The following is a 144,179-nucleotide window of genomic DNA, read 5'->3' on the forward strand; positions in this document are numbered from 1 at the left end:
CATGGTAATATCCTCTCACTTTCATTATGGAATTTTCATATGTTGCATCACTCCATCTGGCCTTTGATGTTCTATCTTGACTTGGTGACAGGTCAAGCGCTTTGAGACAAAAGTTTTTAATTCTTGGTTCATATTGTTCAACTAGTAGTTTTGCTAAAGGTTCTTGAACATCTTTGTGCCTCCAAAATGAATGGTGTATTTGGTCTTATGAGCTTTTTTCAATGTTTTTTCTTTCAACTTTGGGTCATTTGGTACCCAAAGTCACTTCTTCATCCAAATACTTTCATCCTCTTTAAGACAGAAGGAGGTATCCTCCTGTTGGGCTCATGCTTTCAGCTTCTCATATTATGTGTCATCTATCAGACTTGCAATAATCCTGACAAGAATCTCAGCTCGGGTTGGACAATTAGATTTAATAATATAATAGTACTCTGCTTGTTTGCAAAAGGCTTCTATGCGACAAAGTCTTCAACTAGCTTTCATCCCGTGCACATAAGGTTGGTCAAAGTGCCTTGAGTCTTGTGACTGAGGGCATCGACTACAACGTTCGCCTTCTTTGGGTGATAGGAGAGGGTGAACTCATAGTATTTGAGGAACTACAACCAATGTTGTTGCCTCATGTTTAATTCTTTTTGTGAGAACAGTTACTTGAGGCTCTTGTGATCAGTAAATGCTTCGAACTATTCTCCATACAAGTAGTGTCATCAAATCTTTAGTATGAATACTACAACTGCTAATTCTAAGTCATGAGTTGGATAATTCTTCTTATAAATTTTTAGTTTTCGTGAAGCATAAGGAATGACTTTCCCATTTTTTATTAGTACACCACCCAAGCATGTTCCTGAGTCATCAGTGTATATCACATAACCACCCTGACCAGATGGCAAGGCCATAATAGGGGTGGTCGTAAGTTTTCTCTTTAGAATTTGAAAACTTTCTTCGCACTTGTTATTTTATTTGAACTTAACTCTCCTTTTTGGGAGCTTAGCCATAGGCAAAGCGATCCTTAAAATATCTTGAATAAATCTTTGATAATATCTGTGCAGACAAAGGAAGCTCTGGATATCTTGAACATTCTTTGGTTGCTCTTTGCTTAGCACAACGTTCACTTTGGCAGAATCTACAGACACTCCATCTTTTGAAATCACGTGTGCAACAAATATAACTTTTTTAAGCCCAAACTCGCATTTAGGGAACTTAGCAAACAAATGTTGTTTCCTTAAGTCTTACAGAATAATTCTCAAGTGCTCTCGATGTCGCTCTATACTTTTAGAATACACTAAGATATTGTCAATGAAAACAAATATGAAGGTGTCCAAGTATAGTTTGAATATTTGATTCATTAGATCCATGAAAGTTGTGGGCGCATTGGTAAGTCCAAAGGCATCACTACGAACTCATAATGCCCATATTTCATCCAAAAAGTTGTCCTAAAAATATCATCATCCTTGATTCAGAGTTGATGATACCTTGATCATATGTCAATCTTTGAGAATGCCTTGGCTTTTTGCAATTGATCGAACAGATCCTTGATACGGGGTAGTAGGTATTTAATTTTTATAGTGGCCTGATTGATCATCCTGTAATCGATGCATATCCTCATCTATCCATTCTTTTTTCTCACGAATAGTACTGATGCTTTCTATGGCGATACGCTTGGTCGAATGAATCCTTGATCCATCAGTTCTTGTAACTGTTTCTTGAGCTTCTCAAGCTCTGTTGGCACCATCTGATATGGTGCTTTGGAGATTGGTGTACCTGACAATAGCTCGATGTTGAACTCCACATCTCAAAGTGGAGGAAAACCTAACAATTTTTCTGGGAATTCACTTACTATCTCTAAGTTCTCGATTGGTACAGTTTTTGGTTATGTTAAAATGACATTGACTAGGAAGGCAATGCATCATTTTCTTATGAAACTCCATTCTTTTAATGATGTGATTATCTAGCCCTTTAGTGTGGGTTTAGATAATCTGAACTTCATTTTAGGAGCTCCGAGATGCGACAATATCACCTTTCCTTCTCGACATAGAATTCGAGCATGATACTTATAGAATCAGTCTATGCCTAGAATGACATCATGCAGAGTAAGATTAAATCAGTTGGCATACTCTGACCATCTAACATGACATTTATACTGGGGACATAATTTACACATATTTTTCTATCTGCTAATGGGTTATAAACCTCTAGATCATACTCAAGTGACTTTGTGTGTACATTTAAGATTTTAAAGAAATTTATGGCAATAAATGAATGAGTGGCACCATAATTAAATATCATGAGGGTTTCTTGACCAGCAACCAAAATTGTACCTTGCACTAAGTCACCCTTCGTCAGTTGCTCGACAGAGGTGGCATAAACACGCCCAACAACCTTCTTTTGAGCATTATGCAGTTGCTACTGCTGAGACTGAGGTGGTCAGGTAGGTTGGGATCCTCCTTGGTTTTCCTCAATTCATCAACAACCTTCTTACGACACTCACGGGCATAATGGCCCATCTTGCCGCATTAAAGGTAGCCTCTCATTTCACGAGGGCAAGGTTGTCTGATGTGAGACCTATCGCAATCGAGGCAAAATGTGTTTGGCAGAGGACAAGTCTGGGGACCACCTATTGTCTCTACTTCTTAGCCTGATAAACAATTTTCTTTCCTCCATTGTTTTTCTTTTGAAATGGTGGTCATTGAGTCTGGCCATCTGAGAATGGCCTCTTGACGACCTCACTATTTGAAATTGGTTTCTTCTCTTGTTTTCCCTTGAAGTGTTCTCACTCTTCGCTCAACAGGGTTGTTGCTGCAATGGCAGCAAGAAAAGTCAAGGGCATGTTGGTCATGACCCGATAACAGAGCCCTTCCTTAAGTCCCCGTAAATACTTGTTCGCCCTTTCTCAGTCGTCGGTGAAAAGATTAAGGCAATATCACTCCAAGTTCTGAAACTTGGTATTATAATCCACCAAACTCATATTTCCTTGGCATAGCTCTAGGAATTTGATCTTTTTCTTGTCCCTGGCATACAGGAGAAAATAATTCTCCAAGAAGACTCTTTGGAATGCTTCCCAGAAAATTACTTTTATACCAGGAAAATAGAATCCTCGAGTCATGTCCCACCATTTTCTAGCATTCTCCTTAAGATGGTATGTGTTAAAATCATTTTTTTTTTCTCTTTAGGCACGGACAACGTTCGAAATGCCCGTTCAATTTCTTCAATCTAGCTCCCAACAAGATTTGGATCAGCCTTTCCTGCGAAGGTCGAGGGCTCTAGTTTTAAAATTTTCTTGTAAATAATCACACTTTGTTGATGATTCATCCCTCTAGGTGCAATAGACTCCCACTGGTTATGTACTTAGTTTCGTACAATTATGGTCAAGTTGTTGAGGGCGTCCATAACGAACCCTCGTTGATTTTCCCACTCATTAGGTGGTTGGCCAATCATTCGTCGAGTCATTCTTGATTTGATTCCGTAATTTGCAATCAAAGGATAACTAAGTCAGGTCACAACATAACATTCAAGACATAGGAAGAAAACAATTTTACTTTATACATCCATATGTGTTAAAAAAACCCAACACTTCTAGTTGACCTTGTAGAAGAGAAATTTGTCTAACAGGAGTTCACTGACTCCAAAACTAAACAAAACCCCTTTCGTTCGATACTTCTAAGTACGGTTCAAATATTGTTTCAAATAGTTTCTCGTATTTTCCATGCACCTTGGTTTGCATAGAGGAGAGGGGGGCAAGGCCAGAGTGTAAGTAGGTAAATATGACGTGTAGAGGAGCATAGCTGGCATATAGACCAAAGAGTCTAACGCTTAGAGGGGTGAAGCCAGGGTATAGACTGATTTGCCTGATGTACACACACCCAATGAATCTGATGAGATCTCAATTAGCCCGGGTATGCCAGGAGAGCCACTAGTGTAGGAAGTTGCATCCTCAAGGCCTTGCACGATCAATTGTCTCTTGTCATGGCTTTGCTTGAGATGGCATTCATAAACATAATGGCTCATCTCACCATAGAAGAGACAACCCTCTAGTTCCCATAAGCATATCTGACTCAGACGGGCTTGGTGTTATCAACGGCATTCAAGTCTATCACACGATCATCCCAGGTTGGTGTTTTCATGAACAAACTTCCACACCCAATGATCCACATTTTAGATGATCGTTTGTTGTTGCTCAATGGCCCCGGTTAAGACATTCATCGCCCCGACCATCTCATTGTATGTCATCTATTGCAAAAGAGATTTTTTTATCAAGGATAGAAACAAAAAGGTTTAAGTAAAATACTTACAGTACAATGCAGATATCGGACCATAAAAAATTATAATTGCTTTGTCGTTCTAATACCGAAGTTGTTACGCCTCAAAAATTTTAATTTACGAAATTTAGAAAAATTTTAAAAGTTTTGTAGTTGATCATTTTTTAGAGTTAAAACAATAGTTCAATGGAATAGTAGTTCGAAAAGACCAAGTTAGCGAACTCAAGGTAGGTTACTGGTGAAATTTTCATCACTTGGATTAGGTCCCCAATTGTCTCGAATTTGAGCCCATATTTTCACACAATTATTCAAACCCATAAAGATTCAAACTAAGGTTTTAGATAGAAATAGTTTTATATAAAAGTCCTTATACAAAATGCCAAAATGTGCTCAAAAGAGAACAATAGAGAAATTGGATTAATGATATTATCGTGTCATTACACCATCGCCTGAAGCAGCAGTCTACTTATCACCTGGATCCTGTAAAAAGGATCAAGCTCATAAAAGCTTGGTAGATACAATGATGTTACATAATTATACATAACTAATACAAGTATTAATCATGGTTAAAAATAGGGTATCACATGCAACCAAACGATCCACAAATTTGTAAAAGCGGTATCGTTTCTATTTCGAATATGCAGTGTGTATATCATGTCCTTGTTTTGATATTTACCTACTTGTATGTACTCATAAGATGAAATCGTAGAAACAATTAAGACCATTCAAGAGTTTATTATTTTAGGTAAATTGAGAGAGAAAAATTCTGAGAGGCTAAAATAAATGAGGATGCATCCTAACTTCTGCAGAAGTTGTGGGATCTACCACTTAGGATAACAATTAGTAGCCTTGTTCCCTAACTCCAATGACTGAGGACACCAAGTCATTGCCACTCGTGGAGCGTAGTTGTTAACAACTTGTCCATCGGAGTTTGTACCTCCTATCATCTCCAGATAGACATTATGGGTTAATGAGTTCTTTATTATTAAAGAGGTCCTACCATATTTGGTGTATACCTCACTCGAGTAGACATGCTCTACCCATTCTAGGTAGGTTTTCAAGTTTGTTAACATCGTAAATAATTCACCATGCTCTGGTCTTGAGATTGGTAGAGCATCTTGCATGTGAAGGCAATCTCTGAATTTGTATATGATTTTCTCATACGATGGTGCATTGTTGCACTACAAGGTTTGTCATAAACCTCGACTCATTCATCATGGTACGGGCATGTCTCGCATGTTTTATAGCACACAGTGATAATATTAAACCTGGTTTTTTAGAAGTGATTAATGATTTTATTTTTTAAGGCTAAAAGGAGTAATCTAGGATATTATCATTTATCAAAACGATATCCCGATCCTCAAGTCGACATAGATCTAGGTTATTCCCAGATGTGTATCAGAAAACTTGATGTACATATGACCGGGGTCCACGTAATTGAAGTTCCGCATTTTTTTGCTCGTTAAAAAAAAGTTTCGGTTAACTATTGCTCAAACGTATCAAACTTATTCCTCTTTGAACTGTCTTTTAATGTTCGAATCACACCGGTTTAAAGCTTCATAAAGTTTGATGATTTGGAACATTTGATGCATGCGAGCGAAAAATCTCGCACATGCTTTTTGAAAAGAGCATTAAAGCGTGCATGCATACATAAATAAATTATGCATATTTTAATAAAGCAAGAATATGCAAAATTGCATACGTAAATAAATACATGCATAACTTAAAGAAATCAGGAATACGCGAAACTACATGCTGAAATAAATCATGCATATAATAAAGTTGCGTTCACATAAATGCCATCGTAAATAAATGGGTGCGTGATTTAAATAAAGTAAGAGTGTATATATATATATATAACAAAATTGATTTCGCATAAATGCCATCATAAATAAATGCACCTATAATTTAAATAAAACAAAAGTATGCAAAACTACATACTTAAATAATACAAAATATACTAATATATAAATGTATATATGCATAATACCAATATATATATATATATATATATATATATATATATATATATATATATATAGAATTGCACAACCCTGATAATTGTGGGTAATTTCCCTACCTGCAACCTTTAGGCAAATTTGCGCATAATAGATACCTGGCCCATGCTTCGATATTCGTGATGAACGTGAATGCAAAAGTTTGAAGTGCTTGAGTTGTTTTTGTGAAACTACGACAAAAGCGATCGTTAAAAACGTATTTCTAGCGAAGGTAGCCCAGGGTCGAACCCGAACTGATTTCAAATGGACTGGACTGGGCTAGGCTCGGTTAGGTAGAACTGAGCCAGACCCTTTTGATTTGAGCTGAGTTGGGCTCAGCTTTAGGCTAAACTGAGCCGAGCTTGAAAACTGAGAGGTAATAAGTGTGGCTCAGTTGGGGCTCTCGATTGAACTCGAGACGAGCACATCAATCCGTGAGGGAGGGGGCCTCGGTCGTTGAGCTCGAGCCGAGCTCTAAAGTCAAAAAGGGAGGGGGCTCAGCTTGGCTGGGGCTCTCGAGCCGAGCCTGAAAACTTTAAGAGGACTGGGCTTGACAGGGTTGAGCACGGTCCAACATAGTTCGGCAGCTGGACTGAGCTCGACTGGGTCGAGCCAGGTCCAGCAATGGCCGACGGCTGGACTGAGCTCGATTGAGTCGAGCCCGGTCCAGCAGAAGCCCACTGCGCATGAGGCGCACACGGTTGGGGGAGGGGGGGTGCGGCGGAGGACACCCTGACTCGGGGGACCTCCGGCCGGCCATTGCGGTAGCAGCAGCTGCTGCTGTCGTGTTCCCAGGGAGAGCAGAAGGGTTGAGGGGAGAGCCGGAGAGGGCGGTGGCGCAAACCGAACTCGGGTGGCCTTTGGCCAGCCTCCCCGGAAAATGCGGAAGTAGCAGCTGCTGCTGCTGCCAAACCTCGGTGAAAGAGGGAGGAGAGAGAAGCGGGAGAGACACCCAGAGTTTGGGTGACCTCCAGCCGGCAAACATGGTAGCAGCAGCAGCTGCTGCTGCCGTTTTCTAAGCAGAAGAGAGAAACAAAGAAGGGCTTTACTGAACTCAGCCGGAGGAGGAGCAGAGAGAGAGAACAGAGTAGGAGAGATGGTTGAGAAAGAGACGGTGGGGAGGGGCAGGTCGGTTTAACACGTGTTTGGGTTGGATCCTGTTGGATCGAACTCCAAAACCAAATAACCAAAGAGGGTTTGGACCCAACTCAATCAACTAATCACTTAAAATATATATATATAGATATATATATTGTGTGATTTGAGCTTAAATTTAAAATTCAATCCAATCTAATACCACATTCGCAAAACTAAATCCAAGATATATGGATTTGGATTGAGATTGGTTTGGGTCCATTTTGGATCCAATCCAATTTCAGTGTGTTTGAAAACATTACAGTAATAGGTTTTATCGGGTTGGGTCCAAATTGATCCAATCCTTATGTTATATCAAAATAAGATCCACCTTGGGTCGTATTTGGATCTTGGATCCAAATTGACATTCTTTCATAAATATCTCATGGATTATATATATACATTAGTTTAATTATTTTGAAGTTGGTTCCTTTATTTGGATCCGGTTCTAAACCTGTTTAGAACAACAATTTTAATTCCTCTTTAGACCGAACTTGTTTTGAGGTTGGATCCATCTAAGGGGCCCAACCTATGTCTTTAAGGTTTTGAGAAGTCCAAATTTCTTCCGAGATCCAACTCAAAATCAGTTAATTAATTTGATAGAAAATCTAAAAATCTCATCGATAATTTAAGTGTTGATGAATTACTCGTAGAAATAAATACCGGAATAATCTCTTATTATTTTCTGAAAATTTAAAAAAAAAATTGTAGACTTTACAATAAACCGCTTAGAATTTCTCAAACATGATCAATATGGGACTAACCAAATTTTTTTTCCTTCAAAAATAATTTCCTAGAACTTGAGCAAAAAGATAGTTATTTGGCCAAAATGCTGGTTCAAATTGCACATAATTTTGAGCCAAAACAACAAGAACATCCGTAACTGTATGTGCGAGTTGTGGGTCTTGGGCGCTCTCAGAACTGCTGAAAAAATGAATGGCCATGGGCTGGAAATGGTGGAATTCCAGCTGGATACGGCCTGGCAAAGAAGGGGAGGAGCTTGAGTGTGCTAACGAGGCATTCACTACTGTTTCAAACTTTCAACGCTCTCAGTGCCATGGGTGTTTTTCAGAGCCAAGGACAGGGCTGAAGAGTGATGCAGTTGTACCAGAACCTGACCATCTTACACTCATTAATGTGTACCAACAACGGAAGGCAAACCATTCTTTTTTTCCAGAACCTGACCATATTACACTCATTAATGTGTACCAACAACGGAAGGCAAACCATTAAAAAGGTGACATGCAATAATCATTTCCTTCATGTCAAGGGGCTCACGTGAAATCGAAGAGGTCTCAGCAGTTGGACATTACTTAAAGACTCTAAGACTACGTTTGATGCGCTGTTCTCAGCATGATTCGGATGAAAATTACGCTAAGAACGGCGATTTTCGACAAACCGTTGGATGCGGCGGACAATGTTCCGCGCGTCCACCGCGTTCTTATAAGTATGTTATTTTTGTTTCACCCTCTCCTGTTACAAAAATGACAAGAATGAAAGGAACGAAAATTTCTCGACAGGCGCACCCGCAAGCTATTGGTTCCTATTGGATCCCGAGTTCTCCTTCGCCATCTACGCCTCCTTTTTCATTGCCCGACTGCGGGCCGAGCCTGGTGGGGTCAAACCCGACAACATACGCCGGCATCAGGGACGTAGCTAGGATTCATGTGAGGGGGGGGGCAAACAGGGGTGTAGCAAAAAAAAAATTTATTTGTGCGATAGTCGGGGGCAGCGGCCCCGATTTTTTTTTTTTTTGAGATAAAATAAAAAATGGCTACAATTATTAATAAAAATCTATTTCATATGGACAAATCAAACTATTTGCTGCAGTCTGGGTTAGGACTGGACTGTGCTACAAAAATGGATAAAAATCTATTTCATATGGAATCAGGGCTGGGCTAGGACTGGGCTTTTAAAAAAAAAACAAAAAAAAAATTAATTGTTTCGAGAGGCAGGACTGGGCTCCTGCCCCCCCCCCTAGCTACGCCCTTGGCCGGCATCCCGTCGAACTTGAAGAGCCCGTAGTTCTTCTCTGACGTCGGCACGGGCTTCGAGTTCTCGTTGAACAGGGCGAACACGTACACCTCCAGCCCCACGTCCGGCCACTTCGGCGTCCCCCTTTGCTCCAGCGAAGTGTCGGTCTCCTGCAGGTCCCCCTTCGACGGCCACCCCGTCTCCGACACCTTTACCCTCAGATTCCCCTCCGCCTCTAGTGCGGCGTACACGACGTTGATTTGGGCGAACAACATGTTATCGTAGTGAAGCCTGGTGTCGGGTCCAAGATTTTGGTGTTCTCCCGAAAAATGACGTAGTCGAGGGAGATGTGCTTTGGGTCCGACATGTAGGCCAAGAACGGGTAGGCGTTGATCAGGAACGGCGATCTGGTCCGTCCGTGGAACCCTAGCAGAGACTGAAACGATCCGGCAAGATCTCACCGGAATCGGCCGCTCGACGGCGGGTAGGACGATTCAGAACGGCGAGCGAGTACGTCGTCGTCACCTCTACCTTATCCCCCAACCCTAGGGTTTGCAGAGCAGCGTAAACGTTCTGCATCGCCGGAACGAGGCACCCGGCCAATGACGAGTTGTTTCCGGTGAGCACCTCGTTCCTGATGGTTATGTAACCGATCCGGTGACGAGAGGTTGTTCGCCACCTGCCCGTAGTTGATGCCCACCGCCAGTGACGCGCTCGCCAGAAAAATGGCACCTGCACGCAGAAAACCAAATCGAGCGGCGTAAAAATCGTCGGAATCTCCCATCTCCGGCGAGCATTGCCGAAATTTCTGCTAGCAATTTTCTGTCGCCGATGATGGCCAATGTCGACGATGGCTGGCTGTTGACGGCTGCCATCGCCGATACCAGTGTGGTCGGCTGCAACAAGGGGGTTAGCAAGGACAGGGGGTGAAACCCCCATTTTTTCACAGCTTCCACTGCTGCAGCTGTCGGTGGTTGACCTTGAGAAACTGAACGGGTTCCACTCTAGATTGCTACAGTGCAATCCGACCTGGGGCACATCGTCATCAAACAAAGGACAATTGGAACATAGCATTTGAGTACGGTTCAAACAAACGTTGGACTTAGAACAATTGTTAGAACAGAACCAATGCTCTGTTCCGTTCTTTTTGTTTATTTCGTCCAACCTTGGACAAGCCATCAAACATACCCTAAAGATACACGTGAGCCAGACTGGTATAATATAAGGACAGCGATTTGCTCGGTGTGTTTCCCTAACAAGGTCAAAGAGCATTGGCCCGGGTTTGGTGAAATGGGATTGGGCCTAGTCTCCTAGACAAGTGATCAAATTCCAGTCCTATAGGCGTCACCCCCTTTCATTATAGCCGAAGAAGAAGGGAACTCCCTGGGGGCAAGGGATGTACTAAGGTTTTACAGCACTGGAGAAAAGTTGGCAGGCATCAACCAGTGCGGCCAGGTCTCTTACTCCGGGGCCGGAGTCTCCATTTCTCATGGGGAAAAAAGGTTAAAGAGCATTGCTGCTGAGTATGTTAATTGTAGCAGCAGACTGACTTGCTATTTGCACAAAGTAACGCGCTTTATGGACCTGGATACACTCCAGATTATGTGGTGCACCAGGAACTGATTTTAACAAAGGAGTACATGCAGTGTCCGACTGCAGTGGAACCACAACCGTTAGCTGGGATAGGCTTCATGTTTTTCTATCTCAAAGAGTCGATACTTCCATGTTGGAGAGCAAAAGGAAGAAAAGACGGCAATGGAGGAAGAGATGGAGGGTTGAGGAAGATTCAGGGAGAAGGAAAAGCGGGCAAAACAGCAGCAGCAAATCTCATTATCTGGGATGCAGCAACCAGTCACATATTTAGGACCACCATGAAAACTTGGTGTTTAAGTTTGTACATCTTATGGCTATGGACCTTATTGCAAGGCTGAAACAGCCAGCTCCCTGATGGGCGAGGGGGGCAGCCTCGGGGTTTTACGCCATTGACTGTGGCAACCACAGCTTGGCAAGACTTTCCAGTGCAGCAGGTTACTCTGTGTAATAAGCAAAAGAAAAAAAAAAGTATGCCGTGTTTGTATTTGACATAAGCAAAAGCGAGGGAAAACATATTTTTTATTTAATAAATGAGAAATGCAATGTCGAATACAAGAATCATATTTCTAGCAATAAATACTAGTATTTGATTGAGCAGAAGAAAGAATACACTAAAACAAAGTTATTGCAGTAATTCCAGATGTGTTCTGATTGTTGACGCTGAAGCAGGTGCACATCGTTTCTCCAAGGAAAATCTGGCATTTGGCAGAATTCCTACGTGATAAAATGAATATGACCACATGGTAGCAGAACTGTAGTGATGTTACAAGTGATACAATTCACGATTTCTGATCTCTTAAAAACGTGAGAGGTGTACTCTACGGGTCAAAAATCCAGAATAAACGGGACACTATCAGATTCCTGCACAATAAAGTAAAAACTATGTAGGATCAGATGTCTAATATCTTTGGATTACGCACAGAGATGCAGGTTAAATATTTTGTACACTCTAGTACCATGCTATCTGGTAGAAATCAAAGACAACCCCGTATATGTGCTTGTCATGATTCATTTATTAGAAAAAACATTTTAAATAGAGTAGTTTCATCATAGAAACTAGATTTTAATCATGAAAATTTGGTGCATTTTGAGCCACTGAACTTTGGAGCTCTTAAAATATATGCTTGTCATGTTCACGTGATCCAAATCCTATTTTTGCTAAAAAACTATGTAGATCACATCATGAGACATCCAATGGGTCAAGAGCAAATCCATATGCTCTACTAGATAGTAAGCACAGTCAATTGCACCAAACATTTGAGCGAGAGAGAGAGAGAGAGAGAGAGAGCATTAGAATTTTGAGCAATGCACCTGATGTTTGATCCATCTAAAAGGATGCAAGCGGGTGCATCATCCATCTTAGGTGTTCATGTTGTGGGCCTTGTCATAGTAGATAGTCCACGACCCATGGGCACAACTCCAGGATGGCTTTCTGATTCGTCAATTTCTAGAGATGCTGAAAGGACCAGTAATGTCATCAGTATAAGCTAAGCATCCTAAAGACTTCTACTGATATCTTTTATTAAGTTCAAGATTGCGAATATGGACATGGGGAGACTGCTACATAAGTTGCACCAAGTTGAGTCTTGAGTCGTGCTTAAGCAATCCCAATGCCATGTTCATATTTTTAACCAATCAGAAACATCGGGAACAGTTTGAACCAACTTAGGCCAAGCTCCCTGTGCTTGTGCATTACACTGTTTTATTGTTGATCTCAAATGTTTTTTTTTTCTTCTTTTTCCCAAAAGCCAGCATAGCTGATAGCATAACTACTAATTAACATTTAAGGCAGCAGAAAATGGCATACCAGAATCTTCCCCTGGCTGCATCCCAGCAATTCCTATGCATGAATATAATGAATCATCATCAATCTTCAACTGGTTGTATGCTACATACACATCCTCTATGGTTGTTGCTTCATAGAGCGAATGCAGGTCTCTGATGCATGATATGTCCTGAAAAAAAATCACCAAAAATAAACAAATAGGCTTTACAGTTTCCCGAGAAGGGATTACAAGGAGCGAGCAATGTCTTGGAACAATATTATGCAAAATGTGGTTGAAAGACATGACCAGGCCAAACTATAGAATTCAAGATTGAGCAGTAGAACAATATTATCTTGAATAAACCTGTACCTTTCTTGGAACTGAAGAAGTTTGCAAATGTGCTAGAAGTCCAAGCCAGTAAGCATTTGATTTGGTTTCAGCTTCATGTTTCATTAGAAGAGTCCTTCTTGCCTGCCAAAATATTTCTCTTTCATAATTTCAAACTTGAACACCTTAAGGGCATCTTGGAAAATCTACTTATCAAAAGCACAAGTTGGGTAAGATATTAGTTTAATTATAAATAAATCCGACATGCATGCTGAGGCTGCATGAAGTCTTAGTATCACAGATTTTCATTGTCTTGCACTATGTTTGATACTATGTGTGGCCTCTACTAGATCGAGAGATTCTAGACCTTAGGGGGCATTTGTTTCACATTGTTTCCTATGAAAGAAGTCTTCTTTCATAGGAAAGAGGGCTTCGTTCCTAAGAGGAGTGAAATCCAGAATCTCCATGAGAAATATGTGGCTGGACCAACATAATAAATGCAAAAAAGTGGATTTCATGTCAAAATGGATTCACACCTCCCCCCATGGGAAAGCACTTCCACCCACCCACCCCCCGAGGCATACCTTTCAAGAGAAAGTAGCTTCCCTTTGGTAGGGGTGTAACAAACGCCCCTTTAGGAAATCTCCAACAAGACATTTGAGGCAGGCTAAGATAATGCATGATATATATTTCTTTTTTCAGAAAGTAAAGTGTAACTTTCATTAAAATAATTCAGAGGGTTGCCAAGAAGGAAACCAAGTAAAAAGATAATAGAAGAAACAAAATAACAAATTCATCCATTCAGTGAACGCTTTGGTTCCCCAATTCTTGAGACTCCAGTCCAGCTTAAAATCCTTCCCTTCCAAAGATCTTTAAAAAGCAGTTTCAAGGTGTAATGACTTTTTCATATGGATCATATGTTGACTGTTTCTTCAAATCTGTTATTTGTTTTCTGCCAAATATGTTACCAGATTATGGTTCTCCAGCTTTCCCAGGCTGTGCACCACTTCTTCCCTTTTTTCCTCATCCATGCAGCTAAGGTATATGGATTTAATCCTTTCAATCTGGTCTATTCATTCTCCCCATGTCATGAAAACAATGATCCCAAAGGAGCATCTCCAAAATGGATGCAATGCGCTCTATTTTCTTCACAGTGATGTAAAACATTTGTTTGCCAAAAAATATTCACTCTTAATATTATCGTGTTGCAGCTCCATTAACCTTTTGTCACACTAACACTTCACTTAGCACACATATCTAGTCTTAACACAACACAACACAACATGACACTCGGACATACCAGGACACTTCATGGATACAGTCAAACCAGTGTCAATTACAATCAACATTGTCAATTTCCTTTAATGATTTTGATTATTTATTTTGTATTCACTTGCATTCCTCTCTTTTTTAGATTGTCATCAATTATTTACATTCAATTTCAGCTTAATTTTTTTTATTTTATGTTTGTGTATGCATGTGTCCCCCCGCAACCTAATTCTTGAAAATTGCCTTCTCAAAATAGAAGGAAAGGAATGAGGAAGAAAAGAGGTTTGAGAGAAAATGCTATCATTACCAAATGACCGAGTTACAATCCCTAATAAGGGTCAAACCCTCTTCTAGAGGATAGAATACAAAGATGGACCAATTTGGTTCCATTATGTTGACTCTTTTGACCTTCATAAAGTATACATACAAAAGTAACCCTATATACTTGGCAACAAGTAATATACTACAAAGGCAACAAATGTAACACATTTTTTTACAATCCCCTTAAACTTAGGATAAATCAATAGGAATTATTCCAAGTTTGGAGAAAAATATTCTGAAATTGGATAGAGGCAGACTCCTAGTAAACACATTTGCAATCTATTAGGATGAACTGAAATGCTCGAATGAAATTATTTCTTCTTAAAACACTCCTTGTAAAATGACAATTATTCCAACTTTTATTTCTTCTAAACCCTTTAAACTTGTGCATTTGGATGTATGGGGACTGGCTCCGGTCATGTCAAAAAGAGGGCTCTTTTATTATGTTATATTCATTGATGATTATATTAGGTATAGTTGGATCATTTCCTTAGGCAAAAATCCGATGTAATCTCATGTTTCAAAGAATTTCGCAATATTGTGCAAAACCAAATTCAAAGCAATATTGTCATTTTTCGATCAAACTCAAGAGGAAAATACGTGTCTAATGATTTCAAAAATTATTTAAAAGAAAATGGGATTTCACATCAAAGATCTTATCCAAATACCCCTCAACAAAATGACTTAGCCGAGAGAAAGCATCATCATATCATTGAAACTACGAGAACTTTGTTAATCTCAAAAAATGTTCCAAAAAGGTTTTGGGCCTAAGGTGCCTTAAGTGTGGTTTATCTTATCAACTAAATGGCTTAATCTTCTTTACAAAATATGTCTCTAATTGAAAAATTTTATCAATCTTTTTAGATTTATTTAAATTAAGAAATTTTTAATGTAAATGTTTTGTGTTTTTTGAAAAAAAAAGACAAATTATCTCCCAAAGTCATTGAATGTGTATTTCTTGGTTATGCCAATAACCAAAAAGGGTATAGATGCTATGATAAGAAAAATAACAAATTATATGTTTCAAGAAATGTAAACTTTCTCGAAAATGAAAAAGGTTTTGATGAGCCTAAGGATGATCTTGAGTATTCCTTTTTATTTGACTTACTGCCAAAGAAGGCTTCTGATGAACTTATACATGGTGATCTTGATAATATGCATATTGATGACTCTGGTGTTCACATAGAGGATACCCAGAATCGTGATATTCAAATTTATTCTAGAAGAATTGTTGAACGCCTTCCATGTGTACTTGATAGGACCCCCAAAAACCAAAATCTAGGAGAAACTAGTGTTAGGAAATCTAGTAAAACCTCTAGACTCCTTGAAAGGTTTGTGTCATGAAACTTTTTCACCTAGATGTAGAGCTTGTCTTATATTTATTCACTCCTTTCATGAACCCTCAACCAACAATGAGGCTAAAGAAATTCCTGAATGGTTTGATGCCATGAACCTAGAATTAGGAACCTTTCAGAAAGCCAAAACCTAGGAAATCTAACCACTTCCTATAGGAAAAAAGATTGTAGAATGTAGGTGGGTTTATAAAGTCAAAACCAAAGATGATGGATCATTATAAAGACATAAGGTTAGGTTAGTGGACAAAGGTTATTCTCAAGAGTATGGGATAGAATACGAAGAAACTTTTACTCTCATAGCTCGTATGACTAGTGTTAGAACACTAATTTTCTTAGCTTCAATTAGAAAATGGCCTATTTAATAACTTGATGTCAAGAATGCCTTAATGGAGACCTAAACGAGGTAGTGTACATGGATCCTCCTCCCGATTTTGAGATCAAGAAGCGAAAAGTTCTTCGATTAAGAAAAGTTTTGTATGGGTTTAAGTAAGTCCCCAAAGCTTGGTATGATAGGTTTAACAAAATTATGTTAAACATGGGTTATAAATCTTGTTTTACTGACATTGTTCTTTTTGTCAAAGATATAGGTTACAGACAATGTTGTTATTTTATTATATGTTGATGGTATGATCATTACAAGGAGTGACAAAAAGGGAATCAGTGAAATTATAAATATTCTCAAAAAATATTTTGATATGTCTAACCTTGGTTTCTGAGATATTTCTTAGGTATTGAAGTGGCTTATTCACCTAGAGGATATATATTGTCTCAAATGAAGTTGGCTGTAAATATATATAAGACGAGGTTAGTGGACAAAGGTTATTCTCAAGAATATGGGATAGAATATGAATAAACTTTTGCTCTCATAGCTCGTATGACTAGTGTTAGAACACTAATGGACTTAGCTTCCATTAGAAAATGGGCTATTTAGCAACTTGATGTCAAGAATGTCTTTTTTAATGGAGATTTAAATGAGGTAGTGTACATGGATCCTCCTCCCGGTTTTGAAATCAAGAAGGTAAAGTTCTTCGATTAAGAAAAGTTTTGTATGGGTTTAAGCAAGCCCCCAAAGCTTGGTATGATAGGTTTAATAAAGTTATGTTAAACCTGGGTTACAAATCTTGTTTTCTTTTTGTCAAAGATACAGATACTAAAATTGATGTTCTATTATATGTTGATGGTATGATCATTACAGGGAGTGACAAAAAGGGAATCAGTGAAATTAAAAATATTCTTAAAAAATATTTTGATATGTCTAACCTTGGTTTTCTGAGATATTTCTTAGGTATTAAAGTGGCTTATTCACCTAGAGGTTATATATTGTCTCAAATGAAGTTGGTTGCAGATATTATTGCCAAATATCAATTTTTTTTATGATAAGGTGAACATGTTGGAAGTTGTAAATACAAAGTTAAGATTGGAAGATGAAACTCTTCTTGCAGATCCAACTCCATATCGGCAACTGATTGGATACTTGACCTACTTATCCATCACAAGACCAGACATTACTCATGTTCATGTTGTAGACTCGGCTAGTCAATTTCAGCATGCCCCATCTATGGTGCATGTGAGTGTTCTGCGAATTGTCAGATATATCAAGAATTCTATAACTAAAGGGCTATTTTTATCTTTCTCTTCTTATTTAGATTTAATTGTGTATATTGATGCAAATTGGGGAGGTAATCCTAATAATAGAGTCTCAACTACTGGTTTCTATGAGTTTTTAGGAGACTCTTATATCTTGGAGGTATAAAAAGCAGCTGAAGGTCTCTTTGTCATAGACCGAAGCTAAATATCGAGTCATGGCAACAACAATGGAGATTATTTGGTTGATGAATCTTCTCAAAGATATGGGCTTAGTCATCTCTAGTCCTTCGAAAATGTACTGCGACAATAAGAGTGTTATCTACATTGCAAGCAACTATACCTTATATGAACGAACCAAGCATATAGAGATGGACTGCCACTATGTTCGAGAAAAATTTTTGTGAGGAACTGAGGATTTCTTTACCAAAGCTTTGGCCTCACCTAGTTTTTTATCTCTTCTTAGCAAACTTGCAAGTGATCACACCGTAAGTTTGAGAGGAAGTGCTAAATTATAAGTATCAATATATATATATATATATATATATATATATATATATATATATATATTATGTTTATGTAAACTTCTCAGTATGTAATAGGTGTCAATTCTCTAGGGACTAACTTGTCATTTGTTTATTTATTAATTTTCTGGTTTTCTTTTTTATTTATTGTACTTTATAGCTGTTGGGATGGTACAACTAGCCGTTGGACCAGTCCCAATGGCTATAATTATAGCCGTTGGGGCTGGTACAATGGCTAGTTGGGCCAGCCCCTTTGTGTCTTGGAGTGCCTATTTAAAGGCACTCCCTCTCTTGTATAAAGCAATGCCCTCTAAAGCATTTTCTAAGTGAAAGTTATATGGGCTTAGCACAATACACATAAAAAAATATAACTTTCACTTAGAAAATACTTTAGAGGGCATTGCTTTATACAAGAGAGGGAGTGCCTTTAAATAGGCACTCCAAGACACAAAGGGGCTGGCCCAACTAGCCATTGTACCAGCCCCAACGGCTATAATTATAGCCATTGGGACTGGTCCAAGGGCTAGTTGTACCATCCCAACAGCTATAATTATAGCCGTTGGGGCTGGTACAATGGCTAGTTGGGCCAGATCCTTTGTGTCTTGGAGTGCCTATTTAAAGGCACTCCCTCTCTTGTATAAAGCAATGCCCTCTAAAGCATTTTCTAAGTGAAAGTTATATTTTTTATGTGTATTGTGCTAAGCCCATAGTGGCTCTTGTATGTTCTATTGTTTGTTTCTCACTTAGATGTTGTATTGTCACTTGGTGGAATAGTGCTTGTGCACTCTTTTGTTTCTTGTTTGCCCTTATTGGGTTCTCTAATGTACTGCTGCTTGTTTCATTAGTATTATTCTATTTTTAGTGTCTTCAACTAGCTCAACATAGCTTCTCTACTTAGGCCGCCTTAACGCTTCTCTCACACTCCTAGAAAAAAATTTGACTTGGAGTTGGAGCCACAAACACCTTGAATGTACAGGAAGTAAAGTTTGCAAGTCTCCTACCTTCTCAGAGTGCAGTAGGCAAGTCAATACTTTGGGATGAATCTAGAAAAATACTTGGGTCAAGGCTCATCCATTAACTTGATAAGTCCATATGGATTGGACCTCTCAGACCCATTTTCCTCTCTTCTAGAACTGAAACTAATAAGTTTACCCCTCTTTAATCCTCTAAACTTCTTAACAATCCATCTATTTGGTTCATAACTTACCTCTTTACGTGCATCTAGATTGAGACCTAGAACCATATTGACACTTTTGACCGAACTGCATTGATTGACCTTCTCCCACTCCAACCCTTCATTATTCCCTTTGTCAAAGTCTTGGAAAAAGATGCAGCCTTCCTTCTCATAATATATTCCTCAGATGAACAATGAAAATGCCCTAGTATCTTCTCATATTCCCAATCTACCTCTGGTGACTTCATCACTCGCATGATGGTAAGAGATTTTGGCCATTAAATGTAATTCTCTCCTTTGTATTATCCATCTTCAAGCCTCCTGTCCTCTAAGAGGAAGACGTGCTTCTAAGATAGACAACTCCATATACACCAGGTGCTTCCAAAATTACTACGTAAGATCAAACAATTGCATAATCTACTAAAAAAATGTCTGTCGTAAGCAATCCATATAGAACCTGTTTTCAGCAAGGACCATCTTGATTGGACATAACCAGAGGAATCACTTTAAAAAAACTTGTACTAGTAAGAGTCGTTAATAATCAGTGATAGCCTAAGAAATATTAACTAGTCAATGTTAAATTGTAAACTATATATATACATATATATAGAGAGAGATACATATACATATATATATATATATATTTTTTTTTGTAATACCCGATAAGAGTAAAACTGTCATTTCCACTTTTACGCATATTCTCTTTTGAATATGATTGTATTTTTTTTTCATCTTTTTATTTTTTTCATTTTTACTTTTTCTTTTTTTCATTATTTTCAGCCTTTGAGGGGGGCCACATTATAGACGTTGGGCCCCGGGCTCCAACGTCTATATATGGAGCCCCTCCAAGGCCTCACTATGTGTATAAATAGGGGTTCACCCCCTTTGTATTTGTTAAGCTTTTGGGAAAAGCTCTCCAAACATTCAATAAAGTTTCTATTTTATTTTTATGCCTTTGAGCATTTGTGATCTTTTGTAAGTGTTCATCTTGTGCCATTGTGCACACTTTTTCAAGTATTCATCTTGTGTCTTTGTGCACACATCACACGTTAAGAACTTAGCGCTTTTGTGCACATAGTCTCTTTGAAGACTTCTTCACATGGTATTAGAGCTTGGTCTCTAGAAGGAGAGCTTGGGTATTGCGTCATCACGGTGCTTGCCTCGAAAAATGTGCCCATTCCTAATTCTCGTTCTTTTGGCATGAAAAGCTCTTGCAAATGATTTTAAGTGAAACGCAATACATCAAGTAAGCTCAAAGAAGATTTGTTGTGGGAAGATTTCAAATTTAGAAAACTTTCTTTCTCGTAAAGGCATTTCTATGGGGAAAAAAGATTTCTCATTTTCCCCTCGGATTTAAACTCAATGGGTCTAACTATCATGTTTGGGCCGGCAATATGGAAGCTCATATTAAGAGAAAAGGCCTTTGGGGCTATGTCAAAGGCACTATTCCTGAACTCGAATAAAAAATCACCATTATTGAAAAAGGTAAAATTAAGGTTCTTGACGGGGAAAAAAGAAAGAAGGCCTTTGAAGAACATAATCAGAAGCATGAAGAGTGGGAAATGAAGAATTACAAAATCCTTTCATGAATTTTTTTCACGGTGAAGACAAGAATAAATGCCAATATTTTGAAGTTTAAAAAGACATTTCAAGTTTGGGATTATCTTGAGAGGATGTCTACCTCAAGAGATCTATCCCATAAATACTATCTTCAAAAAAAAGCATTGACCATTTAATAAGGAGAAATGTCCATTAGAGAGTACTTTTCCGAATTATCATCCATTTGGAATGAACTTGCACTCCTTGAACTCAAATGAAGTAGAGAAGCTATTGAACTAAGGCATAAGCAATTGGAAGAAGATCACTTTTTCAATTTTTTGAATGGGCTTAAACCCGAATTTGAGCAAACTAGATCTTCGCTTTTATCTTCTTTTATATCTCCACCTCTAGAAGATGTTCTTACTAAACTAACTGGAGAAGAAACTAGATTGTGAATAAATAAAACCAATAAAAGTGTGTTGGTCGTTCCTTCAAAAGATGAAAATGAAGGAGCCTATGTCGTCTCTAGACCAAGGAATAATGTGAAAATATATAAACCCCCTCATTTTAACAAATTCCAAAATCAAAATCAAGGAGCGAGAGAAAATGGTGGCCAAAATGGAAGGTACCAAAGAAGAGACTATAGTAAGATTATGTCATTTTTGCAAAGAACCGGGACATATTAAACCGATGTCTCCTAAATGAAAGAAGATGGTGGCCATGTCTACAATATTTCAACCACATAAGGAGAAGAGTTCATCTACTTCCAACAATGGAACGCTGTCTCTAAATCAAATCATGAAAGCTTTTCAACCCCTTCTCAAGGGATCCATTTCCAAAGCCGTCATGTCAACCTTCTCTCCTCCCAATAAGACTACTTGGCTTTTAGATTCGTGTGCCTCCTTTCATGTGACTCCAAACATTTTTGCTCTTTCCAAATACACTAAAACTATATCCCCTTCTTTTGTTTCAACCGCGGATGGTACATCTCTTGAAATCAAAGGGATTGAAAATTTTGAAAATCAAGGATTTTTATTTCAAAAATTAGATTTATACCTAAATTAATTTTAAATTTGCTTTCAGTTTCTCAACTATTGAACCATGGGTGTGATATCAAGTTCTCATCAAATAAATGTTGGATACAGGATCACCGGTCTAGGAAGTTGATTGAGGAAGATTCTAGGAAAGGAGATTTATAATTCATGAAATTTCTTCGAATCCCCAAATACTCTTTTTGTAACATTGTCCAACATAAGAATATAAATGTTTGGCATAAACCTCTTAGACATCCCTGTGAAATTGTCTACGAAGAGACAATACGCATACAAGCATAAATACTTTATAGAAGAAGTGCACGAAAGCACTCTCACAACACTTGAACAAAATACGCAAAAAGCGTATGAATAATAAACATGCAATAATGCATGTATTTCATAAAATGGAAGCAAATGCTTGAGACTCTCAAGCTTATTTTACAACAAGGGGGAACACCCCTATTTATACAAGAGCAATGGGGTGCAAAGGGGGGCTCCCCAAAGGAGTCGTTGAGGGGCCCCCAACGACTCTATTGGAGGGACCCCCAATGCACCTTTTACAAAAATAAAAATTAAAAAAATTACAAAAAAATAAGAAAAGAAGTACAACATATTCCAAATAGAATATGCGCAAAATGTGAAATGACAGAAATACCCTTTTGGGGTAAAAGAGAAAAAGGGAAAAATATATAAATATATATACTTATATATAGAGATACGTATACATATAATATATGTATATGTATATGTATGTATATGTATATTTATGTATATAAGTATATATATTTATACTTACAATAATGTTTTTGAGTATACATTTTAGCACCCCCCCTCAAACTTATGGTGCGATAACCGCAAGTTTGTCAAGAAGGAAATGAAATCTGGGCGAACAAAGAGCTTTGGTGAAGAAGTCCGCAAGTTGATACTCAGACGTCACGTATGGTAAATCAATGACCTTCTTCAAGTATTCTTCCCTGACATAATGGCAGTCCATCTCTATATGCTTTGTTCGCTCGTGAAAGGTGTGATTTTTGGCAATATAGATTGCACTTTTATTGTCACAGCATAGCTTTGTTGGCTCTCTGATAAGCACACCCATATCTTCCAAAAGTCGTTGAATCCATACAATTTCCATGGTAATGGATGCCATGGCTCTGTATTCGGCTTCAGTGGATGACAGAGAGACCTTCTGTTGCTTTTTACATCGCCATGAGATCAAGGACTCACCTAAGAAAACACAGAAGCCAGTGGTGGAGTGACGGTTACTAGGGTCACCTCCCCAATCTGAGTCAGTATAAGCAAGTAATTTCAATTCAGAAGAAGAAGATAGAAATACTCCCTTATTCACAGTTCCCTTCAAATATCTGATGATGCGAAGCACAGCACTCATATGAACGGTTGTAGAAGCGTGCTGAAACTGACTGGCGATGTGTATAGCATGTGACAAATCAGGTCGAGTAATGCTAAGATACATTAAAGAACCTACCAACTGCCTGTAAGGAGTAGGATCGGTTAAAGGAACACCATCATCAATCTTCATTTTTGCTCCCACAACTTCAGGAGTTTCGCATACTTTGTCATCAGAAATCCCTGATCTGTCAATAATCTCACAAGCAAGTTTAGACTGGGATAGAAAATAACCACGTTGCGAATAGGCAACCTCAATTCCAAGAAAATATGTCAGAAAACCCAAGTCTGACATTTCAAATTTTGAAGTCAAGACGGATTTAATACCCTTGACTCCTTGAACATCATCACCTGTAATTAACATGTCATCAACATAGAATAATAATATTACAATCCCTGCATTAGATTTTCTAGTAAATAGAGCAATGTCAGTATAACATGAGGAGAAACCATTTTCCAACATTACACTGGTAAATCTGTCATATCAGGCTTTGGGAGCCTGTTTCAAGCCATAGAGGGTCTTTCGAAGACGAAGAACTTTATCTTTAGGAATCTTCATGCCGGGTGGAGCATCCATATACACCTCTTCGTTAAGATCACCATTCAAAAAAACATTTTTCACATCCATTTGAAAAATGTTCCAATTTTTAATAGATGCAATAGTAATAAGACATCTAACTGTAACCATTCGGGCTACAGGAGCAAAAGTTTCTTCATAATCAATCTCATACTCTTGCTCATACCCTTTTGCAACTAAGCGAGCTTTATACATTTCTAGGGATCCGTCGCTCTTAGTTTTAACCTTAAAAACCCATCGACAACCTATAGTTTTCTTTCCTATGGGTAGAGTTTGGAAATCCCAAGTTTCAGCCATTTTAAGAGCATTAAGTTCATTTTGCATGGCTTCTTGCCATTCTATACATTTTTTAACTTCTTCAAAATTCCTTAGCTCAAAATAAGAGTGAATGGCACTAAGACAAACCCTATACCGGGGTGAAAAGGAATCAAAAGAGACAAAACGAGTTGGAGGTCTCCTATTCCTCTCAGATCTTCGGTGATCGAGAGCAGGAACAAGCTCACTATATTGGTCAATGGCACTTCTAAAGGTGTCTTGGTTTCTACGTGAGTAGGTTATGGGGTCACTTGATGTAATAACCACGATTTTTTTTAAACTTAAGTGATTTGGGCCTGGGATCCAAGTCGCGGATCCGGGACCCATAAAGGGGTATATATATATATATATATATATATATATATATATATATATATATATATATATATATATATATATATATATATATATATATTTATCTCGTAAAACATATATGCACTTACATAAGTGCAAAAATTTTAATTAGGCGAATTATTCAAGAGATAACTACGTATATAATGTATATATGGGCTTGGGATCCACATTTCGGATCCAATACCCAGATAGGATCCATATGGATATAGGTAAAATACCCTATATATTTGTATACATGATTAAATATATATATATAAATATATATTATATGAGTATTTTTAGGGGATCCACGATTGGATCCATTTGGATCCAATCCGTGGATCCATACCAAGTGGGAGGCAAGGGTCCGGTCGGGTTTGGATCCCGAGCCGCAGGTCGCAGACCCGGACCCGACCCTCTCGTTAACAAAAAAAAAATTTAAAAGCAAGAAAAGCCCTTAGACCCGGGTCGGACCGGATCCGTAACCCGATAGGGTTTTTAAAACCCTATATCAGGCTGTAGTTTTTTTTAAAGAAGGGGAAAAGCAAGAATTGTGCCTAGGGCACGATTCCTGCTATTTCCAAAAAGGAAGGAAGGGGGGGGGGGGGTCAGCAATAAAAAGGGAGGTGGAAGAGGGGGTCTCACCCTCTTCCCTCATCTCTCTCTCTCTCTCTCTCTCTCTCTCTCTCTCTCTCTCTCTCTCTCTCTCTCTCTCTCTCTCTCTCTCTCTCTCTCTCTCTCTCTCTCTCGTGTGGGCGTGCTTTGGGGAGGTGGAGGTCGCCGGAAAGCCGCAGCCACTAGCAGCCGCCGCAACCACGGTAGGTACCCTCGTCACAGCAGCCGCAAGGGGCGATTTCAGCCAGACCTACCCACGCGACTGCAGCCTTCGATCGCCGGAAAGACCGCCGGAGAAATCTTCAACAAGGTACGGGTTTTTCTTTTGGGGTTAAGTAAGGAAAACGAACATGGATTCGCTTTCCATGAAGTATTTTAGGGTGAAACCAAGTGGGTGAGTAAATCTAAGCATTTACTTTACAATCCATGGATGAAATCCATGTGTTTCATGGTCCTTTGTTTTTGGTTATTTGAAACAACGTACGTATGGACGCATTCTTATAGTAAAACAGGATTTTTATCTATGAAAAATATGGATTGTCATGTGTGTGCCCCATGGTGATGTCAATTTTCTTTGAAGAACCCATGTTATGGATTCGTGAGACATGTAAATCTGGAAATAAAGCCAAAAATGTGGTTGAACATATGTTTATGATTGATATTTATTTCATGACATGGTTATGAACTTTGTAAATATGTGTATACTTGAGTTATGTGAGCATACATGTTGTTCTGGAATTTTTAATTTCTGTTAGTATGCTCTCAGCAAAAAAAAAAAGGATGTGAGTTGTTGGTCGTAGGGGGGGGTTGCTTGGCAGCCCAACCAAGCTGAGCTTGGTTGGGGTAGCTGTCGGGCCAGCCCGTTGGCAGACTTGGTGCAGGCCTGACAGACCAGTCGGACCAGCCAATCGGCTAGCAAGCCTGGCAGGCCAGGCCAGGCCAAGCCAGCCAGTTGGCTTGGGTAGTTTTTCAAAAAAAAAAAAAAGGGCTTTTGTTGGTGTGGGGTTGGTTGTGTGCCAAACCCAGCTGATCGGGTTGGCTGGGTCATTGCTTCTCAAATAAGACTACATTATACTTGTGTTAGTCCAGCTTTGCATGGTTATATATATATATTTTTTTATATACTCATGTGTAAGTGGTCAATTGCTTCATGATTGTTAAATTGCTTAGTAGCATGATTGATCTGTGTCATGCATCCTGTCATACCTATTTACAAGGTGATTAAGAGGCATATGGACGTGCAAAGATTGTTAGGCATACACCCATGTAATATGTATGACATAAACATTATGGGTGTTCTCATAATTTAGCTAAACATGTAATTGTTTTCGGTTGTTATCGTACAGGCTGTTTTCCAAGGCTTAAACTAAATATTTTAGGCTGAGTTAAATTAGCTTGGGTAAGGTTCAGTTCTTCTTGAAATTTTCATATTTATGCTTACCTGATATTCAGACCTATGTGTGTAAGAGCATGATATGTTTTGTTTTCCTGCATTTCACACCTTAAGCTAAAATCAAAGTATTTGTTGCAAAGCTACATCTTATGCATATCGTACACTAACTTGATGTATTGACACGTGCACCACCACTTGAAGGTTCAAGTGCTGATTAAGATGTGTAATTTCATCAAAGTGTGTATGTGACATGAACATGTATGTTAAAGCATGCATTGACATGAATGCATAGGCTAAATAAAATCATACATGGGATATGAGCATGTGTATGGAATGAAAGCATGAAATTTAAATTAAAGTTGTGAACTCGTGCACAAGTATATATATGTTATTGTTTCGTGCACACCTTTAAATTATCCTAAATGAATGTGCATTGAGAAGCATAAAAAAGAATTCATAATGGCCTGTTATTCATGATTTTTGCATGTCAATGCAGTGATGATCAAATTGGATCATCAGGGGCTGGGTGAGCCTCGAGAACCAGTTGTTCTCTGTTTTAGTTATTTTGATGCATTGCAACAAATCAAATGTGAGATTGTTGTTTTACCGCACTGTTCTATGTTGTCACGGGCGGTGATCCCGTGAAAAGCTTAGCATGCTGATGTGCAAGCTTATGTTATTAATTCTGCATGTAAATTTGCAAATGTAAAAGAAATGAATTAATAACCAGATAAAAGAAAATAAAGAACAGTATAATTCACTTTCTCCTTGATGTCCCTTCTTTGGCGTGGGAATCTTGGATGTTGTGGTTTGGGGAAAACCGTGAGGATACAAAAACTCTGTATGCGTTGTTGCCCCTGAACCCGATATTGAGGTTATTCTTCTGGCCACGGTTTTAGGGAGAATCTGCCACTTTACCCGGGAGTGGTGTGTTAGTCACAGCTGTGAGTTTGTTTTGGTATACCAAGAAAGCGGCGCCAGTGGATGCTGTTTTTCATGGTGTCCCCGACTTTGGATGCTGTTTTTCAAGGTTCCGATGGATGGTGTTGTTTCCTGATATCGGTCGAGGGCTAAGTTTGGAACCCGGTAATGAAATACAAATTGTGTATGAAGCTACCCCGAGAACCCTACTTGACCTAGGGGATTGTACCCGTTTGGTGTATCCGCGGGCAATGGTAAATTAAAAAAAAAAATTTAAAGATTGTGTGCATTTAATAGGACATGCATATGGAAAAATGGAGAGCTTAAATGAAAGATAATAAGGGTTCATGCATCGCACATAAATCATACATATTCTTGTTATGCATTAGTTCATGCATGTTTACCTGTTCACATGGTTATTATATGTTGATTATTAGAGGATGTTGATCTTTGTTGCATTTAATTTCCTTATTGATTAAGTTGTAATCAATGTTAATTACTTCGTGTTCCCTTATGTTCAATTCTGCATGAATGGTTAATTGTCTTATGAATTGATTATAACCGTATTCCTCAAAATATTACATGAATCTTATTTATGCGCTTTTTCTTATTTGATTCATTAGGGAAACCTGTACGCAGAATTCTTCGGATTTCTGACCCTCTCATTTTATTGGTTTTTCCCAAATACAGGTGGTCAGTGAAACTGACTCGCTCTGAGGAGACACGAGGGTCACATTTGCTTCAGATTGCTTCGCCTACGGACAGAGTGACTCTACTGTTATTTTATCTTAGTTCTTCTGCAAGTTGTTATTTCACTTTTAACATTGAATATGAGACTTCTTATTGATTAATGAATAAAAGAGTTCAGTTGGTTGGTTATGAATGATAAATGTAAGTTTGTTTGTGGTGTGTGGTTATCCAACTGAAATTGGAACTGTAAGGACCCCAGGTCTCTAGGAAGTTTTCCGCAACTCTTAGAAAAAAAAATCCGCATTTTCAAAGGGGATGAGTTGGGGTCGTTACACTTGAAATCTGGTTTTCTTGTTCATTGAGTGGGTTATGTTCTTCAACATCACCATCATTTTCCTCATCATGGTTTGATGATACATCATCATCACTAGATATATCATCATTACTAGTCAATAAGTCAAAAAGGAATGAGTAGTCAAAATTTTCTTGTTGAGAAACATTTTTTTCAAATCCACTTTCATTTTCTAAAAACGTTACATTTCTAGAGACATATAACTTATCATCTCGAAGATCATAGCAACGAAACCCTTTTTGAGTTTCGGAATACCCAAAAAAGGCGCAAGGGATAGCTTTGGGAGAGAGCTTGTCATTTTTATCCGTAAGTATAAAGCACTTACACCCAAAAACTCGTAACCTATTATAATCAGGTTCAAGCTTATATAAGATCTCAAAGGGGGATATTTTCCCTAATATCCTAGATGGTAAACGATTTATCAGATAAACAGAAGCAAGAGTTGCTTCAGCCCAAAAAAATTTAGGAATGTTTTGGGAAATAAGAAGGGTCCTAGTGGTCTCAATGATGTGCCTGTGTTTTCTTTCGGCCAACCCATTCTGTTGAGGGGTTTTAGGACAAGACCTTTGGTGAATAATTCTGTGATCCTCAAGATATACTTTAAATTGGTTGGAGAGATATTCTCCTCCAGAATCACTTCTAAAAATCTTTATATTACTGTTGAATTGATTCTTGATCATTGAATGGAAGGTTTTAAAACACGTAAAAACTTTATGTTTGAACTTGAGAAAATAGATCCATGAATATCTGGAGAAATCATCCACAAAAACAACATAATAAGAAAAGCCTCCTTTTGAAACAACAGGTGTGGGTCCCCAAACATCGAAATGAACAATTTCGAAGGTTTTAGATGAGAACAAAGTTTTTTGCTCAAAAGGTAAACTTTGCATTTTTCCGAGAATACAATCATTACAAGAAAAAAACTTTTACATAGATCCTTCGCAAAATGTAAATAAGATAACTTGGTGATACTAGGATGACCAAGTCTCTTGTGCCACAAATTTATATCTTTGTTCTGGGCAACATTACAAAAAGATTTTGGAACTTGGAGAGATTTCATATAGTATAGGTCTCCTTTTCTAAAGCCTTCCCCAATCAATTTCCCGGACCGACGATCTTGTATTAGACATTTATCACATGAAAATTTAATATCGCAACCATAGTCCGAGAGTTGAGAAACAGAGAGAAGGTTTAAGTTTAGTTTAGGTATAAATCTAATTTTTGGAATGAAAAAATTTTGAGTTTCAAAATTACCTATTACTTTAATTTCAAGAGAGGTTCCATCCGCAGTGGAAACAAAGGATGGAGAAATATTTTTTGAGTAATCGGAGAGTGAAAACATGTTTGGGGACATATGAAAAGATGCACCTGAGTCCAAAAGCCAAGAGACTTTACCTAGGATGGAAGAAGTAGACACGGCGGCAGCGGATGTAGCTCCCTTGAGAAGAGGTTGAAGGGCTTCCACTATTTGATTTAAAGAGAGTGACCCACTTGATGATGCATCTTCCTTTTGTGGTACACCGGTGGTAGCCATGGCGAGAAGCTTCTTCCATTTGGGACATATGGGTTTGATATGCCCTGGTTCTTTACAAAAATGACAAATAATCTTGCTATAGTCCCTATTTCCTCTTTGTCCACCATCTCCTCCTTGATTTTGTGATTTGAAATAAGGAGGACGATAGGTCTTTACATTATTTCTGAGTCTTGATACGGCATTGACCACATTATTTTCTTCATAATTACAAGAAACCGCAAGAACATTTGGTCCTTGTTTACATAAACTCATGCGAGTCTCCTCACCACTTAATTTGGTGAGAACATCTTCAAGAGAGTGAGGATTAAATGAGGATAGAAGTGACGACCTTATTTGCTCAAATTCTGGTCTTAACCCATTCAAAAAATTGAAGAACCGATCTTCTTCAAGTTGCTTGTGGCGGAGTTCAATTGCCTCTCCACTCCATTTTTGTTCAAGCATGGAAAGCTCATCTCAAATGGAGGAAAGGTCGGCAAAATATTCCCTAATAGACATTTCACCTTGAGTAAGGGAGAGGGCCTTCTTCTGAAGGTAATACTTATGGGATAGATCTTTTGATGTATACATTTTCTCGAGATAATGCCAAGCTTCCGATGCTTTTTTGAACTTGATAATGTTGGCATTAATCTTTGTTTCGACGGATGCGAAGAACCAAGAAAGAATCTTGAAGTTCTTCATTTCCCATTCGTCGTGCTTCTTGGAGTATTCTTCAAGAGCTTTGATCATTTCCTCTCCCTAAAGAATCTTGATTTCACTTTCGTTCATCACGGTTATTTTAGGTTCCGGTTCCGGAATTGTGCCTTGCACATAACCCCATAATCCTTTACCTTTTATGTGAGCCTCCATGTTCCCGGCCCAAATATGATAGTTGGACCCATTCAACTTGAAGCCAAAAGCGAAGTGAGACTCTTTTTCACCCATTAAGGAGTAAAGAAAAAGAGAAAAGGGCGTACCAACACAATGCTTCAACTTCTAGCTTACACAAGATCCTTCTAAAATATTTGAGAAGCAAGATCCACCACTTCAACTTCTAAGGATCCGAAGGCACGGTTTTCGAGGCACTTGAAAAAAAAAAGAATCCCACGATCCTCAATCACCAACCTTGCTCTGATACCATGTGAAATTGTCTACGAATAGACAATACGCATACAAGCATAAATACTTTATAGAAGAAGTGCACGAAAGCACTCTCACAACACTTGAACAAAATACGCAAAAAGCGTATAAATAATAAACATGCAATAATGCATGTATTTCATAAAATGGAAGCAAATGCTTGAGACTCTCAAGCTTATTTTACAACAAAAGGGAACACCCCTATTTATACAAGAGCAATGGGGTGCAAAGGGGGGCTCCCCAAAGGAGTCGTTGGGGAGCCCCCAACAGTCACAATTGTGACTGTTGGGGGCCCCCCAACGACTCTATTGGGGGGACCCCCAATGCACCTTTTACAAAAATAAAAATTAAAAAAAAATTACAAAAAAATAAGAAAAGAAATACAGCATATTCCAAATGGAATATGCGCAAAATGTGAAATGACAGAAATACCCTTTTATGTAAAAGAGAAAAAGGGAAAAATATATAAATATATATACTTATATATAGAGATACGTATACATATAATATATGTATATGTATCTCTATGTATATAAGTATATATATTTATACTTACAATAATGTTTTTGAGTATACATTTTAACAATCCCAATATTGCCAAGCTTTCTTGTTTACATTTTGTTAAAGACCTTAAAGATAACTTCGTTTGTAATGATTGTATTCTTGAAAAAATGAGAATCGTGCCTTTTGGACAAAGAACTATGTTTACAACTAAACCATTTGAAATTGTGCATTCGGATGTATGGGGACCGACACCCGCTATATCTAAAGGAGGATTCTCTTATTATGTAATCTTTGTTGATGATTATTCTAGATATTGTTAGATATATTATTTTCTTAAACATAAACATGAGGTTTTTTCGTTATTTAAAACCTATCACATGATGGTTAAAAATCAATTCAATGGTAAGTTAAAGATTCTTAAGATTGATTCTGGATGAGAGCATCTCTCAAATGAATTTAAAAACTATATTGAGATTAATTAAATTATTCTTCAAAGATCGTACCCCAAAACACCTCAACAAAATGGCTTAGCCGAAAGAAAACATAGACATATAGTTGAAACCACTAGAACCTTGCTTATTTATCAAAAAATTCCTAAAAGATTTTGGGTCGAGGCGGCTCTTGCATCCGTTTATCTTATAAATCGTCTTTCTTCAAAAACATTGAATAACATGTCACCTTTTGAAATTATGTATAAAAAAAAACCAATTATAATAGACTAAGAGTTTTTTGATGCAAATGTTTTGTTCTTATCGACAAAAATGATAAACTTTCACCAAAAGTTATCCCTTGCACATTTCTTGGATACTCGGAAACACAAAAAGGATTTAGGTGTTATGATTAAAAATAATAAATTGTATATTTCTAGGAATGTAACCTTTTTAGAAAATGTTAGTGGTTTTGAAGATTATGAACCTCATGAAAATAATATGGATTATTCCTTTTTGTTTGAATTACTACCTAGAAATGATGATATTTTTAGTGATGATGAAATGATATTTGATGCTCCTTGTAATGAGATACAAGAAAGTAATGATTCTCCATCTTTTGAACCTCCTACCGAAGAAGTAATATCTTGTGAACTAATCACCTATACCCATAGAGATAAAAGCACTTTTGGAAGTGCAATTGAGAAATATAGTGAATCCAATGAGTCTACTTCAACAAATAATCCTCGTAGGACCGAAAGAACTAGAAGAAACATCTCTAGATTTATATCCTATGAATCATTCTCACCTAAACATGGAGCATGTCTTATTGTCATTCATTCATATGCGGAACCTAAGAATTTTGAAGAAGCCAAGAAAATAGTAAAATGGAGGGATGCAATGGATAATGAACTTAATGCTCTTAAAAAGGCTAAAACATGAGAATTTCAAGATTTACCTAGAGGAAAGAAACCAATAGGATGTAGGTGGGTTTTTAAAGTCAAGATTAAGAGTGATGGGACCTTTGAGAGATATAAAGTCCGTCTAGTTGCCAAGGGATATAGTCAAGAATATGGAATAGATTACGATGAAACCTTTGCTCCTGTCGCGTGAATGGTAACTGTTAGGTGTCTAATTACAATTGCTTCTATTAAAAAATGGAACATATATCAAATGAATGTTAAAAATGCATTTTTAAATAGAGAACTAAATGAAAAAGTTTATATGGATCCTCCTTCGGGTATGGTTGTTCCTAAAGGTAAGGTTCTTCGTATACAAAAAGCTCTCTATGGCTTGAAACAAGTTCTCAAGGCTTGGTATGATCGATTTAACAATTTAATGGTAGAAAATGAATTTTGCTTCATGTTATACTGACATTGTTTTGTTTGTCAAGAAATTTGATGTAGGAATTGTGATTTTACTATTATATATTGATGATATGTTAATCACAGGTGATGATGCCAAAGGAATTAAGAGTATCACGTCTACATTAACAGAAAAGATTAAAATACGATACTTAGGATTTCTGACATATTTTTTAGGCATAGAAGTTGCCTATTCTCACAGAAGATATTTTTTATCTCAAACTAAACTTGCTTGTAAGATTATTGACAGGTCAAGAACTACATATGAAAAAACTTGCGAAACTCCTGAAGTAGTAGGAGCAAAGTTGAAAATTGATGATGTGGTTCCACTAGAAGATCCTACTCCTTATAGGCAACTGGTTGGGTCTTTGATATATCTTAGCATCACTAAACCGTGTTAGAAAGTGATTTGGAATACATTGGGTTCAATAATGAACCCATACTTATGCATGTGGAGTGCAAATATACCCATTAAAGGGAAACAACATAAGCACATAATGTGCTAACACATAAAACCCATAAAAAGGGAAAAATATGACATAAAGTCATAAGTTGCATATCATTGAAGAATAATGGAGAAGGGGTAAAAACCCCATTACAATGGAGCATAAGCTCCCTCAAGAATTCCAAATACAAAGGGGAAATCCCCTATTTATAAGCATGAAAAGGGACCACCTTGGGGGCTCCCAAAGGGGACGTTGGAGAGCCCCCAACGGTCACATTTGTGACCGTTTCACTTTTGGGAGGCCCCCAATGTGGTACGAAAACCAAAAATATAAAAATCAAAAAATAAAACAAAAATTACAATGCATATTCCAATTGGAATATGCGTAAAATGCTAATTTACAAGAATACCCTTGAGGGTATTTTAGGAAGATAAAATATATATATTTATATATATATATAAATAGAGATATGTATACATATATATATATGTATACGTATCTTTATATATATAAATATAAATATATATATGTACATTTAAGGATCAACATATTTTAACACCCCCCCCTCAATCTTTGCGAGGAAACGAAAAGATTGAACAAAGGGCAAGACTCCAAGAGGCTCCGGCAAGGATGCAATGGAACTTGAAAAGGCCTTCCTCCTATTGTCTTCAAATTTCTCGAACTATCTAGGGTACTTCTCTTTGTCCTGTATCCAAGATCCTGTGAAATAACAACAAAGAAACAAGTAAAACAAATCTTTGTACTTTTATTCAAATGGAACATTTCTAACTAGCACAGGTTAGAAGAGATGCAAATTATGCAAAAATGACACCAAAGTTTCAAAATCATATATCATGTTTAAAACAAAATGAGCGGAAGCAAATTATGCAGAAATAAATTGCAAGAATGCATAATGCATTCATAAGGTCCAACGTTGGACAAATATAACCCCATAATGGGGAATAACAAAATGGTCCACTAAGGGACACCACAATAAGCCTACGAAGAGGCATGATATACATAAACATTATTGAATGAGGGCCCAAAAAGGCCATAAAGAGCATATGCATATACTTATCATGAAATGAATTAATACTCAAAGAACTCATTAATGAACATGCTTCAAACATGTAATGAAGTGCCAAACAAGAGAAACAAAGTCTCCAAGCATACTTAAGGCAAAATAAACCCAAGAGTTCACAAGGTTTTAAAATCATTTATGAAAGACATACTTAATACACATTTTGCATATAAGGGTGGCAAAAACCATAAGCACTTAATATATAGATTAAATGCTAAGAAATCAATTTGATATGCATATCAAAAATATGATTTGCTTAAAAAACACAAGTCATGAATGAAATTTTGCCAATTTCAACAATAGTTTATCCATTACAAACATCTTCCTCATTAGTCCTCCAAAACCCATAAATCAAGTGTATAAGCTACTAGATCAAGAATATAAAGTCATTAAAGGCCAAGGACACACACAAAGGTGTGTAAAAGAACCTCTTGTCTACATATAATAATACTTGAAATAAGTGCATCTACGACAAGAACAAGAGAATACATGCCAACATGGACTAAAAAGTATCTCTTGTCTACGTAAAAAATACACTTAAAACCAAGTATGTTCAACTACTAGAACAAAAGTAATAAGCCAACCATGGGCTAAAACATAATACATCTCTTGTCTACATATGATAGCACTTAGAAATGAATGAAATAAGTCAACCATGGGCATACATCTTAAGCGACTAGAACAAGGACACAAACGCCAACATAGGCTAAAAATCACACACCATGGTGTGAATCAACGTGCCTTGTCTACATATAAAAACACTCAAGACAAGTGTGTTCAGCTACTAGACCAAGAGAGCAAAAGCCAACAAAGGGCTAAAAACACACGAAGGTGTAATAAAATTCTTGTCTACATATGATGACACTTAGATAATGGGCATAAAAGGAAAAGACTTTTGAGGCAATAAACTTGTAATAAAAATAAACCTCGAATAAAACAATACTCCTTTTAAAATGAATTCTCATAACAATAACATGCATGTAAAAAATATCTTCAACAAGATACTATAATCGATAAAATAAAATTCTTGAGAACAAATGTGTGAACATACACACACCAAGAACACTTAGAATACTTGTGCAAAATCACAAGAACACATGTGCACAACGAGCACAACATACGGAATCACAAATGTGCAAATGCACTCATAAGATTCATAAACAAATAAAAGGTTGGGTTATAATCCCAAAACATCTTGATTTTAAATGTACCTTAAAACATTTAAGGTTTCAAATATCATATGTCCATCACATTTACTTAGAAGCATCCATAATATCAATGGCACAAGAACAAACTAGTGACACACTCATATATCAAATCATTCTAGAGTCTCAAGGTGCCCATAACTCACCTCAACCACCATCTATAATATGGTAAGTGGACAATCTAAAAAGACATAACAACGAGTGTCACACTCATAATTAGAGATCATATACCAAATCATTCTAGAGTCCCAAGGTGCCCATAACTCACCTCAACCACCATCTATAATATGGCAATTTGGACAATCTAAAATGATATAACACGAGGTGCCCATAACTCACCTCAACAAACATCTCTAATAAAACAATAATAAGGCCAAAACAATGATGCATTAAATAACATGTGATGGACAAACATAAATGCCACAAAAGGGCAATAAACACATAAGGAATCATTTTCCAAATAAAAAATTTTTACAAAGAGGACCGATTAACAAATTGAATCAAAGGTCCAATATAATCCATCAAAACAATTTTGCATAACCACGAATTATGCTTAATCTTCAAAAGAAGTCTTGTACACCAAAAAAGGCTTACTATGCAACATAACATGAAATATTAAGCAACATCATGTGTATGAACCGATTTGGAACAAACAAGCCTTAACTATGAAAGACATAAGGTGCAATTAAACGGTGAAGTTGGTGAAGTTCAAAAATAACAAACTTAGGCCAATATAGGCATTCATAAAGACGGTGAATTTCGAAAAACTTATGAAATCTACTATTTCAACTTAAAAATGATAAACAATCATGAAATCTTCATAAAAGAGTATATACTCACAAGAAGATTATAAGGACCGAAAGGCTCCTTAAGGAGAGTTTGAACAAACAAACATATACAACTCCCAAAGAAGGAGAAAACTCCATTAAAGTGGAAGAAATCCCAACAAAATAGATTCATTAACAAAACCTTATGATAAATAAGATTGTACTATGGCTTAAATAAAAAGTAAACATTTATTGAGGAAAAATTTAACACTCTTAAGTTTTATCGAAAAACATGACTTAATAGATTATTACCTACTCCTAATGAAATAAGTACACAATAAACATTAGTGAAGACCATAACTTTTGTAATGAAATATGCGGAAAAGCAAAAGAGTGCATTAAGCACTTACAACATTCACTAATGAACAAACAAAAGGGCAAACACCAAAACCCACAAGAGACAATCACAACATAAAAATATAAATGTCTCTTATTGAAAAGAGAGAGAACTCTCTAAATGTTGAAAACATCCTTAAGAGTGTAAAGATGGAAAGAAAATCACCATATTCCATAAGACCATTTTAAAACTTAATTCAACCGGTATTAAAAAAAAACTTTCTTAATTAAATGTTGCTCATATAAAACGGACACATAATATGGAATTTTTCATATATGCCAAACATTTTTCAAAAAACTATATTTCACAAGCATTTTAATCTTAACATACCTTTCTTTAAAGACTAAACATTCATATAAAGGTATTTTCATAAACAAGGTTAGGTTTAAAATGTAAATTCAAAGTTCCAACGGTCATAAATTTTTACCGACCCATTAAAGCAAGTTTTGAGCAATCATATATCTAATTTTTCGCCAAACAAGTTATCATTTAAAGTTTTTCAAAGAAAAACATACGAAAACGATTCAATGGAGTAGCAAGAAACTCAAAAAAGACATAATGACAAAAATCACACATAAAGAAAAGAACATATTCCATTCTTCATACAATACTCAAAGAAATAGAATGCATACCGAATAACTATAAGAAAGACAATAGAGAGAAATGAATACTTCACCATTTTTCTTTAAGAAATTCTTGAATACCACGCTTCCCGATGCACCAAAGAGCAACTTGATCTCAACCTTGCTCTGATACCATGTTAGAAAGTGACTTGGAATACATTGGGTTCAATAATGAACCCATACTTATGCACGTGGAGTGCAAATATACCCATTAAAGGGAAACAACATAAGCACATAATGTGCTAACACATAAAACCCATAAAAAGGGAAAAATATGACATAAAGTCATAAGTTGCATATCATTGAAGAATAATGAAAAAGGGGTAAAAAACCCATTACAATGGAGCATAAGCTCCCTCAAGAATTCCAAATGCAAAGGGGAAATCCCCTATTTATAAGCATGAAAAGGGACCACCTTGGGGGCTCCCAAAGGGGACGTTGGAGAGCCCCCAACGGTCACATTTGTGACCGTTGGGGGCTCCCAACGTCACTTTTGGGAGGCCCCCAATGTGGTACGAAAACCAAAAATATAAAAAACAAAAAATAAAAATAAAACAAAAATTACAATGCATATTCCAATTGGAATATGCGTAAAATGCTAATTTACAAGAATACCCTTGAGGGTATTTTAGGAAGATAAAATATATATATTTATATATATAAATAGAGATATGTATACATATATATATATATGTATACGTATCTTTATATATATATATATATATATATAAATATATATATGTACATTTAAGGATCAACATATTTTAACAAACCGGATATCTCTCATGTTGCGAGTCAATTTCAGCATGCCCCTACATTAGTTCATATGAGTGTCATTCTTTGAATTATCAGATATATAAAGGGATTCATAAATAAGGGAGTATGTCTATCTTCATCTTCTGAATTAAATTTAATTGCCTATAATGACTTTGATCAGAGAGGTGACCCAAATAAATGTCACTCCACCACTGGTTTTCGTGCCTTTCTAGGAGAATTATTGGTTTCTTAGAGATGCAAGAAAACAACAGAAAGTGCCTCTTTCTTATACTGAGGCTGAGTATTGAGTCACGGCAACTACAACCACGAAAATTGTTTGGCTTTGGCAGTTGCTGGAAGATATGGGGGTTCGTGTTCAAGGGCCTACAAAACTATGTTGTGAGAACAAAAGTGTAATATATATTGCCAAGAATCACACGTTTCATGAGCGCACAAAGCATATCGAGATGGACTGCCATTATGTTGGAGAAGAATACCTGAAGAAAGTCATTGATCTTCCTTATGTAACATCAGAATATCAACTGGCTGACTTCTTTACTAAAGCACTATGTTCTCCTAGATTTAATTTTCTTTTTGGCAAACTTTCAGTCATCACACCATAAGTTTGAAGGGGGATGTTAAAATGTAAACTATATATATATATATATATATTATTTTTTTTGTAATACCCGATAAGGGTAAAATTGTCATTTTCACTTTTACGCATATTCTCTTTTGAATATGATTGTATTCTTTTTCATCTTTTTATTTTTTTCATTTTTACTTTTTCTTTTTTTCATTATTTCCAGCCTTTGGGGGGGACACATTATAGATGTTGGGCCCCTCCAACGTCTATATGTGGAGCCCCTCCAACGCCTCACTATGTGTATAAATAGGGGTTCACCCCCTTTGTATTTGTTAAGCTTTTGGGAAAAGCTCTCCCAACATTCAATAAAGTTTCTATTTTATTTTTATGCCTTTGAGCATTTGTGATCTTTTGTAAGTGTTCATCTTGTGCCATTGTGCACACTTTTTCAAGTATTCATCTTGTGCCTTTGTGCACACATCACAAATTAAGAACTTAGAGCTTTTGTGCACATAGTTTCTTTGAAGACTTCTTCACAGTCGAGAGTTACAAACCCTATCCAGCTCCCGTTGAGTTATCTTGCTGCTGTGCAACCCTCTTAGAACGCTCTTGCAAGCATCCACAGCCTTATAAACCTGCATTTTTATCCAAATCAAGGGTCTATTAACTAAGAAACAATTGAAGAAAGCAACACGACATAACCCACATACCTTGCCAGGAGTTGATGTCACAGAAATTACATACCACCCAAGATTCAGCCTGTCGAAAAGGCTCACTTCAAAGGAAACATCATAGGTCAAGCCCAAAGAATCCCTGACAGTTGTAAATAGCCTGTGCATCAAAGGTTGAAAATCTTTTAGGATGCATGTGTTATGACTTTACCTTCATCCATAATAGAAAGAAAATAAAATGTTGTATAACAAAATATTCCAACACCAAGTTTTGCTACAACAAAAAATAAAATGTAGGTTCCTGCATGTGAGTAGGATTTGGGTTAGGTCAGGATTGCCCATGATCTGGTGCTTGGGTTTATGTAATACTCCATGCATGGGGTATTCTAGTCACCTGGCAATCCACATCCACAACCTAATGATCCATGTCAAAGACCTGGTTTTGATCTAGTCCATCCCAAAAAATACTGGTGCAGGCTTCACGCAAGCACTAGGTTCCCTTGCGGGTGTGATAGGCTACTAACCTGTTGCCAAATGCTGTTTAGCACATTGTGTAATGAGATGTAATCATGCTCATTTATACGAGATGGAACATGATCAAAAGATCATCTCTATTGAGATAGGAAGAGATGTCTCAGTGTCACAAGTCTCATTACTAGGTTTTTCTTCACGAGGAAAAATTTTAGTTTTTTTAAAAATTACCCACATAAAATATATATATATATAAACAAAAATGAAAATGAAATAAAGATCTTATTATAATCATTTAAAAATGGTGATAAAGGATATGAAAAAACACAAGATTTTTTAGTTAATTATCATAATTATATATTTTTGGAGTTATCACAATAAATTCAGAATATCCTCCATGTGAGACATAATTTTCAAGTTAAGGATGCGATCTTTAAGGTGTCGCATGAAAAAGATCAAAAGATATTTTTTGTACCATAATTACAGGGTTATACCCATCAATTATAAATCTAGTAAGCAGTAATGTGATTAACCATGGGCCTCAGAGAGCAATATGCGGCTTCATGTGAAGCTTGTGCAATAAAAGAAATTTCTTGCAGTTTAATGGGCCTCTTTTAACATATTGGCAGTGCAATAACAAAGAAATAATTTCACAGTCCAACTAAGGGCTATACAAAAGTGCACAACCACAAGAGGGTCTCTAATGGACCAATTACAATCTCACAAAAGAGATAATCACCAAACACAAGTTACAACACAATGTAAAAATATAAATTATATTGAATAATGAAAATGCTTAGAAAAGCATTATTGAATACAAGGAGAAAACCCTTATTTATAACCAAACAAGAGGGAGAGTGGGAGCAGCCCAACGATTAGTTGGGGTGCCCCAACAGCCACAAACAATAAACAATAAAAAAACAAAGATAAAAGAAAAGAAAAGAAAAACAGCCCTATAAGCTGGTCCTATTACAATGTGAAATTACTGAAATATCCTTGATGGGTATTTCAGTTTACCTAGAAATAACTATATATATCTGTGTGTGTGTGTGATCCATACAACATATTCTAACGGCCTACAATTGCATCCTTAAGTCGCATCATTGTTCCTAATACAAGATAACATTTCCTGTGCTCTAAACAAAAAATAGTGATGAAAGAAGCATGGTTGTGTTTCTAGAATGATAGCTATCACAATGAAACCTCAGATATCATTGTATTGCACGTAACAGAATGAACAAACAAGGTCAGGAATATCAAATATTTCCATAGCTGCAAAGTCTTAATCTGACCTGGAATTTATGATCTCTGCTAGTAAGCCCATTGTGATGCCAAAGAAAAGAGGATGATGGCGTATATTATGAGATGGCGATGTTTCCTCATCCTTATTTTGAAAGTCAAGTGGGTCTTCCGGATTATGTTCATCTGCAGAGGCATCAATCATATATGTTTTGACAAGTGAAAAAGTAAAAGTGACAACTAATATATGAAATGATGAGAAGAACAATGAGATTGAGAAAGATTTTATTTTCCTTCCTTTTTAATCTAGCATATGAACCTAATCAACATTCAAATATCTAGTACCAAAGCAACATGATATAAGAATCAGATTTTAAAGAAAAAAATCAAGTATTTTCTTTGTGAATACCATGCATCAACTCTAAAGCACAATTGCCAATGATGCTGACCTTAGCATCAAATTGAAAGTATGGATACACCAACCAATTCTTGACGTGTAATAAGCATAAGTAACCTAACCACTCCAGAAGAGAAAAATTATAGGGTTTCAGCAGACTGGTGTTAGCACACTAAGACCTGAAAATCAATGAAAGACTAAAGTTCAACTCAATATGGCTCCCATATCAAGGTGGGAAGTTGCAGTACATTATAGAAACATTCAGCTTACACTTCAGCTGAGCCTTCAACAAACAGGTCCTTTTGATTTGATTTGTGAAAACCACTTGTGCTGCCTTGCAAATTCAGCAGACTTCAGCTTACACTTTAGCTGAGTCCTCAACCAACAGGCCCTTTTGATTTGCGACAACCACTAGTGCCACTATGCACATTCAGCCACTAGTGCCACTATATATAGATAATGCCATCTAATCTTTAGAGGTGCTTAATTACATGTTTTTACCCTTGTTGACTTGTAGAAATACTAGCATGATGTCTTATACTAATGGACACCGCTAAGAGCATTTTAGTAGATTTAGAAAGAGAGCACAATAAAAGATGCTTATGTTACCAAAAGTTAATATACTAAATATGACTTTGAGCACAACCATGAAAAACACCAATCAAATTTCCATGTTGTTTTAAGGCAAAAGAGAGTGTGGTGAATTTGTTAAAGTCTACCAAACATTTTGGATGTTAACATCCATACCACCATAAGTGCTAGGATATCTTTTTGGATAATATAATTTATGGAAGCAATTGTAGTAGAATTACTGTTAAATAATCTGTCATTCCTCTCTAACCAAATGAACCACTAGGCCGAAAGCAGCCACCAATTCCAAATGGACTTCAGTTCCTGCTATCATGTATGGTAGGTGGCCCTAGTAGTAACTATATGATGCAACCATCCAATAGCAATATCAATTATATCTCAGGCCAAGCTATGTTGAATAACCTTCGGAAAATTACACAATACCAAGTATATTCTTAACTCTAGGAATCTACATTTTTGTGTCCTCCACAGCAGAAAATATAAAAAGAAATGAAAATAAGGAAAAAAGAAGAATAGAAAGGATCTCGATACTTAATTTTCTCATTTATATTAGATGTAGTAAATTAGGGTAATATACTGCGAACAGAATTACTCCTAAGAAAATAAGATAAAATATCCCCAAAAAATGTAAAACACAAAAATGCCTCCTATAAAAATATTTATGACGTGTAGCAAAGATTAAGCCATGCATGTGTAAATATTGTGCATGACGGTTCTCAGTTAGTAGAGGGATTTGTCTGGTTAATTTCATTAACGAACGAGACCTCAGACTGCCAACTAGCTACATGGAGGTACCCAAATTAGGGTAATATACTGTGGACAAAATTACTCTTTAAGAATAAGAAACAATAAAAAATGTGTAAAAAAGACAAAAATGCCATCCTATAGAAATATTTGTTATATTTTCCCTTTGACCCTAATTCTCAATATCGAGGGAAGATATCTATCATCCCAACTTGCTTGAAATCTGTTTAAGTCTTGATCTTTACATGGCTTTAGTAAGAATATCAGCAAGTTGGACATGAATTTCAACACACGTCCTAAAACAACTTGGTTTCAATATTTTCCCATATAAAGTAGCAATCAATGTCAATGTGTTTGTTCTTTCATGGAATGAAGGATCAAAAGCTATTTGGAATGTTTCTCTATTGATACAAAATACATCAATGGGTGTCTTTACTTCTATTCCAAATTCACTAAGCAGACTTGACCATATGCCAACAGATACCCTATGTATTATGATTATGCTCTGCCTTTGCAATTAATTTGGATACCATTGTTTGCATCTTACCCTTCCATAAGACTAAGTTTCCCCTACAAATGTCCAATATCTTGATGTAGACCTATCCTATGATGAACCAGCCAAACCGACACTAGTGTGCACCTCAACATCAAAGTCGCCATGGTTAACATACAGAATCTCCTTTTAGGGACTGTTTCAAGTATCTCAAAATATGAAGCAACTCACAACACTAAATGCATACACAATTTCTGGTTTTGTTATGGTTAGGTAGATGAGCTCAACTAATCTTTAATATCTACCCATATCTTGAATTTTCTTGTCATCACAGAGCTCAAGTTTATAATTTTGCTTAATTGGACTATCTATGCCTTAGCATCCTAACATGTCAGTTCCTTCAAACAAATCCAACACATACTTTCTTTGAGATAAGATCTAAGCACCTTTATGCCTAAGTACTGCAAATGTTCTAGACCTTTGATATCAAAGATGTCATGTAGATGTTATTATTCCTTTCTCTTCATCCTCACTGATCACAATATTATCCACATACTATTAAATTGGATATCTTCCATCTTTCTTTACAAATAGAGTATGATCACTAGGACTTCTCCCATAACCGATCTAAGTGATCACCATGTTGATTCTGTCAAACCGAGCTCTTGGAGATGGATGAGCACATATTTAGCTTTCTTCAATTTGCACATTTACACTTGTCACCTACTAACACAAAGCCAGGATGAAGTAACTGTTAAATAATGTAACATAATTTAATATGTAATCTCATAGTTTTAGTTTACTTTTAAGTTTAGTTAGGATTAGGTTAGTTTATTTAACTAGGTTAGGTTTTTTCTTCTCTTTTAGTTTATTTTTGGACTTATTTGGCTTTATGCTTTTTTTGACCAAAGTCAAAAAGCATAAAGTAGAGAGAGGTGTTGGACTCCCAACAGCCCTATTTAGAGCCGTTGGGAGCCCAACACTCCCTCATTCCCTCTCTCCCTTGTATTATAAATATGGGGTGTTACCCCCTTGTAACTTACACTTTTGTAAAGCCCCCTTTTGGGACCCAAGATATTGAAGTTGATATTTTTTTTACATTTGTGCATTTGTATATGTGCCTTTGTGCACTTGTGAGAGTTCTCCTTTTATGCCTTTGTGCACACTTTGTGTTTCTAGTATTGTGTTTATACCTAAGTCACACGGACTCGGCTAGGGAGGTGCCGCACCCGAGACGACACGCCCTGACACGGCTGTGGCTTCGGACTCGGCCTAGACTCGGTCAACGCCGAGTCGGACTCGGTCAACGAGTCGAGGCCGAGTCCGTCCACATTTTGGACTCGGTCAACTTTGACAGAGTCCAAAAATGTCCATTTGTCCCTAAAAAATGAATTTTTTTTATATTTTTATTTAAAAAATATATAAAAAGAGTCACAATACACAATGTTGTGCACAGTGGACTGTGCTGCAGTCACAGACTGTGTTGTGTTTGTGCATTTTTTTAAAAAATAATATTATATATATATAGCCGAGTCCCCGTGTCCAAAAATTTTAAAATTGCGTCGCACCCGTGTTGCACCTGCACCCATGTGACATAGGTTTATACACAAAATCTCTTTTTATAGAGATTTTCACATGGTATCAAAGCAAGGTTGCTTGGGAAGGAAAATCTTATGATTCTTCACAATATCAAGTGCCTCGAAAAGCGTGCCTTCAATTTTTTCGAGATTGTCACGAAGACTTCTCTTCATCAAATATTTTAGAAGATTACTACAACAAGTAAGAGTTAAAATCTCTTTGTGGTACATATTTTTTATCCTTCATCTTATCTCTCTAATGGGTGAAAAAGACTCTCATTTCTCTCTTAGCTTTAAGCTCAATGGTTCCAATTATCATGTATGGGCCAGAAATATAGAAGCTCATATTAAAGGAAAGGGGCTTTAGGGATATGTTCAAGGTTCCATAACGGAACCCAAACCAAAAATTACGATGGTTAAAAAAGGAGAAATCAAAATTATTGAAGGAGAAGAAAGACAAAAGGCTCATGAAGAATATTCAAAGAAACATGAGGAATGAGAAATAAGAAACTTCAAGATCTTATCTTTGATCTTCTCATCCGTTGAAACCAAGATCAATGCCAACATCAGCAAATTCAAGAAAGTCTCTGAAACTTGGCATTATCTTGAGAGATGTATACTTCACGAGACTTATCTCACAAGTACTATCTTCAAAAGAGGGTCTTGACCCTACAACAAAATGAGATGTCTATTTGTGAGTGCATTGCTGAATTATCCTCTATTTGGATAAGTTTGCCATGCTTGAGCCCAAGTGGAGTGGCGAAGCTATTGAACTTAGATACAAGCAATTAGAGGAAGGTCACTTCTTTAACTTCATAAATGGTCTTCGATCCGAATTTGAACAAATTTGGTCATCTCTTCTATCTTCTTTCACATCTCCTTCCATTGAAGATGTTATTACCAAGTTAAGTGGCGAGGAAACTCGTATGGGCATTAGCAAGCAAAATCCAAGTGTTCTGGTAATGTCCACAAATCAAGATGAATGTGATGGAGCTAATGTCGTGTCTAGGCCGGGCAAAAACTTGAGGACATATAAACATCCTCACTTTAAAAATCAAAATCAATGATATAATGGTGGTCAAGGTGGAAGAAGGGACAATAGCAAAATTGTGTGCCACTTTTGCAAGGAACCCGGTCACTTCAAACCAGTTTGTCCTAAATGGAAGAAACTACTTCAATGAGAACCACATCTCAACCACAAAAAGAGGAATCTACAAGTAGAGCTCTCTCTCTAAATCAAATTATGGAAGCTCTTCAATCCCTTCTTAAGGGAGCTATTTCCGGTGCTACCGTATTCACTCATTCTCCTCCAGGTAAAACTTCTTGGTTTTTATATTCGGGTGCATCTTTTCATATGTCTCCAAACATCTCTTCTCTTTCTGAATATTCTAAAAGTTTGTCACCATCTTTTGTTTCAACCGCGAATGGCACTTCTCTTGAAATTAAGGGGATTGGAAACTTTGAAACTCAAAATTTCTTTATTCCCAAAATTAGATTTAGACCTAAATTGAATTTGAACTTACTTTCCATCTCTGAACTCTCGGGCCTTGGATGTGACATTCAATTTTCATCTAATAAGTGTTTAATACAGGATCACACGTCCGAGAAGTTGATTGGAGAAGGCTCTAGGAAGGCAGACTTGTAATATATGGATTTTCTCCAAATCCTTAAAACCCCTTTTTGTAATGTGGCCCAACATAAAGACATAAATGTTTGGCACAAAAGACTTGGTCATCCCAACATCACTAAGTTATCATATTTGCATTTTATTAAAAATATTTGTAAAAGTACTTTCTCTTGTAATGATTGTATTCTTGGAAAAATGAGAAGTATGCCTTTTGAACAAAGATCTATGTTTACCACAAAATCTTTTGAAATTGTTCATTCGGATGCTTGGGGACTAGCACATTGCCTATTATGTGATTTTTTTGGATGATTTTTCTCGATATTGTTGGATATATTTCCTTAAACATAAGCACGAAGTGTTTTCATGTTTTAAATCATATCATATGATAATTAAGAATCAATTTAATAGTAATTTAAAGATTTTTAGGACCGATTCCGGAGGCGATTCCAATGAATTTAAGAAATATCTTGAAGACTATGGTATTGTCCATCAAAGATCGTGCCTTAAGACTCTACTACAAAATGGGTTAGCCAAAAGGAAGTATAGGCATATCATTGAAACCACTAAAGCCCTTCTTATTTTCCAAAGTATTCCAAAAAAAATTTGTGCTGAAGAGGCTCTTGCTTCAGTTTATCTTATTAATCGTCTTCCATCCAAAAATTTAGATAAAATCTCTCCTTTCGAAACTCTATATGAAAAAGAACCTGATTATAATAGATTGAGAGTTTTTTGTTGTAAGTGCTTTGTCCTTACAGATAAGAATGATAAACTCTCACCTAAAGTCATTCTTTGTGCTTTTCTTAGCTACTCTGAAACCCAAAAAGGGTTTCGATGTTATGATACTAAAAATGATAAGTTATGTCTCAAGGAATATAACATTTTTAGAAAATGATAGTGGCTTTGAAAAGAATGAATCTCATTTAGAAAATGCCGACTATTCATTTCTCTTTGATCTTTTATTTAAAGATGATGATATCTCTAGTGATGATGAATCAACATATAACAGTGACAATGAAGTGGTTGAAATCAACAATAACTCTAACCCTACTACCTCTTAAGAAGAAAATATAACTAGAGACCCTATCACCTATACTCATAGAGATAGACGCACCTTTAGAAGTGGTATTGAGCAATATAGTGAACCTAGCGAATCTATCCCCCCACATGATTCAAACCCTAGAAGAACCGAGAGAACTAGAAGAACTCCCTCTAGATTCGTATCTTTTGATTCTTTCTCTCCTAAATATCAGGCTTGCTTAAGTGTCATTCACTCATATTTTGAACCGAAAAATTTTGAAGATGTCAAACAATGTATTGAATGGAGAGAAGCCATGGAGAATGAACTCAAAGCGCTTAGGAAAGCCAACACTTGGGAATTTCAAACGCTTCTCAGTGGAAAGAAAACCATAGTATGTTGATGGGTGTTCAAAGTCAAAACCAAGAGTGATGGATCTCTTGAGAGGTATAAAGTTCGTCTTGTAGCTAAAGGATATAGTCAAGAATACAGGATTGACTATGAAGAGACATTTGCTCTAGTAGCTCGTATGGTTACAGTCAGATGTCTCATCACCATTGCTTCCATTAGAAAATGGAATATTTACCAAATGGATGTCAAAAATGCATTTCTAAATGGCAATCTTAATGAAAAAGTCTACATGGATGCTCCACCTGGTATGAAAATTCCTAAAAATAAAGTTTTTCGTCTTCGTAAAGCTCTTTATGGCTTGAAACAAGCTCCCAAGGCTTGGCACGATAGGTTTAACAATGTAATGACTGAAAATGGTTTTACTTCATGCTATACTGATATTGCATTGTTTGTTAAGAAATCTGATGCAGGGATTGTTATATTATTGTTATATGTTAATGATATGTTAATAACAGGTGATGATGTCAAAGGAATCAAGAGCATTAAATCTAACCTGACTTAAAGATTTGAAATGTCAGACTTAGGATTTTTGACATATTTTTGGGAATTGAGGTTGCCTATTCTCACAGAGGCTATTTTTTGTCTCAAACTAAACTTGCTTGTGAGATTCTTGATAGATCAGGAATCACAGATAACAAGGTCTGTGAAACTCCTGAAATAGTAGGTTCAAAGATGAAGATTGATGATGGGATTCTCCTAAAAGATCCCCCACCTTACCGGCAACTGGTTGGATCTTTAACGTATCTCAGCATTACGAGGCCTAATATTTCTCATGCAGTACATATTGCTAGTCCTACTACAGTTCATATGAGAGTCATTCTCCGCATCATCAGATACATAAAGGGTACAGTAAACAATGGGTTATTTCTAGCTTCTTCTTCTGAATTGAATTTAATTGCTTATACTGACTCTGATTGGGGAGGTGACCCAAATAACCGTCACTCCAACACTGGTTTTTGTATTTTTTTAGGGAAATCTTTAATTTCTTGGAGATTCAAGAAACAACATAAGGTCTCACTTTCATCTACAGAAGCCGAATATAAAGCCATGGCATCTACTACCATGGAGATTGTTTGGATTCGCAACTTGCTAAAAGATATGAATATTCAAGTTCAAGGGCCCACAAAACTATGTTGTGATAATAAAAATGCAATTTACATTGCTAAAAATCACATTACATGAGCGCACGAAGCACATTGAGATGGACTGCCACTATGTTCGTGAATAATACTTAAGAAGAACCATAGATCTTTCATATGTTACATCAGAATACCAACTAGCAGACTTCTTCACCAAAGCGTTGTGCTCTCTAAGATTTAACTTCCTTCTTGGCAAACTTTCGGTTATGCCACCCTAAGTTTGAGGGAGGGTGTTAAATAATATAACATAATTTAATATGTAATCTCATAGTTTTAATTTACTTTTAAGTTTAGTTAGGATTAGGTTAGTTTATTTAACTAGGTTAGGTTTCTTTTTCTTTTTTAGTTTATTTTTGGACTTATTTGGCTTTATGCTTTTTTGACCAAAGTCAAAAAGCATAAAGTAGAGAGAGCTAATTTAGAGTTGTTGGGAGTCCAACACTGTCTCGTTCCCTCTCTCCCTTGTATTATAAATATGGGGTGTTACCCCCTTGTAACTTACACTTTTGTAAAGCCCCCTTTTGGGACCTAAGATATTGAAGTTGATACTTTTTTTACGCTTGTGCATTTGTATCCGTGCCTTTGTGCACTTGTGAGAGTTCTCCTTTTATGCCTTTGTGCACACTTTGTGTTTCTAGTATTGTGTTTATACACAAAATCTCTTTTTATAGAGATTTTCACAGTAACATATAGATATCTTCATTTAAGTTACCATGGAGAAAAACATTTTTTACATCTAATTGGTCAAGGGGACATCCTCTATGTGCAGCCATACTTATAAACATCCTTGTAATGTGAACTTAGATATAGGAGCATAAGATTCATAATAATCTACCCTATAGGCTAGCTATAACCCCTAGCCACCAATCTAACCATATATCACTCAATGGACCTGTTTGCCAAGAATTTAAGGGTGGACATGCATTTACACCCTATTGGTTTTCTTTTAACTAGTGAGGTAGTTATTTCTTATATATGAGTTTTCTTTAATTCCTTTAACTCACTTTGCACATCTCTTTTATGCCTCTAACACGTTTCTAGAAATGGGATTTGACTCAATGTTTACTACCAATGCTTTCAAGACTCGAGAAGTAGAGGTATATGAAACAAAGTGACAGTGGATGAGATGTATGTAGCATTTCGCATTCTTGGGACCAATAGAAATGCCAAGATCTGGAAGGACATTGGATGGATTATTTGAAGCCGCTTCACTTTGTACGATGTTAGGATCTAAATCTTCACAAACTTCATTAATAGCAATACTAACCAAGTTAGGCATCACAACTCTACTTTCCACCTCTCACATAGGTTGTCCATTCTCTAGTGTCTTTTTTACCATTCTCTTCCTTCAAGACATTCTCACAAGTGCCAACAGGCATTAATGGTAAGCATAGTGCAGACACTAACTCCCTCTCGTGAAACCCTCTTCACCGTGAAAATAGGGTTTGGTTTCAAAGTTCGTGACATCCATAGTCATGTATCTCTTACTAATAAGATCATGACACTTCTATTCTTTTTGGGTAGGAAAATAATGTAAAATCTATGTCACACGGACTCGGCTAGGGAGGCGTCGCACCCGAGTCGACACGCCCTGACACGAGTGCGGACACGGGTGCGGCTTCGGACACGGCTCGGACTCGGTCAACGTCGAGTCAGACTCAGTCAACGAGCCAAGGCTGAGTCTGTCCTTTTTTGGACTCGGTCAACGTTGACTGAGTCCAAAAATGTCCATTTTTAAGACAAAAAATGATCTTTTATATATTTTTAAAATATATATATAGCATGAGTCTCAAACATAAGCTCCAGAAAAAACAAATCTGGGGAGCACTGCCCCCCTACGGCCCCCCCTAGACTCCTGCATGCTGACCGCGCAGCGGGAGCCCCCGGACCCCCCTATCTGCAAGGGCAAAAGTACAATTTGCAAAGTTTGTAAAAACACTCATGGTGGTGCCAAACTTTAGAGGACAATATCCACATATATGCACACACTGGATATATTATTATTATTATATATATATATTTTAAAAAATATCTATATATATATAGTCGAGTCCCTGTGTCCAAAATTTTTAAAATTGTGCCGCACCCGTGTCGCACCCGGACACGCACCCATGTGACAGTGTAAAATATACATTTAATAAATCTAGAGTAGAGTTTATCCCTAGATTGTGGAAGAACATGAACATAGCAAATGCAACCAAATATTAACATGTTCTTAAGATTCTAACATAGCAAGAGGAGTCTTTCCATTAAGCATCTAATTAATTAGCTATGTAGTCAAAAGCGCTAGGCGGTGCCTAGTCGATAGACCTCTAAAAAGATTAGTGGAGTGTAATCAAACAAACATAAATAATAAAGCCTCTAAGAAAATAAAAAAAAGAGCAAAAAGAACAACCACAAGTCCACAAAGAGACAATACAAAAAGGCAATCAATGGCACACACAAGAGCACAACAAGTGCATTCAATAGCTGCTAAGGGCAATCACAAGAACATAAAAAATAGGATATTTATTAGTGTTAAATGCTTAAGAAAAAGCATTAAAGAACAAGAGGGGATTTTAACCCTTTTATATAGGCTATACAAGGACCCATATAGTCGTTGGGATGCTCCCAACGACAATAAATATAGACGTTGGGGAGATCCCAATGACTATATTGGACATCTTGATAAAGTACAAAAATACCCCTCACAAATAATCCAATATACAAAAAAGGGAGGTTAGCACAAAAACTAAAAATACATATGGTACATATTCATATTACACATCCTACACTACTGAACAGACATAAAGCGCTTTACCCTTACTACCACGACCATCGATGACTGTTGTCTTTAAATCCTAAAACACAATTATTTAAACCCCCTAGGGCTGGCTTCCTCATTTGTTTAGAAGTCATTAGAGAGGAACTCACACACCCTAGAGGAATTAGAAGTGTTTTGGGAGGTCTACTCTTGTGCAAGGAAGAGGCCAAGCCTTATCTAAGACAGAAAAGCTTGCAAGACTGTATCTTAGATATTGGCATTTCATTTATTTCCCCTTGCTAGTGGAGCAATAAGCTACTGCAATGCCACCAGAGTAGCCCATTTCTCTCAGAATCATCCATTACAAACATGGTAAAAGTGTTGTTGTCCTTAGATACAATCCTGATACAGATTGTACATACACACCTACTGCAGCAACTTCAAAACTTATTTACTTCAATGGAAGAAAAAAACTTGATGACAAAGATATAGGGCTTACTAGCTTTATGAGCACCTATAGTCTTTAACTATATATTTGAAGTTTTGAACACTATATCCACACCCTTATCTTAACATATGATATGGTAGCTTACCATTTAAAACATAAAGGCCATTCATGGACTGGAAAAGATCCTCCCCATCATTAGTAAATCCCCAGCGATTGGGTGCTGGACCTGCAATGTATGCACATGCTCTCTCATCAGTGTCCTTCAAGAAGACCTGCAAATGCATAGAGCAGTAACCTTTAATATTCAAGAAAGTAACCATTATAAAGTCATAACCATGACAGGAAAAGCATCCACAGACAGATCTGTTTGACATCAGTGCAGTCTAAGCATCCACTCATGCATGCATGCACACACACATATGCAGTGTTTATCTAACAAAAGCAAACTACAGAATCAATAAGTCTCAAGATTTGCCAAACAAAGACTGTTAAGATATTGTACCCAATATATATTCATATGTATATTATATATGTGTGTGAATATACATATATATATACTTGTATGTAAACTGAAATACCCAGCAGTCATTTCCTTTTGTAATAGGGATCAGCCCACTAGGAGCTGATTTGTAATCTCTTTATTTTATTTTTATTTTTTGTTTTTTATTTAGTTTTGTAACATGTGACTGATTGGGACAGCCCAACTAGACATTGGGCTAGTCCAACAGTATTTATGATCGTTGGGGGCTAGCCCAACTACTAGTTGGGCTGCCCCCTTTTCCCTTTGTTGTGTTTATAAATAGGGATCTTCCCTATTGTGTTTCTCAATGCTTTTCTAAGCATTTGTTAATGAAAGCTCTCTTATATTTTTACTTGTGATGCTCTTTGTGAGCTGTTGGTGTGTATCTCCATTGTGAGAGTTCTTCCGGTCCATAAGTGACCATTTTTGCATTTGTATCTCATTGTAGCCTTTGTGGCAATCTTTTGAGATTTTGTTGGTTTCATTACATGATATCAGAGCTATTGGTTAAGGAACTTGTTTGTGTGGACGTGAGAGCATGGATTGTGTGATCGTGGGCTCGTGGTGTCCAAAGAGTACTTCGCTTCCATTTTATCTTCTCTCTTTCTTTTTTTCTATCTCTATCTCTTCTTTGTAAAGAATGGAGGATGATCAAGAAGTTGTCATCTCCATTACCATAAGACTCAATGAAACAAATTATGTGATGTGGGCCACCAACTGTGACCACCCTGCCTCTTCCCCACCTCTTCTGTTTTGCAGGAACCACCAGCAGCCCATTGCTGCCGCTTGAACCACCCACCTTGCGCCAGCCCTACTTCAAGCGGCCACCACCGTGGCCACCCACCCCGCTTGAAAACCACCATTCTCACGACCCACCTGCACACCACCACTTCCTCCCTTCCATTTGCCGGCAGACCACCCACCTGCGCACCACCACTTCCTCCCCTCCGTTTGCCGGCAGACCACCCACCTGCACACCACCCTTCCTTCTTTGTTTTTCTGTTGAACCGTCACTGCCACCTTTACCAACAGCAGCACGACCTGCTGCTCAGCCGCACCCCCTTTTGGCGCCCTCTCTTCTCCTTATTTTCCGGCAGGCTACCCCGCCTGCCTCCTCTCTACCAAGAGTTGTTGCTCAGCTGAGCAGCACTCAACCAAGCACCTTCCGGCCTGACAACCGATCCCACCCCCTCTGTCTCCCTTTTTGGTCAAGCCGGCAGTCGACGGGCAGGGGTCGTGCCCCTGCCCCTTGCTCCTTTTTCTTCAACAAGCTGATGGGGGTGAGCCCCCTGCCCCTGTCTCTTTTGTAGATCAGACAGCAGGCAAGGGTTGTGCCCCTGCCCCTTCTTTTTCTCCCTTCATATATCATACTAATGTTTTGGTTTTTTACAACTTGCGCAACGGAACCCGCTCGTGCCCTGCGGCCCGAGACATTTGTCACATACACTCGGAGACATACTAATGTTAATATTTGAAGTCCTTTCAGCATGTACTTGTGAAACTTTGTGTTAGGTTATCCCTTGAGAAACCCATGTCTTTATCATCATTGTTATACCTTTAGACAAGTATGGTATGTTTGTACTACACTGAGTAGGATGAGAGGTCGATGGCAACCTCGAAACGTGCAATGAGCACCTTGTTAAAATCACATAAAATGGTGATGATTCGCCTTCACAAGCAAGACGCTCGAGTGGGTATGAAAGACCAGAGCATATAGGATGGAGCGTTAGTTAAGTAACCCTTGACGCGCCCATTCGCCTCTTGTTTTCATCAAGAGAGAGGATGGATGATACAAAAACTTCGATGGACAGGTTGTTAACAATCATCCATCGGGCAAGTGACTCGGTGTCCCCAACCATCGGAGTTAGGGGACGGGACTACCAGAAATTATCCTAGGTGGTAGATCTCATTGACTTCTGCAGAAGTACAATGCATCCGTAACCACGAATGCCTTTGGGGAATCCTCTCTTGGTCACTGACTGTCTCATTAGGAGCGGACTCAGCTAACTATCTGGGGTATCATAAAATACATAACATAATAAACCCCAGGATCAGTCTCGGTTGTTTCTACGTTTCGCGTCTGTGCGTACCCACAGGCCAGCTAATATCGAAACAAGGATTATCATGTTCACAGTATTTGTAATATTATGTATTTTCACATTTAGTCATTTTCAAATTTTTCACAAATTTAGCTAAGTCTGGGAGAAAAATCGTTTGAACCTCGATATTAAACCAATGCTTTTGAATCTGGGCTTGACCCAGGTCTCATCAACTAGGTCTAAACGAGTCACTTAAAACGTGAGAAAATGTTTAATTTTTGACTTTTAAATTCAAGCGAAATTCGAGTTGTTTTTAGGCAAAATTTGATATTCATGTAATATGTTGTTGGATGCGTCTCAAAATGCTGAGCGCAACAGTATGTTACTTTTTTGAATTTGAGTTCCAGTTGGCCCGAAAATCACATTTTTTCAAAAAAAGAGCAGTTTGTCGTTTGGATCCAGAGTTTGATCGGACTGGATCCGATGGATTTGATCTACATTAATATGGATCTGGACTCTATCCAAGACCCATATTAATCTGGATTTGGTCCAGTCCAAAATTTATTTGGAATTTTTAAAATGGATTTGGATCTTGGATCCAGATCTAAATTCATGCCCAATGATTTTATAACTTTAAATCCATTTAGGAGCTTTAAATTGGAGTTAATTAAGGTTAAAAAGCCTCCTTAGTTAATTTGGCTATTTTTGGAAACTTTTAAATAATTATTAAATATTTAATACTAAATTATGAATAAATTATACTTAATTCCGAATTTTTGTTTTTATGGTTGTTTAGGACTTCTAAATGGAGTCCTTAAACATACCTAAGAAAACTAAAGAAAGTTAAAGAAGAGACTTTTAAAAAAAATGGAAACTTTGGAAAAGTCAATTTTTAAAAGAGTTGAAAAAATTTTGAAAGGGAAAGAGGGAATCCTCAAATGAGGAAACTCCCCCCCCCTCTTGGTTATTTAAGTTCAAAAAAAAAAAGGAAAGGAAAAGAGAAAGAAAGAAAGGAGAGAGAGAGAGAGGAAGAAGGAGGAGCCATCTTCTCCAGCCATTCGGTCTTTCACCATCATCCTCTTCCGATCTACATAAAGGTATGGGTCTCCTCTCTTGAAGCGGTGAGAAACTAAATGTAGATGGGTTTTCATGCATGATTTTGATGGAAATCCATGGGAATAAGAGTAGATATTTATGTCTACTCTAAAATATATGAAGGAGAATTTATGGATCCTCTTCCATGGACTTGTTTTTTGTTTTAATCGTCTTTTCAAGGAATAAATTTCTGTATATGCTAAATCAGAATTGTTATAAGTGTTCTTTTAAAACTTACTTTTGACGAAAATCATTTTTCATGGATGGTCCATGTTATGGACTGTTAGATGCATTGAAGCATGTGATAGAATCCTTTATCTGTATGTATTCTTAAACATGAATCTGTATGTTCATGTAAACCTGATTATAAATCTGCATATATTTGTATTCTTAAATATGAACCTGTTCGTGTGAATCTGATCATCAATCTGCATATAAGTGTACTCTTAAACAGGAATCTGCATGTTCAAGCTAACTTGATTATAAATCTGCATATACTTGTACTCTTAAATATGAATCTGCATATTCGTGAGAACCTGATTATAAATTTACATATACAGGTATTCTTGGAAATGAATGCATGTTCATGTTCTATTTTCTGTACATGAATACATAACTCAATGAAAATATGCATATTCAGGCACCTGTGAGTAATGAAAGTTCACGCAGCCCCAATCTGGATATGCATTGTGCAGGCATTATTAAAACTATATACGTGTGTGCCTCTGCATGTTAATACATACCTTGTTTTGTTCCCTGTCAAAATGAACATATACATATAAAGCAAAGGGGTTTCAAGGTTTTTCCAAATATATATATATATATATATATATATATATATATATATATGTGTGTGTGTGTGTGTGTGTGTGTGTGTGTGTGTGTCCTTATATTTTTCTAATGGCCTGGCCTGCCAGGCCCTTTTCTTTTTTAGCTCGATTAGGGTCTGGTCGGTAGACCAACCGAACCCAGTTTGGTTGGTCAGGCCAGGCCAGACCCGTCCCAGCTTGGCTCAGCCTCGTCAGGCCTGACTGAGTGGCCGTGCCCAGCCGAGCAGTGCTCGGCTGGGCAGCAGGTGGTTACAAGAAAAAAAATATATTTTCTTTTTAAATATAACTCAGGCCAGCGATCTGAAAAGCAGACCAGCCGAGCTTGGTTCAGCTGGCCATGCTGGCCGGACCCGGCCAGCAAACCGACAGGCCCAGCTTGCCAAGCCTGTTGAGCCTGCTTGGCCCAACCGAGTGGGCTCTGCTAGGCAGGGTCTGTGACAAAAAAATGTGTATTCAGTTATGCATTTTATTTTTTTCCAGATTTGTTAATTAAATTAAATCTGGCTTTGTGCGTGCAACAGAATGGGATTTTGTTTCATATGCTTGGATTTGATACGATATGCATTAGCAATATGCTATTTCAAGTGGTTCCAAGTGCACGTGTACACATAAAAAGAATGTGCTCAGTCGTGTGATTAGTTTCCAGATTTCACTAAGTGTGGTTGATTTATCCTTATACATGCTAATGAATGAAATTCTTCTTATGCTCTGATTTGATGTAACATGCTTTAGCAATATGCTATCATAAAGTTTATTTCAAGTGTATGTTCATGCAGGGAAAGTGATGTGTTGACATGAATGTCCACACGTTTCTAATTAAGATGATTCATGAATAAAAACATATGTGCGGCATGATTTCATAAACATTTGCACATGAATAGCGTGGACACATGCATATGAATGTTGTAGATAATTGTAATTTGGCATATATGAATGTACAATTGGAAGCATGTTGACATCATTGTATATTTGTCATGATATTCGAATTTTTGCATGTGATGCATCGAAATGAATCATCGTAGGCCGGGTGAGCCTTGAGCTTTGGTTTGTTCCGTCTTTACTTGTTTTTATGCATCACAGAAGTCACATTTTGACATTTTTCTCTTTATTGCACTGTTCTGCATTTTCCACGGGTTGGGGTCTCATGATGAGCCTCGTATTTGGAAATACGGATTTGTGGTATTAATTTGGCATGCTGAATTGCAAAATTTATGAAATAGCTATTAATAATAAGATAAAGAAATAGAACTGTGTAACATACCTTCTGAGATATCTCGTCGAGAGTATGAGACTATTGGAGTTGCAGTTTTGGAGAAATCGAGAGGATACTAAAACTCTGTGTGCATTTTGTTGCCCCTGAACCCGATATTGAGATTATTTATCCTGGCTACGGTTTTAGGGAGTTTTCACCACTTTGCCTGGGGGTAGTTTGTAGACACAGCTGTTATTTTGGTATACCAAGAAAAATGACACTTGTTGATGGGTGGTCATTGGTGTCCCGACATTAGATGGGTGGTCTAATGTTCTGAAGGTTGTTTCGATCGAGTGCTAAGTTTGAAACCCAGTAATAAAATACAACTTGTATACTAAGTTACCCAGAGAACACTACTTGACATCGAGAATTTTTACCCATCTTGAGTATCCGCGGGTAATGATAATAATAAAAAGTGAAACTTAAATATGTGGGCATCCTAATAAGGACATGCATATGAAAGAGGACTTAATTAAAGATAATAAATTATGTGCATTGAATTCATGCATTAGATCATGGATATTTACTTGTTTTTTTACTTGTCATGTATGATTAATTCCATGATATTACATCACGTTGCATGTTGAATATCTTTAATGTTTATCTAAACTATGTTCTTATTATTGTAATGTCCATTTTAAATTATTGCATGAATTTTATCTGTATTCTTCATTCTTATTTGTTCATTAGAGGGACTTGTACGCAGAATCTTTGGTTCTGACACCCATATTTTCCTATGTCTTGCAGTCTTCGACGCCCAGTGATGGAACTCGCTTCTGGGAGAGCTACGAGTGCATCACGATTGCTGAACAAATCACTTAGGAACAGTGTAGCTCTACTCCTTTGCTTACTCTGATTCTTTCATTTTGCACTTGTCTCAGACTATTGGATTCTTGAATTAATAAAATTGATTCAGTTTGGGTTTGGTTTGAAAGATGGGGTGTAAGATCCCCTGTAGTTTTGTGGATGTGAAATGGAACTGCAAAGGCGGGAAACTTTTTGCAATTGATTTAAAAAAAATGCATTTTTTCAGGGGTATGAGTTGGGGTCGTTACAGTATTGATTGATTGTGCATTCTGAGATGGATGAATTGTTTATTACTTATGCTTATATTTTGTTAATTGCTATAGTTAACTGCTCTCCGCTTGAGGAATCAATTATTCATGCTAGAAATAGATTATTGCATGCATAAATAATTGCCCATGCTAATGTAGCTTAATTACTGAATTAAACTAATCATGCTAGCATAATATGCTTTGGTTTAATTTTGTTCTATATTGTCTTAGTTGCATACCTACTAGTTTTTCGTGAAACTGACATATTTTATGGGCAAAGGTGACGAATAGGTTTTCAGACAGCCGATGGTGTAATACTCGTGATTTTTATCAGATAAATAAACTTGAGATTTAGATCCTTAGGTTGGTACAAAGATATTTTATTGTTTTAATCGTTTATTTGTACTTGGATTTCAGATATCCTATTTGGATCTTCAACGTTGGATTCTTAGTATCCTGTTCGAATCTCTGATATTGGATCCTCGATATCAGGATCAAATCTGATATTGGATCCAGGATGAATGGAGCGGATCCACAAAGTTTAAATCAGATTCTTAATAAGAAAATTTCTATATTGAACCTATAACACCTTATGGGGATTCGTAATAATCCATGCAATGTTCGGATCCATAATATTGTATTTGGATTCGGGACATCGGAGATTTAAATATGGCGATGATCTAATTAGAATTTTTATATTCGGATCCATAATAGTGGTCTAGATCCATGGTATAAAGGAAACTTCGGATCCTTAGATCCGAATTTCTTATAGAATTTTATGAACATAGCGGATCTTGGATCCATAATAAGTTACTTAAAGACTATGTAATTGGATCCATAGTAATTTAATTTGGAGCCCTATTCAAAATTTTAAATATTAACACCTTAAAAATCTAAAAGAATATCTGGATCCATCCATGGATCCGGATAGGCTAAGAGTGGACCCAAACTAATAAGAAGGTCACGAGTTTGGGTGAACCAAACCCGCACCCATAGGTGCGTTAAAATGAAAGCAAAAAAAAATGTAAGGTTTATGCAAACCCTAAAAAGGGTTTGCTTTTGAGTTACATGGGAGAGAGGTTGCGTGTTTTCATGCAACCGTTGAAGAGTTGGGGTAACCGACCCCCACGATCTCCTCCCCGATTCTCTCTCTCACCGACCCTCACGCTCACCATAAGACCCCCCATCCCCTTCCTCTCGTTAATACCCTCTTGCCCTTTTCGTTCTTTGTTCTCTCTCGCGCGACGTGAAGGGGTAGCGATAGGGATTCAACTCCAAGCCTCGGCAAATCAAGGGAAAAGCACCATCGAAGTAGGTTATTGTTCTTTCTATCTGTAGGTAGCTCGCGGGATCGGTGTGTGTGTGTGGGGGGGGGGGGGGGACCGAAAATCCCCAAATAAGGGGGTTTTTGTGACAGTTGCGGATTACGGTTAATCCCACACTGAAAACCCCAAATCTTTGATTTGGGGGTTTCGGATTTTTATGAAGAAGGGGATGGGAGGTGGCTACGAGGGTTGTTAGAAACCCCAAATCGACCGATTTGGGGGTTCCGACTGCCATGATCAAAGAAAAAAAGGGTTTATTTTCAGTTAAGGGTTTACTTTCGATCTTTGCTAAGGGGTTTCGATTTCTGCTAGGTGGGTCGTCTGAAACCCCAACTCAATCGATTTGGGGATTTTGGTTTCAGATTTCTATTAGGAAGGGGGGGGTTACAAGGGTTTAGTCCCCTTTTTTAAACTAAACGCAACACCCACGTCGTGTCTCGGTTTTGCGTGTGTGCTACATTGCAGGTAGTAGTGTGTACATATTTTGAGGTTAGGAAATTTTCCTTTCTGCATTCATGAGTTAATGTCATGAGTTGGATGCATTCTGGTCGACTGACACACTGTCTGTGCATGTACTGACCATGCCTGAGTGATGTAATTGTCTTGACACTATTTTTTTTCATATGATTAATCAATGTAAATGCATGTTTAAATCCTTTGTTTTCGTTTGAATTACTTATGATAAACCAAAGTGTTGCCCATACTTGAGTTTTGTATGTCTAGTGATAATGTTTGCTATCTGATTAATCAATGTTAGATGCATGTTTAGGTTTTGTGTTTTTCCTTGATTTACTTAGGATAAATCCAAAAATCGATGATGTCTGAATTCTGTAAATGGGTTTTTGATCCTCATATGCAAAGGTTGTTGGGAACACCTGTTGTACAGACTCAGCATTGGGAGTTTCTTTTCTTGTCTACTAAGACGGTTAATTGAACAGGAAAATAGATAGATAATCTGAGTAGGTAGTGTCAGATTCACAATTGTACACATAAACAGCTACTTTTGACATGTGGGCATTTACTTTTAGCATGCAATGAAATATGCGGTTATGAGAGATTTACATTTTTGCTAATGCTTTTACCTGTTAGTTACTTTTATAACTGTGGTTGTTGTAGTGTAGATTCTATATTTGTTTTTGTATTGCTGGAAATCATATATAGCACTCACATCACATATTTGACACATGATATACCTGCAAAAAAATTTACAGTATCTCCTATTTAGACAGTTGTAGTCTAATTCCTATATATTTACCATTTTTCAAGTGAACAATAAAGTTTATGAGCGGCTGCGGGATGAGGCTTCGATCGAGATTTGATTTACTGTTCTCGGGATAGTTTGAGTTCATTTTTATGTCATTAAGACTCAAATGTTATTATTCATTGATAGTGAACTGCAATAAATGTTTTGGCTTGCTCTCCATTGTAATGTTCTGCAATGCTTAACCTCATAGTATTAGTTGTTTCCGCTGGTATAAAAAAGGAAAAAAATCCGCAAAATTTGGGTTAAAATTTCGGGGCGTTACAAATGTCGTGATGCGAGATGACTCGAGATCTCACTCATCTGCTCGCAGTTTTGTGACTGGGATACCTATTTTGCTTTTGAGTTTTGTATAAGGGAAAACCCTAACTTTTGTATAACTGAAAGTTTTGATTAATGCATACTTGGCTCACTAATTATCTTGCTAAAAATGTTTTTGATAATGATGGTTTCAATGATGGATTTTTACGCTAACGTGCCCAAAGTTGTCAACTTATTTTGTTTTTCAAAAAAAAATCATTTTCGCTGATTCTTTAAAACAAAAACTCTGAAAAATAAAAGATTTTCTTGCCTCTTTCAAATATTTTGAAAGATTTACAAGTTCAAAGTTTTGGGGTGTTACATTGGCATCCTCCACACACCATCAATTCAAGCAAAGAGCACAATAACAACCAAATATACCAAACTGCTCAGAAGATGTATAGACGGTTACATCAAAGCCATCACAGCACACAGCCACCCACATAAACAATTCACAGCCAAGGGAATGAACAACAACTGAAGTGCATTAATCATCAGCTATGTCACAGGGATTCGGCTAGCAGGGTGCCGCACCCGCGTCGACGCGGGAGCGGGTGCGGGTGCGGCACCGGGTGCGATCAACCCGATCCTGGGTGCGTTGACCGCACCCAAGATCATTTAGGTCCATTTTCTTTTTTGGATTTTTTTATTTAAAAAAATTTGCCCTTTGAAATGGGCTGCGAAATTTTTAAAAAAAATTACTGCTGACAGCTGAGACAGCAGCTTCTGTCAGCTGCTGACAGCTCCTGACAGCTCCTGTCAGCTGCTGAGCTGCGAAATTTAAAAAAAAAAAAAAATCTGCTGACAGCTGAGACAGCAGCTTTTGTCAGCTGCTGTCAGCTGCTGAGCTGCGAAATTTTTTAAAAAAAAAAATCTGCTGTCAGCTGCTGACAGCTCTTTTTTGTTGTCAGCTCCTGACAGGAGTTGTCAGCTGCTTTTCAAAACCTTTTTTCGTAAAGGATTTTCTCTCTTATATATATATATATATATATATACATATTTACATTTTTGCCCCTGCCGCACCCCCGCACCCGGGTTTTTTGGAAGTGCCGAATCCCCGCACCCGCACCCGCACCCATGTGACATAGATCATCAGCAAAAGAACAACTAAAACAAAATTAAGTACCAACAGCACAACACCTTTATATGGAGAACCGACTATTGACACTCTAAAAGAGTGGTCTCCAAACCTGCCGCCACCTAAAATATACCTTAAAACATGAACTTAGTAACAAATCCTTGAGTTTTTCACCTTACACACCTCTTTAAATAGCTCATCCAAGCAATTAGAGGTATTCTGACCAACTAATTTACTCCCAGAATATTGGCTCATCAAAATACCCAAATTTAAATGAGGCGGCAGAAAATAGGATATAAAATCTGTCACTGTACCAAGTGATCTTAAAAAAACAGGGAAAATCACCTTAAATCTCTATATTTACACTTCTATTCACAGTCTAAAACTCAATTTCAAAAGCCCTTAATACCAATCAGTCGTCTCACTATTTTCTGACGTTCTTTAGAATGTTGTGACCTTTAAAAAGAAAGTTCAATCTCTAGAATCCTGCTCACAGACCATCTTACAGCCTGTTGGTGGTACTTCTCATGTTATCACTCTAGTTCTCTTTGAGTCACTTTGAGGTGCTGATGAGGTAAAAGGAAAAGAAGGATAGAAATGTAAAGGAAAGAAGTGTTGATGAAAAAAGAGAGAGAAAGAGACTCACATCGTAAAAACTTCTTTTTCTTATTTTATCTTTTACAACTTAAGTAAAGCCTACTTTACACAAATGTTAAAAAAAGGACAGCTATGCCCTTTACAAAAAAATATAACTCCAACAACTGGGATCAATAGGCACCTAGTTAACATGTTCGTGGTGACTATGGTCCAAGACTAACTGCAAGTTTAGTTGTTCATAAACAGCAGCAGGCAGGATCCAACATAAAATAAGATCTGGCATTTTGTGTACGAAGAGATTATTAAAGATGAAGGTCGTATTTGATTAAACCAAGTATAGTGTCACCCATTCAGGCTCAAAGCAAACCCTAATGTACCTAATCCAGGTCCAGTAAGACCAGACATGGATCAGATGCAATAAGATACAGGAAATACAAGAATGGTTCTAAACAGTTATGGATGACAAAGTACAATAAATGATATAGAAGACATTGGATATAGGGCAATACACATGTCTGTGCATATGAGAGAGAGAGAGAGAGATCTTGGTATGAATTGACCAACCCAAACTCATAAGAATGCACTTGGATCGTAGTTTGCCTACTAGTGAATGGTTTATCATATAAACAGCAAATATACATGTTTCACAAGTGTTTAGTGAGTGTCCTAGTCATATCTGACATGATTTTCATTGTAAATGAGTATACGCTCTTTTAAATTGCATCACAGCATCTAGGGTGATGAAAATAAGTTTTATGATTCTTCCTTGCACTCAGAAATGTGCACTAGAACATAACAAAATATTCAAAGATGCATTATAGAATTCTATAACCAAAAACCTGACATACATATGAATGTAAAATATTTATTTAAAGTACATATCAAACATAACAAGATGGGTGTGACCTTTTGTTCGTATACAAGCTTAAGTAAATAAGATAAACTGCTTTTTATATTATTTTCTAAGTAAATGAGGAGGCTTACTTGTTGAGATTGTAGTTCTGATGGAGATCGACGAAAATGGATTTTGTTGTCCCCATGGCTTTCTGAAGCAGCTTTGGTAGGCCTGACTGTGCCCAGATAATCAAGAATGCAAGACTCAATCTCATCTTCTGTAAAGTCCCCAACAATGCTCACCTGAACAATCAATCGGCATTGAGAAAAACTTATCAGAACAACCACATAAACAAGATGAAAATCTGGAAACCACGAGGGACCCAGATATGTATTTTCGTTAGAGAAAAGAGGCAATCTTTCACCAAAAGTGGTGACAAGGTGTCACTAAAACAGTTACATTGATGAATGAAACATAAAAAATCAATCATCATTCAGCATATATTCCATGTTCAATGAAATCCAATCCACCTAATATCAGAGACAGTACGCTTGTCCTTGGCAAAAATAAAGATATATTATTGAATTTTATGGTGAGTGATGGTATATTGATCATTTATATCATCAGAAAACCTTCTTTTTTCTCTCTCCAAGTATACCACCAAGAAAGCTGAATCCACCATTCGCAAATATGCCAGTGACACCATTTTCTCTTTTTTCCCTAGACCAGGGCCAACTAAATGTGTCTAAAAGACCTTATGACCGACGGTTCCAGATTCCAATCCAGCCATGCTAGGTTGATCAGCTTCTGGGATCAGGAAGATTTCCAGAACACACCCTGCTTGACACAGGGGGCATCGGCTAGTTAGTTGTACTCTCCACTTCTTTTAAGATTATTCTAATTTCAGACCTGACGATTGGTTTGGGTTGGTCCGCCAAATAGCTTTCCTATGGAACAGGGCCATAATAGGTTCCAGCAAAGCTAGATAACAGGCCTTGATGGAGAATGAGCCAATTCTCAACATCTCCATGCAAAGTCCTCCACATTGCTAATCACAGGGCCGGAAAGTTCCTAGTTAAGGGATGACCAGTCCTTGGTCTCCTGAGATCAAATATCTTCCAAAGGATATCTGAGACCCCTCTGTTCAGCAAAACAGGCATGAACTTGTAACTCAGCATTCCTCGTTGGTGGCTAAGGGAGAATATACTGGATATGCACTGAAAGAGGATTAGAATGTTACTGTGTCCAACCAGAACTGAGTTCTCCCACCATCACCAGTCTGATTTCCATTCTCTTGTTAAATCCCTTTAGGAGATGTTTGTTTCAGACGTGAGAAAGAGAAACACAAATCTCATGTGATTTGTGTTTCACATGATAGTAGACACCTCTAAAACAATTTTCATAAGAATCAATCGTCTTATGTTTGTTTCATGCAGAATGAGAATCATAAGGTGAGTGAACTGCACATGCAAAAAGCAACCATTTTGCATTTATTAGAGCCCGCCATGAAGAGATTGCTTCATTTTGAATGAGAGTAAAAAATTAATGGGCCCCACAAGCAAAAAGTAAGCTTTTGCATTTAATAAAAGTACCTGATGTGAGAAAGGATGGTGGGAAAGCTCTTCCACAGGAGGAGAGGTATGATCCCACCTTCATATGAAATGAATGGTCAAATAAAAAACTATTTCTCTTTGACGATTTCCAAAAAAAATGGCATGTTTGTCACTGTGAGAAAAGGAGCCATTTTAATATGAAAGAGTCATTTTTCTCACTAAAATGGGTGAAACAAAGCCGCCTTTGAACCTTGCATCAGCTCTCCCAGTGCAACTGGTTGACCAATTCCAGAACCCTTTATGCCAAATTTCTCCTTCAGAAGGGATGTCTACTACATGTTGTTGAGAATAGGTGGTTTTATGTTAAGTTCTCTTATAATAGAGGTTTTCTGAAATTTTACTCTTATAAGGACTTAGATGTAATTTTTCCTTTTTGCCTCTCTCTATTTAATATAGAGAGAAGCCCTAATCAAGGTTAACGACATTGAGTTTTTCTGTGCAGCCGTCTCTCTCTCTCTCTCTCTCTCTCTCTCTCTCTCTCTCTCTCTCTCTCTCTCTCTCTCTCTCTCTCTCTCTCTCTCTCTACACAGGTGGCTGCTCCTTTCTACATGGTATCAAGCAAAGCACAGTTGAGGGAACACTCTCCTACAGTCAAAAGCATGATCCTATTTCAATCCACTGAATGAACCATTTATCATTGTCTAGACCTTCCATAGAAATGAGGCAAAGGATTGGACAAATAATAGTCAGCAAGCCAACAAAGAGATATGCATGGTAAAGCCTGAAATAAAGCAATAAGCAAGATGAAACCAGAAGTAGATGCAGAATGTGTATTTGTGAAAAAAGTTAATGGGAATCAGTTAATGCATACTTTGAAACAGTTAAAAAGGAATCAGTTAACATATGGATACATGAGACATACTTGTTAAAAACTTAACAAAAAATCAGTTAATTTACCTCCATATTATCACCTACAAACTGCCTCATCACTGCATCCCTAACCAATGGCAGTGTTAACCTCTCCAATGATTGGGGTGTAGGCTCAACAAATCGCTCATCACCATCTAACATTGCCAACATTAGCTTGTGGGCAGTTGCTCGTTCTAAGCTTTTCGGAATGGCACGATAATAGGATAAATAAAGCTGCCTTGCCCTATCAAATGCATCTTCAAGCCACACATTATGCTGCATGCCACATCAATTTATAAGATCATATTGCAGCATATAGATAATAGAACCTTTAAACTCATCAAACCAGTAACTAACACTAAACAAAGTAAAGAAACACAGAACAAACTAAGATACAAACTTGATCACTTGACTTTGTTAGAACCAAACAGAACCTAAAGAACAATTCTAAGTTAATGTTAAAACCGAGCATCAATATCGTTATATGCATTAAACATATATTACATAGTTATTAAAGTACTAATCATGTGGACGTATGTCCAAGAAAATAATATGCCAATTTTCACAATATTATGAGGTATATTTACCCATCTACATGAAGTTGTATGAACCATGTTCACATACAATGCCATTCAAACGCTGAATTTGATGTCTATGCACAATAAAATTCTATAAAGTTATATAAAACTGTTGCAAAATATAATGACTTGGTGTAAAAAATATCTGCATCATGTTTTGAATATGTTAAAACATAAGAACAAGCAGATCCATAACCAACATTATAATCAAGATTCCACACATACAATGATACATCAAAGAGAGAACAAATCCCTCAGACCTTCCAAACTTATAAAAAAGAGGGATGAGTAGACAATGATTTTATTGAATCATGCAAGTAGCTGTCAGTACCGATATCTACTAGTGGCATTCATGCAATGCCATGATTAGCAAGAAGTTTTAGCATTTATATTAACACAGCATCAACTGTGTAATATGTGTACGCCTCCTAATATTTGTAATTTTGTACCAAAAACTAACACATTTAATGGAAGTGGTGAGCAAAATGAGGAGTTTCCAACTTCCCAAATACTTCTATATCTTTTCTTCCCTTTTCTTATTCTTCTTCATCTCTAATTCACACATATTGGAGCAAGGTTCTACAATGACCAAGAACAACACATTTAAAAGTTATAAGTTCCTTCTTTCATTGCATCTTTCTCCATTATTCTAGTATCTATCGTCCTTTTCGCTTTCATTGGATTCTCTTTTTTACTCTTTCTACAAATTTCCTTCTTTCATTTAAGTCTACCAAATTCATCCATGGTCCACATGATGACAAGTATTATCTAATATCAAACAGAACACTAGAGATGCAACAGAAATGGGGGGAAATTTTTCAACAATCAACCCAGAGTTACAGAGGTGAATTACCTCAAGCACCATATGCAGTAGCTGGAAAGCTGCACGCATTCCACCATCTCGCAGAGTAAACCGGAATTCCATGCAGATAAACTCCTCAGTTGACTCCAAAGAGCAATTAATTAGATGATTAACACAGAAGAGCTCTACCTGATCAAATCATGTATAAAAAGAGTATTTTCAAGTAGATAATTAAAGCAATATGAACATAGGAAATGAGAATTGGCACCCATGTTTTAATTATTTAATTTATGCTAAGGTATTCAACATTACCAACTCATTAGGGAATTACAGCTATCATTAGTCAGAGATCCATGATTTACCACAGAAGCATACTATATTAATATATATATTAATAAAAAACTGCATGACATACACTATAACCAATTAGTAGATGTTTTGTGCACTTCAAATGGCAACTTAGATTGTTCATCAAGGGTAAAATGCATATAAAATGAAGGAATCTAGCAACCCCAAAATGTGTATAACCATTGAGGAGTTTCATCATCATGAAAAAAATAGATCTTTGCTGAACAACTTTAACCAACATTGGTACATAGGCATCTTTATAGGCTGCAAGTCACAGTATAGTCTCACTAAGACATGTTGAAACTGAGTATATTGAAAAGGACTAGTAACTATCTTCCAGAAAAGGGGAGAAAAGGAAAAGGAAAAAAGAAAAAAAACATATCTCAAGATACTGGACGCTCAGCAAAGTACCTACCATTCAGAAAAGGAGAGGAAAAAGAAAAAAAAATCAAACATCAAGATTTTGGACACTGACCAAAATACGGTCCAAACACATCAAGAACAGTTGAATGGATACAAGTATCAAACATGACATTCAGATGAATTCTACGGGGCTTTCAGATATTAGTCACAATCTTAATCACACTATGCCTGTTTGTCATAAAGATATTCATCTAGTTCAAAGAACAAAAACAAGCCACAAATACAGCAGGCAAGAATAACTGCTATGCTATTTGATGAAAGAGCCGAAATCCTATGAGGTAACAACTAAGCCATAACAAAAAAGCCATTGATTCAGCAGAGAATCTGTGTTAAACAAAAGATGCATAATTCTACATAGAGCAATCTAAAAAGCAACAGATTAACAATGGACTTATTCTCTGATCATAATTCTAAAAAGGCAGAGTATACCTGCTCCCTTGAAAAAGTACCAACTCTGCCACCCTCACTCAGAGTGCGGACACCAACTATGACAGATCCACGTGACTCGGGAGATTCTGTTGCCCTTCCACCACCAACTATTAGCCGCATAACCCCTCCCTTGGCTTCATTTTTTGTTATCTACATATCAAAAGAGTATGCAGTAAAATTCAGAGAAAATCCCATTGTGAAAAAATAGGTAGTAATAAAATGTTGTGTTTTGCAAAATAATCTTCTAGGAAGTAGCTAATGGTTTTATAAGAGTGGCTCAAAATCAATCTCATAATAACCAACAGTAACCCACATGGTACAGGCAAAAGATGGCAAAACTGGATGCCACCCTGAAGGAGAACAATAGTCAAAGGTTTTAGAGGTCTGCTGATTTTCCCAAAAGAAATTGATGGACCCACAAGAGAAGAACAGACCCAACCTTATTCTTCAAAGCATGAAGATTCACACATGAAAACCGTAAAGAGTGAGACCTTGCATTTTCTGATTCATGCCAGCTAACAAGATCTTGTGCAAGGAATTTGTATCAATCATGACATATAGACTGAAAAGATCTAGAGAACCTAATTTCAGCAGCCCTAGTATACATTCGTAAACATCTAAATCCAATTCAAACTACATATAATGCATAAAATTACATCTTAATGAAGGCATTTTGAAATGTTCAAGCTAACTGACATCGGTTTTGGACCGGCTACATACGGATCCCCAAGATAGACACAAGAATCTCAATGCATCACATAGCCCATATGGATATTGCATGGGACACCAAGGAATATTCACCACACAATTACATGATTCCTTGTTTAAAAAGCATTGCAAAAGCATTGGCTAATAACATAAATGGCCTGACTTCCCCTTAAATTTCAAAGGAACCTAGGACATAAACTATGGGACCATGGACAAGCATGATAAATTTCTCCATAGAACACCAACTGTCAATAAGATTCACTAGCTTCCATGTGTAATAGGCTTGGAAACAATGGCTTAAAACAAGTTGGATAGTGATAGAAGGTGATATTAGTGAAAGATACATGGACAAGTATATATACAGATCCAAACGGGCGTAAAAGAAAGGCACTAACCAGGTTTCTTATCTCTCATTGTCTGCAACAATTGTTAATAAAATATGTGTAAAGATGTTTCTCCACATGGGGAACTAAAAGTGAAAGTCTACATGTAAACCCAAAAATAGAAATCTCAAAAACAAATTTGCCAATTAAGCAGCATAATTTGTAGGTTGTGAAGATAAGTTGACTATCAGAATGTTCTTACAGAATCACTATTTTCACAATTTATGTTGCTGATGTCACTATCATACATACTTTTCTAGCAGACAATGTGCATGATTTTGTCTGAATACCTTCATCTGTCATGATATTTTATTAGGATTCAAGTGGTCCAACAAAATGGCACTTTAACCATTAGGAAATGTACATATCAATCATGTTCCAGATCACATGTGATTTATGGTTGCAAGACAGGAATTAAAGCAGGAAAAAGAAACTTAATAGATCTCTTTAAAGCAAGCCATGGCATCATTGTCCAGCTATGTCACTTACCATGTGTATCCCGTGTTGACACAATATGATACTCGGATGCTTCACGACACGACACTTCATTGACATAGTCAACCAGTTTCACACACAGTCAAGTGTCATTAACTTTATCAATTTTTTATCATCTTATCTACTTATTTAGTATTAACTTGAGTTTGTTTGTTTTTTATTTGTCAACAATTACATTACATTTCAATTTCAACTTTGTTTAATTATTTGATGTTCCTAATTATAGTGATTTAGAATTGTTGTTTTATACACACACATACATACATCTACGTGTGAGTGGCCATGTCCCCGTGTCATAATTTTTGAAATTTATTGTATCCTACGAAGTTATACTCCGCCTGTGTATAACTGTTTAGTTATACACTGCCGGTCCCAAGCCCGGATAAAGGAGGAGGGTTGTGGTAGGCCTGTGACAACCAGCATAAAAACTTAGTCATGCCTTATGAATATGAACCAATATGAGAATTTCGTTGAGGCGTTCCCTACTGAGCGACGCGCTGTACTCTATAGGCCCGGAGGCAGTGATAAATGGGCAAGGGTTGCTAGGTCGTCGCCCGGAAGCGACGCGTCACACCGGCGCCTGGGTGTGATGTCAAATAGGCAAGGGTTCCCTCACTTTGTTGGACGGGTGGGGGTAAAGAAGTTAGTCCAAGACGATAAAATTAGGTTAGCCACTTGGAACATAGGGTCTTTAACTGGTAAGTTGTAGAGTTAGTAGATGTTAGGTGTAGGAGAAAGATTGATATTTTATGTCTACGAGAGACCATATGGGTAGGTGAGAAAGCAAAAGTGATAGAACCTTGGGGATATAAGATTTGGTATACAGGAATAAATAGGAATAGGAATGGAGTAGAGATTGTTATGAGTCGTGAGTTTATAGATAATGTAGTTGAGGTCCGTAGGAAGGGTGATAGGATTTTACTTATTAAATTAGTATTAGGTACGGATATTATTAATATTATTAGTGTTTATGCACCTCAAGTAGGTTTAGATGATTCCACTAAGCGTCAATTTGGGGAAGATTTAGATGGAGTAGTACTAGGGACGTTCTCTGGTGGACTATGATGAAGAAAGGTGTTTCTCTCAAGTACATTAGTATAATTAAAGATATGTATGAAGGAGTAGTAACCAATGTCCGCACTTGTGGAGGGGTGACAACCAATTTCCCGATAACGGTTGGGTTACATCAAGGATCTGCTTTAAGCCCTTTCCTATTTGCAATAGTGATGGATGAGCTTACGAGATCAATTCAAGAAAATGTACCGTGGTGTATGTTGTTTGCTGATGATATTGTTTTGATTGATGAGTCTAGAGCTGGGGTTAATGCTAAGTTAGAATTATGGAGACAGACATTGGAAGCTAGAGGTTTTAAGTTGAGTAAGAGTAAGACTGAATATATGGAATGTCGGTTTAGTAAGCAACGAAGTAGTGATGGGAGTGTAGTGAAGCTTGGTGAGCAAGATATACCGGTGAATGATTATTTCAAATATTTGGGATCCATCATTCAAAAGTATGGAGAAATTGATGGAGATGTAAATCATAGGATAAAGGTTGGGTGGATGAAATGGAAAAGTGCTACTGGAGTGCTGTGCGATCGTAGAATGCCATTGCGGTTGAAGGGAAAGTTTTATAGGACGACTATTAGACCCGCTTTACTATATGGTACGGAATGTTGGGCTGCCAAGAGACATCATATTCAAAAAATGAGTGTAGCTGAGATGCGGATGCTTAGATGGATGTGTGGAAATACAATAAAAGATAAGATTCGGAACGAAGAGATACGTAAGAAGGTAGGTGTTGCACCCATTGAAAATAAGATGCGAGAGAATCGTTTACGGTGGTTTGGACATATTCGGCGAAGGCCTAATGATGCTCCAGTTAGAAGGTTGGAGAAATGGGAAAATATATTAGTTAAAAGAGGTCGGGGTAGGCCTAGGAAGACTTGGATGGAGATGATAGGAAAGGATATGAATGCTTTGAACCTCACCGAGGACATGGCGTTGGATAGAAATGATTGGAGGAAAAGGATTCATGTGGAAGACCCAAAATGAATTTCTTTTTTGGTTCATATCGCTGACCCCAATTGTTTTGGGATGAAGGCGTAGTTGTTGTTGTTGTTGTTGTAGTACAAGGGATATCTTATGGAGAAAGGTTTTTCATCGACGGTGACCTTAATGGGCATGTAGGCATTAGTAGAGATGGATTTGAGAGTATCCATGGAGGCTACGGTATAGGAGAAAGAAACGATAGTGGAGAAAGGATTTTAGATTTTGGTTTGTCCTATGATATGATCTTAGCAAACACTTGGTTTAGGAAGAGGGAGTCTCACCTAGTAACATTTAAAAGTGGGGTTAATACGAGTAAGGTTATACCGGGAGAAAGTGTAGCTACACAACATAGAGTCTTAATTTTAGATCTTAGAATTAGGCAATGCCACAAAAGGGATAGACATAGGATAGATCCTAGAATTAAGTGGTGGGCACTGAAAGAAGCTAAACAAGGAATGTTTGTAGAGCGGGTAGTTAAGGAAGTTGATTGGTGTCTCGAGGAGGATTCAGAATCTATGTGGAATAAGATAGCGGGTGGCATGAGAAAGGTGACTAAGGAGGTATTGGGTGAGTCTAAAGGCGGTGCACCGCTAGGTAAGGATACATCGTGGTGGAACAAGGATGTCAAATTAGCTATTAAGGTTAAAAGAGTGTTATAGAAATCTAAGTAAAAATCGTGATAATGAGAATTTAGAGAAGTATATGATAGCAAAGAAGGAAGCTAAAAAAGTAGTTCGGAACGCGAGGGATAAGGTATATAAGGAGGTTTATGACAAGTTGGATACCAAAGAGGGTGAGAAGGATATTTATAGGCTTGCAAAGATGAGAGATAAGAAATCGAGGGATCTTGGTATGGTTAGATGTATCAAAGATGAAACGCAAAGGGTTTTAGTCAAAGATGAGGAGATTAAGGAGAGATGGAAAGATTATTTTGATAAGCTATTTAATGAAAGTCATGCTCAGGATCTTGGAGACTTTTCAATTCCTTTTCATGAGATGAATCGTGACTTCATGCGCAAGATTCAAAAGAAAGAAATTGCAGAGGCTTTGAAGAAAATGAAATCAAGAAGGGCAGTTGGCCCAGATGGTATACCTATCGAGGCTTGAAAATGCTTGGGAGAGAAAGGTTTAGAATGGTTGACAAATCTTTTTAACAAGATTTGGCGGACAAATAAGATGTCTAATGAGTGGAGGAAGAGTACTTTGGTGCCTCTATATCAGAATAAGGGTGATATACAAGATTGCACAAACTATCGTGGTATAAAACTCATGAGTCATACTATGAAACTTTGGGAGAGGGTGGTTGAGTCTAGGTTGAGGAAGATTGACATGATATCGGAGAATCAATTTGGTTTTATGCCTGAAAGATCAACTATGGAAGCTATACATCTTCTTAGACAACTTATTAAGAGAAATAGAGAGAGGAACAAAGATTTGCATATGGTTTTTATTGATTTGGAGAAGGCTTACAATAAAGTACCTAGGGACGTTCTCTGTTGGACAATGACGAAGAAAGGTGTTTCTCTAAAGTACATTAGTATAATTAAAGATATGTATGAAGGAGTAGTAACCAATGTCCGCACTTGTGGAGGGGTGACAACCAATTTTCCTATAACGGTTGGGTTACATCAATGATCTGTTTTAAGCCCTTTCCTATTTGCTATAGTGATGGATGAGCTTACGAGATCAATTCAAGAAAATGTGCCATGGTGTATGTTGTTTGCTGATGATATTGTTTTGATTGATGAGTCTAGAGCTGGGGTTAATGCTAAGTTAGAATTATGGAGACAGACATTGGAAGCAAGAGGTTTTAAGTTGAGTAAGAGTAAGACAGAATACATGGAATGTCGATTTAGTAAGCAACAAAGTAGTGAGGGGAGTGTAGTGAAGCTTGGTGAGCACGAAATACCGGTGGATGATTCTTTCAAATATTTGGGGTCTATCATTCAAAAGTATGGAGAAATTGATGGAGATGTAAATCATAGGATAAAGGTTGGGTGGATGAAATGGAAGAGTACAACTGGAGTGTTGTGCGATCGTAGAATGCCATTGCGGTTGAAGGGAAAGTTTTATAGGACGACTATTAGGCCCGCTTTACTATATGGTACGGAATGTTGGGCAGCCAAGAGACATCATATTCAAAAAATGAGTGTAGCTGAGATGGATGTGTGGAAATACAATAAAAGATAAGATTCGGAACGAGGAGATACGTAAGAAGGTAGGCGTTGCACGCATTGAAAATAAGTTGAGAGAGAATCGCTTACGGTGGTTTGGACATATTCGACGAATGCCTAATGATGCTCCAGTTAGAAGGATGGAGAAATGGAAAAATATATTAGTTAAAAGAGGTCGGGGTAGGCCTAGGAAGACATGGATGTGTGAGAAATCAGATGTGGGAGTCACCTTACTATCGTAGCAAGAGATAGAGAGAGAGGTAAGAGGGAAGAGAGAAAAAAATGTTGGGCGGCAATGATGTCTTCTCCCCTTTCCATTGATATTTATATGTTGTACGAGTGGTACAATACAGTACAATAGTACAATACAGTACAGTATGCTGTACAATACAGTACAGTAGTACAATACAGTACAGTATGCTGTACAATTGGTACAATACAGTACAGAAATATATTCATTTACATATACATATTTAACAGCCTCCCTCAATCATGCTCAACTTGCCCTTAAGTAACCAAAATTGATGACTAACCAATCCTTTGGTGAAGATGTCTGCTACTTGGTCTTCTGATCTGACATACGAAGCCTCAATTTCTTCTGTTTCAATCTTTTGTCTAACAAAATGCTGATCAATCTCAATGTGCTTCGTGCGACAATGATGAATAGGGTTAAAAGAAATATTAATGGCACTTTGATTATCACATAAAAGCAGAGAGGAAGAGATAGGTTCATTCAACTCTTGAAGAAGATGCTGTACCCAAGTGACATCAGCTGTCCCTGCTGCCATTGCCCTGTACTCTGCCTCAGTGCTGGATTTAGCAATGGCCTTTTGTTTCTTACTACTCCAAGTGACAATATTTGGGCCAATAAAAACACAATATCCTGAAACCGACCTACGCTCATCAGGGTCCCCACCCCAATCTGCATCACAATATGTAAGTAAACGGTGTCCTGTAGTGAAGCTTTCATCTTTGTGATAGAGCAATCCATCTCCAATAGTCCCTTTCAGATATCTGAGAATACGCTTAATACATTCCATATGACAATCAGTGGGAGCATGCATAAACTGAGATGCTTGATTTACAGCATAAGCAATGTCAGGTCTTGTAAATGTAAGATATTGCAACATACCAACAATGCGGCGATATAAAGTGGAATCATGATATAATTGGCTTTCTTTTGCACTAAACTTATGATTTAAGACAGATGGGGTGCTGAGAGGTTTACAATTAATCATACCAGTGGTGTGAAGAATGTCAAGAGTATACTTGTGTTGACTTAGAGTGAGTCGATCATCTTGTCTATCGACTTCAACTCCCAAGAAGTATCGCAATGGGCCTAAGTCCTTCATCTTGAATTTGGCCATGAGTAAAGACTTGACCAAGGCAATATGTGCATCATCACTCCCAGTGATAATGATGTCATCAACATATATAAGAACCCAAGTAGTAACATGATCATTCTTATACATAAATAAAGAATGATCAAGTATACTCTTAGAAAAGCCATGCTGCTGAATTTCCATGGAGAAACTCTCAAACCAAGACCGAGATGCCTGTTTTAAACCATAAAGAGACCTTCTCAATTTACAAACCCATGTAGCCGCATCATGTTCACTATATCCAGGAGGTTGCTCCATATACACCTCTTCCTTCAAGTCCCCATGTAGGAACGCATTCTTGACATCCAACTGGCTAAGAGACCAACCATGCTGAAGTGCCAAAGTGAGGATCACACGAATGGTGCCAATTTTGACAACAGGGCTAAAAGTTTCCTCATAATCTTGCCCATATTGTTGTGTGAATCCGCGTGCAACAAGGCGAGCTTTATATCTTTCAATGCTACCATCTGGTTTACGCTTGATCTTGTAAACCCATTTGGAACCAACAACATTTCTATCAACAGGTCGAGGAACAATATCCCATGTATGACATTCATGAAGTGCTGCCATTTCTTCGTTCATAGCTTCAACCCAAGCTCGAGAATGGGCTGCCTGATGGAAAGTAGACGGCTCTTTCTCTTTGGCCACATTGGTTAGAAACAACTGAAAGTCAAGAGAAAAATTGTTGTAACTAACCCAACGATGGATAGGATGCCTTTCACGTGTGGATCGTCGAAGAGGGGGAGCCTCGTGAGATGGAGTTGAAGGGGCTCCTCGACGGGCATAAACCAAACCTGAAAACCGTGAAGGTGCATCCTGGATGATGGAGTTGTCTGCTTCAAACTGAATTGGTTCATCAACAACAGGATCTCTGATAGAGTCATATAGCAAAGTATCACAAAGCCATGGATCATAAGTAGTTTGCTCATATACCTGAGAAGTATCACAAGTGCTGAAATGGTCATCATCAAAAACAACATTTCTAGAGACCTTAATCTTACCCAAAATAGGATCATAACATCTATATCCTTTATACCCATCGGCATATCCCAGAAATCTGCACTGAACTGCTCTGTCCTGAAACTTGTTACGTAAAGAATGATCCACATGGACATAACAAATGCATCCGAAAGCATGCAAATCATCATAAGAAGGGTGAGAACCGTGAAGCAAATAATAAGGAGACTGATCTCCTAATAATTCCATAGGCAACCTGTTAATGATATGCACTGCAGTGTGAAAGGCCTCAGTCCAAAGAGAGAAAGAAATATCAATATTGTGCATCATACTTAACGCGGTTTCAACAATATGCCGATGCTTACGTTCTGCTACTCCATTCTGTTGTGGAGTGTAAGGACAAGAGGAGTTACGTGTGATGCCATGGTCCTTTAAATATTCACTAAAATCATGAGATATGTATTCTCCACCACCATCACACTGGAAATAAGTGATATTTGAATTGAAAAGGTTCTGAACAAGAGCATGGAATTGTTTGAAAAGTTTGAACACTTCAGATTTAGATTTCATAAAGTAAATCCAAGTGTAACGAGTGAAAGAGTCAAGAAATAACACATAATAACGAGAGCCAGATAGAGATGAAACAGGAGCTGGGCCCCAAACATCAGAGTGAATAATTTCAAATGGCTTGGAAGCTCTTTTATTGATACTTTGAAAGGGAAGTACATGACTCTTGCAGACATTACAACTAGGACACTTATGATCTAATTTGACTTTGGGAATAAAACCCTGAGAAGACAATTTGTCAAGGAACCCTTGACTACAATGACCTAACCGACGATGCCAAGAAACTGGCTTATTACATTGCATAACAGAAGAAGACTGACTCAAATAAGCAGGAAAAGATGGAGACACGGTAGATGACGTCTTCAAAGTCCCGGGGGCTGCTTCGAAGACGTACATGTTTCCGCGTCGTTCACCCTTAGCGAGCATCTTCTTGGTTCGAAGGTCCTTAAGACAAACAGAAGACGGAGTAAATTCCATGGATGAATTTGTTTCATCAACCAATTTAGAAACAGATAAAATGTTTTTCTCAATGGCAGGAGTGAGTAAGACATTTTTCAATGGTAGTGTAGATTGTGACAAAGAGAGAGATGCATTTCCAGTATGAGAAATAGGGTGGTGGGAACCATCTCCCGTGACAATAGTGCCAGTGCCAATATAAGGAACCATGTTGGAAAGTTTACCTGCATCAGAAGTAACATGTGCGGCTGCTCCAGAATCAATATACCAAACTCCATCATCATTCTGACGCAAATTCATGTTGTTAAATGCAGTCATCAGAATTTGTTGCACATCATGTGGCAACCCTGCACTCTGTCCCTGATCAGTACCCTGATGTGCTCGAAAATTTCCCTGCGGCTGCCCCTGAAACTGTCTAACATTCATCTGTCCAGCTCTTGGTCCTGGCCTCCCTGCCTTGTTGCGATTCTGTGGGTTGTGCCAACAATCTGCTTTCACATGGCCACGCTTGTTGCAATGGAAGCAAGTAGGGACACGGGTACCTCTAGTGGCAGGTGGAGCAGTAGGAGTAGGAAGGAGTCCTCCACGGCCCATATGAGCAGCAGGTGGACGAAATGAGGTAGACCCAGATGTAAACATGACAGGATGAGGATCATCAATAAGATGATCTTGAGTCAAACTAACTTCATACTGTAGGAGTTTGGCCTGTAAATCCTCAAAGCATGGAAGTGTAGAGGCAACCTGTAATGCAGTGCAAAACATACGATATTGGGGCCCAAGGCTTCCCAATACCTGCTGAACAACATCTCTGTCAGAAACAGGATATCCAATAGCGGCCAACTGATCAATGATAATTTTGATATCCCCTAGAAATTCAGTAATGGTCTTAGTTCCCTTTCGCATAGATTGGAACTGCCATTTCAGTTGAAGTGCACGTGATTCAGAAACCTGTGAATAAGAGTGAGCAAGATGTCTCCATAGTTCTGCAGCAGTAAAATGGTCAGAGATAGTTTGTAATATACGATCAGATAACGTGGCAATCAAATAGGCAACCACAGATTGGTCCTTCTGAAACCAAACATCATACGCAGGATTTGGAATAGCAATGCAACTCACCTTCCCATCATTACCAGTTACCTCTTGCGTAATAGTCATAGGTGGGGCGGGTGATCCACCATCCAGATGCCCGGAAAGACCATGACTTCGGATAAACGGCAGAATTTGGCGTTTCCAAAGTAAGTAGTTATCATGAGTTAATTTGTGAGAAACAAGTTGAGAAAGAAATCCGGGGCTGATTTTAGAATCCATAAGGAAGAAGATCAAAGATGAATCAAACAGCACGACAGAAATTCGTAGGTTGTACGGACAGAACCGTACGGACAGAAATTTTTGAGTTTTGGAAATCACGATTTTTTAGTTAATCGTGCAGAATGTACGATTTATCAACTATATTGCAAGAAATAGACAAGAAATCACAAGAAGTTTGAGAAAAGAGGCACTTTTGAGAAATGAGGGTTCCCAAATTTGGGGAAAACAGAAATTAGGGTTGATAAAATTGGGGATAACAGAATATGTAAGAAGGAAAAGATGCACGATATGAGGAAATGAAGAAACGACGTCGAAATATAGTGATTCAACGGAGAAACAACAGAGAAAAGATGAAAAAAAAAACACTTTCCTTGAGAACGCCCAAAAACGCACGTCAAGGTCCTTAGGGGCCTTCCAGATGATCGTGATTACCACGCCCTTGGCTCTGATACCATGTGAGAAATCAGATGTGGGAGTCACCTTACTATCGTAGCAAGAGATAGAGAGAGAGGTAAGAGGGAAGAGAGAAAAAAATGTTGGGCGGCAATGATGTCTTCTCCCCTTTCCATTGATATTTATATGTTGTACGAGTGGTACAATACAGTACAATAGTACAATACAGTACAGTATGCTGTACAATACAGTACAATACAGTACAGTAGTACAATACAGTACAGTATGCTGTACAATTGGTACAATACAGTACAGAAATATATTCATTTACATATACATATTTAACAGGATGGAGGTGATAGGAAAGGATATGAATGCTTTGAACCTCACTGAGGACATGGCATTGGATAGAAATGAATGGAGGAGAAGAATTCATGTGGAAGACCCAGAATGATTTTCTTTGTTGGTTCATATCGCCGACCCCAATTGTTTTGGGATGAAGGCGTAGTTGTTGTTGTTGTTGTATTGTATCCTACGAAGTGTATCCACAAAGTGTCCCGCTCCTGCGTCCATATCCATATGACATAGCTAGATTTGCAATTTATAGATGTGCCTCTTAATTTTCACATGAACAATGCTTCTTGACTAAAATGTAGGTCTAGGAACGAGATTAATCACCACCCAATACCTATCGTCCTGGTTAAATTTGATGTGATAGCAGACAGAAATTTCAAATGTGTTTGCATAAATTGATCAAAGGCAATTACGGTGATGAGGCTTACCACCTGAAAGGATATTAACCATGAAACCAGTGACATTCAAAAATAATCATAACCAGATTTAAGATGCAAACTGTAGAGTCAAATTTGATAAATGAAAAGAAAACTCTAGGCACCAGAGGAAAGTGATCTTATGAAAAAAGAGTCCTATAATAAAACCTTGTAGTTTACAGGCATTCCATTTGAAAGACGAAGTTGTGTGATTCCAGTTTCAGCATCAAACACTTTTGTGGAATTGACTTCCGGGCCCAAATGAACAAATGATGGCTTATGCAGCGTCAGCAGTTCCTTTAGTTGTGATGATGGTATCAACTCCTTTGGTACCTCAAGCTGATTTACAAGTAACATTAGAGAGTGAAATGTCGATCAGGCACAAAATGCTACATGGACCACATTGAACTGCTCAGCAACTAACTGAAAAGTGAAAACCAACTTGCCCAACAAAAAAAATCAATCTTTGCTAATGAGGTAATCAATCATATCTTATGTTTCAGAAGAAAAGAATGAAGCCCAGGAGAAAACAAAAACAAATAATCTACAAACAGCAAAACAACATAACTTCTATTTTGGCAGCAGAAACAAAGCCTCCAAAGATCTTTTTTTTTTCAACAAGCTATCAGAAGCAATGTTATAAAATCATGCACATTGAATAGAAGCAATGTTACCTACTTCCCTCAAAACATAATGCCTTATGCATCACCCACTCAACAATCATCTGCCTCACGAAGATCTCATATAAGAAGCAATGTTAGAAAGAATTGGCATGAGATTTAGTCTTACATAAAAGCTGGAGGCCGGGAAGAGGTTATATTCAAAATGAGAAAAAAAAAACATAACCAAATGTATTACAAAAATGCCGCTTTGAATGCTTGATAAGATGTTATTTGTCATCCCTAGTCATGTGTTTACAATGAGGAATTAGTTTAATAAATTTGCCCACATCAATTGTCACAAGGTCAGTTTCCAAAACATTCATGTGCCAGCTCACCATCTTTGTTTCCAAAGAAAATGAAGCCCCATAAAATAGTAGTTGCAGCTAACCATTAGAAGATAAAACATATATCTCTCAAGCAATCAGATGACAGGCCTGCCAAACGATTCAAGATGTCTATATTTTTCTTATGTTTGTGAAGACATAATGTAATAACAATGTATTAGTTCCATCATGAGCAAAACAGTATAACACCCAGCAACAATCTCATGTCATATATGTATCACATTGCAAAACTTACTATGCCAGACTTAGATCAGCAAATATATCTGATAGAAATTATATTTGTAGGAAAAAAAAAGCTATTCATTTAAAGGTCCAAGACAAAGCCAGCCGTTAATAGAAACCATTTTTGCTATCGAGTACATAATCTTGAAATACCAACTAAATTAATGATATTTAAATTAAAAGACAGGTTGCACAATAATTAGCATATTAAAGAAGGCCAATATACATCTAAGGAAAACGAACCTCTGGTTCAGCTTCTATGGGTTCCTTCAAACCGGCATTTATAGCTTCAGTGATTTCAGCTGGATCAATCCTAAAATCCACCTCACCCACTCCATCAACATGAAATTTTTTTGGAACACAAGCAACTATTGCTGCAGGTGGCGGTGCAGTATCGCTCCCAAAGTCAGAGATGTACTCCAGTACAGTTGCACCAACTGAATTAACCTGAACAGCACCAGTCTTTTAGGTGAGAAACATGTTGAATCAACTTATAGCACATAGAGATCAATTTTCAAAAAATTCAGAGGAGCAACGAGAGAAAGTTTCATCTCAACCAATGTTGTAAAAAGCGTTGAGGCGTAGCGTAGCGCTCCAGCAAAAACTGAGGCGAGGCGTAAAGCGTAAGCCTCAAAAAAAATTGAAAACTTTAAAAAAACTTTAAAAAAATATCTAAAAATACAAATAAATAAAAGAAATGCTTTATTGATTAAGCAACAACCAATAAGAAATAGAAAATCTCAAATAAATACCGAAAAATGTGAGATTAACATGTAAAAGTAACATTAATGCAACAACTTGATCTATTGATCTATGTAAGTATCTAAGAAATAAAATATGAGCATTCAATAAAAAATTAAGTAACAAAAACTGTAACAATCAAATTTCTCAACATCATGTCATCATCAGAAAATGCATATTAACACACACACACACACACACACACACACACACACACACACACACACACACATATATATAGCTGTGAAAAAAACTACACAGCATAACAGGCTTGACAGCAAAATATAACATCCTAATGTGTATGCATATCTGTTTTCCATAAAAATAACAAGATTTATATAATTAATTAAATATGTAACATATATAACTGAAAAATAGATTATATAACTGAAAAACTGATTATATAATTGAGAAACTAATTATATAACTTGGAAACAGATTATACATGAATTATATAATATATATATATATATGTAATATACACCTGTCCAGAGTCCAGACACAGAATATATATGTATATAACTGAAAAACAGAAACTGAAAATGGACAAAAGGAAAAATGAAAGAAAAGAAGAAAAACAAAGAGAGTGGTGGGCGAGAGCTCAGAGGAGGAGGAGAAAAAATAACAGGAAAAAAAAAAAAGGGAAGCGGCAGGAAAGGGGGGGGGGGGGGAAGAGAAGAAGAAGAGACGGTAGAGAAAAAGGAAAAAGGAAAAAAAGGAAGAAGAAGACTATAGTGAAAATGAAGAAGAAGAGATAAAGAGGAAAAAAAGAAAAAAATTTGTGTACCTCGGGGTGATGGGGTCCTTCTCGCTGGCTGAGAACCGAGAGAGAGAGAGAGAGACCTACCTCTCTTCTTCTTCTTCCTTTCGGCAAAGAGAGAGGGAGAGTGAAAGACGAGAGAGGCAGCGAGAGGGAGAGACAGAAAGAGTGGGAAAGCGAGAGACGAGAGGGAGAGTGAAAGACGAGAGGGAGAGACAGAAAGAGTGGGAGAGCGAGAGAGCGAGAGAGAGCAAGGAGAGAGACATGCATACAAAGAAAGAGAGAGTAGGGAGAGCAAGAGACCTTATTTGGGTCAAATGGGGGCTTTGACCCCCATTTGACCTGATACTAAAATAGTGTGCGCCTCAAGCTGAGGCGCGCCTCACCTTGAGGCATACGCCTTAGGGCATATAGGCTATTTACTTGCACCTCAAGGCAAGAGGGCCCTCGCCTTGAGGCGAGGCGTGCCTTGAGGTGCGTTATTAACAACGTTGATCTCAACCTTTATTTGTAAAACATTCCAGAACAAAATTTAGGCTATAAGAATAAACTATTTTATTAGTTTGATAAGCCGGAAAAATTAAAAATCTACTTTACCAAGATGCTCCCATTTAACTTCATGGCCATACACCAGTCATATCTTTCAGAATAATATAAAATAAATTCCAGGCATTTTACCTCTTCTAGTGTAACTGTTTCTGCAACAGAAACTAACGACTCATGCCCCTGTCTTTGATCCATAACTGTATGGCCTAGTGCATCGCTCTCCATAATGAAGTCCAGATTATCAACCGAAGGCACATTGTCAATCATTGCGGCCAGTTGTTCGCTGTCCTTCAGGAGTGCATCCATATAACGAGCCAATTCTCCCTTGGTAACACCAAATATCTTGAGCCTTCGAACCTAGGAGTAGAAGAGCACACATATTAAGAAGAAAAATGAAATAGAAAGTAGAAAGATAGGGCCTTATTGCATAATGAAAATCCTATTGTGCAATGTGCACTTGCAAGAAACAACCATAATAAAAGCATTTCATTCTTGGAATTGCACGTTGCATATGCCAAAAAGTTATATCTTATAGAAGTCCCACGCTCAAAAAAGTAGGTGTCAATAGCAAACCTCCTGAACAGCAATTCTAACTGCAGTCTGCCAGTTCCTGGGCTCTGCAGTTACTGTAAGAGTGGTGACGGTGCATCCTTCCCTCCCTGAGTCACTGTGATCCAGCTCGATCGAAGTGAAAGGAGGATTTGAGCTCTGCAACATCCCACCATATATACACAACCGGATGTTAAGACATGAAATAGCTACACATTAAAGCAGAACCAGAAAAAATTAAACAAAAATATGAGGCAACAGTGGAAGTTTCAACAAAAGTCATAATCTTGAGAATTGATCCAACTAAAAAGCTTTTATAAGCAATACAGAGCATGCAACAATTATCTAAAGATGATATAACAAACTTAGGTTACTTTATTAAGGAATGTGTATCATTACTTTTTGTAGCCTCACCTAATTTTCCAGTCTTACATTACTTTCTTGCACTCATTGCAGGGAAGAACAAATTCAAAATTTTAGTTTTCCATAAAATGCAAGATTTACTTTTCATGAAAAGTTACCTTGTTCATAGATCTCCGTCTCATGTTCATTCGTACTGACCAGGGTTTCTAGTCTCCACCCCAAAAAGGTTTTGTGCTTTTAGACCTCCAGTGACTGTTTTGCCTAAGGGCTACACTTATTAATCAACCAGGCCCATGATTCATTGAGAAGCAAGCACTTGTTATGCTTCTTCTTCAATGGCTCAAAACATAAATGCCTCCCATTTCAAATCTCCAAAATGAATGGCACTTTTAAAATCAAAAACTTGGGGGTTGGTGTGTGTGTGTGTGAGAGAGAGAGAGAAAGAGGGGGGATTGGGGTGGGTGGGGGTGAGGGTGGTGGGGTGGTGGTGTGGGAGGGAGATCAATGTCACACTAACATTTCATTTATCATGTAATCCCATGTCCATGCAATACGACACTCGAGACACTTCATGGACACAGTCAAACCAATGTTGACACAATTAATATTGTGCCATTATCTTTATCCATTTCCTTTCATGATCTTGATTACTTATTTTCTATTCACTTGCATTTTTTTCTTTTAAAATTTGCCATCAATTACATTACTTTTCAATTTCAACTTAATTTTATTTTTGATGTTTTTAATTATAGTGATTTAAAATCGTTGTTGTATATATGTATAAGTAGACCACAGGGGGGCGCACACCTGCTAGACATAGCCGTTGGTAACCCTCTTCTTACCATTCGGGTTGGATTAATTTAACCCAATGGAACCCCTGAAGAGTCATCTACAGTTCACATTTGGGCAAAGACAGCGGACTTTTGAAGAGGAACACAAACCAATTTCCACTATTTCGGGTTCTTATTGAGCTACGTGAAATCAAATTGGATTTTCAAGCCAGTGAAGTTTCTATAATGTTATACCTTTGTGTAGTCTCGATCCACAGTGGAAGGCTCCGCACCTGAGCCTCGTTAGACTCCACAGAACTGGAAGGTGTAAGTGAAAAGAATAGAAGAGATTTTGTTTGTTCCTTGGTGTAGTCTATATCCTAAACTAGCGCAACTTCGTTCTTGAATGTAGCCTCAATCCATAGTGTTTGTCATGTCCCTTAGCCTTTTCTATACCCTACATTGACACAACTCTGCACCTTAGTGTAGTCTCCACAGCTCCCATCCATAACCATTCTTCTTTTTTTTCATAGTTCAGCTAAGCTATTGCATAACCTTAGCTTTCCTTAACCAGATGACTTTCATAAAGCCTTATAGTTCGAGTAAGTGACTTTGTCACTCTTAATATATTTTTTTTGTACTTTTTCTACCTTCGCCATTTCAAACAAACAAACAAACGATCCTGGGCCTCTCCTTTTTTGTTGAATTAGAAATAAATTCAATAATGGGACAAGGGGATGAAAGAAAAAGAAAGGGATCAAGGGCATGAAAGAAAAAGAAAGGGATCAAGGGCATGATGATGGGAGAAAGGAAGGGACATGGTTGGTGGGAGAACCCAAGGAGACAACCTGCTGAATTCCCATCAGAAATCACCAACATGGATACCAAAGAAAGATGGAATTGAGTATAGAAACAAAACGAGCCACTTACTTCTATTCTCAGAGTAGAGATTTGTTATATGAAGAATGGGTTTTAGGTCCCTTTCATCCAGTGGTTAGGATATTGTCTTTCCATGTCGAAGACACAGGTTCAATTTCCATAGGAGATTGGTACTCTTTCCCAGGCTGGTTGGCACTTTCATTGTAGAGTGATCACTCACTATGTCGAATGGAGCTTGCTCCATCTCTTCAATCACTCAGCTGGCTGGAAAAGGGGGTCCCTTCCTTTATCCCAGCAAGCAAGACAAGATGAGATCACCACTTCTCCGTAATGGACTTCCATTCATTCTTCCTTAGATGAGCCTTAACCTTCATTCATTCTCAAAACTCTGACAGAAAGAATCTCCATGCACGCATTCTTTCTCCCCACCCCCCTCCGCCAGACATCTCTTTTATTCGCCTCTATGCATTTTTTTTTTGTGTACATACATATATACATCTATGTGTATGTATGGTTGTGTCCCTATATCCTAATTTTTGAAATTTGTCATATCATACCAAGTGCCGCATCATGTCCCATTCCTGCATCTGTATCCATGTGACATAAGGGAGAGATGGGAGAGAGAGAGAGAGCTCATTTTCCAATGCCCAAATTTGGAAGAAAATATTTGAAGATAGACACTAGAGACATCAAGGATTTTGAGACATTTTCCATCAATTCTCATTAAATTGACAAAAAATAGACAACATACATGACAATTTGTTCCTCTCTTTTTCTTCTCAAAATCAAAAAAGCTCAAAATAAGGCCTACAAACAAGAATAATTGTTGTATCAAGGGAACCACTACCCATGAACATCCAGTGCAGCTCATCAATGTATATCGTTCTTAAAAATTAATTATATATTGAGCCAAAAAATGCTACACACATTAGTCAAATAACAGTTTTTGCATTTACCTTGCCTGATAGTATCTTGGTGTAGACGAAGATAATGTGTAGTATAAATGTCACGAGCATTGCAGTGTAATATTATGATATGTATCATATTTATAGGGAAAACCATAGTTGTCAGAGCAGGAATCAAAATCGAGAAGCAGTATGGGAATCAGAATCAAGAATCAATCATTTAAAGTTTTTAGAGGATTCGAGAACCAAGAATCAAGTAGAAAACAGTATAAGAAATTGTTTAAGCGATATGTAAAATTGTATTAGAATAGGAATCGTGATTTTTAAAAGAATCAAGATTCTTGAGGGAATCATGATTCTTATAGGATTTGGGATTCCTAAGGAAATCAGAATTCATGTAAAGGAACCTGGATTCCCATCTTACAAGAATGGGAATTCCTAAAGGAATCAGGATTCCCATGTCTAAGAATCGAGATTCCCATGTCATGGAAATCGGGATTCCCATCACTGGCAATCATGATTCCTGACCAGTTCTAATTTTGATTCCAAGGAATCATGATTCCCATGAACCATAAGTGACTCTGGTAACTATAGGGAAAACCATAATTTATTTTATCGTATCGGAGAACCCCATCGATACGATACGTATCATAATACATTAGCTATGATACTTACAGCCCTGGTTGTGCCCTCAGTGGCCTTCTTGTGTACTTGTCTGTGATCTTGGTGGACTTATCCTTTCGGTGGCATTTCATTACACTACACAATCAAATTAGTAGGGATCGGCTTTTGAATCATCTGATTCCAACATGTAAGTATGTTTTTTAAGGGTTGAAAATCAACAACCTATAATTTTTTAAATTTAAAATGTTATAAAATCATTTTCCAAGAGTCAATTCCTAGCAAATAGAAGATGTTGAACACATCCATATGGTCAAATCACCAAAAAATATTGTCTAACATTGGTGCACTTTGGGGTGTGGACGGTGTTGATTTTTTTATGTTTCAAGCCATGTTTGGTAAATAAGACATTAAGACCCCATAAATGTGTTTAGCATGATCCATTTTCTAAGAATTGACTGTTGGATCATGATTTTTCAATGGAAATTTATGATTTTATGAGCTTTAAATTATAAAAAATTTGAACCATTGATTTTTTTACCCTTATAAAATCCTACTCACATATTTATGATTCAAAAGCTGATTCCTACTAAACCAACCATGTAGCATAGTCACAGATATTGTCCTTGGGAATTTCATAGCAAGGAAAAATCTCAGGATATTAAAAGGTGGTTTTTATAGGGAAAAAAACAAAACAAAACTCAGCAAATTAAAAAATTTGTAAAAATAATAAAATAAGAACAAAGTTTAAATAAAAAATATATGATTTCCTCTTTCCTTATTGAGAGAAAAGTGAAGGGACTACATCGGCCAACACAAGAAACTTTTAAATTATTTATTTGTTACCTAAGAAAGGGAGAGGAACTAAGAAGGGGATGTGGAAGTGTAACCCTTTTCCAGCTTTCACTTTCGTCTTTGAGAGAATGGGAGAGGCTTAGTTAGCTGCGTCCAACAAATGAAAATATTTGTTTTTGCTTTTTAAGGAGGGATAATAGGGAGTTCCTTCCACGGAGAGAGAGAGAGAGAGAGAGATGCAGGTTTCGCATGTCCCACCATAGAATGGGGCTATGCACCCCTTCTTGTAAGTTTGTAAGGTATTTAATTCAGTAGGTCAGGCATGAGCAGGTGTCACTAAAGTTATTTAAAGACTGAGAGTTGTGTATATAAGTTGTTGGGAATTTTAGTTGGATGAAATGGAAAAGTGCAACTAGAGTGTTGTTGATCGTAGAATGCCATTGCGATTGAAGGGAAAGTTTTATAGGACGACTATTAGGCCCGCTTTACTATATGGTACGAAATGTTGGGCTGCCAAGAGACATCATATTCAAAAAATGAGTGTAGCTGAGATGCGTATGCTTAGATGGATGTGTGGAAATACAATAAAAGATAAGATTCGGAACGAGGAGATACATAAGAAGGTAGGCGTTGCACCCATTGAAAATAAGATGAGAGAGAATCATTTACGGTGGTTTGGACAAATTCGGTGGAGGCCTAATGATGCTCCAGTTAGAAGGATGGAGAAATGGGAAAATATATTAGTTAAAAGAGGTCGGGGTAGGCCTAGGAAGACTTGGATGGAGATGATAGGAAAGAATATGAATGCTTTGAACCTCACCGAGAACATGGCATTGGATAGAAATGATTGGAGGAGAAGGATTCATGTGGAAGACCCAGAATGATTTTCTTTGTTGGTTCATATCGCCGACCCCAATTGTTTTGGGATGAAGGCGTAGTTGTTGTTGTTATTGTTTGTTGTATGGATCAGGCAAGGAGAAGAGTCCTCCCTCCGCACCTATAAAAGCCCCCAAGGGGATGGTCTTCCTCCTAGAAAGCTTCGGGCTATGGATCCCTGGAGGCTGATGTTGAAAAATAAGACTGTTTATATCACGTGTTTTTCAATAACATGCAATAAAAATGTGAGAAATTAAATTCGAGATATATTTTGAAAATATTGTGTATAATAAGGAAAAGGTGCAAGAAAACATTGTTTGCTTTTTTTAGAGAAATTCAAAAATTTGGTGATATTTGTGACTACACTGTGTAGATCATATCTGTAAGGTCACGTTCCAAAAGAAGTATCGAAAAAATGAAATTTTGAGACCATCCACATACACACAGATATATATATATATATATATTATTTCTATTCATATTTATATATATAACACATGCTTGGACACATTCAGGTCAGGTCCCCTTAAAACTATAAAAGTTCAATGTTGGCAAAGAAAAGAAAGCATCAGTCAAGTGAACAGCTTCAAACCTAGTGTGCCTTTAAACATTAAGAATCTGGGAACATCCATACCAATCAGATATGCCTAAAAGTTACTCTAAAAATAAAATTGGACATAATTCAAAATAAAGTTTTTTTCAGAAAGCTAGCTAGCAGAAACGCACCTTGTATCTTGTATTAATCCGAAAATGTAAAGCTGAAAGGAAAATTCGCTTCATCAAAACATTCCGCAAGTCTCCATATGCATGAACTTTATTCACAGGAATCTGCAGCCAAATTCACAAGAACACTAGAACCTTTTACAACTAACTGCACATTTCACAACTGGGACATCCATGAACTGTACAGACAAACTACTTGAACAGCATAAATCATGAAAATAGAGCAAAGCTTGTACCCACATACCTTGCAGAACATATTAATAGAGAAATTCTGAAGTAACTCATGTTGGAAAATATGTGGAGGCTGGATGTTTTTACAACTTCCAGGAAGCGACCAGTTATGCTCAACAGGAGGCCGAATGGCATTCCTTGCCTTTCTTTCATGTTTAATTTGATCAAGAGAAAGAGATGACCTTTCACCAGACAAGCCGCCAACCAAACCACCAGGAAGCCTAGGGACAAGAAAGCTAGCCATTGCACCAAATGCGCTCGGTGAATGTGGAGAGGATGACTCATTTTCTGTTGCAGTTCGTCCAAATACAGCCTTCATGATTTGGAAGGTTTTCATTAATTAAAATTTGAAAACAAAGACTATGCAAATCAGATCGGAACCATTTAAAAAAGAAATATGAAGAAATATACAGAACTTTGACTTAAAAGAAGATGACATTAAGACCATCAAACATTGATGAAAAAGGCATGAGGGCAATAGGTGTACTTCAATTTGGTAGACTGTCTTTGATACGCTATCAATATCTCCCACTATGTACAAAGTTGCGTTTGCAGGGAAGTACCAACGCTCATGAAATGACCTGACTTTTTCTATATCCCACACCTTGATCTGCTCCTCCAATCCAATAGGGAATCTTTTACTAAGCTTGTTCTCTGAATGCAAGTGATGTAGCAGCTGATTGGAAGCAATTAACATGTCATTTGATGTTTCCAAACACAAAAGAATATTTGAAAGAATCCATCTTGTGGAAATGCCAATGGATTATCAAACAGATCAATGCAAGTTTGAAAGCAAAGCACTTACCTGGCAATCAACACGATACTCGATCGTGTTCATCATTTGCAATTCAGATAGGATTGCCCGTCTCTCTTTCTCAACTCGGGAAGGAAGAAACTTTGGGTGGAAAGCTATCTGAAACCCAAAATAAATGACAATAAATAACAATTTCTTTATGAAAATGATTCTTGTATAAACTATATGCATAAAGTATGTTCAACAGTGAGAAAGAGGCAGCGAAGATGAGTATCCAAATGCACATGAGGATGTGTTCAAATCCATGCATGTGTGCCTGCATATGGAAGCTGTTAATAACCATGGCCCTTGGTTGGCATTAACGAGTTCACAAAGTGATTCAATCCTAATAATTCAAATAAAATACATGACGCAAGCACTACTCATATTTCAGCAAATTGACAAAAAATATTGAACACCTTGTGTGTATTTTTGTGATTGCAAGGTCTCTTTAATATCGCAATTTGAACTGTTAAAATTTACTAAGATATTTCCACTATTCCAACCTATACAAGAGACCTGTATGGTGAATTGAACTTTTTATATTTGCTATGCTACAATTGGTGGTTCTAACCTGCACACCACATACAGAACAAGTAAGATAGATTTACCAGCAATGAACATGATACCCATGTAATCTTCCATGTTCTATTCCCTTTTATCTTGCACACATAAAAATCCTAACTAATACCTATTGAAATGGATACCTCATTAGTGAAGTGCATACCTCGTTCAGAGCATCAAGCACAAAAGGAAGCACATCCCCGTCAGAGTCCTAGAACATAAAAGTCCAGACAGTGTTAAAAAGACGAATATGTTGCTACTTCATAATTTCTGTCTGTAAGAATCCAAAAAAATTATTTAATCTCATGGTGCAAATCCAACAATCCACGGATAAGCATACACTGGCGAACAAATGAAAATGCTGTGTTTTTTCTTCTATTCTTATATGCAACAGGCAGTTACAATCATATGTCCATACACAATGCTTAACATTTATGTGCATGTAGATTGCATGTAAGTAAGTTGCAAAATTAATGCACCTGTGAAAAGTTCTAATAAAATATATCAAAAGGAAAGCTCAATTTTTAGGAAAAACTGAGGGGTATGACCATATGAAGATGAAGTTGGACACCAAAGTGGCAATAGTTCATAAATACCAATCAAGTAAGATAAAGAAACAAGTTACTGAGGCAGCAATGTCACTGAAACAATGCTGCATCAGGCTTCTAAAGATCTTAATGCTGGACATATAAAGTCAGAATAATCTAATGAAAAAATAAAGCAATTAATGTATCAGCAACTTCAAGTAACAAAACAGAGACTAAGTTTATAGATGAATCTAGGAGAAAGGACAAAACAGAAAATTCCAAGAATGGAAATCACATGATTCTGAAAATACCTACCTGCATGCTTATGATTTGGAAAATCTGAAAATACGTACCTGCATGCCTATGATCTTTCAAATCTAAAACGACTATAGATTTGTAAAATCTAGAAACGCTTATATGCATGTTTATGATCTTTCAAATCTGAAATGACTATAGATTTGTAAAATCTGGAAATACCTATGCTTATGATCTTTCAAATCTGAAATGACTATAAATTTGTAAAATCTGAAAATGCCTATATGCATGCTTATGATCTTTTAAATCTGAAATGATTATATACATGCATATGATTTGGAAAAAGATCTGGAAATACCTATATGCATGCTTATGATCTTTCAGATCTGAAATGACTATAGATTTGTAAACTCTAGAAATTCCTATATGCATGTTTATGATCCTTCAAATCTGAAATGTTTATATGCATGCTTATGCTTATGATTTGGAAAAAAATCTGAAAATACCCATATGCATGCTTATGATCTTTCAAAACTGAAATGATTATAGATTTATAAAATCTGGAAATACCTATATACATGTTTATGATCTTTCAAATCTGAAATGATTATATTCATGCTTATGATTTGGAAAATTCTTGAAAATCCAGATATATTATGAAATCGGATTTTCGCTAAGTAATGTGTTATGTATGAGCACTTAAAAGTCAGATTCGATGAATGATTATTATGCCATGTTCTAAAATTTACATGTAAAAGAAGTATTATACCATGTGTATGATAGAATACCTGATTTAAGTATCATAAATGTAGACTATATGTGAATTTGAAACTGAATCATGACTATGATATTGAGCATGATCTTATATGCTATCATGATATGTTCAAACACCGCATGATGATATTACTTGTTGATTCATGTTGCTATAAGGCACGAAATATATGTTTGCATTATTTGATTGCTCATATTGGAACTTGTGTGGTGCCTTAATGTTATATGAATGTATGACATATGATTTAATTATACATGTTGCTCTTGAGTGAGCTAGGGGTGATGAGAAGTGAGAACCCAACATGTGTAAATAATGAATCATTCGGAATAATACATGTACACATAAAATAATTAATCCACCTTCACGGGTAAGATGCTCGGTGGTTAAAGGCACCAGAGCTGAATGGGTTAGGAACATATCGACATAATGACTAATGGGTCTACTGAAATGAGTAGTGAGTTATGTGGCCTATTGGAATTAGGCACACTTGGTGAAATGTAAATCCTTTAATAACAAGGTCTTAGTAACCCATTCAGATCTACGATCTACCTTGAAGATAGTAGGTGGTGCAGCCTTGAGTGACCCCGTTGTTAAAATATTAATTGAGAGTATTGTTGAATTGAGGCTCACTTAGTCTCTAATCCTCGAAAGGTAAGAGACCTGAAATTACCGAATTTTGTTCTAGGTGGTAGATTCCCATGACTACTGCAATTAGTATAGGATGCATCCTAATTTGTATGATACCTATGCGAGAATTCTGTCTCGTCACTCACCGCCTGCATTTGGTTTTCGATTCAACTAGACACTCAGAAACAATAAAAGACAGCATAATAAACACTCGATGTTTGTCTCTTCTGTCTCGAGTAGTTCCACGAGTTTTCGATGAAACGAGTAAAAAGAGAAACAAAGACCTTATACAAAGATCAGTTTCCTTTCTGTTAAACTGAAAACATGCCCTAATAATACAAACACTTCGGATTTGTTATTTGCACGTTTTGAGAATATTGCATGTTATTAATATCTTTTTGAATAATTGTTGTCATATTTATTGAACTGGAATTGTATATCATGTCGATGATTGTGTCTCATAAGTGAACATTACGTTTGCATAAACATGTATATGCTACGATAGAAATGGTGTTATGTATGTTTTAGTTGTCTGCAAACATTGTGAGGTTATAGTTAACCTATCAGACTTGATGAGTCTGACCCCTTCCATTTTACCATTTTTAGGAGATGACTAGAGGCTGCAGGCGATGGCAAGATGGTGCGGCGGAGTCCAAGAACCACACTCTATCTTTTTTCGTTCTTGGTCTTGTTTTGATGTCTGAAATATTTCAATGTTTTGGAAATATTAACTTTTGATGTTTAGCAATTTCAATTCAATTATGCTTTGAGTTTGGTTTGAAATGAGTCATATTTGAATTCATAATTCTCTGTTAGACTCGGTGTCTATGGGTTTGGACCCAAGTCCAATAAATTTGGGATCCAAACAGTTACAGCTTAGTTGTCAAAAGTGCTAGTCGAATCCTAGGCGGAAGACACCTAAAAGGACTAGGTGGGGCCTAGGCGGGACTAAAAAATTAAAACATCAATAAAAACAATAATATTACAATAAATGGTTACATTTAGTAACAAACATATGATTGTAACTATGGATGAAGTGTGTAATTAATTATAACATGTCACAAAATTCATGAAATTGCATAATATTGAACATACATCAAAACTTGAGAAACACCATTCGATTACTCTATATACATACATGCATACATATAGATAGAGAGAGAGAGAGAGAATGGTGATTATCCTACCCTTGTTTTGTTAGGTCACTATTAGGACCCTCCAAAATCATAGTTTTTAGATGTTTTATACTCAAAATGAATCGTTAGATGTGTTTATGATTGTTGTTGAATGGAGAACATGTAATTGATTAAGCATCTTTATGCTTAGATGTGAATTTTAAAGAAGTAAAAAATTCATCGGTTAATATCTTACTAAAATTTCATGATAAAATGTTCACATTTTTTACATCAAGTCAATTTGAAACAAAGCTTATTTCTCAATAAATAAGTATTGATAAGCACATCTAATGGTTTAAATTAAGCATAAAACACCTGAAACTTTGATAAGCACATAAAGAAAAAAGAGATAGGATGAACCCCGTTCTTTTATATATATATATATAGAGAGAGAGAGAGAGATAGCTGAAAAAACAGATTTTATATATGTGTGTGTGTCAAAAACACATGCATACATGTAAACAACAAAAATAAAAAATATAAAAAAGGAGAAAATGGAAGAAAAAAAGGAGAGAGTGGAAGGGCAAGAGGAGGAAGAAAAAAGAAAAAATAAGGGAAAAAAAGAAGGAAAAAGAAGAAAGAAGAAGAAGAGGAAGAAGAAAAAGAGAAGTTGGATGGGTGAAAGGAGGAGGAAGAAGAAAAGGAGAAGAAAAAAGAAAAGCAAAAGAAGAAAATGAGAGAACAAAAAAGAAAGCTTCTGGGATGAGAGGAAGAAGAAAAAGAAAAAAGAAAGGAGAAAAAAATTAAAAAAAACATGACAACTGCCCCAGCAGCCTAGGCGAGGACAGCTTAGGCAACCTAGGTCGAAAAACATGGCCCTACCGCCTAGCCCATAAGCCTAGGTGGTGGCCCTACGCCTAGCCCGCCTAGGCCCAGCTTTTGACAACTAAGAGTTACAGTTGTGTGTTTGCCTGTAACCTGCCCAAGATTGGCTAACTTAGATCAACCAAATATTTTTCCGATGTGATATCGATTTGATTTAAAGGATCATTTATCATTTACAAAAACAAAATTATTCTAAGTTTTCAAGTTAGAAATTTCGGGGCATTACATTTTTACTTCCATATAATGCTAGGAAGAAGATCAACCATGAGATTTCTATCAGTTTCACTAATGGGCTTATTGATTATGCTAGGAATTATAAGTCAGAACATCCAAAAACATTGACAGTTCGTAGCACTCAGGCAAACAACTGACCAGAAACACTGAGGTATGCAACATGAATATAGCACAGTAAAAGTTGTTGTATACTAAGAGAGAAAAGATCAAATTAAAGCAATGAAATAGGCCCAGCACTGAAAAGGAGTCACCCAAAAAAAAAAAAGAATCTATCCCAAAGCTCTAAGGAACTGAAATCTGACCCTGACCATTTATCTCATGCATGTAGAAATAAAAATTCTGGAACCTGAAATGTATAGTGCAAGGTTAGACATTTTCTTAATTTTTTTCTCATTCCTTTCCAACCAGGTAATCCACTATCCAAGAAGAAGTAACCACTTCCAGACAAGCATTCAGCTCTTACATCTCATCCAAGTCTTGGTACCAAAAACACATCCTCTATGTTAAAATTGCTTACAAGCCAGTATTCAAGATTGGCAAGGCAAGCTTCCAGATGTCCAGGAACCCAGTCTGGTGAGACACAGCCTGCAGGTTTGCCCAGTTCCCCTCAAGCATATACTCATGTTATCAGTCATTTTTACTAACCAAAAATTCAGTAAGCTCCCAGGCATATTTTTATCATCAGAAGAGTCAAACATGGCACCAATAAGAGGTTATTTTGTTAGATGAATGAAAAGTTGATATTCTCATAGAGGTTATTTTGTTAGATGAATGAAAAAGCTGATATTCTCGTACAAAAAACATCAAGCTTGCCCATCTCAAGGTAGATCTGAATTTAGCAGCTTTGCTAGTCCCACTAATCTGTCACCTTTACACAATAACATGAGCCAAGACGAGTGCAAATATTAAATTTCATCATTGAACTAGGTCTTTCTGCATTATTCAGACAAAAATCAGTAAAGCAACAACTAACAAAAGTCAAAAACTACTACTTTTTGCTATAGAAACTTGATGGATCGAGTGACCAATCTTAAAAAAACTCAAATATGTCCAAAAAAAATTTAAACAAAGCAATTACTACAAAGGCATAGTCAAACCAACTCATATGACGAAAAGCAAAGAAATCAAATAATCAGTAACTGTTTTAAATCCAACACCAGAGCACATTAAAAACGTTCAAACCTTGGTAGAAGTAGGTGAATGAATATGAAAAACTGTGTGGTGGAAATCTGTATAAGCATTGGAGCGTGCTCCAGTCCCAAGGAGTTTCTCACGTTTCTTACTTCCAAGAAATGCAACATGTTCAATCATATGTGCAATTCCCTGCTCATCGTCTTCTTCATCGATCGATCCTACATGAACTTCCATGTGGGCCTCAAATCTATGAAGACATAGGAAATAAAACAGAATTGGCAAAGTTGCTAAATTATCAATTAATTCCTTATAAGGATGCATTAAAAGGATTGTGATTAAGCACAGCGTAAATGCTATACTACAGTGTAAATAACAGTCCCAATAGAAATTTCAAAATACAATTCAACTCCATAACCATGAAAAAATTAAAACAAATGTACAATTAGTATAACAGCATGCCTAATGAGACAAAGGTAGCCCTAGGACATGAGTGTAAAATGTTTCTTGCACTTTTATTGCTCATAAGTAGCTCAAAGGTTGATTACAAATCACTATTTAATATATGATGTAGTGAACCTACATTAATATGTAGATTTTTTGAGAAGCATCAAGGAGGTGCAGCCTACCCAGAATAGACCAACTCTATCTCTAAGTCCCTTGCCTCAGAAATGTTGGAGCACAAATCTGACACCACAAGGTCCTGGTAAAAGCTAGACCGACTTGCACCTAAGTCTAATATGGAGAGCCAAACCCAGATCCACTGTATGCTACACAGAACAGTGCATATAAAGCATAAATTCATATACACCCATCTGATCTAACTTGGACCCAAATATTGTTGAACTCAGACATTACTGAGCCACTCAGTTCTACCTGGAATACACATAAATTCACCTAATCCTGCTGGCCCACACAACATAAACCCACTGTAAGCAAGCCAAGGCCCACCTGGCACTACCAAGATCCACTAGGTCTGACCCGCCATTTTCCAACTAGTATTGCAAAAATCTACCAGAGCTCCCAGATTATGAGCAGAGCAGTCAATACAACCATTGGCATACATATATATATATATATATATATATATATATATATATATATATATATATATGCAGAGTAGAAAGAGAGAGAGAGAGAGAGAGAGATTCCCTTCAGTGTTACGAAAACATGATCTTGCTAAGGAATGGTAAATAAAAATATTTTGCATCACATGACTCCAGAATGAGCACTTTTTAGCATATACCTGTTTGCAGGAACTTTATTTGGTAGAATAAGATAGCGAAGACCATTTTTCAACTGGCCTCGATACAACTTGGGATGAGAAGGAAGCTGAGAATTTAAGAACCCGTCCAATTCTGCAGCCCTTGTTTGAGGATCCCAGTAATCTATACCCTGCTTCTCTAAGACAGCATCCTCAGCCCAGGATGTAGTCGCCACATGTGGCTCATCAGGGCCAACTGCCGCACATCGAATAACAGATGGCTTTACCTGTAAATCATCATTCATAAATCAGTAACAATAAAACCTGCTTCATTCCGAGAGAAACCAACTCAGCAACTACAGATCAAATCAACCTTGAACTGAATAACTATAAAGAAACCAGAATCCGGATTTACAAGTACAATTTTTCACAGATTTTACAACTGCTGCTGACCTCATCCTTATATTGTAAATGTTCTATAGGGGGATAGGATTCATTGCTTCTTATTCTTATCTTTGTCAGATATTCCTTTTCCTTCACATGGTTAATGTGCTTTGGTTCCTTTCCATCCTTCACCATTCTCTATTGTTAAGATATTGTATATATCTAATATATATATATATATGTGTGTGTGTGTGTGAAATAATGTGTGAACTGTGATTTTCATTGATTTTTTGTTCTTTTCTCTTGAATCTAACCGTACGGGTGTGATCTACATGCTTGGTTTTATAAGAACCCGCTCTTGAATCATCTAATTTTCATGTAGAAACAAGATTTTTTCAAGGCTTTAAACTCAATGGCTCATAATCTTCATAAATATTCAAGCTTTCAAAAATCACATTTTTTCAATAAAAATACACGATCCAATGGTTGATTCCTAGCAAATCCACCATACCAAGCACATCCATCCACATGGCTAGATTTGCAAAAAAAGTGTTGGAAATGCCCATATTTCTAGTTCTCATATTTCAGTTCTCATATTTTAGTGACTCTATAGTTCTATATATATAGGGGAATGAAAACCTACCCAATAGAAAACCTCCCAAACCTACCCAATAAAAAACATTTATCGGATTTTCGGTGTTTTTTTGAAATTCTGACCTTACAGATGTGATTTATGTGCTTGTTTTTATAGGAATCAGTTCTTGGAGCATTTGATTACAATGCATGGATATGTTTTTATAAGGTTTCAAAAATCAACGGCCTACAATTTCATAAGTTTTGATAGTCCAAATACCATTTTTCATCCAAAATGCATGATCCAAGTGTCGATTTCTAATAAATCAATCATGCTGAACACATCTGTAAGGTCAGAATTTCGAAAAAACACCAAAAATTCAATAAATGTTTTTATTGGGTAGGTTTGGGAGGTTTCTATTGGTTAGGTTATATATATATATATATATATATATATATATATATATATATATATATATATATATATATATATATATATATTATATTTGATTTTGTATGTAAACTGAAATACTCATCAGGGATATTTCAGTTATTTCCTTCTGTAATAGGTGTCAGCCCATTAGGGGCTGACTTTATTTTCTGTTTTACTTTTCTTTTTTGTTTTTTTATATTTTTTGTGTTGCGACTGTTGGGGACAGCCCAACTATACATTGGGCTAGTCCCAAACGGTCATATTTAGACCGATGGGGGCTAGCCCAACCACTAGTTGGGCTGACCCCTTTGCTCTCCTTTGTTGCTTATAAATAGGGATCTTCCCTATTATGTACTCAATGTTTTCCTAAGCATTTTTGTTAATGAGAACTCTTTTAGATTTTTACTGGTGACTCTCTTTGTGAGTTGTTAGTGTGTATCTCCAATGTGAGAGTGCTTTTGGTCCATAAGTGACCACTTTGTTTTTGTATCCCATTGTAGCCTTTGAAGCACTCTTTTGAGTTTTTGTAGGTTTCATTACATCTATGGTGTCCTTATCAATCTATGGAAGAGAAAGGGGATTAAAACTAGGCTTATGCAGTGGTTGGCCTTATAAAGCGGACTAAGCTTTGCTCCTAAACTTTTATCATTAATGCCTTTAGCTCAAAATAAAATCGGTCACTATAATTCTGGTTCTCTGAATAAGTTAAATTCAGCTGGATTCATTCCTAGTTTTAAGAAATCTGAAAATGAACTTTTAGTTATCTCCTAGCTGTCAAGCTTTTAAGTCATAAATTGCCATCTATGAGACATGATAAAAGAGCTACCTTTCAGGTTCATTTTGATGTCTTAGGACCAGCTCCAAAGCCTTCATTTTCAAATTCCATATGTCATGCCACGTTTACAGATGATTTTGGAAAGTTTACAAGGATTTTCTGACATTTAGATCTGAAGTGTTCCATGTATGTTGAAAATTCAAAGCCTTTCTTGAGAACCAGTTCTCTCACAAGATAGTCTCTTTGCGTAATAATGGAGATGGTGAATGCTCTTCTACTTGATAATGGAAGTCAACACCAAAAATCCTGCCCATGCACCTTGGTGCAAAATGAAATTGCTGAGAGGAAACATCATCACACTGTAGAGACGATGTTTCCTCTCAGCATGATTCATGCATCCAAGCTTAGAGCTAGCCTATGGAGTGAAACATTTCATACAGCTGAGTATTTGATAAATCGGCTATCATCAAAAATCTTGGATTGTGATGCTGCATATAATGTGTTACATGAGAAACATATAAACTGTTCATATCTACGAGAATTTGGATGTGACTGATATATCTCTTAAGAGATAAATTGGCTCCCAGGACTGAAATTTGCAGGTTTATTGGATATGATGAGTCATAAAGGGGTACAGATGTTTCAATCTAAAAAACACACCATACACTAATGTTCAGAACTGGTGTTTCTGATGAATGGACACATAAACTGTCAAACATAGATGTTGGTTTTTTGCCTGAGCTGTCCAGCTGAGATTTTCAGGCATTAAGGTCACTTATACAAGGAGACCAGCAACACATTTACATGCAGCAAATTTTCAAAAACGATATTGTCATGGATCACGAGAGTGCTCAGCCTATAGAAGATGCCTTTAGTTTATCCAGCCAAGAGGTGCAGGTTACATGATTGAAACGGCATGACCGCCTATTTTGTACCATCAACATGAATGTATACAAGTACGAACCACCCTAAGACCATTGAAGCTCAAGGCACTCAAGAGCACATTAGTTTGATACATGTTAACCAAGGACCACATAGGTCATCCATGGCACATCATCTAGTTCATACATGGGTGAGTTAAGAGGTATTGTCATTAGATTATCGTAGATTTATTGGTGATCTTTTTGTAAATTTAGAAACCAAGACACCAACACCAGATGAATTGAAGCCATGAACACAAAGATGCAGGCATTACTTGAGTGCAGCACATGGAACATAATTAACCATCCTAAAGATAAGAACCTATGTCACATGGATGCGGATACGGGTGCGACACGGGTGTGGAGAAATTTCAAAAAATTTGGACACGGGGACACGGCTATATATATGTATATATATTTTTAAAAGTATATATATAACAATAATAAGACTCGGTCAAAGTCGTGCCCATTAGGGGACACGGCTATATATATATATATATATATATATATATATATATATATATATATATATATATATATATATTAAAAATATAAAAAATCAATTTTTTAGTTTTTTGCCCTAAAATAGACAAAAATAGACTCGGTCAAAGTTGATTGAGCCCGACACTTGGTTGATCGTGTTCGCCCCGTGTCCGAAGCCGCACCCGTGTCGGGGCGTGTCGACGCGGGTGCGTCAACCCCCTAGTCGAGTCCGTGTGACATAGATAAGAACGTAGTTGGTAGTAAATGGATGTATAAAATCAAGTAGAAAGTAGATGGAACCATCGAGAGGCTCAAGGCATGTCTGGTTGTGAAAAGTTACACCCAAGAGTATCGGCTAGAGAATGATGAGACCTTTAGTCCAGTGGACAAAATTCACATCGTGTTATCTTTGGCTATCATCAAATGGACGTCAAAAATGCTTTTCTCCATGGTGATCTCAAGAAGAAAGTATATGTTGAGCAACCACCGGCAATGCCCAAAAAATCCAGGAAGAAAATTATTAAGAATTAAAAAGGCTATATATGGACTCAAGCAAGTCTCAAAAGTCCAATTAAAGACCTACAAGGTGGCAAAGCCACATGGTTTTATATGAAGTGATGTTGATTATTCGTTGTTTATTTCCACTGGTTCACATGGAATCACAATCATTCTACTCTAGAGAAGACATAGTAATTGCAAGCAAGAATTAGATCCACATACCATCAGTGAAGAAAACCTTAGGGTAGCATTTTCAGATGAAAGACTTAAGTCCATTACAACAGTTCTTAGGCAATGATGTGGACAAAAGAGCTGACACAATGATGCATGCATAGCATAAATACGCCATTGATTTACGGAAATGCATTTGTATGAATGTATGATTGATTGTAACACATGAGGACCTTGACAACATGAAGACAAGATTAAGGAATGGATAATGATGGAGAACTACTAGCTCACCCTGAGCAATACCGAAGCATAGTGGGTGGTCTCCAATACCTAACCTTCACAAGACCTAGCATAGTTTATTATGTGAATCAAGTACCACAACTTATGCATTCTCACAGGTCCTCTCATCTAGATACAGTTAAAAGGATTTTAGGATATAATAAAGAAACTTTTACTAAATGACTTATGTATAAGAAATTGGCTTTCGCACCTCCTAATCAGCCCAGAATTGTTATCATAGGTTACTCTTATGCAGACTTGTCAGGAAATCCCAAGACAAGGAGGTTATTTCTGGATATTGTGCATATTTAAATAATCACTTAGTTTATAAGAGAAGTCATAAGCAAAGGACAGTTGTGATATCTAGCATAGAAGAAGAACCTTGGCATCAGAGATTGTGGGGATAACTTAACTTGGATTAGGAATCTTCTTACTGCACTTCATCAAATTCTTGGTAAGTCCATACTATATTACAGCCATCACAGTTGTGATTTCTATATCCATGAATCTAGTGCATTATAATGAACTGAGCATATTGAGATAGACAAGCACTTTCTCCAGGAAAAGGTTGAGGGTCAAGATATTGGGCCTCAATTTGTTGGCATTGAATTACAAATTGTGATATTATGACAAAGCCTTTAAACCAATACAGCACAACATCATTAAATGCAAACTATTGACGGTGTTGAATGATGGTCGATTCAACAGAGGGTGTGAGAAGAACTTTAGTTGGCCAAGTGCATAACTGGCTTTCGCCCCTGTACATTTATATGTATTATGGTCATTCCTTCATAATTTTGCTTTTGTATTTTACATCATGCAATAGGTGTATTCTTGTAATCAACTCAAAGGTGTGGTTAAGAGGCTCCTTATAAACAGAAGTATTAATCCCAAAACCAAGAAAAATTTGAGACTCTTCTCCAGAACATGTCTCCCATTTCTCCTTTCTTTCTCTGCTCCTATCCTTCAACATTCTACATGGGAAGCCATTGAAGAGCTAAAGAAAGTTGTAACTCTGAAAAGACACTCATATAGCATACAAGAAATCCCATGATTATTTGCATTTTTTTCATTTTCTTTCAGTTTTTCAATCTTCATTATGCAACTCAACCATATTCTTACCAATACTGCATATATGACCAACAATGATGGTAAGCTAATATTGTTAGGAGGATGGTTGTCATTTTTAGCATAACTTTGAATTTTCAAGCCAAAATATATTCACACATATTCATACCAATATTCACAGATAGGAAGTACAATGACCAGTCTTCTTGTTAAAGCCAGTATAGCAATGTGAGAGTACATACAAAGAAATCAAAGAGTATCAGCTAGTTAAATTTGTTTTGCAACAGTTGTAAGCTGATGGGGTAATCGGGCATCATGAAAGGCATTAGAATCATATACTTCCCATATGAATAATGAACTTATCTCCTTTAAATAAAAGAAGGATGGCAAGTAAGCAAACACATAGATGAGGTCGCATATTTATCCCATCCTAAATAGTCACTATTTCTCCTTGAGCCAATGTTGGAGTAGATAAAATTGGGAAGCAGGAAAAACAAAAGTACCATATGTGAATGATTGAATAACCAAAATATTACCTTAACAGGAAAACTGTGGTATTCCGCCAAAAAAGGGTCAGAAAATCGTATTTCTTGAAAAAAAAAGTAATAAAATGGGTGTGTCAAAGTAACAAAATAATCATTGTCATACAAAAGTAACTATCAATTACATGGAATGAATTCATTGAGAAGAGATTAGTACAGGTGCATAATTGCAAGAATAAATAGGAAGCATATATACAAAGTTGAGAAGTCATTGGAGTAAATATAGCGTGATAACCAAGCAACTTTGAAGCACAATTTTGCTCAAATTCAAAGAATCCATGACACCGAACATACAGATTTGGGACCATCAGTGAACCTCCCGAGTGGAAACGGAGATTTGCCATTTAATCTTATCCCCTGCAATGGAGTTCCTTTTGACAGTTTCTCTTCAGTATACTTCCCGCATATTCTTTGACTCCGGAAGCAAATGGCACGGCTTTGTTTCTCCAATAAAGGTGAAGTCCTAGATTTATCAACAATAGGGATGTACTGTCTACATGTGCCACTTCTTTTATTAACATGTAAGCCACCAACTTCCATGAACCACCTTCATCCACAGCAGCATGTCAAAGTTAATTTGCATCATAATTTTGCAATTGCCAAGTTATAAAACACCAAACAAGAAAATTCCAAAAACTGCCGAGCTCATCCATGACTCGAAAACATTATCCAGATCAGAAAAACGAAGGAAGCAACGGAAGAGGGAGAAGGAGGTAAATTTTGAAGAAGGCAGACTTTGCGAGAAAGAATTCAAAGACCCCCAAAAAAGTGGATGCAGTGAGGAAGAGACGCACCTCCTTCCGCCGGCGCGACCTTTGAGCAGAGGCGTGCAGCTGATGGCGGGAGAGCGGAGGTTGGCGCGGAAGCAAGCATCCTCGGCAAGCCTGCTAGGGTTCGAGGAGGAGGAGGCGAGTGAAGGGGCAGCCATGGGAAGGGCGGGGGAAGCCATGGGCGAGTGACTCGGATTTCTCCCTGATTGAAGGGCCCTCGCTGCGCTTCTCTTTGAGCCGCCCCCGCTTCTTTTCCTGTGATGGATATGAGTCCAACATATATGGCTCTTTAGGCAAAATATCTGTCTTTATTCTTCATGGTGCTTAACTTAAAAACAAAACTATCTTTCTCTATTCTTGGTTAAAATTCGATTATTTATTGTTTTGAAAATCTTCATTTGTTTTATTTAGGCGACCCTCTTTTTTCAACAACTCCCCAAATCGTATTCTTGAATAGGTTTCGACGAGTAAAATCTGATCATAAATTACACTTTTTTATTATTTTTCTTAAGAAACCTTTCAAATCTTTTGTTTTACACTTATGCTTTAAAACAAACTTACTTCGTGTATTTTTTTTCGAGGAACTTATGGTCGCGTCCTCTATTGTGACTCTTGAGCCATTTAGTTTTGTTAATGAGTCTAAACAAACCCGACAAAGTCTATTGTAAAGCAAAAATAAGAACATTTATAAAGCATTTCGTGTAATATATTTAATAGTTCAAATTTTATTAAACCTTTAATGCAAGACAAAATAGAATTATGAGATATCATTTTTTTCAAAATAGTCAAAATTTAACTATTCAATTGTCTTGCCACCAAAAGGGTTAGGCGTCGTGGGATGGGTGGTCTAGGTTCAAATTTCATGGGCTGTCACCCCTTCCACAAGCCAAAGAATGAAGACTCCCTGGGGCGAGGGGTAAGCTCATTGGGACAGCGATCAGAAGTATGGTAGGCAGAGCCTGCATAGCTAGGTCTCTGGTCCTGAGGGTGTTTGTTCAGTGTAAATATCAAAAGAAAAAAAGTTAAGATGCTTGTCTTGTCAATTCCTTGGTCAAAGTCTCTTTTGAGTGTATGTCGAAATCCTTATTATAGGGATGGCAGTGGGTTGGGATGGGGGCGGGGGACAAGTAGAGGTGGCAATCGTGTCGGGTTGGTGGGTCAGAACACCTCAACACGAACCTGACCCATTTATTAAACGGGTCGGATGTGTCAAACACAAACATGACCCATTTATTAAATGGGTAACCTGACCCGACACGGTTAACCCGTTTAATAAACAGGTCAGGTCGACCCCATACGATTATGTCTCTCCGTTAAAAGATGTTGCAAACAGGAAATAAGAAAGGAGAGTTATTTTAAGTAAGAAGAAATTAAAAAGAGTTATACTTTTAACTTGATTTGATGTTAAAAAAAATTAACGTTTTTTTCGGATGAGAACATTTAATGCTATTGCTCTCAAGTCTTGTCACCTCTGCGATTAACTTTTCACTTCTTTCTCTCTCACACATTTAATGTTATTGCTCTTAAGTCTTGTCACCTCTGTAAGGTGGGTTTTAAATATTTAAAAGTGTCGTGTATATTTAAAATGGGTCAACACGATTACCAATTTGGATTACAAACGGGGTGTGAATTTAATCATCCCAATGAACCATTTTAAATATAAACGGGTTACGGGTTGACGGGTTCGTGTAACCGGGTTGACCCGCCCGCCTAACCCGTTTATTAAACGGGTTGGCGGGTTGGCATACCCCTAAAACGAACCCGACCCGTTTAATAAACGGGTTAGGTGGGTCGACCCGTTTAAGCCAAACCTGAACCCAGCTAAGAAGCGGGCTGGTGGGTCGTGTCAAATTTTGCCACCCCTAGGGACAAGGACTTCACCTCTATCCCATCTCAAAGTTCTGCCCTTCATCCCTGCACAAGTTTTTATTTTAACCTCTATCCCTGCCTCTATCCATCTCCAGTCCAAATGGGGTGAGGCGGGGTGGGGGCGTTTCTCTCCGGTCCACTGCCATCCCGAAAGGCATTTTTGTTATTTTACTAACATGGATCAGGGAAGGGGCGGGGCAGAAAAAAGCATAAGTCCATTCTCACCTCCATTCCCGCACAGGTTTTGATTTTAACCTTCATCCTCGCCTCCATCCTTGTTTTATGTCCTCCATCCCCGATCCAAATGGTGTGAGGCGGGGCAAGGCCCTGTTTTCCCCAAGTCCACTACCATCCCTACATTGGCCAAACGATATACAGGTCTGAATTCAATCCAAATGAAGCGAGGTGGGGTAGGGCCTCGTTTCACCCCGGTCCACTGCCAACCCTACTTATTACTTATATTAGAATGTTTACTATGAGACAGTAATGAGCAACTCATAAGTATAATGCTTAGTAAACAACTAATTAAATCTTAATAATTAGATTTGTGAAGTGTTCAAAAAAAAAAACTTTGTAAAAAGACAACACAGTAGATCTAAAATCATTTATTTAATCTTAATTTTAATCACAAAACATGTTTTTCAAGTGCAATACAAATATACTGATTTTTGTTTTGCAAAAGTTTCAAGCGATATTTACTTTAGATTCGATTTAAAATTTCACCAGAGGTCTAGAGACCAGGTTGAAAATTATAACAATAGTTGGTGGGCGGTTTAACCCTTCATCGGATATTCAAAATGGGCTAAACCGCTAAAGTCCCTATATCCCTCTAAAAACTCCAATTGGTTGATAACTAGTAAGGTGTTCCATATTTTCTACTAACTATATATCAAACGGCCACTTGATTCATGTGACTAACTTGGCTGAGTTGATACGTTCCAACAAGAAGTCATATGGGCTGATTTTGCTTATGAAATGGGGGTCGTGTACTTTAATAAGGTTGTTCATGGTCAATATACTAATCGACCAATGGTCTTACGTCACTTCAAATATAAAACATTTTAGTTGAATAACAACAACATCCTTTCATAATGGATGATTTAAATTATTCAAATCTAATATTCATTTGATTTTTAATAATCAACATGCTTTCTAATAAACTCGTAGATGATAATATTAAAAAATGCATGTAATTGAATTTGTAAAAGTTGCAACTAATTACTTTCTAAAGCAATTGTGAAAATCCATTAACTTTTCAAAAACAAAATAACAATCAATTTACCTTTTTTATTTAATTTAAAAAAAAACCCACCCCCAAGACCAGAGACCTAACCATGTTGGCTTTGCCTTCTGATATTTACTTTCTACTTACTATTGAAGGAAAATGTTAACTTTGTTTTAATAAGTAAATTCATGAAAAAATGCTCTAGCCTAAGGCAAGGCAAGCACTTTCGGTTTGAGCATTGGTGGTTGCGTGAGGAGGGTTTTTTAGATTTGTTCACTGCTCATGTCTGAATTGATAGACGAGACATGGGTGGCCTACCGCTTGCAGAGAAAACTTTCCACTGCAAGAAAGCAAGTCATTGTCCATGATATTTATCATCACCAATATATGATTTATGGTAGCCAATGACATCAACGATGATAAATATCATTGCCCGGGTTGTCGGCCCTTTATGGTTGTTTATATTACTCTTTTTGATGATATTTATATATTGTCATGTATCTAAAAATAAATTCAATGATATAATATAGTCGGTATAAGACGGTCGGCTCTAGAATATTATCGGTAATAAGAATTAAAGGCGATGATATTTATCATAGGCTATATTAATTAAAACCAACGATAAATATTGTTGCTTATATTATTAAAAGCCAATTATAAATATTGTCGGATATATTTTAAAAGTCAATGATAATTATCGTCATAGAGATATTGAAAAGTCATATATGTTCAAGTAGCCAATGATAAATATCTCTGGTTATAGTAATTAAATGTGATGATAAATATCATTGAATAAATTTAATAACACTAATGATATTTATTGTCGGTTCTCTTTTAAAGCCGATGATAATTATTGTTGCATTTATATTAAAATACATATATGTCAAAAATATTTGATGATAAATATCGTTAGGTATAGATTAAACTTGACGATAATTATCATCGTATATATATATTGAAACGTCATATGTTCAAATAGCGGACGATAAATATCATCAATTAGATTAAAAAGATCAATGATAAATATTGCCTCTAATAACTTTGTTATAGCTGATGATAAATATCATCGACAAAAGTATATTTTTTTAATATCTTTTACTGGCACAATTTTTGAATGAAATATTGCAAATTTGCATAGAACTTCTGCATAGTTTGATGGAAAATCACTCAATTATAAGAAAAATTGCATGGAATCGTGGGAATATACATAAAATTTGCACATAGTTTGATGAAAAATTATACAATTAAAAGAAAAATTGCATAGAACCATGCAATTTTGCATAGAACTTTTACATAGTTTGTTGGAAATTCACTCAATTAGAAGAAGATATGCATGAAATCATGCAAATTTTCATAGAACTTCTGCATAGTTTGATAGAAATTTATACAATTCTTGAGAAATTCATGTGGAATCCTGTAAATTTCTCTGTTCTTGCAGAAATTGCTCGTCAATTATAAAAGAACACTTCAATTATTACAGAAAAAATATAACACTTCAAACTCTGCTATTACATAACACTTCAAACTTCAATTCAAATTTTAGATTTTCCTGTTATTATAGAAATTGCTTTTAAATTCAAATAAAGTATATACAATTGAAAACAATCCATAACAATAATTTAAAAAACGCACAACAAGAAGTTTCATCGATAATTAGTAAAATGTAAGAATGTGCACTATATCCTCAAACCCAAACATCTTATATTTGCTCAAGAGAACATTTTATGTTTGCTCAATCTAAATAGCTGAAATAGAAAATAAACTTCAATTATTATAAACCCCAAATCATCAATCATTTTTTATTCACTTTCTTATAATTGAAAAAAAAAATATAGACAAAGCAAAATCATCCAAATCCATCATGTCTCCACACCTGCATAAAAAAATTGAACATGAGGATCTCAGTGCAATGTGAATAATCATAGAATATAGAAAACATAATATACATTTAGCATGAGCAACTAACTACATAAAGATACATGCATGAAGGAAAAATTAATAAATTGGCATTACAATATCTTTTAACTGATATGGAAAAATAGTAAAACACTAGCATTTATTCTTTAAAACTAAATTTGTTTAACAATACCTTTTAATTTGAACTTCTGAGCATGCGCTTCATTACCAAGATGAGTGACAGGAGACGCCGGAGTACTCACAACAATCGCCTGCTCCATAAACCTTGCACAAATCATTCAGGCCCTCATGTCATTTGTTTCTCATTAAAAAATGATATTAGATAAATAAAATAGCAGTTTATACACAGTTATATATAGTGAATTTGTTTAAATGATTACATTCAGATAAATCAAATACTTTCAATCTCAAAAATACTGAAATGAGCTTGACAACAGTATAAACAAATAGCACGACAACTCAATGAAAACATGACTATACATAATTCACCTAACTGGCTTTTAAATGTGTAAACATAGGTGTAAAGTTAAATGCATATAAAAACGAGGCACATCTATGCTAATAATGAGGATTTGACACTAAGAACTGAACCTAAAAATAGCTTTGACATACAACTCTAAGTTGTTTGACTAGAAATCCTAATTAAAAAACACAAGCAAAATCTGCAATTATATAACCAGCAAACATGATACAGTGAAAACTAAAGCGCCACAATAAAGTTGTCACAAAAGTAACAAAATCACAAGATGTGGACATTAAATAGACAATAAAGAGCATGCAAATGAATATAGATGAGATTAGACATCAAATACAAAGTATATGAAGAGAGAAAGAAACATTCATTTCTGTGAGAAGGTATACATGCCCCATCCATCCAGGTCATCAACAGAGTTTGCACTTAAATCAGTGGAATCTCTATCCTCATCATCAAAATATGTCTCCATGAGCCTAGATATGCCTTCTTCGTAACCATCAAAAGATATCCCATCATTGGTCCAATCTTTCTTTATTTTCACTTCATGATGGGTGTCTATCGGGTCAATTTGTACTTTAATTGGATCAATGTCATCTCTATGTAATGGTGACTCTTCGTTGTCATATTCAATATTTAATGAATTAGCACATCTTCTTCTTCAAATTCAATATCATGACCATCCCTAGTATACTCCTCTGTCAATTCATCTTCTTCATGTTCACTTATTACGTCACGAATATCGTATGTGTGTCTTGAAGATATTTTTTATACCACATCCCAATCACTACCCAATTTGGTATCAGGAAAGTAAAAGTATTGTGTATCTTGACACGCTAAAATAAATGGCTGAATATTATACCATGTTCGAGATAGATTCACACTTGTAAAGTAAGTGTTTTGTCTTATTTTCGTATGAGACCGAGTGTTGAACCAATCATATTTGAATAGAAATGTTGTATGTCCTCTTGTATAATGCAGAACATAAACATTTGTCAGAATACCATAATAGTCAATGGTGCCTATATCAGTCTCGCATGGAACAACAACACTATTGTTTTGGTAACAATGATACTTTTTACGATCTTCTGTGTGAAACCTATTTCCATTCACAATACAACCTAAGAACTTGAAAACCTCACAATCAAGGCTATATGCAAGAGAACCTACTTGTTAACTAACCTCTCGTCCATTCGGCTAATGTATATAAACCTTAAACCAAGTTTCAAACTCCTCTTGATTCTTAATTCAAATTTGTAGCAAGGCTCTCTCTAGCAATCTCCTCTTTATATTCATTGCATTAAAAATATATGAGATATGAAAAATAACTAAACTATATATGTTACTTCACTTAAGATCAGAAAAAACATACCTAATGTAATCTTGAATTTTTGCGCAATTGTCTAGTATATTCCATTGAGCCCTAGCTAGAGAAACATCATCCAGTAGTATCAACTTGGCGGCTCCTAGCCCATGAGCTTATCGAGAGAAAACAAATAAACTCGTAGGGTACTCAACTAACAAACCATCATAATTACACTCTTCACGGTTATGTCTTGTTTCAATTCCATGTAGATACAAGGAAAAAAAGTCAACCATTTATCTGAAATATATGTCTCTGTAATTGATCCTTCTGAACGTGTTATATTCATCTGAACATGTTATGTTCCTTACAAAATGCTTAAGTTTTTCAAGATACCGTTCAATTGGATACATCAACGAAATTGTACAGTTCCTATAAGCTCAGCCTCTTGAGGTAAATGAACTGCGAAATACACCATAATGTCAAAGAAAGACAGTGGGAATATCTTTTCCAATTTATATAGAATCAAAGCTATATCATCTTTCATGTGAGTCAAGACATCTACTTTTAAAGTCCTAGCACACAATTCTTTAAAGAATATGCCCAACTCGGTTAAAGTTGTAGAATTTTGTTTGTTGGTTAATCCATGAATTACAACAGACAATAAGCGTTGAACGAAAACATAACAATCATGACTCTTCATTCCCACCATCTTACCATCTTCCATGTTCACACAACGACTGATGTTAGATGTGTAGCCATCAGGAAATTTTATCTCTTTCATCCATTGAAGAGAGTTAGTTTTCTAGGATCCTACCAATATGAACGCTACCACCGGCATATATGTAAACATACCACGACTCTGTAGATGCAAATTATGTTGTATGCCCATTGCATGTAGATCTTTTCATACATTTTTATTATCTTTTGTTCTAAGATCTAGTAATACACTTAACACATTGTCATATACATTTTTTTTAATATGCATGACATCTAAGTTGTGCCTTAACTTCAATGTCGACCAGTAAGGACATTCTCATAAGATACATCTCTTGGTCTAATTCAACTCGATCTCGCTATGCTTCAACCTTCTTGCATCCTTTTTAAACGACCTATATGAAAGTTGCGCCAATTGCATAATTAACTCCTCATCTTCATAAAATTCTTTCAATGCTATCCTACTCTCGACAGTGTCATCAAATAAATTCTTTTGCCTTCGCCATGGATGATCTTGAGGTAAGTATCATTGATGTTCCATGTAACATGTCTTTTTGCCAAACTTGAGCCATTTGTATTTGGTATCCTTGTTACACATGGGACACACAAGTTTACCCTTAGTAGACCACCCAAATAGGTTTGTATATGTAGGAAAATCATTTATGTTCTACAAGAGTGACACATGCAATTGAAATGTATGATCTATGGATGTATCATACGTATGCAAGTCGTGATAACATAATTCTTTCATATCTTTAATGAGCAATTACAAATAGACATCTATTTCATTGTTAGGTGCCCTAGGTGTTGGAATAAGTAGGGACAACATCATGAATGATGATTTCATACAACTCTAGAGGGCAAATTATACGAAATTAACATTGCAGGCCACATGCTCATAGTTTCAAATGGGTTGAAGCCATCACTTGCCAAGCCAAGTCGTATATTGTGGGGATCTTCCGCAAAAGAGCTATGTTCTTTGTCGAACTCTTTCCAAACTATAGAATCAATTGGATGTTTTAGATGATTCCTATTGTCTACATGTCCTTACTTTAGCATCTCATTGCCTTTGCAGTATCTTTTGACATAAACAACCATATCAACCTTGACTTAATCAGAAAGTATTGAAAAACCTTTTGAGGTAACCACTTATGCTTACCATCAGGACATTCTTCATAGAACCATCTTGCAGTGTGGCACTTTAGGCATTCATTGACATTAGCATTTTTCTTCCAAAACAACACAAAATCATTCTTAGAGGCATGTATTTTCTCATAGCTAAAACCCATGTCTTTTTTTTACCTATTTGCTTCATAAAACAACCTTAGCAAGCTGACCTACTTAGGAAAATTATCCCTTAACAAGTCAATCAACATATCAAATGAGTTGTACTCACAATTTTTGCATCTATAATACAAAAATCATGACAATCCTTATAAAATTCCTCAAATATATGTGAAAGTCTCTTAATGTTTGATGAAATCACTAAATATCACATGAGTGTGCAAAATTATACGAATTTAATCAACTTATTGATGACAATAATTATCGTCGTCAATAGATTATAAATAATCACCATATTGACGATGATAATTATCGTCGTAATATGAATAGATTACCAATACATTTATATAATGACGATGATAATTATCATCGGTTGTAGATTTATATTCATGACGATAATTATTGTTGGATTCAGATTTATAATTATCATGCATTTTCATAGGTTTTTTATTTCTTTTCTTAAATTTTACCGTACGGATGCAATCTAGATGCATGGTTTTATAGAAATAGATTCTCAGATCATCAAATTATAACGTATAAGAAGGTTCTTTTAAGGCTTAAAAATCAATGGCTCAATTTTTTTGTAAATATGCAAGTATAAAAAATCACATTTCTTGATCTGATTATGGTGATCCAATAGTTTATTCCAAGCAAGTGGACCACACTAAATGCATTTGCAGTGTTTGATTTGCAAAAAAACCTATGAAAATCTTGGTTCATACCAGTTTACATATTTTGTCAGTTTATATATTACAGTTTCCTTGATCCAGGGTAAATAAAATATGTAAACTATCATGCACCAAGATTTTCATGGTTTTTTTTTTTATCTTTTTCTAAATTTCACTATACATATGTGTTCTAGATGTATGGTTTTACATAAATGGACTCTTGGATCATCCGATTATGATGATAAGAAGGATCTTTTAAGGCTTAAAAAACAATGGCTCAGAATTTTTGTAAATATGCAAGCATAAAGAATCATATTTCTTGATCCAATTACGATGATCTAATATTCGATTCCAAGCAAATAGACCACGCCGAATGCATTTGAAGGGTTAAATTTGCAAAAAAAAGAACCTATAAAAATCTCGGTTCATACCAGTTTAGATATTTTGTTAGTTTACATATTCGACTTTTCCTTGATCCAGGGTAACTAAAATATGTAAACTGACATGCACCAAGATTTTTATAGGTTTTTTTTTATTTTTTTCTAAAATTTCACTGTATGGATGGGATCTAGATGCATAGTTTATAGAAATAGACTCTTGGATTATCCGATTATGATGTATAAGAATGATCTTTTAAGGATTGAAAATCAATGGCTCAGAATTTTCATAAATATGCAAGCATAAAAAATCACATTTCTTGGTCCGATTATGATGGTCCAATATTCGATTCCAAGTACATGGACCATGCCAAATGCATCTGCATGGTTAGATTTGCAAAAAAAACTATGAAAATCTTGGTTTATAACAATTTACATATTTCAGTTTCCTTTGATCCAGGGTAACTAAAATATGTAAATTGGCATGCACCGAGTTTTTTACAAATTTTTTTCTAAAATTTCACCATACAGATGCATGATTTTATAGAAACAGACTCTTGGATCATCCAATTATGATGTATAAGATGGATCTTTTAAGTCTTAAAAATCAACGACTCAGAAATAATCAACATATTGATAATGATAATTTTTGTCGTTAATATATTACAGATAATCAAAATATTGATGATGATAATTGTCATGGTCAATAGATTACAAATAATCAACTTATTAACGATGAATATTTGTAGAAATCGCTAAATGTCGCATGAGTTGATGCAACATTCATTTTCTTCATGAGAATTTTGCAAGCATTGTGTCATTTTCTTTCTTAAAACATTTTCTACAAAATTTGTTAAGATTTTTGCATGTTGTCGACTTATAGAGATGCACAATTCCAATATAGCATGTAAAATTCTGTTTTAGCATATATATAAGTGAACTACGCAAACTGGTGATCCCCAAACCCTATTTTTGCAGAATCTAGGGCTTCTTGTTGTCTCCCAATGGTGGTCCCCTAACCTCTTCCTCTCCAGCAAAATTTTCGGCGATGGCTACTTCTGGTGACACTTGATCAACAATTGTCTACACTTCATCTTGTGGTCCTCAACCGGTGGAATCCTTTGAGTTTTTGTAGTAAGGGCATGTTTTTCAGTACGGTGCCAATATTTGCATAAATGGCTCTAAGGTTTTGATGTGGTATTTTTTCGTTAAGGTCATTTTTCTGAATTTAGGGATTTGATATGGTGTTTTTAGAATGACATAAATGGTTAGTTTATGGTTCTAAGTTTTTTTGGTGTGTTTTTTAATTACCATTAAGCACAAATCGATGAATATTGTGTGATTTGATTTTGGTTAGAATATTAAAGTTTTTTATTAATTTACATCAATGCATAATTTTTTATGTTTATTAGATTTAGGATTTTTCTATATTTGTTTTTCTAATTACTGTTAGTCATGAATCCATGAATAATGCATGATTTTATTTTGGTTAGAATATTAAGAGTTTTTTTATCAATTAGCATGCAAGCATAATTGTGATATTTCAGTATGGGAACTATGTAAATCATAAACATAGATTTTTTATGTTTATAATTCATGAATGTTTGTAAAAATTAAGGTTGTGTATGTGTAACATTTTCTGCAAGATGCCACAAATTTCAGTAAATTATGTTAGTACATGTTTATATAAACCGTTGGTTTGTAGAAACAATAAACAACATAATCATGTTTTAACATAAAATTGCAAAACATAGCTTGTTTATACAAACCATTCTAATGAAATTTTATGGTAGTTATTTGTATAAAATACAAGTGCAAGTTATTAAAAAATAGGTCATTGGTACTTAACCATTTTGATACATGAACTTTTCTGAAATATATCATAGATTAGATATTATCCTACATATGTAATACTACAATTGGATTTAGTAAATTTAATTGCATTTTGTTTATTTCAATATTGTTTGTCAAGTAGGCAAGGATGAAATTATGTTCATTTTAATATTGTTTGTCATGCATTTTTAGTTAATTATTCCTTATTTATGTTATTGTAAAAATTTCTTATTCTAATAATTGCAATATGGCACCAAAGAAGAGGAAAAACTCACATCCTACAATAGGCTTCACAAAAAAGAGTAAATGTACTTCAAACACTCAATATGGAATACTTGATGAATGTTACACAGTGGGTCATAGTTCCTATACCAAAACATATAATAAGCTTGCCATCTGGGTTGCAAGGGAGATTGTTAGGTGGACAACAATGTAGGTATCATATGTAATGCATAAAAAAGGCACCCTCATGAGGCTTGAACATAAAATCTTTGCTCAACCCAGCAGTTGGTAGCACTTCCAACAAGACAACAATGACAAGTTTCAAAATGGGCCAAAGATGCAGTTGAAGATTAAAAAAGGGTTGACAAAAATCTTGTCAATATATTAGATGAGAGTGAGGCTGGGTTGCAGAGTGCATGGGAGGTTCCTCTTCCATAGGAGGATGCGAGGGTGGAGAGCAAAGTGGAAGAAAGTAAAGACCCGAAAGTGGATGAGAGTGATGCTGGGTTGAAGCGTGTATAGGAGGTTCTTCCTTGCCAGGAAGATACAAGGGTGGGGAACATAGTGCAGGAGAGTAAGAACCCGAAAGTGGATGAGAGTAAGGCTGGGCTACAGAATGCACAGGAGGTTCCTCATTCCCAGAAGGATGCAAAGGTGGGGAGCAGAGTGGAAGAGAGTAAAGGCCCAAAAATGGATGAGAGTGAGGCTGGGCTGCAGAGTGCACATGAGGTTCCTCCTCTCTAGGAGGATGTGAGTCTGGGGAGCACAATGGAGGAGAGTTCAGACCCGAAAGTGGATAAGAGTGCACATGAGATTCCTCCTCCCTAGGACCCGGAAGTGGAGGGGAGTGGGGCTCCGAGGAAGAGTATGGCTCCGAAGAAGAGGTCGCAGTGGCCAACAAAGTCTGATGCTCATCTAGAGGTATGTTTCTCCTTTGTGTGTAAGTACATGTAACGTCCCTAAAAAATCCAACCATTAAAATTTTTTCAAACCCCAAATTTTGAGAAAATTTTAAAACTTTTAATTTATATAAACAATTCACATGGTTCCCAAAAGTAATATGCCAACAAGTTCAGCTATAGTCACATTCCAACTGTTTCAAATACTAGACGACCCACCTGATTGCAAGCGTGGGTGTATATTAGTCTTCCAGTATCAGATTCAGTGCAGAATCATCCATAGATACAATTTGATTGAGATTATTACTTTAAGGGCTTCTCACATGTGAAAAAAAAATGCAGAAGACAAAATGTATCAAGATTTAAGATAATTGAGAAGTTACATAAAAAATTAAAGTTTTAAACCATATGCAAGAACATAATAGGAATGAAATGACAGAATTTAAAAATGTTATCATTCCAAAATATTACACTTATTTAAATATAAGGATTCAAACAAAAAGTAAAATTTACACAAGTTTTTAATCAACTCAAACTTTTGCCTAATTTCTCCAAAAAATCGTACTAGGTAAGAGTGGAGCCTTGAGCCACATAGCAACACGTGTTTCACTTTAATCCACTACGAGGTTATCTGTAAATATTGTAGGGCATCAATCACATGCCTGTAGGAAACCAAAACTAAACTTGAAAAATGCAATTCAAGTTGAAACGATGCAATCATGTGTAATTTTCATTATTTTAGAAATGAGAGTCAAGAGAATCCACATCATAATAAGAACATGATATTCAATCACATAAACCATTACTCATTTCATGGCATTCATAATTACATCACTTGTATGCATGAAAACTCAAAATCATTCCCATGTTACATAAATGTATGAAACTAACACTTCATAGCATACTCCAAAGTGAAGCAAAAATACAATCTATCATGCAATGTTATCATTCACTTACTTTATGCTCACAAGAAACATGCTCATGTCCAACTTATGACTAAGACATGCATTACTTTAATTACAAATTTACATGTCATTCATCAGACATTTATGCATTTTGCATTCAAATATAATAATGGAACATGTCATATCTTGACCCTTTCCGTGTGCCTCACACACACAAGCACATCACGTGCATCAACTAAGCTCTTGGCTTATAACAAGTCAAATTATATGACCAAGCATAAACATGTCTTTTTCATTCGCAAGTAACAAAATTTATATGCAATAATCATGCAAACTTAAAATTCTCTATATGTTCATAATATATGATTATGCATATGAAAGCAATTATCCTAAAAACCTAATTAATTGTTTCTCTTGTTATTCAAACTCATCTGGTACAAAAAAGGGTATAGACATCTAGAAACAACCATAGGAGTATTCATTATTCTATGTATTTTTTATCACCCTCCTATAGCTTAACTGGTTTTTTTCTGAGCGATTCAACCCTGTAGTACAACGGTTAAGAGAACGGATCCATAGTCGCAGGTCTTGGCCTACGTTAAACCAAAATTGCCTGTGAAAAATTGGGCATGTATCCCTAATTCTGCAGAGCTGTGATCCTACCACCTAAGACTCATTGGTAGACCTATCCCCTAACCTTTATAGGACGGGAACAAGAGACGCCTTTATCCCTTGAAATACAATATGTCCCATGAGGCTTGTATCACCCTTCCCTCTCTCAGGAGGACATAAGATCGAAATAGATCCAGCCATCTCAGAGAGCCCAGCCTTGTTGGTGCCTCAAATTGACCCATGGTTCAGGGTTATCTTCATTATTAAGTCATAGGTCAGAGCCAAGCAATATATTCTCACAAGATAACCCTCTCATGCCCTTATACATTAGTTCAAAAGTCTATGCCACTTTCATAACTTAAACTTACATGCTCTCATGCATGATATCAAAGTTTATGCCACTTGCATAACTTAAACTTACATGCTCTCATGCATGATATCAAAGTTTATGCCACTTGCATAATTCAACTTTACATGCTCTCATGCATGATACAAAAATCTATGCCACTTGCATAATTCAAATTTACATGCTCTCATGCATGATATAAAAATCTATACCACTTGCATAATTCAAATTTGCATGCTTTCATGCATGTTCATAACAAATTTGTATTCACTTTCATGCATGACCCTATCATGTCATGATTCAACTGTACATGCTCAAATGCATGAGCTAATTCTAACATGATTTCTTGCATGATTTAATCTCAACATGCTTTACACAAGATACACTCACATGGGCTATATTATGCACGCATAGATAATTCTACTTTTTTATGCGCAAAACACATCACATTATACTTGCACACATTAGCAGGATATACAAAAAATGTAATCATCACCACAAGCATGATATATTCATTTTAGGCATGTCTTCATGATACAAATTTTACATGCATGGCAAGCTCAATAAAAATCAATGTCATGCAAGCATTTAATGTAGCCAATTCAAACACTGCAATACAATCAACCATTCATTTTACAACAATATCAAACATATACCTGCAACAAACACACTCCAATATCCTGCTAACTACAACCATGTCTAACATGGTCTCCGAACTATAAATGTCAACAATCCTACATATTCACAACTAAGTGTGTGTGTGTGTGCATGAGAGTGTTGCATTTAAGGAAGTAATTAACCTGTGGTGCGCTTGCACCACTTACTTACCACGGGTAGTTACCCGATTTGCATGCTTTTGCTTTTGCTTTTGCATTTTTTTTCTTTTTTTTTTGCATGGCATTTTTAGCCGCATGCGATGCTTAACACTAAGCATCGCGCAATTAGCTCAGCTACGCACCTTCAATGCACAATTATATAAACAATACAATACATTTTTAACATTTACTAGCAATGTGGCTGTGCTACGAAATGCAAACTAACTTTCAAATTTGTATCATACAACATGTATTACATTATAAAATTTTAGTTTACGAATCTTACCTTTTCGATGCAACGAAAAGTGAAACAAAACTCGAGATTCTGAAAGTTCAGTGCAAGTGCTACACAACACGGTCTACTCGTCCCTCTCACAAGGAGAGAGCGCTACAACTGCACACACACAATGACAAACTTATCCAAATCTGATTTCGCACATGAGTTATAGAAAAACAAAATAAATAAATAAATAAAAAGAAAACAAAACACTATATGAAAAAATGAAACTAAAGAATTTCTATAATGAAATGGGAAAAGTAAATAAAAATAGAATAAAATAAAATAACACTAAAAATTAAACTATTTGGTTTTAAAGGTAATACTTGATTCAATTAAAATATTTTCCAAGATTAATCTTATGACTAAAATGCCCTTTTTACAAAACTTATTTCAAGGACCATTTAAAATATGCCCCATTATATTCAAAACACCTCAAAAATGCGTAAATGAGTTTATAATTCATTAAAATTATTAAATCAGATATTTTAGTACTATTTTATTTATAATGATTTTTGAAATACCCATTTTACCCTTCCTTGTCAGGGAGGTCAAATTAAGTGTGCAAAACACACAAAATTGACAAAAAAAAATAAAAACACATTTTAACTCGAATTAAAGCAATTCCTTTATTTATTTTCTCTTAAAATTTTACAGGTTTTATAGTACATAACTTTGACTTTAACCATATTTTTTTATTGCTAAATTCTTAATTAGAGGAGAAATAACTTATTAACCAAATTTGTATTACTTTCGGCACAGCTCAATAGATTTTATGTATCTTATATGCAACTTTATTACATTATAATTATAATATTCATACCTACATTAATATAAAAACATTAGAAATACATAATTAGATGTATATTGTTAAATGTTGTTTTGTTAGCATATGATATATATACGTCTAGAAACAATTTTTCTTAAGTAGAAAACTCTTGTGTTTAGTTTTTCAAATATGAGTTTCTAAAAAATCAGCATTACGAGGTTAATACCTTCAATTTTCTTTTTTTGTGTTTTCGGATCTGGATCAACCTCGAATCAAAATCCTATCATTTTGTTTCTGTAATGTCAAAGCCTGTTAAAGTGATAGGGGCATATCTCTCTCATTGTATGACCATTTTTTATGTTTTTAGGCTCTTATCATGCATATATTTTTCATTTTATTCATCTTTATTTATGCATGATCCATGATAAAATTGCATTAAAAACTCATCTTTATTGTTGTTTTTGAGTATTTGCTTTGAAATCGAATTTTCGAGAAAATTTGCAATTTTCAATTCGGCCCTGCGCTTTTTAGTATTTTGATTAGTTTTAGAATTTTCTTAATTATAATTTAGTTAGAGTAGGACTTACTTAATTATTTTGAATGAGCTTTAAAAAATATTCCTTTGAAAAGCTTCTTTTTCAGAAAGGGACCCTGTTTTAGAAATTGAGAAAAATTAGCAGACTCTTTTTGAAAATTTAGATTTTAACCTAATTAAGTATTATAAATAGGATTAAGAGGGCTGAAGAAGATGTTTTTTTTTCACAGCCTCAATCCCTCCTCTCTCTTTCCCTCTCTTTTCTTCTTCTTACTCCTTTCCTTTCTCTCCTTGCCGACTTCTCTACCTCTTCCTCTTCTTCTTCCTCCTCTTATTCTTCTTGCTTCTAGCCATTTTCGGCGTCGGCAATACAGTCTCTTCGTTGGAGAGATGCATGCATACAACTGGGATCAACCATCTTCTTCTCTCAACCCATCCGTCGGGAATGGATTGTCTGATTCGTTTCTTCTTCCTCTTTTTCATCGTAGATCTAGTTTTGCATCGCATATAGTTTTAGTTGATCATCACATCATCTGCATATTTAGATTAGTTTAGTTTTATTGCATCTAAAAATAAAAAGAAAATAACAAAAATATATTTTGGTTGATATAGCGTAGCTGTTTCTTGATTTATGAATAGAAAAATCTTGATTTAGGTAGATCGATAGTTTTAACATAGGTTTTTATATTTTTTTCTTGATTCTTGGTTAGTTTAGGATTAAATCTAGCTTATAATAGGCTGCAGCAATTTCATTTATGTTCAGTTCTGGTTTTTAGATCACGTAAATAAAAAAATTTGATTAGCCGATTAGTTTTTTTTATCATTTTTATGAAAGTCTGTTTTGACGTCAAGTAGATAGGGTCTTATGTGTTTAAGTTGAAGTCTGAGCTAGTTAAGCGTCGATCGAATATTAGATTAGTTTTCTTTCATTAGATTGCTTATTAGATTAAAAGAAAAAAAAATGGAAGCATAGTGTAGTGTTTTGCGTTATTAGTTTTCTTATCAATAGATTCTTGTTTTGTCTATTAGCTTCAGTGTGTTTATTTATCAGTCTCAGCGTAGTGTTTTATTCAGTCTATATTGAATCTGCATGTAACTTCATTCAGTCAGTGTCGGTTCAGCGTTTTTCTTTTGGGTTTCATTTTATTTTCTTCAGTCACTCATAGTTGGTCTGATTCAGGGTTTGTTATTTATTTATTAGTATGTTTCACATTTTGTTTCTTTTGTTTTTGTTTGTTACGTGATTGATTTCTTTCTTTGTTAGTATATAATATACTAGATAGGTTAGTCAACGTAGTATATAGGTTAGTTGATTATAATATAGTAGATAGGTTAGGTTAGAATGTTGTATTTATTTTGTTCTTCTTGTATTAGACGTCAATAGCATTAATCATTACTTGTTTAAGTTAGTCTTTATTAAATAGTTAGTTATTATTTCCAGCATTTAATTAAGTGGCTTAGATCTAGTTATTAGGTTAGTTTCAATTCAAATTTGGTAATTAAATTAGTTAGTAGTTTTAATATTGCATGTGTCTAATAATGCATTTTGCTTAACTCGGGTTAGCCAATTTTTTTTTCTTAGTTCTTGTTAATTGTTTTTATCAATTTGTTAATATTAGAATAAAGTCATTAAGTAGTTTGTTAGGTTCAATTGATTGCTTTCTTGATCTTTAGAATTAATTAGTTCTTGATTTCTTTAGTTTTTTTAGAAATTAGTTTTGGATTAGTGAGTTAGGTTGTTTTGTTATTTTGTCTTTTAGTGTAGGTTGTTATATTAGTTTGTTCATAGTTTAGTTCATGTTATTAGTTTAGTTTTAGCTAGTTTAATTCTTGTTCTTTCTGGTTTATTTTGTTCATTAGTTATTAGATTTATTGTTTAGTTTTTGTCGTACTGCTTTGTTTCTTGTTTTTGTGTTTTGCAGGAAAGCATTGGAATGTGTGGTAGAGCCCTTTTTGTGCATTTTGAGGTCCCCTCAAGCCCTCAAAAGTGCCCTCAGGGAACCCTCAGAGAATCAAAAGTTCAAGAAAATAAGCATTACCTGAAGAGGGAAGGTAAAAAGGGAAGCAAATCAATTCAAGAGAGACAAGAAGACTCAAGCACTGAAGACATTTTCTCTTTCTTTTATAATTAGTTTTTTTTTTTAATTATTTGAGTTTGTAATAAGATCATTAATTATTGTTTAAAGTCCTTCACAGGGGGCAACACTCTCTTATTTATTTAGTTAATTTATATTTTATTATTGGCAATAAAGAGTAGTTTAGATTGTGTGATTGAATACAAATTATTTCCCATTCCCTGAGATCGACCCAGACTCCACCACTCGTGCGAGCCGGCTTTTATTAATTTTGGTGTCTAACTTTCACTTGATTTTCTTTAAAAATATAGTTTTAAAAAACATTTTCATAAAACTCACACCAAGCTCATTTGAAAGAAAACGAGTAGGGATTCATTTCACATGTTTAGCATGTTTTCATATTCTATCATTACAGTCAATAGTGAAGAATAGTTATTTTAGTGATAGTTTTTTGTTAGAGTGGTTTGTTCTTTTTTATGTTTCTCAGTGATACACAAACTAAAATAAGTGTTTTTAGGCTTGTTGAAAAGTTGAAAAATATATTTAACTCTATTTAGTTTTAAGACAGAGCCTAATCCTTCTCTGAAGCCTTCATTTTTTCAACTCAAAATCAGGTACAAGTTCTTTTCTTTTACGGTGAAACAATCTGCCAATCTACCTTCCCGAAGGCTTATCTCTCCAACCGCTCAACGGATTACTTTGATTCTGGTGGCGTTGGAAAGATAACACTCTTTGTTTTTTGTTGTTTTTTGACTTAAGTGCCCAAAACAACTAGTTTCAGTCAAAACAAGGGTATTTTTTCCCTGTTCAGCATATGTTTTAGGATCATTTTGGGGGCTATATCTCGACACCTTCCTATTGTTTTCCAACATGCAATTCCCTTTTAAAGGTATTTTAATTTGTTGTCTTTCTTCTATTGGGATTTTTTTCAGAATTTGCCAACTTCTATGTTGAAAATAGGTAGCTACATCTAATGTTGTTTTCTAGATTTAAGAGATGTTCGGGAGAAATTTCCTTTTCTTAGATTAGATCTATTTTCTTTTGGATTTTAGAGCCCCGGTTCCCTAAATCCGTGTTTGCATAATGTCATTGTGTGTTGTTTGTGCCTTTGGGTTTCAAATATACCTTTTGGATAAGATTCATATCCAGATCCAAGATCTGATCCATATTGCTTTTTCGCATGAAAAAACTGTTTTGAATACAAAACCATAGCATTTTTTGTGTGATTGACCTTTTTTCAATTTTAGGAAGAAACCCTAGGTAGATTTGGTGTTTCCTTTTCTGTCTTAGATTTTTAGCGTGATTAACATAGAAATCTTTGTCGAGAATCACATGTCATCTAGTCTCTTTTTTTTAAAATATTTTAAACCCCCCAAAAGTTTGGAAGTACAGACTGATTGAGGCATTGCCTGCTTCATGCTTGTTCTTTCCTATTTTTATCCACTCTCTTAGAATTCTAATTGAAGGGCTACTATTTTGTATTTGGTTTTCAAAACCCTATCTTTATCCTACATTTTGAATCTATAGATCCTCCGACTAGTACCAAAAACCATCAATTCGAGTATATCAATGGTGGATCAAGGAGATCGTGAATCGCTCGCTATACCAAGAGCTTTAATTTAGGTATATCGTGAAAGGTCTGGTATGGAGAAAGCTTGTCTTATTAGATTCTATTTGAAGTGACCTTGCAAATTCGTGAAGCTTTTGAGGAGATCTAGGAACCATGTCTTCAAAATCTTGATCTGTGTGTTATTTGATTGATTTAGACTCTTGTTTGTTCGTAAACCCTAAGCCTTAGTTCTGCAAAAATATTCTATGAATTCAAGCATGAACTCAAACACTAAGATAGGTCAGGGTTCCTAGAACCCTAACTAACCTAAGATATGACCCGAAATCTGTCGAGAAATCCAAAGGATCTCGAGAATTGCCATCCTTGATTGGGGAAGATGTATTTCAAGGATTGGGGGGCTTTCTATCTAGATCCCTTGGTCATCTCACAGATGAGGAATTAGATCAACTAGTCAGACAAGAAACAAATCCTGAAGAGGAAGAGAAAGAAGATGAGGTCCAATATGTGGAAATAGACAAAGACAAAGAAATAGCCTATGAACTCTCAGACAGATCCACTTTGGAAGAGATGAATAATTTAAATGCTCCCTTGAGAACCTTGGTGCAATAAATATAATAGAAGTTCTAAAAGAATGACACTCAATTAAGATGGTTCAAGCAGAGTCACATGCAGAAAGTCCATAGTGGCGCGGTCCATAATGTTTAGCTCAAGAAGACTATGTCTATCTGACTTCTAGAAGTCACTGCCAGGATCTTGAATCCTCAACCTAATGAGTATGAAGAGCAGGTGTGAAATTTAGAAGAAGAATAGAAAAACATGACCTAGCAAATGAAGAATGTCAATGGAAAAATAAGGCCCTATGAAATTCAGGACTTTGTATTGGACCAAGATAACAAACCTCTAGGGATCGCTCTTTGAAAGTTCGTAAAGTTTAATGGGAGAGAAAAATCAGAAACTCATGTTGCTCTGTTTCTAAATACCTGCTCTGATTGTCTCAACAATGACTTGGCCTTGATCAGATGGTTCTCCAGAAGTCTTGAAGGAGAGGCCTTGTCTTGGTTTTCAACTCTGGACATCCATCAGATCAGACAATGCCAGCTCCTCATGAACCTATTCATTGAGCGATTTCGATACAATATAAATGCTCTGCCAATAATCAGTCAACTCCATGATCTTAGGCAGAAAAAGGATGAGGATGCTCAAGATTTTATCACCAGGTGGAGATCAATGTATTATCACATGGAAGATCCAATCTGGGAATTCTATTCCATCACCCTCATTATGAACAACTCCAATCAACCTCTTAAGGGCCTCTTAGCTACTCAAAGGTATGAAACCTTTGTGGATTTGACTGATGTTGCCACTTGGTTGGAGTCGCACCTCAAAAAAGGCATGTACGATGGCATTCTGGTAAATACTGGGTCTGAAAATGATATACGCAAAAGGGATAATTCAACATGAAGCTTGGTTAGTGTGGCCAATTCTTGAAGAGAAAATAAAAAGTCAAAGTCCTCCAAGCAAAACCAAGGGCAACTACAAAATTATAGATGACCTAATGATAAAGAGTTCACTGAGATCCAGCAGACTCAATATTAAGTCATGGATATTTTACTGCAAAACAAAGAATTTGAATTGTTTGAAATGTTAAACCCTCCCCAGATGGAATGGACCCAACAAAGTTCTGCAAATATTATTAGGCCTTGCATCATGACACTGAATAGTGTATTCCTCTTAAGCATATAATCCATGACCACATCGACAAAAGTGAACTGATCTTAGAAAATGAAGAAACTCTAGAAGAACCAAATTGCATCCAAAATGTCATGAACTTCTTTAACATCAAGATTTGATTCTCTTATCCATAACATTTATATTGCAGTCATTCATTCATGTCTTCTCATTTGACCCATAAAAGTCTACAAGTTGATCCTACAACAAGATTGTTTTGATAAAAAAAAATTGTAATCTTTATACATTTTATCCAAATTGGGTTTTTCACAATGCATAGATCAGTTGTAGTTTTGCAAAAAGTGTCACTTTGAGTCAATCTTTTAAAAATATGTCTTTGTATGGCTATATTTTGTCTTTCTTGTTTCATTTTGAGACTGATGGTTGGTCATTGACAAGACCTCCTAATTTGAATGACTATTATAACACCTGCAAAAAAAAATTAACTTTTAAATTCAAGTTAAATTTGAATTAAATTCAAGTTAAATGTAGGCAAATATTAAGAGTTTAAATTGAACTAGGAGTCTAGTTAGGTCCATTGTGAGCCATAGATCTTGTATGAGATCATATTTGGTGATTTAAGTTATGAGTTGGTTCAAAAAATATAATTTTTAAAATTAATCGGCCTCTATTTTGGGTTTTCCAACTTGGAAAAAGTTCAGAATTTGGTTGTTTAAAATTGTTTGGACTGTATTTTGGATCCAACCCATTTAGGTTGGACATAATCCATGATATTTGAATCTAATTAGGGATGCATTATATTAGATATAACTTAGGATCTTTTAATCCAATCTAGTTGGATTTGACTCATAGAGTGAAATGCTTTGAACAACATCATTATTGTTTTCATAAAAATTTCAGCTGATTGATGGCTCACCTATTAAATCAAAGTTGACCTTGACATTCCTTATTTTGAGGGCATTGAAATCGACTATCTACACACCCAAATTGGTGTTGATTTAAATGTTTTATTATCGACCAAAGTTCATGCCTAATTTAGGTCAAAAATTAACATTTCTTTGATGTCAACTAAATTTTTTTATCGATCCATGTGTGTACAATTAAATCTAAGACCACCACGATGATCTACATTTTGAGGGCTATTGAATCAACTATTTAAACATTGAATTTTATTGAGTGTTTCGGTCTATAGGCCTCCTAGAAGGTTACCATGTCACTAGAGCCCTAGCCAGGATAAGAAGACCCCACCTTTTTTCTCTAGCTTAATCAATTTCAAAATTTAATTAGTTATGACCCATAATTTATTTACTTGTTTTATTAATAAAAGAAATTAATAGATATTAATATCTTATATTATAGATGAAACTCTTGCCTAGGCCCATCTATAAATATAGGCCTTCATGATAGGGATATCAGTGGACCGTGGCGGGGCGGGGGACAAGGTCTCCACCCCCGCTTTGTTTCAAAATCCAAACCTCCATCCCCGCACGGGGATAAATTTTAACCTCCACCCCCGCCTCCATCTTCGTTTCATGTCCTCCATCCCCGATTCAAACGGGGGCGAGGCAGGGCGGGGGGGCCATTTTCCCTTGGTCTATAGTCATCCCTTGAAGGATTGGGGATGAGGTGGGGCGGGACAAGGCAGGGATTGGGACAGGGATGGGGCAGAGCAGAGGAAAGCGTAAGTCCATCCCCGCCTCCACCCCATTTCATGCCCTTCATCTCCTGTCCAAACAGGGCAAGGTGGGGCGGGGCACCATTGTCCCCAGGTCCACTGCCACCCCTAGATATGCATCTTTCCCTTCTTCTTCCTCCAAGCCATTAATAAAGTCCATACTTCCATTAGAGACCTGTAACCACATTGGTGAAGCTCTAATCCAGCTTGGAACGAGGTAGGAGTGGAGGAAAAAGCGATGGTATTATTGTGAGAAGCCCATTTTTGGTAGAGAATCTCTACTTTTATGCTGCTTGATTTCAGGATGCATTAGCATACCCTCTTTTTAATATATGGCTTGGATATGTATGTAATCTAAGCCTAAAACATCTATAGCTATTAGATCTACATAAAAAAGATTTTTAAAAACCCAAAATGATATTTTGGAAGATCAGTTTTGAGAAAATGATTTGGAAAATACTAGTTTTGAAACCCTAAAAAGCAAAAATCGTGTGAATAGTTTGATCAGTATTTTAGTGGATTATTTAGCATGTATAATAAATATAGAAGAATGGTTTTTAGTATTTTTTTATAGATCTCAATGCTGTGAATTTGTCTCTTGCATAGATATTGGTTAAAAATATGCAAAAATCATTTTCAAAAAAGTTTTGCCAAAAATGTTTTAGGGTTTTGATGTTTTATGATAAAAAAAGTTAATCTGATCATATATGGTAGATTATGACATATATGGCATGATTAAATAGCATGTTATTTCATAAATAATTCATGATTTTATATTATTTTTATGTCTCTTATGATTCTTACATGGATAAGATTGTATTTGAGATATTCTATGAAGGTCTTATGATTTTTGGATTATGTATGTTAATGTTTTAGCAAGATTAGCATATATATGATCAACGATAAGTTGTATGATACTGTAAATGTATTTAGAGCATAAAAAAATTGTGATTATATGAGTTTCACCATGATTTTTGTTCTTGTTTAATAGATCTTGCATGAGTTTGGATCATAGTTAATTTGTCCTCATTTTTTTTTGACCAGTTTTAGAAACAAAATGATATGTCTATGAAAGCGAGGTCAATAAATAAAACTAAAAATACTAGAGTGTTTAACACATTTAGTGAATTTAGAATATTGTTTAATCCTATTTGGTTCAATTTTGAGGCCGAAATGTCCATTGCAATAAAGCATGAATTTTCTGCATTGTCAGCAGAACTATTCAGACCAAATATTTTGAAAGATCTAAAACCTTAATCAAAATAAATTATCAAAAATTTGGGTGAAAGGTAACATGTATAACAAGATTCTGTAAAAAAGATTTTGCCAAAAGAGTTTTCTTTAAATCTTGAGAAATTCTTTAAACTGAAATAAATTTCTGCAGTTGATAGGATTTGTCTGATATTTTATTCTGAACAAGGTTTAGTCCCAAAATTTTCTTGATTTTGTTACAACAAATTTTGCATTTCTGTCTCTCGAACTATGTTCCTATGAAGAGAGGACAATCCCAATAAAATTTTGAGAGTTAAATTCGATTCTTGTGATTTTTTGTCTGTTTTCCAAAATCGGGTTAACAAATATCCAAACTTCACCGTATGGCATGTGCTGATGTCAAGTTGTATTTTATTTTGTGCAGCAAGTTTATTGATATTTAAATGAGATATCGGACTGATATGCATGTTAACTAAATGCATTTCATTATTTATTATATTAGGTATGCCTAAATATCATTAATTAGCCTACCTTAACTATGCACATGCATATTGATTGCATTATTATATTAATTTTATGGTATACACTAATCAAATGCATGCATTGAGTGCCATGGATATTGTTGCATACAAACCTTAATGTAGTCGCATGTTTGCATTGGCACTATTAACAAGAGAGTTAGTTAAGAAATAAAAAATAAAATTAATTCTCTTGTGTCTTATTGAGAGAGTAAGCTTGGTACTGACGTTTCCATGGAATATTGGCTTAGCACGGAAGGTTGTTTTTATCCCCCATCCACTTGACCCGTAACTGAAGAAACTACCACGATTTGTCCGCGATGTGGTAGGTAAGACTCATGAAGAAAATATGATATATTGGATTGCAGGAGTTAGGAACTCTCTTTATAAAATTATATTATCTTTCCAGAGTATGCATAATTGGGGCCTCACGTAGGTTAATAAGATATAATTGTTTAAAAATACAAACCTGGGTCGTACCTCCATAATGGAAGAGTCTGTATTGTACCCACAAACAAATATTGGCAAGTGAAACAAAATTGTGAATTGCATATAGATAGAACATGACATGCATCATTTAAGCAAAAAAATAATAATTGAAGATAAAAACTTATTCATGCATGAAGGACTCACAACACTAGAGTGATAAGTTCATGTATTTCATATAAGTTCATGCATTTCATATATGTTCATGCATTTGGTAAATGTTCATGCATGTGCATAATTTATTGTATTGTTGTAAATCTTAGCATAAATGAATATGCATTAAATTGACATGCTAGCACGATTTTATGTTTATTGTATGCTAAGATATGTGTTACATGATTGATATATGAGATTATGCTTGAATGTATTTTGATATCATTCATTTATGCAATTATGTTATTTCCTACCAGAATTTCATGAGTCTGACCCATTTTATGGGGTTTCAGGTAGATTATGATATGCAACTGCAGAGCGGATGTGGAATGCTTAAGCGGAGTCAAGAGCAAGTATTTTTTTTTTTAGGGATAATTTTGAAAAAATAATTATTATTATCAAAATGCTCTGATATGTATTTTAAACTATTGAAACTGAATTAAATCTTAACCCAACTTGAACAACTATCGGGAAGTAAGTAATGTCTAAAAATTTGTCAACATAGTCATTTTTTGTCAAAAATGATAATATCAACTTCAAGCAAGCGAATGCCAAGTGTCTTCTACTTTGTTTTCTCAAAAAAATGATCTTTCATGCATCAAAAAATTTGTCTTAAGAACTTGCTTCAGGATCACCATGATCGAAATAGGTCAAGTCAAGGCATTTTGTCATGCATTATCACATCATCATCATGTCTTATGCATTTTTTTCATGTTACTAACAAGTTTTTTTTAGTTGACATAATTCTTAGAAACCCAATTGTCTCAATTATCCCACTAGGAAAACCTACACATTCCTATCTTAGGATCATCCTTTAGAGAGATGAATACTAGGTCTATAGGTTGGCCTACGGATTGATGGAGCAATATGATAACTCATTTTGATGAAAACACAAACCATTTTAAACCCAATTTTGTCTTCGGAGGTGTGTTCCTGAAAAAGCATTATTTCATTGCATCCTATCAAAAGTAAAAAATGTCTTGTCTTTTGGATGCTTTTGCGTTAAAAAGCTTGTCATTGTCTTCATCTTTTAAAAAAAAAGTCTTCATCTTTGTCAAAATCATCACCCACCTTTTACGCAATTTCTAGTGACAAGACACTTGTTTTGTCTTCATTTGACCTCGTTCAACAAGACTTTTCGCTCATAATATTGAGTTAAATATAAACCCCTCATGTGAAACAAGGTACTAACTTAGTTTGTAGTCCAACCATTTTTTGTCAGACCTCTCTGCATATCAGTGTTAGGCACCGTAGAGAAACACTCTTGTTGAGTTGCATGCACGTCTTTATCTAATGTCAACCATCAATGTAACACCCCGGATTTCCAAAACAAAGCTAAGTTAAAATTTTCATGAATTTCTTTTTTTTTTTGCAGCGGAATTTAGAAAAGCTTTTAGCAGCGTAATCAGACGATAATGAGTCGTTAGTTTTAGAAAACTCCGAGTACGTTGCAGGTATGTGGCCAAGCAACTCATTGACCACCAAAGTGTTCCATTTTATCGAAAACCACATGTTTATTACAACACTACTGCTTAGAAAAGCAGTGTAGGTTCAATAAAAAGGAAGCAGTACAACTCTGTATAGAGAAACCCTGGAACTCGATGCCGCCTTGCTCCGCATATCGCCACGCAGGTACAACACCTGAAATCTCCATAAAACGGGGTCAGAACCACTGATGGTCTGGTAAGCATGCAGTCATACATCCATTCAACTCAAGTACGATAATGACCACTCAGGGTCGCAATGCGCAATAGCGACGCTCAAGCCTCCAAGACTTAGCATATATCGCAAGAGCCTCCGCAGGGCTATGAGTTGAACATCCGCTCAAGTCTCCATGACTTAGAGCAAGCCTTTTTAGGGCTGTGGTTTGAATAACCACTTAAGTCTCCACGACTTAGCCATGACCACTTTCGGGTCTCAAAGTGATGTCTAGCTCAAGTCTTCATACTTGGCACATCTGTATCCCACGCACCTAAAGACAGCTCCTCGAGCTTCACTTAGTCGTGCGGATACAACACGGGTCTTTGCCCAGTCGGTCCAGTAGTATACCGAACATGACACCTTCACAAAGGTTATGCAGGACTGACTCAACGCGTCATCCACTCATACATTCAAAGCATCGTTGTACCTAGAACTAATGCATTGTTTCGATAATTAACCGCTCCCGCCTTTGGTACGCAGGTAGAGCTATTGTCCGAGCATCAATGCGACGTTCTGGGGGTTGATTATTCTATGTATTTTAGATACCCCAGAGGCCTGTTGACCCTATCCATAGTAGGGCAGTGTGTTTCAACTAGGAGAACCCTATTAGGCCCATATTCGGATGCATCCTCTACTTGGAGTAGTTGGGTTCAATCCTTAGATCTTAAGGATAACCACGACCCCAAAACCCATGAGTGACTGAGGCCATCGTGGACTCTATCAGGTCCAAAGTAAAATACATGTCACTCAAGGCTGTACCATCACTGTCATTCCACAGTGAGCATAATTCCTGAAGGGGTCTGCCAGTCTTACAATTACTTGGACAGAATCTGCATGCCATTTAGGCAGCCCGTGCTTTTAGCACTACGGGAGTATGTACCCGACCCCATTCAGTCTGCCCCAACACAGTCATTACTGAGGGGGTACCCCTAACATGATTTTCAACCGCGGGGTATGTGCGACCTTAAGTCTTATTCATATGCATGCAGAACACCGCTCTTGGCACTTCGGCCACCATAAGCATCACACCTCTTTGGGTGGAAACAACACACTCTGGCTCTTCGACCTTTACGAGTCTGGTGGCGTAACCGTTCTCAATGAGCATGCATATGACTCGATCTAAATAGATCGGCTACTCGGCGTATTTTTACGCGACGAGTACAAACCTAGCCAAGGTGCAACCTCTACTCCGGCTCAGCGGCCCTTACAAGCAAGGTGCCCTTGTAGGCACAAGGATACGAGCCGATCTGGCATCGTTTCATCAACGGACATCATTATGCCGTTCAACTGGTTCCGGCAGCTCTTCTGCCAACCATTTCGTCAGCACCTCCCCTGCTCTATCGGCAGCGGTGCGACGAACCCTTCTACGTTTGTAGAAGGCAATACATGAACCGGGTAGCACTCTGCTATATGTCAGAGTATCCTGCTATGTTCTTTCTGAGCTATTCTTAGCTTCTTCAGAAATTTCAGCAGCACTTCCTCTCTTTTACGGAGAAAGCGTAAGTTTCTTTTATCCATTTCAGCGGCATCTCTCCTCTTTGGTAGGAAATCGCCACACTTAATTCGGGGAAATGGATGCGCACCGTTGTGCGTACTTTGCATTCATCAAGGTTGCAGGAACTCTGGGCCATAGCCAGGCCATACGTAATTGACTTAGTCTTTACGTAAAGAGCATTTTGCCAAAAAGTGAAGCCATTCCAATAGGGGCTTCATTCGTCAAGCAGAATCTTGAACGAGGAGCGGTTAGGGAATCGTATTGGCGATTTAGAGTTTGGTCTCCATTTTGAATGCTCATTTATGAGCCATATATGTAGTATAAGCAGAAACCTGTGCTTTATACAGCGGCGACGTAAAGAAATGCATATACTATTATTCAGGGTGTGTAACTGAACGAAATATTCTACATATATAACAAAACAGAAGCCTTGGCATCGTTCGACGTGACGGTGTAAGTAAATACATTGCAGAAAGCAGGAGCCTTGGCATCGTTCGACGCGACGGCATAAGTAAATGCATAATCGGAAGTGCAGTAATCGGAAGTGCAGAAAACAGGGAGCCTTGGCATCATACGACGCGACGGCAAAGGTAAATTACATAGCGTGTGCGATATAGGACGCGTCGGTAGAATCAACAGATATACACCTAGATCCGTATCCAACGATAGTTACGAGGCGAGCAGGTGAACACCGAAGTGTTCTGAAGGGCTCAACCAAGAACTAGGGCGAGATACCATTTTAAAAACGCATATACTGCGTGTTTGAACATAGATATATCCGACAATAGTTACGAGACGAGCGGGTGAACACCGAAGTGTCCAAAAAGGGCTCAATCAAGAACTAAAGCAAGATACTACTTCAAAAAGTATATTCTATATACAAACAATCAAATACTTGAGAGAGATGGATCAACAAAGCGAACTTACTTCAAATCGTGGAAGAAACGGCTCCGGGTTGCTTCTTTGTCTTCGAGCCTTCCTTCGAGAGGTCAGACTAAGTCAGATGAAGCTGACTTAGTTGAGAAAGAGGTAGAGTAGGTCAAGCTACTCAACCTAAGTGGTTTGAACCAAACAGGGTTCGGTCCAAGTCAACTGGGTTCAGCAGGTTAGAGCTCAGCTCAAGTAGGCTAAGTCTGGGTTCAGAAATCCAAACCGGAATCTGGATAAAAAGGGACTTTGACTTTGACTTTAAACCCAACTAGGTTCAAGTCAAGTCAACTAGGTTAGGACTAGGTCAAGTGGGTTCAGACCCAGGTCAGGTGAGCTAGGACCAGGTCAGGCAGGCTCAGACCAGGTCAGGTGGGTTCAAGCCAGGTCTGGTGGGCTCAGAATCACTTGGGCTCACTAGGGGAGGTTTAGGAGAGAGAGAGAAGGCAAGAGAGAGAGAGGGGGTCGAAATTATGAGAAGAAAGAGAGTGGGGAGGGCTATTTATAGCCCAAGCCCACCTCCTCTTGGGTTTTTCCATGCCCCTTTTACCCCTGAGCTATATTTTAATTCCTGGAGGTTCCTTTTGAGGTGGAGCCCACTAGATATTTCCATAGGATATTTTGTGGGTCCCACAAGATATTTTCTGAGGAATATTTCTGTGGGTCCCACCAACATTTCTGTGGGTCCCGCAAAAATTTCGGGTTTTCGGTGATTTTTTTCCGAAAAATTCTGAGTACGCCATTCTCTTCGTATTGACGTAACTAAGAAAGTTGGCTCGAGGAAATCCTTTGATTTCGTTTAGGTAGAAAGTTATGGCTTCTAGAGTGTTTGAGCATATATTCGCAAAGAGACGAATATCTTAAGTATAACTGGCTCGTACAAATCGATCTGATTCGTATTTTGGGTTCAGGTGCTATTTTTACTTGAAAATACCTCGTGAATTTCTTCAGAAAGATACTGAAAAATTATGGGTCTTACAATCAAGTTGTCTATGTCTTCTGTCAAAGATCTCTTTTTGAAAATTCTTTGTCAGAGCCAATCTTTCTCTCTTTTTAAAAACCCGTGTGTCTATTTTTTTGTTACCGATCAAGCTTCGCAAGCTCAATAATAAAGAGGGGCATCTGTAGACACTCAATTTTTAACTAAGATGTTTTTCACTACAAAAAATCATATTTTCTCATTTTTTATCTATTTTTGTCCCTTCAAAATGACCTATCTCAGGTTTTTCACCAACAAAAAACTTGTAGAGGACATTCTTAGCTTGGCAACACATAAGAAATTATCTCAATCTGACATTAGAGTGGAAAGTTATTGCTAAAATACCATTCTCTCACAAATGACAACCCAACTTGTCGTTAGACTTCAAATTATTGTCAGATTCCCTTTGGATTGTCACCATTGCTTAAGAATTGTCGTCAAAGCTTTTCAGTTATTACCATTAACTTTGAGTTGTCGTCAGAGGGACCTCACATTTCTGGAAGGTAATGTCATCCACCTCTAACGACAACATGAGTTGTCGTTAGACCCCTTAAAGTTGTCACCATTGTTAGCCCTACCAAGAGTTGTCGTTAGAGCTTGACATTAACGATAACTTAAGTTGTTATTAGAGCTCACTTGTCATTAAAGCTCAGTTATCGTCAGAGCTTTGTTGTCGTTAGCCGCCTTTTCTAGCATGCCTCTTGAGCAAGATTTTCCCTCTGGGCCTTCCAAAACAGAAAGGTAAGGCCACCCCCTCTTAAATCCCCTTTCCTTTGCGGGAACCTTCATCCAAGGCAATAAAGCGCAGATCTGATCTTGTCCGTCTATTGAAAACCAACCCCCTAGCAACCATCCATCTACATAGATCCCGGATATGCAAGATCTGCATAAAAAACTATAAATAGGGATGCATTCCCCCCTATTTCATCATCTGGTCTTCATAACTCCTACCATTGTCACTTTCCCAAAATCCTGACAGGCTCAAACCTAGCCTAGCCGACTACTCGAGCCCACTTGACCTAGCAGACCAACCTATTCTAAACCTCCGTTGTGCCTAGCCTAGGATTCAGATCCCTAGTCTCACCCCTCTTTAGGAGCCTGCGCCCAGCCAAAGTGTCGGCAGTGCTCTCTTGCGCTTGTCAAACTGTAGAAAGGGCTACCCAAGTCCGATGCGAAATTTGGTTTTCATTTTAAATCTATATTTTATTTATTTGATGCATTTTGTTTGTATTTTGATAATCTAATATGTCGTATTTTGCTTGCCTTGTGTTATTTTTGAGTTTTGGTGGTTCCCACCACCAAACTCACCTTTTTTTTAGGATTCATGAACAAGGTATGAATCTCCACAATGCTTCTGCTCTAAAAACAAGGATGGAAGAGTTTTTGGTTAGACTGGTCTTTGCTCAATAGAGGAGGAAAGGCTCTTTACCTTGAAGAATGTACCCCATAATTTTCTCAAATTTAGATATAATTTTTTGAACCCATGCATAGAAACAAATTTTCTTGAGTAGAAAACTCCTGTTTTTGATTTTGCAAAAACAAAGGGGATCCACATACACTACCTTTGAAACACATATTTAGTTGCTCTTAGAGCAATACAATTCATGTAAAGTGCATGACAATGACAACATTGTTCTTGTAATGGCCAAAGACTTGGCAATTATAGAGAATGTGATCCTAGATCATATACAAATCTCAATCATTCTAAATAGCCTACCAACTTCATAGAAGATTGCCACTACTGCTCTTAGGCTAAATTCTAAGAATTTGACTATAGAAGAGTTAGCTGCTTAATTAAAAATAGAGCAACAACATGTAAAAAAAAGATAAGAAAAGTACATTACTCATTGCTAGAGATGCTTCTAGTGATAGTTATGGACCGGCTAGGCACCCACAATTTAAGAAAAAATCATTTAAAAAATTCAATAATTTTGATAAAAAATAATTGTCCAATATTTCGTAAGTCACAAGAAACTGCCTCTCAAGTAAAATGCTTAAATTGTTAAAAACTTGGGCACTTTAAAAGGCATTGTCGAAGTAGTCAGAACAACAACAAGAACAAAAATGATGAGCAAAAGGAAAGATGTGATATAATATGTGTGATATGAAAGTGCTTATATGTTGACTATGAGCTTTTTGGATGGTGGGTGGACTTGGGAGCAACACACCACATTGCCAAGAAGAGTAAGGAAGTGGTAGTAAAGATAAAAAAGTACAAACCTGGGGAACATCATGTGTATATGGAAAATAACACCTACTCTGATGTTATGGGTGTCAATATATATTGAAAAGATGTTTTAGGCACCAATGTTTTGCTTATTGATGTACTATTTGTGCCTTCCATGTGATGAAATCTGGTGTCTGTTCCTGCCCTAGTTTGTAAGAGATTGAAGTTAAGTTCCTTCGAGGTAAAGTGACTATTGGTAAGTATGGTCGAGTTAAATTTGAAGGTCGCTTTGACCAAGATTATGGACTTTTCAAACTTCATGTTTCTAACATCATTAAAGTTGCTTTATCTTTTGTTTATGATGATAGTGTTCTTATTGTTGATGTGAATGTTTGACACTATAGACTATGACATATTAGTTTGAATAAAATGAAAAAACTTATTAAACTAACTTTATTATGATATTTCAAAGAAACATCATTTCATAGATGTGAATCATACATTAATAAAAAATGATAATAAAACCATCTTCAGCTGAAGTAATTAGAGCATCCAAATTATTAAAGTTCATCTATTTAGATGTTTATGGACCATTTAAGATGCAAACTCATAGAGGAATGCAATACTTCATGACTTTCATTGATGATTTTTTGATATATAGTTATATATCTTACATTACATAAGTCTACAACATTAAAGAAATTTAAGAAATATCAACAAGAAGTTAACACTCAACTTAGAAGAAATATCAAAGTTTTGAGGTCTGATCGAGGAGGTGAATATGCCTCAAATGATTTCTCAAAGTATTGTAAAGTGTATGGAATTAAACCACAAACAATACTTGAAGCACCTCAACAAAATGATGTGACAGAAAGATACAATAGAACTCTTCTAGACATAGTAAGATTCATGCCGTCTTATGCATCTTTGCCCAATGCATTTTGGGGAGAATCTATCTACACAACTACTTATATTTTGCATAGAGTTTCATGTAAAGTTATCATATATACACATTATGAATTATGATTGAGAAGAGACCTAGATATAAGTTATCTTTATAGATAGAATTCTATAGCTCATATAAAAAATATAGAATGCTCAAGAAGCAAATTGGGCAATAGATCTATAAGATATTTTTTATGGGATATCCAAAAGAATCCAAACATTATAGATTTCATCATTTTGATAAGGGTTTAATTGAATGCAATGATGTTGAATTCTTAGAAGAACAATATATGGATCTAGGCATTTCCAAAATCCATGAATATGATCAATTTAATCTCATATGTGACTTTGATGATCCTTATAAGTAGTTAGGCAATGATGAACCGACTGCTAGTGATCCTTCTCTTTCACATCAAACACTCATCGGCCACAAAACATCAAGAGTTTCTCCTTTATACGTAAATGACTTATGTTAATTTAGCAGATGAGTTGTGTTACTTAGTAGATCTTGATGACATGGTAAATAACATGTCTATAGTGAGACAATTGACTCACATGAATCAACAGACTTGATAAAGGCCATAAATGAAGAACTTGAGTCCATAGAGAAAAACCAAGTTTGAGAATTAACATATCTAACTGAGAGAAGAAAAAACATTGGGTGCAAATGGATATTAAGAAAAAAATAAAAGTTTGATGGTAACATAGACAAGTTTAAAGCTATAGTAGTGGTTAAAGGATGTTGTTAAAGAGAATGATTAGACTATGTTGATACATATTCACTAATTGCAAAATTTGTTTCAATAAGAATAATATTGGCCATTGCAGCATATTATGATTTAGATCTACATTAGATGGATCTTAAAATCACATTCTTAAATGGTGATATTAAAAAAAATATTTTTATGAAACAATTTGAAGGCTATATTGTTAAAGCCCAAGATGATAAAGTGTATAAGTTGAAAAAATTTGTATACAGGCTTAACCAATCACCGCATCAATGGTATTTGATGTTTCACAAGGCAACTACTACACTTGGACATGCAACAAATATACTTGACCACTATGTTTATGTTTGAAATAGTGGGAGTCATTTTTTCATATATGTGGATGATATTCACTTGTTTGGAAAAAACAACAAGACTGTCAAATCCAAGTCATGGTTAAATTTTTTATTTGAAATGAAAGACATGAAAGAGACATCTTACGTTTTTGGAATAAAAATTACACGGGATAAAAAATTTAAAGTTTTGAGCTTAAGTCAAGAAAGATATATCGATCACATACTCAAAAATTTAGAATGGGTGACTGTAATTAGTACTCCTATAGCTAAACTGGTCAAATTAAATAAAAATGATTGCCTAAGTGGGTGGTAACACACTTGGATCATTTTTTATAGAACGGGGTCTCTTGCTCGAATAAGCAATTGTCCATTAGCTATGATCAGGTTTGTTTACCCTGTGGTAGAGGTGGTTTGAGTAGTAAGTCATGTAAGAAGCTCTTGGGCATTAGAGCAGAAAGATTCATGGAGACCTTCTTGTTGATGTAGTGCGACACTGAAGAGGACAATAATGGTTTATCTTGGTTATGCAAATTTGCGTAGCTAAAGTATTGTTGACCGAGTACAGAAGCAAGATGTTAGCAGGATGATATACTTCACGAGTGGAATCCTGAAAGCTCTTGGGCACACTCTCCCATCTAGTCTGGTTGGTGCAATGTATGTTCAATTTCAAAAACTCTTCCAAAATTTTCATTTTTGATGGGTCGTCAACTATGCTTTTGTTTTTTTAAAAGACAAGTTGGGGTTAGGCGGACCCCTACTAGTAGGGTTGCACATGAGCTGGGCTCAGGCTAAAAAAGCTCGACTTGCATTGAGCCAAGCTTGAAAAGTTATGTACAAACTTGGCTCAAGCCTAGCCGGGCTCTACTTGAGCCGCATTAACTTACATTTTAAAAAAAAATCGATTGCATAGTGGGTAGGATTTGAACCCAAGACCTCTTGCATACACAATATACATGTTACCTACTTAGCTAAAAGTAGGTTTTGTGATTAAATGTCAACAAAAATTGTAATGCCCCAAAATTTTTAACTTGTAAAAAAATCAGAAATAATTAAATTTTTTGTAGTTAATCCTTTTTCAGAGTTTAAAATGTTAGTACAACAGAATAATTTATTGAAAAGATCAAGTTATCAATCTCTAGGCAAATTACAGGTGAAGTATCCAACAAATGGGATGGATCCCCAAATGTCCTGAATTTGGGTCTACATCTCCATACAAGTCATTCAACCCATAATGATTCAAAACAAATATTTTTTATTGAAATAGTTTACACAAAAGTCCATAAACAAAACACCGACATGTGTCAGTAATGAACAAACAGAGTAGATTCATGACATCAACGCATTATCATGCCATCGGTTGTAGCAGTTGTCTACTCATGACATGAATCCTATAAAAAGGGTTCAGACTCATGAAAGCCTGATAGGTAACAACAATGTCTCATAATTGTAAAGAACAAATATATGTATGATAAATAGTCATATGTATATTACTCACATCAATAATACATGCAATTTGAATGATCTCTAAATTTGTATAAGCAGATCATCATTTTTATTCAAATTAATAGTGTGAGTACCAGGACTTTGTTTTGATATTACCCTACCTGCGGATACTCACAGGAGAAAAATATAGAGACAGACTAAGACCATTCAGGGGTTCATTACTTCATGTATTTTGATACCCTGGATGCCTAGTTGAATCCGCTCTAAAGGGGGTGATGTAATGACTGAGACATAATTCTCCATAGGCTACTTGTTTAGATGCATCATAACTTCTCTAGAAGTTGTGGGATCTACTA

The 144,179-nt window shown here is 36.4% G+C and overlaps 1 protein-coding gene across 2 annotated transcripts; it reads right to left on the reverse strand.

Moving 5' to 3' along the window:
- Positions 1-11,450: 11,450 nt before the first annotated feature.
- SPP (Insulinase (Peptidase family M16) family protein) lies at positions 11,451-106,957 on the reverse strand. 2 transcript variants are annotated; one of them, XM_090016398.1, is made up of 25 exons: positions 106,705-106,957; positions 106,205-106,457; positions 99,827-100,071; positions 98,632-98,830; positions 93,198-93,245; positions 92,483-92,590; positions 92,165-92,353; positions 91,691-91,990; positions 91,450-91,551; positions 85,539-85,673; positions 85,098-85,322; positions 83,162-83,365; positions 81,859-82,029; positions 70,050-70,199; positions 68,901-69,038; positions 67,518-67,745; positions 65,157-65,309; positions 52,966-53,092; positions 41,689-41,821; positions 39,965-40,085; positions 39,809-39,889; positions 13,087-13,188; positions 12,759-12,906; positions 12,263-12,407; positions 11,451-11,812 (listed from the first exon to the last, which is right to left on the reverse strand). In XM_090016398.1, exons 1-24 carry the CDS (start codon positions 106,857-106,859, stop codon positions 12,319-12,321), a joined length of 3,804 nt encoding a protein of 1,267 aa, XP_089872524.1. In that variant the 5' UTR covers positions 106,860-106,957; the 3' UTR covers positions 11,451-11,812; positions 12,263-12,318. The 2 variants fall into 2 exon arrangements, with proteins under 2 accessions (XP_089872524.1, XP_089872523.1); XM_090016397.1 differs by having other exon boundaries at positions 39,809-40,085.
- Between the last annotated feature and the right edge of the window lie 37,222 nt (positions 106,958-144,179).

The sequence above is a fragment of the Nuphar pumila genome, chromosome 8 (genome assembly GCF_984573655.1).
Source record: "Nuphar pumila chromosome 8, dmNupPumi1.hap1.1, whole genome shotgun sequence".
NCBI classification, from domain to species: domain Eukaryota; kingdom Viridiplantae; phylum Streptophyta; class Magnoliopsida; order Nymphaeales; family Nymphaeaceae; genus Nuphar; species Nuphar pumila.

Coding starts and splice junctions, on each gene's coding strand:
- SPP (XM_090016397.1), bottom strand. CDS start 106,859: ATGGCTTCCCCCGCCCTTCCCATGGCTGCCCCTTCACTCGCCTCCTCC. Junction 106,458..106,704: donor GGTCGCGCCGGCGGAAGGAG/GTGCGTCTCTTC, acceptor CTGTGGATGAAG/GTGGTTCATGGAAGTTGGTG. Junction 82,030..83,161: donor CCATAGAAGCTGAACCAGAG/GTTCGTTTTCCT, acceptor CTTGTAAATCAG/CTTGAGGTACCAAAGGAGTT.